Here is a 144179-nt window from a genome sequence, read left to right as displayed (position 1 = left end):
CTCCGCAGGAGCATCCTTCTTCTTAGGCCGCCTATCATCGACCATTCTCTGTTTGCCCTTATCAACAGGGGCACTATAGGGCTTAGGGCGACTCTGTTGGCCCTTAGTCTTCCGCTCATTAACAACCTTGTAATGAGCTCTGGTGTCCTCCTCGTAGATCCTGCAGCTATTCACTAAATCTGGAAAAACTCGAATCTGTTGCGGTATCCAATCGCCCTCTTAATGTCGGGCCTCAAACCATTCTCGAACTTGATGTATTTCAAGAACTCAGCAGTTTCAGCAGTGTAGTGTGGATAGAACTTTGCCAACTCCACGAACTTGGCAGCATACTCAGTCACAGACATGTTTCCTTGCTTCAGCTCAAGGAACTCGATCTCTTTCTTCCCGCGAACATCTTCCGGAAAGTATCTTCTCAGGAACTCTCTCCTGAACACAACCCATGTCACCACCGCTCCATCTTGCTCAAGGTTAGGTAGCAGACTAACCCACCAATCATCAGCTTCCTCAGCTAGCTTATGCGTACCGAATCGCACTTTCTGGACCTCAGTGCACTGCATCACACGGAAAATCCTCTCTATCTCTTTAAGCCACGTCTGGGCTCCATCAGGGTCATATCTTCCTTTGAAGGTTGGAGGATGATTCCTCATGAACGTCTCCAACATCCTGGTCTCATCATTCACACCAGCATTCGCGTTAGGTTGTTGTCCCACAGCTTGGGCAACAACTTGTAGAGCAGCAGCTAATGCAGCATCGTTCCTTCCAGCCATTTCTGATATTCTACAACAAGTAGCAACAACAACAACAACATAAGATAGTAATACAAATATTACTAAGACTCGACAAGACTCTTCTAATTGACCGGACGGACCGACCTGCTCTGATACCAATTGTAACACCCCGTTTTCCCAATATAAAAATTTCAAACATATAATCAGAGTAAACGACAATTAACGGGATATCACATTCTTAAAATCTTCAAAACATAGATAAATAATAATTTATCCTTCATCAACCAAATAGCAGCGGAAATAAATTCTAATCATCATAAAGTATTGGCACGCAGGCCTCATTAAACATCTCATAATAATTCAGTCTAATATCATAAATGAACACGTAAAAGAATGAAGCATGCAAATCATGAAAACCCCATCCCGTTACGTATCAGAGCGACCTAGACGACACAGTGAGGCAAGGCCACTCACGACGGCAAACTGCACACTAAGCACGATCACCTGCAAGTTAGATAAATCTTCAAAACATAGATAAATAATAATTTATCCTTCATCAACCAAATAGCAGCGGAAATAAATTTTAATCATCATAAAGTATTGGCACGCAGGCCTCATTAAACATCTCATAATAATTCAGTCTAATATCATAAATGAACACGTAAAAGAATGAAGCATGCAAATCATGAAAACCCCATCCCGTTACGTATCAGAGCGACCTAGACGACACAGTGAGGCAAGGCCACTCACGACGGCAAACTGCACACTAAGCACGATCACCTGCAAGTTACTCATACGAAGAGAAACATTTTCAAGCAGAAGGGGTGAGATTTCATAACACAATAATATTAATCAATATAATTCGAATTATAATTAACATCATAAACAGTCTTAATCATCATTGCATCTTTGATAAACAGTTATCAAGTAATCACAGCATTTAATCATCATCAATAACATAACATCTTCAGACTCGACAAATGCGACAATGCAACTTAGACACTCTTATATACATGTGGTACCAATCGTCATCATAGTATTAATATACTTTAATCGTGGGGAGGACAAAGCTCCAATCGTGGTGAGGACAAAGCTCAAATCGTGGTGAGGACAAAGCTCAATGTATGCTAATGCATGGACTCTATCAACAAAACATCTTAATCAACAAATCACTTATACATCCAATAATTTGGAGTTCATCATCAACTTATTCAGACGCATGCAACTTAGTTAATAACAATAGCAGCATAATCAGATCACATCAACAGCTTAATATCAATTCATTTTCAACAATTTCTTGATCATTCAATAATAATTCAAGTAATGCAATCAATCAATAAATCACATTATAATCACTTAGCATTTCATAATAACTTCACAGTTCTCGATTAATATCTTAAATAGGTCTCATTAGTACCTAAGTTCATTTCCTAATCAACCCAAGCAACTCAAGTCTCAAAATCCTCAAATGCACTCAGTTCTAGAAGTGCCCGCGAGGCGAGAGCATCTGCTCGCCATGGCGAGTACAAGCTAGATTCCCAACTAAGGTTGTTCCAGGTTCAATCTTGTTCTAAATCATTCTCTACTCTTTAGTAGACACCTAAAGGTACTCAAAGGCATCTAAGGTTCAACTCAAAAGTCAAAAACTCAGAATTCGACATGCTCTCTGGTCATGCTCGCTATGGCGAGTAGGGTTGCTCGCTGTGGCGAGCTACGACATGTAACTCGCGAGGCGAGGGGTTTTGGCTCGCGTGGCGAGCGATGAACATAGGCTCGGCCAGAATGCAGTTTTTACAAAAATTTCATGATCTTACATGGTTCTAAGCCTAATTTCAATTCCAGAATTCATCCTAAACATATTCTAAGGTTATAGGACGGTTTCTACATCAATCTAATCAATTTTTACCGTTTGATCATCAATTTTAGGGATTTGACCTAATTACAAAACTTTTCTAAATCAATCCTAATTTTGTCAATCAATCATCAGAATTATAGCAATCAACATTACTGAATTATTAGTCTCACCCTTACCTTAAAGTGTAGAAATCGCAGCCCTCCTAGGTCTCTCTTGCACTTCTCTTGGTTTTTCCTCCTTTTCTCCAAAAACAGTCGTACGTGCAATTGTTTTTCTAAAACTAGGTCTTTCTTTTTATATCTCCTCTTAATATCTTATCTAATTATCTCACTTTCTCCCCCAAAACTCTCTAAAATCTCAAAACAACCCTTAACTAAATATTTTATTTTATTTTCAAATCTTATTTTATTTAACAATAAAATAAGTCTCATAATCTCATCAAAACATATCAAAATCATCCAAATCATCTAAATCAACAAAATTCACACATATATTATATAAATATAATATAATTGCTTAAACTCGATTAAATAATTAACTAAACGAAAGTGGGCGTTACAAAATACATGGGCTTCTAGGGGCGAAAAAGTCACAAAACTCGACTTTTTTTTTCAAGCAACAAGGCGTTGGGCGTCCTAGACCATATGCTAGGCGCATGTGCCTGCCAGGTCTAGGAGCCTAGAGCCCCCTACCATGTGCCTAACGCTTCAGTGCAGTATCTCGGGGCGCCTAGCTCCCCTTCTGGTGCACCTGTGCGCTTCTAGATTCATTTCGGTGGTGAAATGCCTGTTTTCTTTGCCTTTTATGGTGTTTTCTTCAATGTAAGATGTTTTGGAACTTGGGAATATAATTCCTCCCTTTGTGAAGTCTTTTGAGGCCTCTTGAATCTTCATTCTTCATCTTCCCGAGGACCACATAAATCTTCAGATGTCTTTCTTTGCCTGATTTGCTTGATTTCTTCGTGAATTACATCAAGAACACCCTAAAATTGCTGTTTCAGGAAGAATAGAATTACAAACTCAAATATAGAAAACAATACAAATGTTATGAAATCATAGACAATTGATCTAATACTCCTCTGTTTTGCTAGTAAAACCTACTGAAAATGACTGAAAAGCATGCTAATAATAGCGTAAGATGATCTGTGATCAATACACACGATGCATTCTCAATAGTTTGTTCTGATTGCCCCATGATGGTCGCCAACTGTTGTGAATTCCATTAGAGTCACGCCAATACTTTGATGCGTTGAATAAATTGATGGCAACCAAAACCAAACGAGCACAATAATAATCATGAACAATATAAACAACAATATTAAGGATGAAGACGGAAGAAAGAAAACACGCAATGTTGTTTATCCAGTTCGGTTCAAAAATAACTACTATGGAGGTGAGAACATCTCTCTATTACACTAATCAAGAGAATAACTTTACATAAAGATTCAAAAAATAAATTACAAGATCAGTCTTCAAACCTGATTCTACCTTTTTCCCAAATCTCTTCTCGTGATTAAGAGACTCAATAATTTCACTCCAAAATATTAGACTTTTTGAAACCTAGAAGGTTGGACAGGTTGATGTTGGAAAGCACCCTACTCCACGATGTTAGACTTTTTATAAACTAACATTTTTTTGAAAGGACTTTTTATTTTATATACTATCATGACAACCATAAATTGCCAATGAGCATTTGAAAAAAATATATTTATGCAATAATAGAGTATGGCTTCATACGCCTGTCGGCCACATGATCATATTCATTTCCATTTCAACGGCACCTGTTAAAATTATTATAATCAATAGATTACAATAATGTTAAGGCACTTGTCAAAAAAAGTAAAATAATGTCAAGGCATAAAAATTAAGGAATTAAAATCAACATAACCATGAAGTATAATATTTTATAAAATGGTCACGCTAACAAACTTGTTTGTTTTGGACACTTGTTAAAGATATAAATTTGAAAACAATCAATAACTTTTATAAAGAAAAAGTTGTTATTTAATGTCACAAGCCTCAAGATAAAAATTTTGCTTTAAACTTTAGAAGCACATTTGTTAGGATTTCTCTTTATTTAAATACTAAACAAGTTTCATGTTAAAATAAAAAATTTGTTTTCATTACGTCTGCATAAAAAAATTATATAACATCGTTATTGGTTCTGTAGGGTTGCTTTTGGCACTTGAAATCAGAGTCTTACTCTTTGCAAAATAGTTATCATGATTTTGATTTGTATAGCAATATTCCTAGTTTCTCTTGCTTGTCTTTGGCTATGGGGAAACGAGAATAAAGTAAAGGGATTGCCTCCAGGTCCAAAAGGAGTGCCAATTTTGGGTAGCCTTCTCAAGTTAGGGGCAAACCCTCATCTTGATCTACACAAACTATCCCAAAAATATGGACCAATCATGCACTTGCGCTTAGGTTTAGTACCAACCATAGTTGTTTCTTCACCTCAAGCTGCTGAACTCTTTCTCAAGACTCATGATCTTGTCTTTGCAAGTAGACCACCTATTGAGGCAGGAAAAGTCATGTTTTATAATCAGAAGGATGTAAGCTTCAGTGTATACGGTTCATATTGGCGAAACATGCGCAAGATGTGCACATTAGAATTGTTGAGCCATTCAAAAATCAACAGTTTTAGAAACACGAGGGAACAAGAGCTTGACCTATTGATCAAGTTTATAAGAGAAGCAGCCAATGATGGAACAACGGTTGATATAAGTGCCAAGGTTGCTGCACTTACAGTTGATATGACTTGCATAATAGTTTTTGGGAAAAAGTATTCGGACAAGGATTTGAATGAGAAGGGATTCAAGGCTTCGATGAAAGAGTTAATGAGTTTAGCAGCAACTCCTAACATTGCTGATTTTATTCCTTACATTGGAGCACTTGATTTAAATGGTCTAACGAGGCGTATGAAAGCAATTGGCAAAATCTTTGATGAGTTTTTGGAGAAAATTATTGATGAGCACATCCAATCTGAAAACAAAGATGATAACAAGACCAAGGATTTTGTAGATGTCATGTTGGGCTTTGTTGGTACTGAGGAATCTGATTACCGTATTGAAAGGTCCAATATTAAAGCCATAATAATGGTAAGACATGTTTGATCTTAATATCATGCGCTGTTGTTAATATTTTGAGTAAATTACACTCCCCTCCCTTGAAAGATGCTTGAACCACATTCATCTTCTCTCTTTATGTTAATATATACACTCACCTCCCCTCTTATGCAAAACATATTAGAAAATATTTCGCATCCCACTTCTTAAAAAAGCTTGAATTATATTCCTCACCCCTCTTATGGGGGAGGGAAGTGTATATTTTAACTTAAGAGGGGACGGGAGCATAATTCAAACTTCTTTTAGAGGAGGAGAATGTAATTTACTCTAATAATTTTTTTCAAAAGCTTACATGCTTACATAACATTTTTTTTTAAGGGTCATGCTTACCTTTGCATAACATAGTAGCTGCTAGTGACAATTAATGCATAATTTCATCTCTAAGTTTCCCATGTCTATTTATTTCTTCATATGATTTTTACAAAACTTGTGTGGGGTTGGGTAGCTCAACTGGTTTGACCTAAGGGTAAAAGAGTTGGATATCCGGTTCATGTCCTGACAATGAGAACAACTAACATACCAATTAACATTTTATAAGTTTTTTTTAATGGTTCTTGACTAGAAATAACGCAAATCCTTGTCTATTTTAGGAATGGTGTGTTAACGGTTGGATTGTATTCATTGGTCATGACTCCTTTTGCATTGGTCCTAGGGCTTTTTTATGCCTTTAGTTCTCTATTTAGTCTTCCTATTGTTTGGGTTGAGTATCCCTTGTACTTTTTTCTGTCAGCAATAATAATACTTCTTGTTTTTTGCCGGTCAAATTTTTTGTGTACATAGGATATGTTGATAGGTGCAACAGATACTTCTGCAACAGCAATTGAGTGGACAATTTCAGAGCTATTAAAAAATCCAAGAGTTATGAAAAAGGTGCAAAAAGAGTTGGAAATAGTGGTGGGTATGAAGAGAAAAGTGGAGGAATCAGATTTGGAGAAGTTGGAGTATTTGAACATGGTTATAAAAGAAAGCCTCAGGTTTCATCCAGTGGTACCCCTATCAGTACCACACCAATCCATGGAAGATTGCACTGTTGAAGAATTTTTCATACCTAAAAACTCAAGGATCATGGTGAATGCATGGGCAATTATGAGAGATCCAAATTCTTGGACTGACCCTGAGAAGTTTTGGCCTGAGAGATTTGAAGGAAACAACATAGATGTTGGAGGGCAACACTTTCATCTTATACCATTTGGCTCTGGAAGAAGGGGATGTCCTGGATTGCAATTAGGTCTAACTATGGTGCGTTTGGCGGTAGCCCAACTTGTGCATTGCTTTGATTTTAAATTGCCTAATGATATGTTACCAAGTGACTTGGACATGACAGAATCATTTGGTGTTACTATGCCTAGAGCCAATCATCTAATTGCAATCCCTGTTTATCGTCTCTAAGTTAAAAAAAAAACAAATGTAGTTGACATTGCAATTTATGTTTGAAAAATATTTGTAGACAAATAAGTTGTCATTTGTTTTCTCAATTGATTTTACACATAATGGAGTGTGCTTTGAAATTCAAAATAATTTCCTTTCTAAATGATTTGGGTATTTTTAAATATCATTTTTGGTTGTTTGAGAATTATACCCCTTTGTAATACTCAATTTGGTTAATCTTAAATATATGCTACTTCAGGGGGACGACACTAAAGGTGAGGGCTCGATAAAAGAGAATTTCATAAAAAGACAATAAAGTTTTATTTTTTTAAGGAAAAAGACAATAGAGTATTGTTTAAACTTAAGAATAATTTTTCTAATTGACGAAATCGACGTATAGGTGATTAGAGGTTATACAAGTTTTCAATTAGCCGATGTAAGGCGTTGGAAAAAAACCGACATTAATAAAATAAAGGAACACAGTCACAATACAAGACTATAACTTAGAAACTAAAAATATCGGATAAAAAAATATGACCATTGTTGAATGACAAGCAGAGAATAGCACTATAGTTAGACTGTATTTCCGACACACTCAATTCGACAAGAAGGAATATGTCAAGTTGAGATTGGTATTTGATTACGTTCCAAATGGTTGTTGGTTCGACAGATTTGGAAATACTTGACATATTTGAGATTGCCAAGACATTTAGTTTCAACTGCAGACACGAGGAAGCATGTTAACAATCTGAGAGACATAACAAGACACACGTCGAAGGCTTTATTTGTGACTGTTATTTTCAGTTATTTCTTACTAAGTATATATAGTGGTTATGTATATGAAATAAGGGTCACACATCATCGTTCGTCCGCCTCTCCGAGAACCGCATGTCGAGACTCGGCACGATCACTCCCGTAAGCAAATGATGAAAGGTCATCTTTCGTTATTTTTAACATGTTTTTCAGTTATTTTTAGTAGGATTTAGAAGCAAAAAGGAGGAGTATTAGAACAATTGTCTATGATTTTGGGACTTTTGTAATGTTTTCTATATTTGAGACTGTAATTCTAGTTTTCCTGAAATAGAGCAATTTTATAGGGGTTTTAAAGTAATTCACGAAGAAATCATGCAAATCGGCAAATCAGGAACATCTGAAGAATTGTGACGACTTTGGAAAACCAAAAAAGAAGATTCAAGAGCCCTCAAGAGACTTACAAGAGGTAGGAATTATGTTCCCAAGTTTCAAGGTAAGTTATTTGAACACGAAGACCTAAAATGACGGAAGATCGGAGAATTTAGGCCCAGGATCAGACACCATGCACCCATCACATGGGAAAAATCCCTAGCACATGGAGTAAACATACCATGCGCCTAGGGCATGGTTTTCCATGCACTCACATGCGCCCCCGTGCATCCAAAAATGTTGGGAGCAAACATCTTTTCTTGCTTCTGTGTTGGGTAAAGCCCGCACTTTTAGCGCAAACCCAGGTAGAAACTCTCACTATAAATACTAGTCTTCCTAATTCATAATTTCTCGTTCAGAATTTTGGCAGTTCAAGAAGAAGGCAACTTTGGAGCTTTAGGAGAGTTTCTATCTACTCCTTGATTTTCTAGGGTATGATTTTATCTTTAGTAATTTGTTTTTAGTTACCATGTGTAACTAATTCTTTTTAGGTTAGTGTTGTAAGGGGAACATCTGTTTATTTTTGTTGGATATTTATTTAATTTAATGTCGTTTATATTTTATTTATTTTTTGTTCTCTATTAAGTTTTATTTAGTTATTTATTTCAAAGGAACGTAGCCCTAGATTAGGTACTTAGGTTGTGACAGGGCCTAACAGTGTTATTACTATTGTGCTCGCGATTTTCGGATGTCAAACCATTAATTGATTTGAATCGTCGATCTTTGAACTCTCGATTTTTATTCTTGGGAAGGGAAAAAATGAGTAAAAACCCTTATCGAGACTTTGGATTCGGGGGTTGGTTATGCGAAGGGAAGGTGCTAGCACCCTAAGCATCTACGGTATTCCGTAGGAACCTCTTACCTAGATTATCTTGTGCTAAATTCATTTGCTTACTTGAAAAATTATTACCTAAAAATCTAAGTGAAAGAATGGAGGGGAGAAGAAGTATGTTTTTGGTTATTTTTATTTGATTTGGAAGGACAAGTCCTCTGCCTACGTACCCTTTTTGGGAAAGGGATCAAAACCGACGTAGTTCCACTCAAGAATTTCTTTGGTGGGTTAGGTTGATTTTAAGATTTTTGAAAATGGGTTTTAAGAAGAGAAAGAGGCCTTAAGGCATGAGATAAAAGAAATGAGTGAGGTTGATTGATTTTTGAAAAGAAATAGTTGAAGTTGAATTAAGATTGATTGAGAATTTGATTAAGAAAATAAAGAGAAAATGTTGCTAAGAAAATGATTTTTTTGAATTTGACATATTTGATTTTTTTTGATAAAAAGGTTTTTTCTAAACTAACGGTGAAAACTAACGTAACGTCGTAAAAACTAACGGAAAGCGGTAGATAAAATGTGGTAGTGTCGGTGCATGTGTCGGTGCTTGTGTTACCTACATTATTACATCAATTCCTAAATACAACCCTAAGGCCTTTATGCCAAAATAAAATGCAAGAAATAAAATTACATCAATTCCCTATTTATACACACTAAGTCAATGATGATAATAATAATGTAAAGGACGAGAAATAAACATGCAGATAATAATTCTAATTCTAGTAAGCATGAAATAAACCAAGTTATATATGAAAGCGAATAAAAACGAGCTATGAACTAAGAAATGAGAATAGAAAATACTAATGTGAAATAAAAGGGCTAAAAAAAAAAAAAAAAAAAAAAAAAAAAATTATCCAAAACGAAGTAAAGTATCAACACTCAAATAACAGTAATAACAAGATAAACAACCATAAAATATTAAAAGGGTTTTTTAGATGAAGAAACAAAAGAATTTTAAAGCAAAACAGGGGCACAGATGTAGTACTGGGGGTTCAGACAGCAAACAGAAACACACAAAAACAAACAAGTAAAAGGGCCGAGTGAGAGATCCAGTGGGCTTAGAGTGAACCAGTTTTTAGTGCAAATCGGTTTGAAAATAAACCGGTCCAGATCAAAAGAGTATAAAAGCACATTCTGGTTTTTTTTTTATCATTTTTCTTGTTCTCTTCTCTCTCTAAAATCAAAACCCTCACTTCTCTCTAAAAATTTTGCTCACACTTCTCTCTAAAACAGAGTTGCAGCGCCGCCGCCTGCTTCTTCTTCTCCGGCGAGAAAAGTTTTCCGGCGCGGTGGCCGGTGGTGGCACCACCGCGCCGGAGTTTTAAACTCCTTTTTTTTTCAAAACAAAATATACCTCTAGAAATCCTTTTTTGTATAGAGTCCGAATCCGAACTTAGAATTTTAAAATAGAACACCAGTCGGCCTAGATCTAGACCTAAAAGTAAAAGAAAATTACCTTCTTACCTCTTCTGTGCGGTTCTGATCCGTTTCGGATTCCTCTCCAGTTCGTCCTTGAAGGTTCGAAACCGGCTCCGATTCGCTTCTCCTTTTCGTCGGTTTTGATTCGGTTTACCGTGTTATGAACAGTAGCAATGGATTTGTAATGTTGAGTTTGTTATGGTATACGGAAAATTCGAATTCTACTGTTGAGAATTTGTTGCTTTGAAAAGGAAATCATTTTTTGTGATTATGAATTTGTGTTTGGTTAGTGATTTGGTTTTGAAAGATTCTGGAATTTTATGGTGAAATTTCTATGATGTTCTTGTATTGTTCATGAGAAATTGGGGTTTAGATCCGGAATATCATGAAAGATAAAGAAATTAGGGTTTGTGACTTTGACTTCTGCGGCTGCAGATAATTGGTGTGTTAGTGTGTGAACAGTGCAGCCTCCTCTCCCCAATGATTGGACAGTGTACTTATAGTGACAAAATAGGGTTGGCTCTGGTACACAACAATGACCAAAATGCCCCTGCAGCTGAGACTTGGGGACAAAGGCTTAACAAATAAATAAATAAATAAATAAAATAAATAAAAGGAAAAGAAAAAGAAAAGAAAAAAGAAAAGAAGAGAGGAAGACGTGAGTCTTCTTTCTTTCTTTGTTTGTTTTTTTTTTTTTATAATAATAACAAAATAAAATAATAATAAACAAACTAAAAAAAGACAAATAAAAAAATTAAAAAAATAAAAAAATAAAAAGTCCCTTCGGAATCTGACATGAGGTACTTCAAAGTATCCTCCCTGCCGGAATTTCGGTTGAAATGATTTTTTTTTAAAAAACGCCTTTTTAAAATGCGATTAGGCCTTCTTTTTTTTTTAGACATGATCGTTACGACTAAAAAGACTATATAACAAAATGCGTCATAAAAATGAAAGTGAGACGGTTTTAATTGTTGTGAAATGCGAACGTTGATTTAAATGTAAAATAAAAACTTTTTGAATGACTAAAGACAAGAAACCCGAATTTTAAATGGTAAAAAAACGAATAAAAGGGAACGTGAACCATTTTAAAATACGGACAAGAGATTTTAAACGGTCCAAAATTGGGGTATGACAGATGCCCCTATTTAAGTTTCTTCGTCACGAAGGTTTTAAAAGGGAAAACTTTTAAACCAAAGGGTCGAAGAGACTTAAATATAAAAAGACGCCAATTTGGACCGTTTGAAATGCCAGATATGCGATGCTGATGAATGTGATGATATAACTGCACATGATACAAACATGAATGTAAAGATGATGCATAAAAGACTGATTGGGGGACAATTGGATAAATATCACTGGGGAAAGAAATGATAGGTAATGCTTAAGATTGCTGTGAGATAGCTTGGAACAACTGGACTATGAATGATAATGTTTGTTAACATTGTTTCCATTGTAAAGGTAAGGACATGGTTTAGACGATGGTGAACGTAACGACATGCTTGGCCGACGAGTGGCGAAAGTAAAGACATGACTTGATTGCCGACGAATGGCGAAAGTAAAGACATGATTGGCCGACGAGTGGCGAAAGTAAAGACATGATTGGCCGACGAGTGGCGAAAGTAAAGACATGATTCGCCGACGAGTGGCGAATGTAAAGACATGATTGGCCGACGAGTGGCGAAAGTAAAGACATGATTTGCCGACGAGTGGCGAAAGTAAAGACATGATTGGCCGACGTGTGGCGAAAGTAAAGACATGATTAGCCGACGAGTGGCGAATGTAAAGACATGATTGGCCGACGAGTGGCGAAAGTAAAGACATGATTTGCCGACGAGTGGCGAAAGTAAAGACATGATTGGCCGACGTGTGGCGAAAGTAAAGACATGATTTGCCGACGAGTGGCGAAAGTAAAGACATGACTGGCCGACGGGGTTTGCTAACATCGTGGGATAGCAAACACACGGTAAAAGATAAAGGCAAGACGGACCATTAGCATTTGCTAAAAGCAAAGCCTCCGGTGGAAGTAAAGACAAGACGGACCAACAGGGTTTGCTAACATTGTGGGATAGCAAACACACGGTAAAAGATAAAGGCAAGACGGACCATTAGCATTTGCTAAAAGCAAAGCCTCCGGTGGAAGTAAAGACAAGACGGACCGACAGGGTTTGCTAACATTGTGGGATAGCAAACACACGGTAAAAAATAAAGGCAGGACGGACCATTAGCATTTGCTAAAAGCAAAGCCTCCGGTGAAAGTAAAGACAAGACGGACCGACAGGGTTTGCTAACATTGTGGGATAGCAAACACACGGTAAAAGATAAAGGCAAGACGGACCATTAGCATTTGCTAAAAGCAAAGCCTCCGGTGGAAGTAAAGACAAGACGGACCGACAGGGTTTGCTAACATTGTGGGATAGCAAACACACGGTAAAAATAAAGGCAGGACGGACCATTAGCATTTGCTAAAAGCAAAGCCTCCGGTGAAAGTAAAGACAAGACGGACCGACAGGGTTTGCTAACATTGTGGGATAGCAAACACACGGTAAAAATAAAGGCAAGACGGACCATTAGCATTTGCTAAAAGCAAAGCCTCCGGTGAAAGTAAAGACAATGTAGAGCTTGGTATCAATGAGGAGTAACTTGATAAGGGTAAAGCTTAGGGGAAAAAGAATTTGTATGAAGCTAAAGGGGAATTGTATGTATGTATAGACTGATTACTGGTGAGACCTGCCACTTTGGAACATGTTTGACTTGATGACATTTTGGGGTTAGACACACTGGGTGTGGTATCTGAGGATAGTAAAGCAAAATATTGGGCAAAAATACAACTATGTATGAATGATATTTATATGCGTGCTATGTATGCATGCATGAATGAATATGTATGAGACTCATATGACGGTGTAATGGTAAGATTGTTGAGACAGGATTGGGCAGGTCTACAAGGAGAATGGCCCGGCATCACTGTACGAACACTCGAAACCTTCATTGGGGATAAAGTCACTGGAGAAGAAATCAATCCACTGTTGGGGTAAGACCCAATGGTCAAAAGCTGGGGTGGAAGTCGCCATTCCACAAACAAGCCACTGGAGAAGAAATCAAGCCACTGCTGGGGTAAGTCCTCATGATCAAAAACTGGGGTAGAAATCGCCATTTATCTGGATGAAACCCATCAATCAACCATTCTGGCAGAAGTCGCCATCAATCAAAGTGCATGCAGAAATTGCCATCAATCAAACCACAGGCAGAAGTCGCAATTTTCCGGGATAAAACCCATCAATCAATCAATCTGGCAGAAGTCGCCATTTGTAAACCAACACAAAGTGCATTCTTCCATTTGGCCAACTTGAACTATGATGCCTCTATCTTTGTTTTGTCACTTTTTTTTGTATATATTTTTTTTTGAATCCCTAACTTTTGCCTGGACCGCCCTTTCGAATTTTCAATCCACCGGGAATATATTCTTTTTTTTTTTGGTATGCCCCTAATTTTTGTCTGGACCGTCCTTTCGGGTTTTCAGTCCACCGGGACGCTCATTTTTGGCTTAAGCCGCCCTTTCGGGTTTTCGACTTAGCGAGCCCCTTTTTTTTTTTTTTTTTTTTTTTTTGACAGAGGTCATCTCACAGCTTTTAGTCATGCCAACCCTGCAGAGCTTAACTGTCCTTGAGACGGATGTTGATGTATGTTTCACCCACTCATAAGTTCAAAGAAGATGTACCTGTTGTTTATGCTTTTCAGAAGACATGATAAAAGTTGTTTTTTTTTTTTTTAAAAGATTTTTTTTTTGAATTTTTTTTGCTTTAGGTATTAACATCAAAAATAGAAGAAAAGTTTGCAAACAAAATAAATGAGAATTTCAAATAAATGGGCACAAGCTCAAGTTAATGTAAATGGAGTGGTGGCCTGCCAAAGGCGTGGTTCCACGGATTTTAAAAGTTTGGAAAATGGTAATTAAATGGAAAAGGTACATTGAACACAATAACCACTGTTTCCTCTACCAACTTTGAATCCCACTGTTCTGAGTCTTTGATTTGCAGACGCTTCAGAACGGAAGCCAACTAAGATGCCCCAGATGAATCATATCTGATTTGATGCAATTACCTTGCCATGAGTCGGAGGTCTTTTGACGGCTGAAATGCCCCATATGAATCATATCCGACCAGATGCAGTTACTTTGTCATGATCCTTAACTTTTGCATAGATCGCCCTTGCGGGTTTCAACCTATCAGGATAATCATCATTTTTTATTTTATTTTATATATGTCTCTAACTTTTGCATGGACCGCCCTTTTGGGTTTTCAGTCCATCGAGACGCTCCTTTTTTTTTGCCTAAGCCGCCTTTTCAGGTTTGCGACTTATCGAGCTTTTTCATTTTAACAAAGTATTTCTTGACTGCATCGGTATTCACAGGACATACAAGTTTACCCTCATTCTTTGTATTAGGCATTCATTGCCCCTGGAACTTGGTTAAATCAGATAGTATAACTTTTGAGCACAAGGCCACTCTCTTGACATTCATGGGGACGAGCCTTCTCTTGTTGAAAATTTGCTTCATGCTTTTGATACAACTGTCCACGCCATATGGCAGTAACACTTTTAAATTCAATCAAGTTTAGCTTTTATTGGAACTCCCGTTGACGGGACTTTGACCTCCATGTGAGGCACTGCGTTTATGTTTTATACAGAGGGATGGAGGGTGGGTTGCCCATGTTTGAAGTGTGCACTTGAAGTATAATATCCTTGCAAGACAAATGGTAGCATCTCGTGCCAGTCTTTGTACATGAAAGTCCACTTTTGGACAATCTTTCTTGATATTTGCTGCTTCTATGGCCAAGATGCCCTAGTAGGAGAGAAATCTTAGTGGAAGTTTCTTCATCATCCTCTTCTTCAGCCTCATATACAAGGAACTCAAAGTCGAGCGAGAGTACAGGGTTTAAGTGTTCAATGGGTTTATTAATGCATGATTTGATTATTGATACAAATATTATGATTATGCAGATATGTGGAAATGATTAAAGAAAAAGAAATTTTTGGTTTTTTGTATTACCATTTTTCCAGAAAAAGCACAAAATAAAAGAAGGTCGGGACCAAGACGACCTTTTCATTAATGATGAAAATAGATACAGCAAAAAGTCCTAAACAAGTTCACTTCCGTCTCGGGTGGGACGAAAGGATTTTTTTTTTTATATTTTTTTTTAAAAAAAACATAAAGCCACAAACAAACATATTAATTTAACAAAAGAGTAGTAGAAATAAACATCAGCAAAGGCCCAATTGTAGCTAAACACTCCACATGTCAACACAAGGTCCAAAAATCCGATAGCAGGTTAACTTGCACATTCAGATCCAAACTCTTCAAAAGGTATGAGATCGTCTTCGATCAGTTTCTGGACCCCAATCTTCAAAGAAAAACAGCGCTCAACATCATGACCTTGTGCCCCTTGATGGAAAACACAAAAGAGATCAGGTCTCCATCGAGCCGGCAATTTCTTCGGTATCGGAGGAGGTGGCCTAGTTTGGACAAGGTTCCTCTCAAGCAAATAGGGAAGCAACTTTGCATATTTAATTGGAATCGGATCAAATTTAATTCTTGGAGCCTGTTGTCGAGGCTGTTGTTGATATTGCTGAAACTGGGGCTGATAACCCGGATTGCGGACAACATTCATGATGGGCAAAACAGTGGTAACAGAGTGAGAATCTAGATACTGTTGTTGACTTGGTTGAAACTGGGGTTGATAACCTGGATCTTGAACAACATTGGTGATGGGTCTAACAGCGGCAACAGAGTGAGGAGCCGGATGTTGTTGTTGAAGTAGCACTTTTATATCTTGGTCATCGAAGGACCAGACGTTATTTTCAATCAACTTCTGAACTTCTTCTTTCAAAGGGTAGCACTGCTCAGTGTCATGACCTGGTGCCCCCTGATGGAATACACAGTTGAGGTCAGGGCGATACCAAGGTGGCAGCGAATTCGGCACCCGAGGAAGTGGTAGGGTTTGAACAAGGTTCTTCTTAAGCAAAATGGGAAGCAAATCCGCATATTTCACAGGAATCGGGTCACACTGAGATGCTTTTTGGACCTGATTTTGCGGAATGAACTTCTGAGGAACCTGATTCTGAGGGATAGACTGCCGAGGAGCCTGTTGTCGAGGCTTTTGAGGGCACATTGGCTGATATGGTGATTGAGGCCTTTGTTGGACAAGCGGTGGATCGTTTGTAGCCATCAATGAAGATGCAAGGCTAGTTAACTTCTCTACCTCAGCCCTAAGTGTTGTTACCTCTCCACGAAGCTCATGAACCTCTTGCTCAAGCCGGTCCATTTTTCCTGTTTGCACGAGTGTCTGCATACGCGAGCCGAACTTGGATGAAGACATCTGACCACTTTACTGTTGGATTGACCTTTTGTAGGTAAAAACAAAATATGAGACATGGACTAGAAACTATGAATGCAAAGATGATGCATGATTTATGCAAAATGTACAATTTTTTTTTATTTTTTTTTTATTTTTTTTGAAGGACTTGTCAAAGTGAAATGTAAACACAGTAGAGGAACATGGTTTCATTTGAAAATTTTAAAGATATTGCAATAGGTTCCTTTTTCAAAAGGTAAGAACGAAACCAAGGAAAGAGTTCTTAACAAAAGTTAAAGCTTAGTTAAGATTTTGAAGTTGTATCTCTTGGTGTTCATTCTTACAAGGTCCATATCCGTGATGTTTACAAAAACTTATCTAAGTCCTTCAATTTTTGATGGAAAAGTTATTCATGAATGAATGCATGTATGCATGGTTATGTTAAAGTACATATACATAGAATACATGGTGAGGTTAAGTCCCACAATGTTGGAGCCAAGGGTAACAACGCCATTTGGTAAGGACTATGGTTTAAATTGCACTTGTAACAAAGGTTCTACCGAGGTTCCCAAAGTCATTGACCACTTCCGAATATTATCGGATACCGAGAAAACACCCGGTCCAACAACGTTCGTAGGAAAGTCTCATTTGAGTGTAGTATCGCGTGTCGACTAATTCCGAGAAAACACTCGGTTAGCCACCGCACTACATCCTAAAAGGCCAAGATGGGTTAAGGGTTACTAAAAGGTCCTTAGCTTCATTGAAAACGTAAGAGTAATAAAGTCTAAACGTGAAAACACACGCCGACATATATTACTTCAAGCTCCTTTGCTAAGTGTAGTTATCTCACGTGTGACAAGACACGAGTATACTCTCGGTATGCCACTATGAGTTTACCACTCCTATCTTATATTTCCCTCGAGCTCGGGTGTAGAGCTTATTTTCTCACCCCTCACGTAATAAGGTAAACATGTAAGCAAATATTTACAAAGTATAAACAAGTAATAAAGCACAAAATAAAGAAAGTAAGGTGGGTTTAACCCGCGTAGGATCTAATATCCCCAGTGAAGTCGCCATTTCTGTGCTCGCGATTTTCGGATGTCAAACCATTAATTGATTTGAATCGTCGATCTTTGAACTCTCGATTTTTATTCTTGGGAAGGGAAAAAATGAGTAAAAACCCTTATCGAGACTTTGGATTCGGGGGTTGGTTATGCGAAGGGAAGGTGCTAGCACCCTAAGCATCTACGGTATTCCGTAGGAACCTCTTACCTAGATTATCTTGTGCTAAATTCATTTGCTTACTTGAAAAATTATTACCTAAAAATCTAAGTGAAAGAATGGAGGGAGAAGAAGTATGTTTTTGGTTATTTTTATTTGATTTGGAAGGACAAGTCCTCTGCCTACGTACCCTTTTTGGGAAAGGGATCAAAACCGACGTAGTTCCACTCAAGAATTTCTTTGGTGGGTTAGGTTGATTTTAAGATTTTTGAAAATGGGTTTTAAGAAGAGAAAGAGGCCTCAAGGCATGAGATAAAAGAAATGAGTGAGGTTGATTGATTTTTGAAAAGAAATGGTTGAAGTTGAATTAAGATTGATTGAGAATTTGATTAAGAAAATAAAGAGAAAATGTTGCTAAGAAAATGATTTTTTTGAATTTGACATATTTGATTTTTTTTGATAAAAAAGTTTTTTCTAAACTAACGGTGAAAACTAACGTAACGTCGTAAAAACTAACGGAAAGCGGTAAATAAAATGTGGTAGTGTCGGTGCATGTGTCGGTGCTTGTGTTACCTACATTATTACATCAATTCCTAAATACAACCCTAAGGCCTTTATGCCAAAATAAAATGCAAGAAATAAAATTACATCAATTCCCTATTTATACACACTAAGTCAATGATGATAATAATAATGTAAAGGACGAGAAATAAACATGCAGATAATAATTCTAATTCTAGTAAGCATGAAATAAACCAAGTTATATATGAAAGCGAATAAAAACGAGCTATGAACTAAGAAATGAGAATAGAAAATACTAATGTGAAATAAAAGGGCTAAAAAAAAAAAAAAAAAAAAAAAAAAATTATCCAAAACGAAGTAAAGTATCAACACTCAAATAACAGTAATAACAAGATAAACAACCGTAAAATATTAAAAGGGTTTTTTAGATGAAGAAACAACCACCGGCCACCGCGCCGGAGTTTTAAACTCATTTTTTTTTCAAAACAAAATATACCTCTAGAAATCCTTTTTTGTATAGAGTCCGAATCCGAACTTAGAATTTTAAAATAGAACACCAGTCGGCCTAGATCTAGACCTAAAAGTAAAAGAAAATTACCTTCTTACCTCTTCTGTGCGGTTCTGATCCGTTTCGGATTCCTCTCCAGTTCGTCCTTGAAGGTTCGAAACCGGCTCCGATTCGCTTCTCCTTTTCGTCGGTTTTGATTCGGTTTACCGTGTTATGAACAGTAGCAATGGATTTGTAATGTTGAGTTTGTTATGGTATACGGAAAATTCGAATTCTACTGTTGAGAATTTGTTGCTTTGAAAAGGAAATCATTTTTTGTGATTATGAATTTGTGTTTGGTTAGTGATTTGGTTTTGAAAGATTCTGGAATTTTATGGTGAAATTTCTATGATGTTCTTGTATTGTTCATGAGAAATTGGGGTTTAGATCCGGAATATCATGAAAGATAAAGAAATTAGGGTTTGTGACTTTGACTTCTGCGGCTGCAGATAATTGGTGTGTTAGTGTGTGAACAGTGCAGCCTCCTCTCCCCAATGATTGGACAGTGTACTTATAGTGACAAAATAGGGTTGGCTCTGGTACACAACAATGACCAAAATGCCCCTGCAGCTGAGACTTGGGGACAAAGGCTTAACAAATAAATAAATAAATAAATAAAAGGAAAAGAAAAAGAAAAGAAAAAAGAAAAGAAGAGAGGAAGACGTGAGTCTTCTTTCTTTCTTTGTTTGTTTTTTTTTTTATAATAATAACAAAATAAAATAATAATAAACAAACTAAAAAAAGACAAATAAAAAAATTAAAAAAATAAAAAAATAAAAAGTCCCTTCGGAATCTGACATGAGGTACTTCAAAGTATCCTCCCTGCCGGAATTTCGGTTGAAATGATTTTTTTTAAAAAAACGCCTTTTTAAAATGCGATTAGGCCTTCTTTTTTTTTTAGACATGATCGTTACGACTAAAAAGACTATATAACAAAATGCGTCATAAAAATGAAAGTGAGACGGTTTTAATTGTTGTGAAATGCGAACGTTGATTTAAATGTAAAATAAAAACTTTTTGAATGACTAAAGACAAGAAACCCGAATTTTAAATGGTAAAAAAACGAATAAAAGGGAACGTGAACCATTTTAAAATACGGACAAGAGATTTTAAACGGTCCAAAATTGGGGTATGACAACTATCATGGTGTTTATATCTTGATATTTATAGCATTACACAAGTTAGTAACTAGCGAAAGATACCGAAAGGGAGTTGACCCTAGTAGTAAGTACTTAGGAGGTTACATTACTAAGACGAAGTAGTAACTCTGCTGAAACTAGGATGTAACTGGTTAGTATTTAAGGAAACAAGCGACTCCAGAGAATAAACTTAGATAGAACCATTCTCTGAAAACCCTTAGTAAGGTAGACGAGATAGGGCTTCCTGTTTGTAGAACTACTAAGAGCGGAGAGAGGGTGTGCTATGAGTGTCCTAAGATTCATTGATGGGATGAACTAATGGAACCTTGGCCTTCGTTGCCTTGGGAAAAACTGGAATTCCAATTTAAGTTTATGCTTACAATTAGCTTAAAGATGGTAAGACCCCGCATGTAAGGATCACCGTACAATCAGCAGGTGGAACCAGACTTAGGAGGGATATACCTAGTTAACCGAGATTTATAGACCCCACACATAAGGATCACCGTGTGATCAACAGGTTCAACTTCCAATCTTCTAGGTTAGTCACGTCCCAATGGCCTCATCACTTGTATAGTCTACCTAAGCTAAATAAACCTGACATTACTATTATTTAATATCTAACAATATAAACAGAGGGGGTTCGAAGAATCTTAACCGCTTCTTACTTTTCTGCAACCAAAAACAGGTAAACTTTCTCTGTTGCAAACAGATAAAAATTGCAATCTTTCTAAACCCTTATCTTTTATATCGTCAAACTTATAAAAATAAGTAACGTGGATTGTTTGGACGAAACGACAATCTCAATGGATACGATACTCTACTTATCACTTTATTACTTGGTAACGATTTAGTACACTTTCCAGATATCGTCCCGTCAGTGGACAACAAGCAGAGGGCAGAAAGAGAAAATCACCTCAGAGACAAAGTGAATAGATGAAAAGAGAAGGTCGGTGAACCCTGTCCCCACCGACACCTTGAACGTCAGCATGTGGAGGGCTTGAAAAACTTTAAACAAAGGCATTCCTAGGGGCGGACCCTCGAGTAAGTGGATGGCTCATCACATGCCGAAGGTTAGGACGACAAAGGATTCACGCAATATGTGTAGCTGCACCTGCGAAGAGAAGGAACCGGCAAGAACGGCGCCCAAGGGAAAGCTGCGCCACAGAAGAGTCAGTCAATGAGGAAGGAAATACATTCCCCTAAATTCATCATGAGATACCATCCTCCGGGAGTGCCTCGACAAGGAATTCAAGGAGGCGGGCATCACCCCGCAAAAACCACTGAGGGAAACCACGAACATGGATAAGACAAGGTATTGTTGATATCATCAATCCCTCGGTCACAATACAAATGACTGTTACCAGCTCCATGACCCGATCGAAGAAATAATCGCGAACGGGAAGTTGGCGCGATTCACCAGAAATATTCGAGAATAAAGAGAGAAACAGATCCGGGCGACCAAGAGGGAGGCCTCCAAACCAAAGACAGCGAGCGACGTGACCCCGAATGCGAAAAAGGTAAGGATCAGGTCGGCATTGGGGTTCACTGATGACGAAAAATCAACAGGGATCCTAATGGGACGTTCCCGCTCGTCATTAGCGCAAGTATCCATAGACGCCTGGTGGAAGGATGTATGATAGATGAAGGCAATCCATTAGACATCCTATTGCAGAACACATTTGAATGACTTGGGTTAAAGAGGGAAAATTTGACATATTGCTTCGGATTGGAAACAAAAGGACTCAACGGTACGAACGTGCACCCATGTGGGTGCGTCACTTTAGGCGCCGCCTTCTAGGATGGGACATAAAAACGAACCGTGGAAGTTCCGTTCGTAGTAGTCCCCGGCGCATCCGCCTACAACTGCGTATTCGAACGTCCAACTCTCGTAGTCCTGGACGCAGTAGCCTATACGGTTCATCTGAAGATGAAATACCATAACGAAGAAGGGAAGATTGTGACCATCCACACGGATCGAAGCGGTATCCAGAGGCTCGACGAAGCCCAATGAAGAGCCAGAACCCTTCCGCACGACATAAAAGCTAAATGCGCCACAACAGTTGGCGGGACAGCCGGAAGGTCCCAGTACACGGCGGACAATTGATCAGAAAGGCAAAACCACAGTAGTAAGACGCGACACAAACCAAACGGGACAACATAGCTAAGTACCAACGACTCCCCCGGACTTTACCTTTATAATGGAGATAAATGATTTCATTATCAACCCGCAACTATGACAGGATCATCTTGAATCCACCCGAAATAATAACACTATAAATATACCTTTGCATATTAATAAAATGAGCGACTTTTGCTCGCAACTCTGTTTGTATGTTAAATGTTTGACCAGCAGGGACAGGGACACCAAGTGTGTCGGAGCATGCAATGGTGAACGGATGTAACGACTTCTGATTTTAAGTGGAACAAAAGCCTAAACAACCGTGGTAGACCCACCTGGGGGCTAGCCATTTATCAGGACGAGTGTCTCGCCCCCTAAAGCCCGTTAAAGGGGGGACTAAACCTTGGCCGTGAAGCCCACACAGTTTTACTATATATGTTTTTGATGATGTTCTTTAAGCTTAGTTTATCATGTTAAAGCACCCAACATCTATGTGTCTTAGTCTAGGATTCACCTGTGTCGTGTGAAAAAGTTCATTGTTCATCTTTTGGCATGTTGAATCGATTCATAACACACTGAATCGACTCATCTTAGTCTCTGACATTAGATGAATCGATTCACATCTCCTTGAATTGTATCACATTTGAATAGACTCTTTTTAGTTTGAATCGTTTAACTAAACTCTCTGACTTGCACTGAATCGATTCACATGATAGTTGAATCATATTATCACCATTATTTATTATATAATAATACTAATTATTTCAGTGTTGTTGTTACCATACCATTACAAGGGATGGTAATGGATGTCCATGAGTATATGTAGTTGTTAACTCTCTCTATATGATAAAAATGATATTTATGTCGTTCTTACATTCATATGAATAGACGAGTATTAGTGGATATTAAGGTATTTACAAATATCAACGTGTAAAATGATTTATTATTATTTTTTACAAAAATTGCATTATTAAAAAATTATTGAAATTATGTAGATTTTACTCCTTAAATTTTATTATTAATAATTGTGGTACTAAGGATCATTTTACAGCTGTTTCATGTGAGATTTGAAAAATGTCTCTTGAAGTTTACAAAATCAAGTTTTTACCATTGAACTGCCACCTCTTCGACTTATTCATTCTATTTTCATAAGACAAAAATATTATGCTATACACTTTCACTTTAACAACAAATTTAATAATCAAACACAAAACATTAATTAGAAAATCCAACTATCTTTTATTTCTTTATGAGAATTTTTTTATTTAAGTACTACGACGATTGTATAATTTTACTAATTTAATAATGGGTACGGATTTCTGTGAGTCCGGGTTCTCAAAAAATCTTTATTTTATTCTATATGTGTTAAAAAATTTACTAAATCCAGTTAATTTCATCCGCATGTTCATATATTAATTTACTGGTATTTAAAACATTGTTTATTTTATTTTATTCATGTATACGCATTAAGATATCCCGAACCAGATCGTGGTGAATTTTATTTACTGAGAAACATCCATATATAATTTTGATTATCCTTAATTATATGTCTAACCCGGACAACATCAAATACATTAGTTGACACGAAAAATAAAATAATAGAGAGAGAAAATAAAAATATATTGTAAGCATGAGAGATAAAATTTTCACAAAAGTCTAAAATAGTAGTAGAAATATTATTTATCTTCCCATAAATCACCCAAATTTGTGCCAACCGACAAAGAAGTGTACACCACCTTCAATAATTGTGAAGATGATGTACAGTCAAAGTGGCTTGACTATACCACCTAATACCGATCATCAACATTCATTAGATTGAATGCAATTTAAGGCCGCCAACAAAGAATCCAAGGGCGGATCCACCCCCCAGTTAGCCTGGGCACTAGCCCAGGCTCAGCTCCAATTTTCTTTGTAGCAAGCCCAGCCATTACTAGAACTTTTAGCTTTTCCTGCGAATTTACCTGCGGATGTTTATGTAAATTCCGTAGGAAACACATTTCCTGCAGATTTTGCCCAGGATTTCCTGCAGATTCCGTAGGAAATGTGAAATTATTCGCAGGAAGGAAGTAACATTTTGCGATAATTTTTTTGCCCAGGCTCTATAAAATTTATGGCTCCGCCACTGAAAGAATCCATAGAACTCTCCTACCAAACTAACAAACGACCCCTCCAATTTAACTTCTAACCCCAATTACTACTCATTCATTATTGGTTCTGTATTAGGCAGATTGCTTTTGGCACCCGGAAGCAGAGACATACTCTTTTCAAAATAGCTATCATGATTTTGATTTGTATAGCAATATTCCTTGTTTCTCTTGCTTTTCTTTGGCAATGGAGAAACATGAATAAAGTAAAGAGATTGCCTCCAGGTCCCGTAGGGTTGCCAATTTTGGGTAGCCTTCTCAAGTTAGGGGCAAACCCTCATCTTGATTTGCACAAACTATCCCAAAAATATGGACCAATCATGCACTTGCGCTTAGGTTTAGTACCAACCATAGTTGTTTCTTCACCTCAAGCTGCTGAACTCTTCCTCAAGACTCATGATCTTCTCTTTGCTAGTAGACCACCTTCTGAGGCAGGAAAACTCATGTTTTATAATCAGAAAGATGTGAGTTTCAGTGTATACGGTTCTTATTGGCGAAACATGCACAAGATGTGCACGTTAGAATTGTTGAGCCATTCAAAAATCAATAGTTTTAGAAGCATGAGGAAACGAGCTTGACCTATTGATCAAGTTTATGAAAGAAGCAGCCAATGATGGAACAACGGTTGATATAAGTGCCAAGGTTTCTACACTCACTGCTGATATGACTTGTAGAATGGTTTTTGGGAAGAATTATTTGGACAAGGGCTTGTATGAGAAGGGATTCAAGGCTGTAGTGCAAGAGCTAATGAATTTAGCAGCAACTCCTAACATTTCTGATTATATTCCTTACATTGGAGCACTTGATCTAAAGGGGCTAAGTAAACGCATGAAAGAAATTAGCAAAATCTTTGATGAGTTTTTGGAGAAAATTATTGATGAGCATGTCCAATCTCAAAACAAAGATGATGACAAGACCAAGGATTTTGTAGATGTCATGTTGGACTTTGTTGGTACTGAACAATCTGAATACCGTATTGAAAGGTCCAATATTAAAGCCATAATGATGGTAAGACATAGTTCATCTTAATTTTCATCATGTTTTGTTATCAATATTTTTCTGGACAAAACTTACTGCATTTTCGTGTGGTTCTTCACATAAAATACTCACAACATAAATGCCAATGATTTTTTAAATCCACAATTTTCTTAAAGTTTGTCACAAACAACCACTAAAAGTGGATTTTATGTCAAAAACCATACGAAAACACGTAAGGAAATACACATAAGTTTTGTCCTATTTTTCTTTAAAGGTTACATGTTTCCATAACATAGTAGCTTCTAGTTGCAATTAATGCATCATTTCATCTCAAAATTTCCCATCTCTATTTCTTTCTTCGTAGACATCATAATTATAGGAGAAATTTGGCTACAAATTTTATCGAGATATCTGTTGTTTCATACACAATAGTACACACTTCACATTGCAATCCTGAACTCAGAGGGTATATGATCTTAGTAGTGAGTGATTATATTGTCTGGTCATCCTTTGCTTATAAGTTGTTTTTGTACAGATGATTTACGCCTCAAGACCATATATATTTTGATAATTGTTTTGGTTCTTCACATGATTTTTGCAAAGACTTGTCAGACTTTGTATATGTTTAGGGAAATGTTAAGGACATATATTCTTTCATAGAGTGGACCGAAAAGTATACTCCTTAGAATAAGAATAAAATATTAAGGATAAGGGCGACATTAAGGCTGAGGCTGCACGTAGGAGCCCCTTATCCCATAATACAAGCACATCGGTTAAGTTCGAGGATTCAGGGCATACACAGGCAAGGATAAGCCTTATGCGTCCGTACATATTGGAACTAATGAGATAAGGCTCAGAAAGGAGGTTCCCAGGTTGTTGCAACCAAAAGGGGCTAGAAAGACTATACATAAAACCCCTGGGATCATTCCCAAACCATGACCTAAACAGACACAGAAAACCTAGGAGCTTAGCAAACCGCAGGCTAGGTTCTTACATTGTACTCATCGCTAATACAAATAGAAAGAAATATAAAGATTAATTTGATATGAATAGAGAGAATGAGATAAAACGAGATGTTAAATGAGTTGTCTATTTTAGGAACGATGTGTTAACCTGTATTCAAAGGTTATAACTCTATTTAGTCTTCTTGTTGTGGACTGAGTATTCCTTGCATTTTTTTTTCTTACCATTAATAATATTTATAGTATTTTGCTGGTCAAATTTTTTGTGCATGTATAGGATATGTTGATAGGTGCAATGGATACATCTGCAACATCAATTGAGTGGACAATTTCAGAGCTATTAAAAAATCCAAGAGTGATGAAAAAGGTGCAAAAAGAGTTGGAAACAGTGGTGGGTATGAAGAGAAAAGTAGAGGAATCTGATTTGGACAAGTTGGAGTATCTGAACATCGTTATAAAAGAAAGCCTCAGGATTCATCCAGTGGTACCCCTATTAGTACCACACCAATCCATGGAAGATTGCACCGTTGAAGAATTTTTTATACCTAAAAACTCAATGATCGTTGTGAATGCATGGGCAATTATGAGAGATCCAAATTCTTGGACTGATCCTGAGAAGTTTTGGCCTGAGAGATTTGAAGGAAACAACATAGATGTTGGAGGACATGATTTTCAACTTATACCATTTAGCTCTGGAAGAAGGGGATGTCCTGGATTGCAATTGGGTCTAACTATGGTGCGTTTGGTGGTAGCCCAACTTGTGCATTGCTTTGATTTTAAATTGCCTAATCATATGTTACCAAGTGATTTGGACATGGCAGAGGCATTTGGTGTTACTATGCGTAGAGCCAATCATCTAATTGCAATCCCTGTTTATCGTTATTAGGCGTGATAGATTAGGTTAAGAAACAAGTTTTCCCCGACAGGGTAGGTTTGTGAACATAAAGTGTACTCCTCTTACGGTCTTAAGTTTGAATTATCCCGATGTTAATTTATGCGTGGTACTCGATATTAGTCGGATTTTTGGCAAGATATTGAGTATAAATGTCGTTGAAATTTCAATTTATGTTTGAACAAGATTTGTAGAAAAATAAGTTGTAATTTTCATAGATTGGACTTCTATAAATAAAGGGATTTTGTTTCTCAAATATATTTTACATATAAGCCTATTTGCTTTGAAATTCAATATCATTGTCTCTAGAAATGATTTAGGTATTTTTTTTTTTATAATAACATTTTTGTTTGTTTCCTTTTAGTTGAGCAATTATTCCATTTTGTAAGATCCTGAAGATAGATGTTTGAGCATGGGTACTTGAATCGTTGACTCTAAAAGTGATTTGTGCATTTTTTTATAATATCATTTTTCTTTGTTTCTTTTTATTGAGTAATCATACCATTTTGTGAGATACTATATATAGAGGTTTCAGTATGGGTACACAAATGATCTAAAATATGAGAATTAATTACATGGTCTCAGACACCAATAGAAAATATTTACGAGCACACACATAAATAAATAAAAAATTAAAAGAAAAAAATAATTGAATGATGTGACTAAATTCTTTCTCATTTATTTTTCGCCATTTATGTGAGTGAGCTCAAACATTTTATTTGTGCTTGTACCCAAGTAAGACTTACTCCTGAAACATATGCTACATTAGGCAGATGAGACAACATGTCAAGAGGTAATCTCAAACTTCATGAAAGTGAAAAATAGACTTACAATGTGCATGGCTTTAAAGAAGACAAGGAAGGTGAGAAGAAGGAATTTATTATTCACAAAATCTGTATTACATTGGCGCACTACAGCTGTATATAGAGTGTAACTAACAACTCTTACTCAACTATTGTTGCTAACTAAGTGTACCTAAATAATTTTATTACAACTGTTAAGCTAGTTATATTTAACACACTTACTTGCCACACAAGTAATTGTTACATATCAAACTAATTATCCTTTAACATACGCTCTAAAACACTCTCAATTATTTGGTCATGTAATCATTTTCATCAAATCATTTACCTAGTAACCGATTTTGGCTTGCTAGGTCAAAACTCCCTCAAGAAGAAATGAACCTAAAGTTAGGCAAACCTGACTTGTTTCTTACAAATTGTTCAGAAATGAAGTTTGGGACATATTGCCAATTAGTGAGTTGTGCTAAATATAAGCTAATTTTAGCAAGGCTATAAGCCCATTGGTTGTCTTCCCTAAATATGTGAGAAACAAAGAAATCCATTGAGGTAAGCAAGTGTTTGTAGTTGTTTCAGCGATTTCTAAAATGCTAAGGAATCTGAGAATTAAACCTTAAATTATTTACAAACATTGTAGAGTCAAGCTCAAGCCACAAATGATTCCAATTGTTATGAGAAACTATCTCTATTGCTTTCATTTCCCTAGATAAATTTGCATGGAAAGCATTACCTACACTTGAATTTTCAACAAAACAAAGGATCAAATTAGCTTCAACATCTCTAAAAATTCCACCACATGAAGAAGTATTGGAATTAGAACACCAATTTGTATTGCATTTAATCCATGGAGTCACACGAGGCTGCCAGAGAACCTCTTTGATCTTAGGAGCTATGGGGGTGAATGTAACGCCCACTTTCGTTTAATCGTTTATTTATTCAAGTTTAGGTGATTATATTATAATTATATAATATGTGCATGATTTTGGTATGTTTTGATGATTTATGATGATTTGATTGATGACGTGATAAGTTATGAGTTTTGGAGGATTTGATTATGTTATGAGATTTATTTTATTGTTAAATAGAATAAAGATTTGAAAATAATATAAAATATTTAGTTGAGGGCTGTTTTGATATTTTAGATAGTTTTGGGGGAGAAAGTGAGAGAAGATAAGTTATTAGAAAGAGGTATAAATAGGGAAGACCTAATATCTTTAGAAAACCATTGTACGTGAAAACTTTTGGAAAAAGGGAGAAAAGCTTAGAGAGGAGCAAGAGACCAAGAGTGCTGCGATTTTCTTCAAACAAGGTAAGGGTGAGACTAATGATTCAATAGCATTGATCGTTGTAATTCTGATGATTAATTGACAAAGTTAGGATTGATTTAGAAAAGTTTTGGAATTAGGTCAAAATCCTAAAAAATTGATGATCAAACGGTAAAACTTGTTTAGATTGATGTAGAAACCGTCCTTTAACCTTAGAACATGTTTAGGATGGATTATGGAATCAAAATTAGGCTTTGAACCATGTTGTGTGATGGATTTTTGAGAAAAACCCTAGTCTGCCCGTGCTTCTGTTCATCGCACGCCACGGCGAGTGATGATCCTCGCCTCGCGAGTGATGAACTTCATCGCTCGCCACGCGAGCCCCTTCCCTTCGCCTCGCGAGTTGTTTGGTGCAACTCGCCATGGCGAGCAACCTTTCCTCGCCTCGCGAGCTTAGGCAGAGTGCATGTCATATTTCGTGTTTCGACCTTTTTAGTTGAATCTTGTATGCCTTTGAGTACCTGAACATACCTAGCATTGATTAGGAATGAATGTAGGATCAGAGGGAACCCAGAACAACCTTAGTTTGGGAGTTGAGTGGTACTCGCCATGGCGAGTAAGTACTCTCGCCTCGCGAGTACAACCAGGATGAACTTGTTTATGTGTTTATGCGATCTGTGTCGCACTTGTTGATCAAGAGTGAACCCCTAACTGGTAATGAGACCTAGTGATGTCGTTTAATGCAGACTGTAGAGTTGTTTAAGTTATATTAATATTAATTGAATATGAACTATTGTATTGTATATTCATGCAAGATAAGAAGATGTGATAATGATACAAATTATGTGCTTTGATATAATGATATCATCTTGTTATGTGACCTATTTATGCTGCTTCCGTTATTTAACTAAGTGCATAATTATATGATGAAGTTTAGCTCCAAATTATTGGATGCATGTTGATAAGTTGATTACGATGTTTTGTTCATATGTGTCCATGCATAGCATATCATTGAGCTTAGTCCTCACCACGAATATTAGGAGCTTTGTCCTCCGCACGTTTTATAGGAGCTTTGTCCTCCGCACGATTAAAGTATATTAATACTTATGATGACGATTGGTACCACATGCATATACGGAGTCTAGGAGCATTGTCACATTGTCATGTCTATTATGCTTTGTTGATGATGATTGATTAGGTGATTACGTGATAAAGTTATGTTGTTGATGATGATTGACTATGTGATTACGTGATAAATGCTTATTAAGGATACAATGATGATTATGTTTAAAAGATTATGATCAAGATCGATTAAGATGTTAATTTATGATTCTTAATTGCATTGATTAACGCTACGCTGTTATGAAATCTCACCCCTTCTGTTTGAATGTTACCTCGACCGTGGGTAACGTGCAGGTGATCGAGCTTAGTGTGCAGTTGCCGTCGTGAGTGGCCTTGCCTTCACTGTGTCGTCTAGGTCGCTCTGATACGTAACGGGATGGGGTTTTATGCTATAACATGCTTCATTCTCTTACGTGAACTGCCATGAACATTTACTGTTTTAATTAACTCTTTTGAGATACTTGTTGGGCCTGCGTGCCAAAACGTTTTACGAATTATGATTATGATTTTCCGCTGCAATGTTTAAGATATTGGTTAAATTCTTATTTAACTGTTTTGGATTATGTTTTATGTGATATCCCGTTGTTTATGATGCTTACTCTGATAAATGTTTTTAAGAAATTTTGATATTGGGAAAACGGGGTGTTACAATTGGTATCAGAGCAGGTCGGTCCGTCCGGTCAATTAGAGAGTCGTGTCGAGTCTTAGTAATATTTATATTACTATCTTATGTCGTTGTTGCTACTTTTGTAGAATCTCGGAAATGGCTGGAAGAAACGATGCTGCGTTAGCTGCTGCTCTACAAGCTGTTGCCCAAGCTGTGGGACAACAACCTAACGCAAATGCTGGTGCGAACGCGGAAGCTAGGATGTTGGAGACGTTCATGAAGAAGAACCCTCCGACTTTCAGAGGACGTTATGACCCTGATGGAGCCCAGACGTGGCTTAAGGAAATTGAGAGGATTTTCCGGGTTATGCAGTGCACTGAAGATCAGAAGGTGCGGTTTGGTACTCATCAGCTAGCCGAGGAAGCTGATGACTGGTGGGTTGCTCTTCTGCCTACCCTTGGGCAGGAGGGAGCTGTTGTGACTTGGGCTGTTTTCAGGAGAGAGTTCCTGAGAAGATACTTTCCGGAAGATGTTCGCGGGAAGAAAGAGATCGAATTCCTTGAGCTGAAGCAAGGAAATATGTCTGTGACAGAGTATGCTGCCAAGTTCGTGGAGCTGTCTAAGTTCTATCCGCACTATACTGCTGAGAATGCTGAGTTCTCGAGATGTATCAAGTTCGAGAACGGTTTGAGGCCCGACATCAAGAGGGCGATTGGATACCAACAGCTGAGAGTTTTTCAGGATTTGGTTAATAGCTGCAGGATCTATGAAGAGGATACGAAGGCTCACTACAAGGTAGTGAACGAGAGGAAGGGCAAGGGACAGCAGAGTCGTCCTAAGCCGTACAGTGCCCCTGCTGATAAAGGGAAACAGAAGATGGTCGATGTTAGGCGGCCTAATAGGAAGGATGCTGCAGAGATTGTGTGTTTTAATTGTGGTGAGAAAGGCCACAAAAGCAACGTCTGCCCTGAGGAAATCAAGAAGTGTGTCCGGTGTGGCAAGAAAGGTCATGTTGTAGCTGATTGCAATCGTACGGACACTGTGTGCTTTAATTGCAATGGAGAGGGTCACATTAGTTCACAGTGTACTCAGCCTAAGAGGGCGCCGACTACTGGTAGGGTCTTTGCTTTGACTGGGACTCAGACAGAGAACGAGGATCGTTTGATCAGAGGTACTTGCTACATTAATAATACTCCTTTAGTTGCTATTATTGATACTGGTGCTACGCATTGTTTTATTGCTTTCGATTGTGTTTCTGCTTTGGGTCTTGTTTTGTCTGATATGAATGGAGAGATGGTTGTCGAAACTCCAGCTAAGGGTTCGGTGACTACTTCTCTCGTATGTTTGAAATGTCCTTTGTCTATGTTTGGTCGTGATTTTGAAATGGATTTAGTTTGTCTACCTTTGAGTGGTATGGATGTGATTTTAGGTATGAACTGGTTAGAGTACAACCACGTTCTTATTAATTGTTTTAGCAAGTCAGTACATTTCTCTTCCGTCGAAGAGGAAAGTGGTGCAGAGTTTTTATCTACTAAGCAGCTGAAGCAACTGGAACGCGACGGTATCTTGATGTTTTCGTTAATGGCTACTTTATCTATTGAGAATCAAGCAGTGATTGATAGGTTACCGGTGGTGTGTGAATTTCCTGAAGTTTTTCCAGATGAGATTCCTGATGTGCCTCCAGAGAGAGAAGTTGAGTTTTCTATTGATCTTGTTCCTGGAACGAAGCCGGTCTCGATGGCACCTTATCGTATGTCTGCTTCTGAGTTATCTGAGTTGAAGAAACAGTTGGAAGACTTGCTTGAGAAGAAGTTTGTTAGACCGAGTGTTTCACCTTGGGGAGCGCCGGTTTTGTTAGTAAAGAAGAAAGATGGTAGTATGAGGCTATGTATTGATTATCGACAGTTGAACAAGGTAACTATCAAGAATAGGTATCCACTTCCGAGAATTGATGATTTGATGGATCAGCTAGTGGGTGCACGTGTTTTTAGCAAGATTGATTTGAGGTCAGGATATCACCAGATTAAAGTAAAAGATGAAGATATGCAGAAGACAGCTTTCAGAACGCGTTATGGTCACTATGAATATAAAGTTATGCCTTTCGGTGTGACCAATGCACCTGGAGTGTTTATGGAGTATATGAATCGCATCTTCCATGCATTTTTGGATCGGTTTGTGGTTGTGTTTATCGACGATATTTTGATTTACTCCAAGACTGAAGAAGAACATGCTGAGCATCTGAAGATTGTTTTGCAAGTGTTGAAAGAGAAGAAGCTTTATGCTAAATTGTCTAAGTGTGAATTCTGGTTGAAAGAAGTGAGTTTTCTAGGCCATGTTATTTCTGGTGATGGTATTGCAGTGGATCCGTCTAAAGTTGAAGCGGTATCACAGTGGGAGACTCCTAAGTCCGTTACAGAGATTAGAAGTTTTTTTGGGTTTAGCTGGTTACTATAGAAGGTTTATTGAAGGATTTTCTAAGTTAGCTCTTCCGCTAACGCAGTTGACTTGTAAAGGTAAAACTTTTGTGTGGGACGTTCATTGTGAGAAAAGTTTCGGTGAATTGAAGAAGCGTTTGACGACTGCTCCAGTGTTAATTTTGCCGAAGTCAGATGAACCTTTTGTGGTATATTGTGATGCGTCCAAGTTGGGTTTAGGAGGTGTACTTATGCAAGAAGGTAAAGTGGTAGCTTATGCTTCAAGACAGTTGAGAATTCATGAGAAGAATTATCCTACGCATGATCTCGAGTTGGCGGCAGTAGTCTTTGTATTGAAGATATGGAGACATTACTTGTATGGTTCGAGATTTGAGGTGTTTAGTGATCACAAGAGTTTGAAGTATTTGTTCGATCAGAAGGAATTGAATATGAGGCAGCGAAGATGGCTAGAGTTGCTAAAGGATTACGACTTTGGTTTGAATTATCATCCGGATAAAGCTAATGTTGTTGCAGATGCCTTGAGTAGGAAGACATTGCATATGTCCGCTATGATGGTCAGAGAGTTCGAATTGCTTGAACAGTTTAGAGATTTGAGTTTGGTTTGTGAATGGTCACCTCAGAGTGTGAAACTGGGTATGCTGAAGATTGATAGTGAATTTCTAAAAAGTATCAAGGAAGCACAGAAAGTTGATGTAAAGTTTGTGGACTTGTTGGTTGCTAGAGATCAGACTGAAGACAGTGATTTTAAAATCGATGATCAATGTGTGTTGAGATTCCGAGGAAGAATTTGTATCCCAGACAATGAAGAGATTAAGAAGATGATTCTTGAAGAGAGTCATAGAAGTAGCTTGAGTATTCATCCGGGAGCTACGAAGATGTATCATGATTTAAAGAAGATTTTCTGGTGGTCTGGTTTGAAACGAGATGTGGCACAGTTTGTGTATTCCTGTTTAGTTTGTCAGAAGTCGAAAGTTGAGCATCAGAAACCTGCTGGAATGATGGTACCTTTAGACGTGCCAGAATGGAAATGGGATAGTATATCGATGGATTTTGTGACGAGTTTGCCAAATACTCCTAGAGGGAACGACGCAATTTGGGTTATTGATGATAGGTTGACGAAGTCAACTCATTTTCTACCTATTAATATTAGTTTCCCTGTTGCCCAGTTGGCAGAGATTTATATCAAGGAGATTGTGAAGTTGCATGGTGTTCCTTCGAGCATTGTGTCAGATAGAGATCCAAGATTTACTTCTAGATTTTGGAAAAGTTTGCAAGAGGCCTTGGGTTCGAAGTTGAGATTGAGTTCGGCGTATCATCCACAGACAGATGGTCAGTCGGAGAGGACAATTCAGTCACTAGAGGATTTGTTGAGAATTTGTGTTCTTGAACAAGGAGGAACTTGGGACAGTCATCTTCCGTTGATCGAGTTCACTTATAATAATAGTTACCATTCTAGTATTGGAATGGCACCGTTCGAGGCCTTGTATGGTCGGAGATGCAGAACTCCGTTGTGTTGGTTTGAATCAGGAGAAAGAGTGGTCTTAGGACCAGAGATTGTTCAGCAAACTACTGAGAAAGTTCAGATGATCCAAGAGAAAATGAAAGCGTCGTAGAGTCGACAAAAGAGTTATCATGATAAGCGTAGAAAAGATCTTGAATTTCAGGAAGGAGACCACGTGTTTTTGAGAGTCACTCCTATGACTGGTGTAGGACGTGCTTTGAAGTCAAAGAAGTTGACCCCGAAGTTCATTGGTCCGTATCAGATATTGGAAAGAGTTGGAACGGTGGCTTACCGAGTGGGTTTACCGCCGCATCTTGCGAATTTGCACAACGTTTTCCATGTGTCGCAACTTCGAAAGTATGTTCCGGATCCATCTCATGTAATCCAAAGTGACGATGTGCAAGTTAGAGACAACCTTACGGTAGAGACTTTACCGGTGAGGATTGATGATCGTAAAGTGAAGACGTTGAGAGGCAAGGAGATACCTCTCGTGAGAGTCGTTTGGACGGGAGCGACTGGTGAAAGCTTGACGTGGGAGCTTGAGAGTAAGATGCTGGAGTCTTATCCAGAGTTGTTTGCTTAAGGTAAATTTTCGAGGACGAAAATCTTTTAAGTGGGGGAGAGTTGTAACGCCCACTTTCGTTTAATCGTTTATTTATTCAAGTTTAGGTGATTATATTATAATTATATAATATGTGCATGATTTTGGTATGTTTTGATGATTTATGATGATTTGATTGATGACGTGATAAGTTATGAGTTTTGGAGGATTTGATTATGTTATGAGATTTATTTTATTGTTAAATAGAATAAAGATTTGAAAATAATATAAAATATTTAGTTGAGGGCTGTTTTGATATTTTAGATAGTTTTGGGGGAGAAAGTGAGATAAGATAAGTTATTAGAAAGAGGTATAAATAGGGAAGACCTAATATCTTTAGAAAACCATTGTACGTGAAAACTTTTGGAAAAAGGGAGAAAAGCTTAGAGAGGAGCAAGAGACCAAGAGTGCTGCGATTTTCTTCAAACAAGGTAAGGGTGAGACTAATGATTCAATAGCATTGATCGTTGTAATTCTGATGATTAATTGACAAAGTTAGGATTGATTTAGAAAAGTTTTGGAATTAGGTCAAAATCCTAAAAAATTGATGATCAAACGGTAAAACTTGTTTAGATTGATGTAGAAACCGTCCTTTAACCTTAGAACATGTTTAGGATGGATTATGGAATCAAAATTAGGCTTTGAACCATGTTGTGTGATGGATTTTTGAGAAAAACCCTAGTCTGCCCGTGCTTCTGTTCATCGCACGCCACGGCGAGTGATGATCCTCGCCTCGCGAGTGATGAACTTCATCGCTCGCCACGCGAGCCCCTTCCCTTCGCCTCGCGAGTTGTTTGGTGCAACTCGCCATGGCGAGCAACCTTTCCTCGCCTCGCGAGCTTAGGCAGAGTGCATGTCATATTTCGTGTTTCGACCTTTTTAGTTGAATCTTGTATGCCTTTGAGTACCTGAACATACCTAGCATTGATTAGGAATGAATGTAGGATCAGAGGGAACCCAGAACAACCTTAGTTTGGGAGTTGAGTGGTACTCGCCATGGCGAGTAAGTACTCTCACCTCGCGAGTACAACCAGGATGAACTTGTTTATGTGTTTATGCGATCTGTGTCGCACTTGTTGATCAAGAGTGAACCCCTAACTGGTAATGAGACCTAGTGATGTCGTTTAATGCAGACTGTAGAGTTGTTTAAGTTATATTAATATTAATTGAATATGAACTATTGTATTGTATATTCATGCAAGATAAGAAGATGTGATAATGATACAAATTATGTGCTTTGATATAATGATATCATCTTGTTATGTGACCTGTTTATGCTGCTTCCGTTATTTAACTAAGTGCATAATTATATGATGAAGTTTAGCTCCAAATTATTGGATGCATGTTGATAAGTTGATTACGATGTTTTGTTCATATGTGTCCATGCATAGCATATCATTGAGCTTAGTCCTCACCACGAATATTAGGAGCTTTGTCCTCCGCACGTTTTATAGGAGCTTTGTCCTCCGCACGATTAAAGTATATTAATACTTATGATGACGATTGGTACCACATGCATATACGGAGTCTAGGAGCATTGTCACATTGTCATGTCTATTATGCTTTGTTGATGATGATTGATTAGGTGATTACGTGATAAAGTTATGTTGTTGATGATGATTGACTATGTGATTACGTGATAAATGCTTATTAAGGATACAATGATGATTATGTTTAAAAGATTATGATCAAGATCGATTAAGATGTTAATTTATGATTCTTAATTGCATTGATTAACGCTACTCTGTTATGAAATCTCACCCCTTCTGTTTGAATGTTACCTCGACCGTGGGTAACGTGCAGGTGATCGAGCTTAGTGTGCAGTTGCCGTCGTGAGTGGCCTTGCCTTCACTGTGTCGTCTAGGTCGCTCTGATACGTAACGGGATGGGGTTTTATGCTATAACATGCTTCATTCTCTTACGTGAACTGCCATGAACATTTACTGTTTTGATTAACTCTTTTGAGATACTTGTTGGGCCTGCGTGCCAAAACGTTTTACGAATTATGATTATGATTTTCCGCTGCAATGTTTAAAATATTGGTTAAATTCTTATTTAACTGTTTTGGATTATGTTTTATGTGATATCCCGTTGTTTATGATGCTTACTCTGATAAATGTTTTTAAGAAATTTTGATATTGGGAAAACGGGGTGTTACAGTGAACAGTGCCATCAAATATCTTGAGAATAGAGAAGTATGTCATTAAGAGGGAGACAATATTAGAATTATTTGCCTGTAAAAGAGACATTTGCCATAATGATGGAAATAGAACTTCTTCAGGGTACCTTCTTTTCCTTGAAATAATTTAATTCCTTGCAAACAAAATAGTATTCGTGACGTTGATGATAGCAGACTTGATAACCAGCTTGCATTGAAGATTTTAGAATCTATCACAGACTGACCAAATGTCCTCCATGGATTGAAAATGTAAGGTAGTACTCAGCATTGTAGAAAGCCATCACCAGAGATTAAAATCATAAACACATTTAATGAACATGTGAAAGGAATACTCTTTTGTCTTGTAGCATAAGGAACACATGGAGGGCAAGTTGCAACCTCTTTGCATGAGATTTTTATCAGTTGGAAGCTTGCCAAGCATTAACCTCCATATACCATAATAGATTTTGAGGGTGGAACATCCTTGCTCCAAACATATTTAATCCAAGGTAACTTTACAAGACTTTGCCTCTTGAAAAAGTAAGCCTCTTTTAAAGGAATTTTCCTAATAGTAGTATGATTCCATATTAATTCATCAGTTTTATCCATAACTAGTAAGGTAACTTATGTAACAAGCACTACTACAATAATGACTTTTAGTAACAAGGTGATTGCAACACTTGAAAAATTGTTAGCTGATATAGTGATATAGTAACAATTGAGTAAAAGTGTTACATCCAATACAACAAGTACCATCCCTTAAAAAAAAAAAATACAAGTATTAAAAGAGTAACAAGTACCATTCATTATTCATTCATGTGTTAAATTTTTTGGTCAACAATAGTCAAAATAAAATAAATAAAAAAAGTATTATAAACCATTTGAGAAACACTTTTCTCTCTCTTCCCTCAAAAATCACTTTTCTCTCTCACAGATCTCAATTCCAACCATCGTGATTCAGCTTCACCACCGTCAAGCTTCACCACCGTCGCATACCTTCGACCACCGTCACGCTCACACCATCAACCACCGTCAAGCTTCACCGACGAATTTCTCATTCCGTCGAGCTTCTCACGCATTCTCACGGATTTTTTGAACTAACGGATTGCCAAAATTTGTAACGCTCCTATTTCTATTAAAGCAATTAAACATGCGAATAATAGATTTATTCAAGAAATAGAGATTACGTCTTATTCAAAATTCAAAAACCGATAGACATGTATGTAAACCTCAACAGTTACAGCGGAATATAAATCAGAGTGATCAAATATATACATGCCATGAGCAAATAAATCATATCCAAAAGATAAATCTCAAAACCCAAACATCGGGTAGTCATCAACAAAATAATAATCCCAACGAAAATATAAATAACCTAATCTAGACCGACACGACAAGCCTAGATCAGAGCCGACACGACACCGATATCGGAGGAAGCTCCCGATATCCCAAGCAAAGACTCACCGAGACTACTCCTGCACAACGTCTACTCACCCATACAGGCAAGTAGGCGGTTAAAACCACTGGGGGTAAGCATTACATTATCATAATCCAGATAATAATCAAATCAAATAATATCATGTACTTGAATAATAATAGTCATGCATAAATACTTATATCACAACTTGATAGTTCATATCCACAGATATCAATCACATGAATAATTATCCAATCATAAATATTCATTCACAACATCAATCACAAACAATCATTATCAACTTTCATTCTTCTCCATTCATCACCAATCACATATTTCACACAGGACTCATGCTATGATATGCACTTATTGACACATAAATGCATGTGGTACCAAATCTCAACAAGGTCGTCACCTCCGATGGACAAGTCAACATCGCATGTAAGGCTCACCTCTGCCTTACAATAATCTCGAAGTAAAAGATTCATCCCTTTTACAGCAACAACGACTATGATGCATGGACATGTGTAAGGACTCGATAATGCGACAACAAATCACAATCTCAACTCAATATATAGGACAACACCCAATTATATTGATTATCTCCACAACATTGCATTATCAAGAAAACATGCCCACACAAATAAATCATAGAATTCATCATCACACATCAACATATTATCAATAATCAACAATGTCACTCAACATCAACTATATCATATAGTTTCACCAATTCAAGCATTCTCATATTCCAAGTAAGATAGCAAAATATATCTCATGATCATTATCACATCCCAATTACATATTTACATACTCAATTATTCCCTCTAATACTTCATTAAGCCCAATATCAAGTTTGGAAAAGTTTCACGACTCATAGAAAAAGTTATGCTAAGTTTTCACAAAAATTCACATGACCCCTGTGTAGTAATTTGATCATAACTCGAGTTCTAAAAATCATTTGGACCTGAAACCAACGCCATTAGAAAGCTAACAAAATTATCTAAAACTTTCATGTTTACACCAAAGGCCAATTCGAAACAGAAATAGGTGAAAAAGACGCAAGAACGCGAAACAGGAGATGCTGGAACTGGCCTGCTTCTGAAGTGTGCTTCTGAAGTGTGCTTCTGAAGTTTGCTTCTGAAGTTTGCTTCTGAAGTATGCTTCTGAAGTGTTCGCTTACAGCTTTTCCAAAAAGTGCGTTTTTCACTATTTCGCGCGTAAAATGCAAACCGTTAATCGGATTTTGATGCCGTTTTCACCTACACGATCCTGACACTTGACTCTAACATAATCTATAAAAAATTTCATGTTTCAACCATCCCAAAAGTCATTTTCCAAAACCTCACATAATCACTTATTGGCGAAAACGCTTAAACATCGACATTTCACACGAAAAACCCGTTTTCTCCCAAACGACTCAACTAACATAACCACAACGTGAAAACAGAAATTCTCATAGGTTCAATTCATCCAACAATAACAAAATTTCAGTCAACAACCATATATATATCAAAAAGTTCATTTTGGTCCTTCACATGAACACTTAACTCAACTTCACTAATTTCACAAAACCATCAACAACAATTTATTTCTCATCATCAATCCACAATTAAGTATACCCAAATCATAATTCACTTACAATAGCATCAGTTAACAATAACCACATTAATGGAATATGAATCACATCTCTTTTCAATCAAAGCATATCAAATTTCATCAATTAAGCATAATTTCATAACTTAACATTTATACATACTTTGAAACATGTAATTTCACCCATAAACATACCATAATCATCAATTCAAGCACAAGAAAATAGCATCACAGCAAGAGCACGAATTTAACAACAATTGTTCACCAACCCATTTTCATACAACATGAGAAAATGCAAAGATTGTACATGATTATGATAATAACTAACCCCCTTACCTTTGAAGTTGATTATCTCTAACCCTTGCTTCAATTCAGCTCCTAGGTCACCCAAATTGATTTCCCAAGCTTTCCCTTCAACACTCTTGTTCTTCTCTTCACCTCTTTCTCGCTCTATCTCCCTCTCTCCCTAGGAAAGTGTTTTGTGAAGTGAATGAAAGATATTTTCCTATGACAACCCTAATGTTATCTCCCTTAATGGGCTCAATTCCAAATTCTAATGGGCCTAACTCATTCTAACATAATTCCAAAAAGTTTCTATCCACTCAACGGTAATTACTAACAACGGTAAAATATAACGAACGGTCACTAACGATAAAAACTAATCATTACACTAGTAACTTGGTAAAATAAGGGTTCTCATTAAATATTAAAATGATTCTCACCAAAATTACCATTTTACCCTTACCCGTCAAATGACTAAAATACTCTTCTAATACGGTAATCCACGTAGATGCACCCGACGACAATTAAATACACACAAGCACAATTAATCACACACAAACACAGTTAAAAGTAATTAAAATAAATCTAGCTAAAAATTGGGCTGTTACAACTCTCCCCCCTAAAAAGAATTTTCGCCCTCGAAAATTTACCTGAAGGAAACAACTCCGGATACGAAACTCTCATCCTACTCTCCGGTTCCCAAGTGGCACTCTCTCCAGTTGGTCCAACCCAAATCACCTTGACCAAAGCAATCTCCTTGCCACGCAAACGCTTCAACTCGCGATCCTCAATCCTAATCGGCAAAGTCTCAACCGTCAAATTATCTCTTACTTCCAACTCATCCACTTGAATCACATGAGACGCATCATGCACATACTTCCTCAACTGAGACACATGAAACACATTATGAAGATTCGACAAAGACGGTGGCAACGCAATCCGGTACGCTACAACCCCAACCTTCTCAATGACATCAAACGGCCCAACAAAACGAGGAGTCAACTTCCTACACTTTAAAGCACGACCAACTCCGGTCACAGGATTCACCCTCAAAAACACATGATCACCAACTTGAAACTCAATATCCTTTCTCCTCTTATCATGATAACTCTTCTGTCTACTCTGAGACGCCTTCATCTTCTCCTGAATCATCTTAACCTTTTCCGTAGTTTCTTGCACAACTTCCGGCCCAAACAAAGCACTTTCTCCGGATTCAAACCAACACAACGGTGTCCTACACCTCCGACCATACAAAGCCTCAAACGGTGCCATACCGATACTAGCATGAAAACTGTTGTTGTAAGTAAACTCAATCAACGGTAAACATTCGTCCCAACTGACACCTTGCTCCAAAACACAAGCTCTCAACAAATCCTCCAAACTCTGAATAGTCCTTTCTGTCTGCCCATCGGTCTGAGGATGGTAAGCAGAACTCAATCTCAACTTAGTTCCTAAAGCAGCTTGCAAACTCTCCCAAAATTTAGAAGTAAACCTCGGATCCCGATCCGACACAATACTAGAAGGAATACCATGCAATCTAACAATCTGCTCAATGTAGATCTCAGCCAACTTCGCTACCGACATACCAGTCTTGATAGGAACAAAATGCGCTGACTTCGTCAACCGATCAACAATCACCCAAATCGAATCGAAACCCTTACTAGTCTTAGGCAACGCTCCAACAAAATCCATAGAAATGCTATCCCACTTCCACTCTGGCACAAACAACGGTTGCATCAAACCCGACGGTCTCTGATGTTCAATCTTCGATTTCTGACAAACCAAACAAGCATAAACAAACTCAGCAGTCTCCTTCTTCATTCCAGGCCACCAAAACAACCTTTTCAAATCCTGATACATCTTAGTTGCTCCTGGATGAATACTCAAACTACTTCTATGACCTTCGTCCAAAATTTGCCTCTTAAGCTCAAACACATCCGGCACACAAACTCGATCACGAAACATCAAAACACCAGTCTCACCCAATCTAAAGTCTCCACCTTTTCCTTGATTAACCAACGTCACTCGATTCACGAGTTCCAAATCTTCCTTCTGACCATTCTTGATCTCTTCCAAAATATTGCTTGTCAACTTTAACATACCCAACCTCACACCATCAGGTGTCAACTCACTAACCAAACTCAAGTCTCGAAACTGCTCAATCAATTCTAACTCTTTAACCATCAAAGCAGACATATGCAAAGTCTTTCTACTCAAAGCATCCGCAACAACATTAGCCTTTCCGGGATGATAACTCAACTGAAAATCAAAATCCTTAAGATATTCCAACCATCTCCTCTGCCTCATATTCAACTCTTTCTGATCAAACAAATACTTCAAACTCTTGTGGTCACTGAACACCTCAAACTTAGAACCATACAGATAATGTCTCCAAATCTTCAATGTATACACAACGGCTGCCAATTCCAAATCATGAGTCGGATAATTCTTCTCATGCACTTTCAATTGCCTCGAAGCATAAGCTACAACCTGACGATTCTGCATAAGCACACCACCAAGACCCATCTTAGAAGCATCACAATACACAACAAACGATTCCTTCGGATTCGGCAAAATCAACACCGGAGCTGAAGTCAACCTCTTCTTCAACTCTTGGAAACTCTTCTCACACTTGGCATCCCAAACATAAGCCTGTCCTTTCCGAGTCAACTGCGTCAATGGCAACGCCAACTTAGAGAATCCCTCAATGAACCTCCGATAATAACCGGCCAAACCAAGAAAGCTTCTAATCTCAAAAACAGACTTAGGAGACTCCCACTGCAACACTGCATCAACCTTGGAAGGATCCACAGAAATACCACCCTTAGAAATCACATGACCAAGGAAACTCACTTCCTTCAACCAAAACTCACACTTAGACAACTTGGCACACAACTGGTTCTCTTTCAAGACTTGCAACACAATCCTCAAATGCTCAGCATGCTCTTCCTCAGACTTTGAATACACCAAAATATCATCTATGAACACCACCACAAAACGGTCCAGATAAGGATGAAATATTCTATTCATGTATTCCATAAAGACACCTGGTGCATTAGATACTCCAAATGGCATCACAGAATACTCATAGTGTCCATACCTCGTTCGGAACGCAGTTTTGGATATATCTTCCGCCTTTACTCTAATCTGATGATATCCTGATCTCAAATCAATCTTACTAAACACCTCTGCACCCACTAGCTGATCCATCAAATCATCAATCCTTGGAAGTGGATACCGATTCTTAATCGTCACCTTGTTCAACTGTCGATAATCCACACACAACCTCATGCTTCCATCTTTCTTCTTAACCAACAACACTGGAGCACCCCACGGTGAAACACTCGGTCTAATAAACTGCTTCTCAAGCAACTCTTCCAACTGATTCTTCAATTCACCCAACTCCGATGCAGACATCCGATACGGCGCAATCGAAATAGGACTCGTGCCTGGTACCAAATCAATTGCAAACTCAACTTCCCTCTCCGGCGGTAACTCGGTAATATCCTCTGGAAAAACCTCAGGAAACTCTTGCACTACCGGCAAATCACTAACCCCTTTCTCACCACCAACCTTCAAAGATGCAAACATCATAAACACACAAGCCTCACCATCTAAAGACTTCTTCACTTGCTCCGCGGTCAAAAACTTCCTATCTAACTCTTCTACCGGCTTAGAAAAAGTCACACTCCTAGTCAAACAATTAATGCTAACCCCAAAAGCTAACAACCAATCCATACCAAAAATCACATCCATATGCTTCAACGGAAGACAAACAAGATCCAACTCAAAATCAACATCACCAAAATTAACAGGACACTTAGCACACATAAAAGAAGTAGTCACCGAACCGCTAGCCGGGGTGTCAATAACCATTCCACGCAACAAAGGAGTTACAACCAAATCCAAACGTTCAACACAACTAGCCGAGATAAAAGAATGAGTAGCACCAGTATCAATAATTGAGATCAAATGAGTACTATTGATAAAACACATACCTCGGATAAGATTATCCGGCTGCTCCACCTCCTCGGCGTTCAAAGCAAACACCTTTCCCGCCGCCTTCTTTGGCTTGGTACACTTGGTACTAATATGACCCTTCTCTCCACAATTGTAACAAGTAGTCTCTCTTGCAACACCTCTGCAATCGACCGCCTTGTGACCCGCTTTCCCACACTTGTGACAAGTAAAATCATTCTTGCAATCACTAGCATAATGACCCATAGCTCCACACTTAAAGCACTTGACTTCCGCCAAACTTGGCCTAGAGCCTCCACCAGCTTCTCTCTTCTTTCCTTTGTCCTTGCTGTAAGGTTTTCCAGCCCCATGTCCTCTTCCTCTCTTTTCACCCTGAGCCTTGTAGTAATTAGACTTAGCTTTCCCAGCATCATCAAACATACGACACTTATGCACCAAAGTATCAAAGTCTCGGATCTCCTGAACACACATGTACTGATAGATGTCCGGCCTAAGCCCACTTTCAAACTTCACACACTTGGAAACCATAGCATCCTCCGCATTGATGTAGGGACAAAACCTTGCAAGCTCCTCAAACTTCGCCGCATACTCGGCCACAGACATACTCCCTTGCTTCAAATTCAGGAACTCCACTTCCTTCCTAGTCCTCAAATCCTCTGGAAAGTACTTCCTCAAAAACTCAGCCTTGAACCTTGTCCAAGTCACAACCTCTCCACCAATCTCAAGTCTTCCCTTAGCATTGGTCCACCAATACTCAGCCTCCTCAGCAAGCATGTGAGTAGCCAACCTCACCTTCTGATCATCACTAGTCACCATAGCACGAAAGATCCTCTCCATGCCTTGCAACCATGTTTGAGCTCTATCCGGGTCGAACCTTCCCTTGAACGTAGGTGGATTGTTTCGCAAGAAACGATCAAGCCTCCGCTCCTCAGCTTCTCCCTCATTCCGACGACCAATCGCCGCTTGCTCATTCGATTGAGCCAAAACCTGAGCCATCGCTGCCAAGGCTTGTGCAATCGCCGCATCATCACGACCTCCTGCCATGTTCGCACTACACAACCATCTAAACGATAAGAAACAACACAACAAAGATTAATCTAAACGCGACTGACCATGGCTCTGATACCAACTTGTAACGCTCCTATTTCTATTAAAGCAATTAAACATGCGAATAATACATTTATTCAAGAAATAGAGATTACGTCTTATTCAAAATTCAAAAACCGATAGACATGTATGTAAACCTCAACAGTTACAGCGGAATATAAATCAGAGTGATCAAATATATACATGCCATGAGCAAATAAATCATATCCAAAAGATAAATCTCAAAACCCAAACATCGGGTAGTCATCAACAAAATAATAATCCCAACGAAAATATAAATAACCTAATCTAGACCGACACGACAAGCCTAGATCAGAGCCGACACGACACCGATATCGGAGGAAGCTCCCGATATCCCAAGCAAAGACTCACCGAGACTACTCCTGCACAACGTCTACTCACCCATACAGGCAAGTAGGCGGTTAAAACCACTGGGGGTAAGCATTACATTATCATAATCCAGATAATAATCAAATCAAATAATATCATGTACTTGAATAATAATAGTCATGCATAAATACTTATATCACAACTTGATAGTTCATATCCACAGATATCAATCACATGAATAATTATCCAATCATAAATATTCATTCACAACATCAATCACAAACAATCATTATCAACTTTCATTCTTCTCCATTCATCACCAATCACATATTTCACACAGGACTCATGCTATGATATGCACTTATTGACACATAAATGCATGTGGTACCAAATCTCAACAAGGTCGTCACCTCCGATGGACAAGTCAACATCGCATGTAAGGCTCACCTCTGCCTTACAATAATCTCGAAGTAAAAGATTCATCCCTTTTACAGCAACAACGACTATGATGCATGGACATGTGTAAGGACTCGATAATGCGACAACAAATCACAATCTCAACTCAATATATAGGACAACACCCAATTATATTGATTATCTCCACAACATTGCATTATCAAGAAAACATGCCCACACAAATAAATCATAGAATTCATCATCACACATCAACATATTATCAATAATCAACAATGTCACTCAACATCAACTATATCATATAGTTTCACCAATTCAAGCATTCTCATATTCCAAGTAAGATAGCAAAATATATCTCATGATCATTATCACATCCCAATTACATATTTACATACTCAATTATTCCCTCTAATACTTCATTAAGCCCAATATCAAGTTTGGAAAAGTTTCACGACTCATAGAAAAAGTTATGCTAAGTTTTCACAAAAATTCACATGACCCCTGTGTAGTAATTTGATCATAACTCGAGTTCTAAAAATCATTTGGACCTGAAACCAACGCCATTAGAAAGCTAACAAAATTATCTAAAACTTTCATGTTTACACCAAAGGCCAATTCGAAACAGAAATAGGTGAAAAAGACGCAAGAACGCGAAACAGGAGATGCTGGAACTGGCCTGCTTCTGAAGTGTGCTTCTGAAGTGTGCTTCTGAAGTTTGCTTCTGAAGTTTGCTTCTGAAGTATGCTTCTGAAGTGTTCGCTTACAGCTTTTCCAAAAAGTGCGTTTTTCACTATTTCGCGCGTAAAATGCAAACCGTTAATCGGATTTTGATGCCGTTTTCACCTACACGATCCTGACACTTGACTCTAACATAATCTATAAAAAATTTCATGTTTCAACCATCCCAAAAGTCATTTTCCAAAACCTCACATAATCACTTATTGGCGAAAACGCTTAAACATCGACATTTCACACGAAAAACCCGTTTTCTCCCAAACGACTCAACTAACATAACCACAACGTGAAAACAGAAATTCTCATAGGTTCAATTCATCCAACAATAACAAAATTTCAGTCAACAACCATATATATATCAAAAAGTTCATTTTGGTCCTTCACATGAACACTTAACTCAACTTCACTAATTTCACAAAACCATCAACAACAATTTATTTCTCATCATCAATCCACAATTAAGTATACCCAAATCATAATTCACTTACAATAGCATCAGTTAACAATAACCACATTAATGGAATATGAATCACATCTCTTTTCAATCAAAGCATATCAAATTTCATCAATTAAGCATAATTTCATAACTTAACATTTATACATACTTTGAAACATGTAATTTCACCCATAAACATACCATAATCATCAATTCAAGCACAAGAAAATAGCATCACAGCAAGAGCACGAATTTAACAACAATTGTTCACCAACCCATTTTCATACAACATGAGAAAATGCAAAGATTGTACATGATTATGATAATAACTAACCCCCTTACCTTTGAAGTTGATTATCTCTAACCCTTGCTTCAATTCAGCTCCTAGGTCACCCAAATTGATTTCCCAAGCTTTCCCTTCAACACTCTTGTTCTTCTCTTCACCTCTTTCTCGCTCTATCTCCCTCTCTCCCTAGGAAAGTGTTTTGTGAAGTGAATGAAAGATATTTTCCTATGACAACCCTAATGTTATCTCCCTTAATGGGCTCAATTCCAAATTCTAATGGGCCTAACTCATTCTAACATAATTCCAAAAAGTTTCTATCCACTCAACGGTAATTACTAACAACGGTAAAATATAACGAACGGTCACTAACGATAAAAACTAATCATTACACTAGTAACTTGGTAAAATAAGGGTTCTCATTAAATATTAAAATGATTCTCACCAAAATTACCATTTTACCCTTACCCGTCAAATGACTAAAATACTCTTCTAATACGGTAATCCACGTAGATGCACCCGACGACAATTAAATACACACAAGCACAATTAATCACACACAAACACAGTTAAAAGTAATTAAAATAAATCTAGCTAAAAATTGGGCTGTTACAACTCTCCCCCCCTAAAAAGAATTTTCGCCCTCGAAAATTTACCTGAAGGAAACAACTCCGGATACGAAACTCTCATCCTACTCTCCGGTTCCCAAGTGGCACTCTCTCCAGTTGGTCCAACCCAAATCACCTTGACCAAAGCAATCTCCTTGCCACGCAAACGCTTCAACTCGCGATCCTCAATCCTAATCGGCAAAGTCTCAACCGTCAAATTATCTCTTACTTCCAACTCATCCACTTGAATCACATGAGACGCATCATGCACATACTTCCTCAACTGAGACACATGAAACACATTATGAAGATTCGACAAAGACGGTGGCAACGCAATCCGGTACGCTACAACCCCAACCTTCTCAATGACATCAAACGGCCCAACAAAACGAGGAGTCAACTTCCTACACTTTAAAGCACGACCAACTCCGGTCACAGGATTCACCCTCAAAAACACATGATCACCAACTTGAAACTCAATATCCTTTCTCCTCTTATCATGATAACTCTTCTGTCTACTCTGAGACGCCTTCATCTTCTCCTGAATCATCTTAACCTTTTCCGTAGTTTCTTGCACAACTTCCGGCCCAAACAAAGCACTTTCTCCGGATTCAAACCAACACAACGGTGTCCTACACCTCCGACCATACAAAGCCTCAAACGGTGCCATACCGATACTAGCATGAAAACTGTTGTTGTAAGTAAACTCAATCAACGGTAAACATTCGTCCCAACTGACACCTTGCTCCAAAACACAAGCTCTCAACAAATCCTCCAAACTCTGAATAGTCCTTTCTGTCTGCCCATCGGTCTGAGGATGGTAAGCAGAACTCAATCTCAACTTAGTTCCTAAAGCAGCTTGCAAACTCTCCCAAAATTTAGAAGTAAACCTCGGATCCCGATCCGACACAATACTAGAAGGAATACCATGCAATCTAACAATCTGCTCAATGTAGATCTCAGCCAACTTCGCTACCGACATACCAGTCTTGATAGGAACAAAATGCGCTGACTTCGTCAACCGATCAACAATCACCCAAATCGAATCGAAACCCTTACTAGTCTTAGGCAACGCTCCAACAAAATCCATAGAAATGCTATCCCACTTCCACTCTGGCACAAACAACGGTTGCATCAAACCCGACGGTCTCTGATGTTCAATCTTCGATTTCTGACAAACCAAACAAGCATAAACAAACTCAGCAGTCTCCTTCTTCATTCCAGGCCACCAAAACAACCTTTTCAAATCCTGATACATCTTAGTTGCTCCTGGATGAATACTCAAACTACTTCTATGACCTTCGTCCAAAATTTGCCTCTTAAGCTCAAACACATCCGGCACACAAACTCGATCACGAAACATCAAAACACCAGTCTCACCCAATCTAAAGTCTCCACCTTTTCCTTGATTAACCAACGTCACTCGATTCACGAGTTCCAAATCTTCCTTCTGACCATTCTTGATCTCTTCCAAAATATTGCTTGTCAACTTTAACATACCCAACCTCACACCATCAGGTGTCAACTCACTAACCAAACTCAAGTCTCGAAACTGCTCAATCAATTCTAACTCTTTAACCATCAAAGCAGACATATGCAAAGTCTTTCTACTCAAAGCATCCGCAACAACATTAGCCTTTCCGGGATGATAACTCAACTGAAAATCAAAATCCTTAAGATATTCCAACCATCTCCTCTGCCTCATATTCAACTCTTTCTGATCAAACAAATACTTCAAACTCTTGTGGTCACTGAACACCTCAAACTTAGAACCATACAGATAATGTCTCCAAATCTTCAATGTATACACAACGGCTGCCAATTCCAAATCATGAGTCGGATAATTCTTCTCATGCACTTTCAATTGCCTCGAAGCATAAGCTACAACCTGACGATTCTGCATAAGCACACCACCAAGACCCATCTTAGAAGCATCACAATACACAACAAACGATTCCTTCGGATTCGGCAAAATCAACACCGGAGCTGAAGTCAACCTCTTCTTCAACTCTTGGAAACTCTTCTCACACTTGGCATCCCAAACATAAGCCTGTCCTTTCCGAGTCAACTGCGTCAATGGCAACGCCAACTTAGAGAATCCCTCAATGAACCTCCGATAATAACCGGCCAAACCAAGAAAGCTTCTAATCTCAAAAACAGACTTAGGAGACTCCCACTGCAACACTGCATCAACCTTGGAAGGATCCACAGAAATACCACCCTTAGAAATCACATGACCAAGGAAACTCACTTCCTTCAACCAAAACTCACACTTAGACAACTTGGCACACAACTGGTTCTCTTTCAAGACTTGCAACACAATCCTCAAATGCTCAGCATGCTCTTCCTCAGACTTTGAATACACCAAAATATCATCTATGAACACCACCACAAAACGGTCCAGATAAGGATGAAATATTCTATTCATGTATTCCATAAAGACACCTGGTGCATTAGATACTCCAAATGGCATCACAGAATACTCATAGTGTCCATACCTCGTTCGGAACGCAGTTTTGGATATATCTTCCGCCTTTACTCTAATCTGATGATATCCTGATCTCAAATCAATCTTACTAAACACCTCTGCACCCACTAGCTGATCCATCAAATCATCAATCCTTGGAAGTGGATACCGATTCTTAATCGTCACCTTGTTCAACTGTCGATAATCCACACACAACCTCATGCTTCCATCTTTCTTCTTAACCAACAACACTGGAGCACCCCACGGTGAAACACTCGGTCTAATAAACTGCTTCTCAAGCAACTCTTCCAACTGATTCTTCAATTCACCCAACTCCGATGCAGACATCCGATACGGCGCAATCGAAATAGGACTCGTGCCTGGTACCAAATCAATTGCAAACTCAACTTCCCTCTCCGGCGGTAACTCGGTAATATCCTCTGGAAAAACCTCAGGAAACTCTTGCACTACCGGCAAATCACTAACCCCTTTCTCACCACCAACCTTCAAAGATGCAAACATCATAAACACACAAGCCTCACCATCTAAAGACTTCTTCACTTGCTCCGCGGTCAAAAACTTCCTATCTAACTCTTCTACCGGCTTAGAAAAAGTCACACTCCTAGTCAAACAATTAATGCTAACCCCAAAAGCTAACAACCAATCCATACCAAAAATCACATCCATATGCTTCAACGGAAGACAAACAAGATCCAACTCAAAATCAACATCACCAAAATTAACAGGACACTTAGCACACATAAAAGAAGTAGTCACCGAACCGCTAGCCGGGGTGTCAATAACCATTCCACGCAACAAAGGAGTTACAACCAAATCCAAACGTTCAACACAACTAGCCGAGATAAAAGAATGAGTAGCACCAGTATCAATAATTGAGATCAAATGAGTACTATTGATAAAACACATACCTCGGATAAGATTATCCGGCTGCTCCACCTCCTCGGCGTTCAAAGCAAACACCTTTCCCGCCGCCTTCTTTGGCTTGGTACACTTGGTACTAATATGACCCTTCTCTCCACAATTGTAACAAGTAGTCTCTCTTGCAACACCTCTGCAATCGACCGCCTTGTGACCCGCTTTCCCACACTTGTGACAAGTAAAATCATTCTTGCAATCACTAGCATAATGACCCATAGCTCCACACTTAAAGCACTTGACTTCCGCCAAACTTGGCCTAGAGCCTCCACCAGCTTCTCTCTTCTTTCCTTTGTCCTTGCTGTAAGGTTTTCCAGCCCCATGTCCTCTTCCTCTCTTTTCACCCTGAGCCTTGTAGTAATTAGACTTAGCTTTCCCAGCATCATCAAACATACGACACTTATGCACCAAAGTATCAAAGTCTCGGATCTCCTGAACACACATGTACTGATAGATGTCCGGCCTAAGCCCACTTTCAAACTTCACACACTTGGAAACCATAGCATCCTCCGCATTGATGTAGGGACAAAACCTTGCAAGCTCCTCAAACTTCGCCGCATACTCGGCCACAGACATACTCCCTTGCTTCAAATTCAGGAACTCCACTTCCTTCCTAGTCCTCAAATCCTCTGGAAAGTACTTCCTCAAAAACTCAGCCTTGAACCTTGTCCAAGTCACAACCTCTCCACCAATCTCAAGTCTTCCCTTAGCATTGGTCCACCAATACTCAGCCTCCTCAGCAAGCATGTGAGTAGCCAACCTCACCTTCTGATCATCACTAGTCACCATAGCACGAAAGATCCTCTCCATGCCTTGCAACCATGTTTGAGCTCTATCCGGGTCGAACCTTCCCTTGAACGTAGGTGGATTGTTTCGCAAGAAACGATCAAGCCTCCGCTCCTCAGCTTCTCCCTCATTCCGACGACCAATCGCCGCTTGCTCATTCGATTGAGCCAAAACCTGAGCCATCGCTGCCAAGGCTTGTGCAATCGCCGCATCATCACGACCTCCTGCCATGTTCGCACTACACAACCATCTAAACGATAAGAAACAACACAACAAAGATTAATCTAAACGCGACTGACCATGGCTCTGATACCAACTTGTAACGCTCCTATTTCTATTAAAGCAATTAAACATGCGAATAATAGATTTATTCAAGAAATAGAGATTACGTCTTATTCAAAATTCAAAAACCGATAGACATGTATGTAAACCTCAACAGTTACAGCGGAATATAAATCAGAGTGATCAAATATATACATGCCATGAGCAAATAAATCATATCCAAAAGATAAATCTCAAAACCCAAACATCGGGTAGTCATCAACAAAATAATAATCCCAACGAAAATATAAATAACCTAATCTAGACCGACACGACAAGCCTAGATCAGAGCCGACACGACACCGATATCGGAGGAAGCTCCCGATATCCCAAGCAAAGACTCACCGAGACTACTCCTGCACAACGTCTACTCACCCATACAGGCAAGTAGGCGGTTAAAACCACTGGGGGTAAGCATTACATTATCATAATCCAGATAATAATCAAATCAAATAATATCATGTACTTGAATAATAATAGTCATGCATAAATACTTATATCACAACTTGATAGTTCATATCCACAGATATCAATCACATGAATAATTATCCAATCATAAATATTCATTCACAACATCAATCACAAACAATCATTATCAACTTTCATTCTTCTCCATTCATCACCAATCACATATTTCACACAGGACTCATGCTATGATATGCACTTATTGACACATAAATGCATGTGGTACCAAATCTCAACAAGGTCGTCACCTCCGATGGACAAGTCAACATCGCATGTAAGGCTCACCTCTGCCTTACAATAATCTCGAAGTAAAAGATTCATCCCTTTTACAGCAACAACGACTATGATGCATGGACATGTGTAAGGACTCGATAATGCGACAACAAATCACAATCTCAACTCAATATATAGGACAACACCCAATTATATTGATTATCTCCACAACATTGCATTATCAAGAAAACATGCCCACACAAATAAATCATAGAATTCATCATCACACATCAACATATTATCAATAATCAACAATGTCACTCAACATCAACTATATCATATAGTTTCACCAATTCAAGCATTCTCATATTCCAAGTAAGATAGCAAAATATATCTCATGATCATTATCACATCCCAATTACATATTTACATACTCAATTATTCCCTCTAATACTTCATTAAGCCCAATATCAAGTTTGGAAAAGTTTCACGACTCATAGAAAAAGTTATGCTAAGTTTTCACAAAAATTCACATGACCCCTGTGTAGTAATTTGATCATAACTCGAGTTCTAAAAATCATTTGGACCTGAAACCAACGCCATTAGAAAGCTAACAAAATTATCTAAAACTTTCATGTTTACACCAAAGGCCAATTCGAAACAGAAATAGGTGAAAAAGACGCAAGAACGCGAAACAGGAGATGCTGGAACTGGCCTGCTTCTGAAGTGTGCTTCTGAAGTATGCTTCTGAAGTATGCTTCTGAAGTGTGCTTCTGAAGTTTGCTTCTGAAGTTTGCTTCTGAAGTTTGCTTCTGAAGTATGCTTCTGAAGTTTGCTTCTGAAGTATGCTTCTGAAGTGTTCGCTTACAGCTTTTCCAAAAAGTGCGTTTTTCACTATTTCGCGCGTAAAATGCAAACCGTTAATCGGATTTTGATGCCGTTTTCACCTACACGATCCTGACACTTGACTCTAACATAATCTATAAAAAATTTCATGTTTCAACCATCCCAAAAGTCATTTTCCAAAACCTCACATAATCACTTATTGGCGAAAACGCTTAAACATCGACATTTCACACGAAAAACCCGTTTTCTCCCAAACGACTCAACTAACATAACCACAACGTGAAAACAGAAATTCTCATAGGTTCAATTCATCCAACAATAACAAAATTTCAGTCAACAACCATATATATATCAAAAAGTTCATTTTGGTCCTTCACATGAACACTTAACTCAACTTCACTAATTTCACAAAACCATCAACAACAATTTATTTCTCATCATCAATCCACAATTAAGTATACCCAAATCATAATTCACTTACAATAGCATCAGTTAACAATAACCACATTAATGGAATATGAATCACATCTCTTTTCAATCAAAGCATATCAAATTTCATCAATTAAGCATAATTTCATAACTTAACATTTATACATACTTTGAAACATGTAATTTCACCCATAAACATACCATAATCATCAATTCAAGCACAAGAAAATAGCATCACAGCAAGAGCACGAATTTAACAACAATTGTTCACCAACCCATTTTCATACAACATGAGAAAATGCAAAGATTGTACATGATTATGATAATAACTAACCCCCTTACCTTTGAAGTTGATTATCTCTAACCCTTGCTTCAATTCAGCTCCTAGGTCATCCAAATTGATTTCCCAAGCTTTCCCTTCAACACTCTTGTTCTTCTCTTCACCTTTTTCTCGCTCTATCTCCCTCTCTCCCTAGGAAAGTGTTTTGTGAAGTGAATGAAAGATATTTTCCTATGACAACCCTAATGTTATCTCCCTTAATGGGCTCAATTCCAAATTCTAATGGGCCTAACTCATTCTAACATAATTCCAAAAAGTTTCTATCCACTCAACGGTAATTACTAACAACGGTAAAATATAACGAACGGTCACTAACGATAAAAACTAATCATTACACTAGTAACTTGGTAAAATAAGGGTTCTCATTAAATATTAAAATGATTCTCACCAAAATTACCATTTTACCCTTACCCGTCAAATGACTAAAATACTCTTCTAATACGGTAATCCACGTAGATGCACCCGACGACAATTAAATACACACAAGCACAATTAATCACACACAAACACAGTTAAAAGTAATTAAAATAAATCTAGCTAAAAATTGGGCTGTTACAAAATTCGCGTTCGATTGTGTAACTGCCGCAACCGTCAAAGTTATAACGGGAACGATTGATGATGTATGAGCAGGAATTGTTTCCCCCACCGTTTCGTCAACGTTTGCACCATGGGATGGCGTCGTATGTGGACTTTGTTGTGGATTTATATTTAATGATGAATTATCCATAGATGCCCTTGTTGGGCTTGATGGAGGATCATTACTGCGAGTAGAGCGTACCATTTCTGGAAGTTTCTTTCTACTCCTCAAGGACATACACAACAAAAATCACTGAAGATTGAACACGAAGAACGACTTCAGACAAAAACACAAACCGTCTCACTAGGTGTGCCAATTTGTTTACCCTGGATTTTGGTAAACTACTGAACTGTTTTCAAGGCGAGGGCGAGCAAGATCAGCCAGCAAATCTCAAAACCGTTTGTCTGATTGTTCAACTTCATTTGGTGACTATTCTAGCGAACAATAAATATAACCGTTGAAATCCAGAAACAGGGTGAGACCCGTCGAGATTATCTTCAATGGATCGATGAAAAGGATTTAAAGGATTAAGAAAAAGGAAAATAAGAGTCTAGAATAAAGAGCTAAACTAGGAATTGCATTAAAGGAAATGAAAAAAAGAGTTGGTGCACATATTCATACGCTATGGCTTGTTTACTCGTTTCTCCTTTGTGTGTGTGCAGATAGTTTGAGCGTGTAAGCTTTCAGTATGTTTGAATTGTGACCCATTTTCCATAGAGAAAAATACTACTTATACTAAGTGGCATACCCAAATTTTTTACCTAAGGTCCTACTGACACGTGTCGTTTAACCCTGATCAATCTCGGATTTTTCAGTGAAAAATTCGGCAGGAGGTATTTTAAAATACCTTATTTTTGGTTCCGAGTTGGACCCTCTTCTCTTAGTCTTTAATCAATTATTTCCATCTTTTATTTTAAATTAATCTTAATTTTATTTTTTTTTAAATCAATTTTTCTTTTAATCCCATTTTAGATAAGTCCGAGAGTCAAGCCTGATTTTTCTTTTATTTTGATTTTCTCATTTATCATTTTATTCGTTTGTTATTATCCGAAGAAAAAAAAAATCCAAAAAGGTCCTGATCCAAAAACAGCCTGTCTCACGCGAAATCCACATCATAGGCCAAAGTCAGAAACGCCTTTCATCATCTAAATCCATTTCATTCCAATCCAAAACCAAATTTCTTGCTCATTCTCAACAAACCCTAGTCCCAAGCAGCACTATAAATATAACCTGCAGAACACAAGAAAAGGGGGCCGAAATTCATAGACACAGGAAACAAGAGGAGAACAGAATCGCACAACAAACACACCCAAACATCATACCGATTCGTGTGAATCCAGGAGCATCAACACCACCCCGAACTACGAGGTTTTGATCCCTTACGGGTACGTAGGCAAGGGACACTCGTCCTTCCAAACAATAAAAAATGTAGATAATTAGGTTTCACTTTCTTTTTCTTTTAATCATCACATGGACTTCTTTTTCAAAACCAAGCAAGTTAAAGCACGAAAAATAAATAAAATCAAGAGGTTCTCGTAGAGTACTACGAATATTTAGGGTGCTAATACCTTCCCTAAATATAACTAACCCCTGAACCCTAAATCTTTTCAAATAGGGGTAGTTTGAACTTTTTTCCCCTTTTTCTTAAAATTAAATGTTCAGTCGTGAAATAATAAAGTGAGCCAAAAGCTAATCAAATAGCCTTGATCTCCGAAAAATGACGCGACACTAACTGCTTACAGACACGTTTAGGACGTAACCGCTAATAACGCCTCTTCGACGAGAAACCGAAATTTAGCTCTTCTCTTCAACGTCAACCGCTCTTCGACATCTTATTCGCTCTGTTGAACCATCCTTTCGATCAGCAAATCTTCTGGTCTTCAATTCGACTATCGCCCTTGAGACATCAGCTTGTTTCGTTCTCTTCGAAATCTGGGTCAAACTTCATTGACCGCATTTATTATAGCCTGTTGAAAATACAGGCTACAGCACCGGTTTCCTTATCACACCACCCATCTTTTATTTTAAATTAATCTTAATTTTATTTTTTTAAAAATCAATTTTTCTTTTAATCCCATTTTAGATAAGTCCGAGAGTCAAGTCTGTTTTTTCTTTTATTTTTATTTTCTCATTTATCATTTTATTCGTTTGTTATTATCCGAAGAAAAAAAAATCCAAAAAGGTCCTGATCCAAAAACAGCCTGTCTCACGCGAAATTCACATCACAGGCCAAAGTCAGAAACGCCTTTCATCATCTAAATCCATTTCATTCCAATCCAAAACCAAATTTCTTGCTCATTCTCAACAAACCCTAGTCCCAAGCAGCACTATAAATATAACCTGCAGAACACAAGAAAAGGGGGCCGAAATTCATAGACACAGGAAACAAGAGGAGAACAGAATCGCAAAACAAACACACCCAAACATCATACCGATTCGTGTGAATCCAGGAGCATCAACACCACCCCGAACTACGAGGTTTTGATCCCTTGCGAGTACGTAGGCAAGGGACACTCGTCCTTCCAAACAATAAAAAATGTAGATAATTAGGTCTCACTTTCTTTTTCTTTTAATCATCACATGGACTTCTTTTTCAAAACCAAGCAAGTTAAAGCACGAAAAATAAATAAAATCAAGAGGTTCTCGTAGAGTACTACGAATATTTAGGGTGCTAATACCTTCCCTAAATATAACTAACCCCTGAACCCTAAATCTTTTCAAATAGGGGTAGTTTGAACTTTTTTCCCCTTTTTCTTAAAATTAAATGTTCAGTCGTGAAATGATAAAGTGAGCCAAAAGCTAATCAAATAGCCTTGATCTCCGAAAAATGACGCGACACTAAGTAACTGCCTACGGACTTACCTTCAAAGCACTAATTTCAACGCAATGTATTACTCCCTCTATCCCAAATTGTATGTCACTTTAGAAAGAAAAAAAATTGTCTCAAATTGTATGTCACTTTTCAATACCAATGAAACATTAATGTTTTTTTCCTATTATATCATTAACTATTTATTACTCTTTCTTCTTTCAATTCTTTCATTTATCTTTCTCATATCATTTATTAAGGACAATTTTGTAAAACAACTCATAATATCTATTTCCCACACAATATTAATTACATTTCTTAATATGTGTGAAATGTCCAAAACGTCATATAATTTGGGACGGAGGGAGTACTACTTTCGTTCCTAATTATAGAATCCGTTTGAAAAAAAAATACGGGAATTAAGAAAGTTGACTATTGATTTAATTTTGTTCACAGTTATTATTGTTTTACATGTTTATCCTTTATGAAAGAGAATTAGTGGATGTTTTTATAAAGCATTTATTATTTATTGTATAAAACTATGCAACATAAATAAGGATATAGTGGTAAAGAAATAATTAATACACATTGAAATTTGAAATGAATCTTATAAAAAGAGACAAAGAAAAAATACAAAACGGTCTTTTAATTAGGGACTGATGTAATACTTGATATGTAGTGATTTGTAGTGATTGTGAAATTAAAAGAAATTTTGTTTGCCAAACCTCTTTATAACTTGTCCATTGAGAGGAGTGTTTACGGAGGCTAGGTTTGTCGGACCATACTTGTCCTCATAATTATACATACTAGTGGAAAGGCGGACACAATCGTGTCTGTCTGTCCGCTTTTTCTACTACGCTAACTTATGTAATTATTTTATTATATTTGTTTGTGTAATTTTAATTTTAAATTTTAAATTTTTAAATAATATATATTGATTTATAAACAAAATATTGTCAAGGCATATAACGAAATTATTTATGAACTCAACATATTTTAGTTTGCCTGCTTATAAATTAATGATCTTTTATTGTTTATTTTCTAATAGTAATTACTAACATCATAACATAAATGTATAAACGACATGTTATGTAAAAGAAACATTGTTATGTTATCGATAAAAGAATATCTTTAAAAACTATATTTTTCGTAAAGTCTCCATCTTCTCATTATATTTTCCCTTCTTTAATGAGAACTTTTGTTGAATTTTGAGAAACTCCTCTTGATAAAACTACATATAATTGACCATGGCTGAAAACATTTCGTGGATGATAGATTCCGACATTGGCAATGGTCTTCCCTTGTGACTTATTTACGGTAATAGCAAAACTTAGTCTAACGGGTAATATCTAGGGTCCATGTTTCACAACAACATCAAAGATGCACCTTTTTTTACCGTTAAAATATGTGGTGGATCTTTCCTTGAGCAATTGAGTTTAAGAATTCCTGTTGATATAAGTTATGAGTATCCCCTACAACCTCGTCAAATGACAACAAATTATGTTCTTCTCTTGAAAACCGATTGATAATTATGTCATTCAATTTTTGAAAATCATCATTTGCAGGTGTAATTATGGCTCTTTTGACCATATACGATGCATCCCATCCATGCAAATCTAATTATGGAAAAATATGATCAATAAGAGTTTGTATTGATTGTTCTCCTTCACATTGTTATATTTTTTTTAAAAGGGTTTAAAGTTTAATCTTTAACATTATATTTTGCTCACGTTTGTTATTAATCTTTTTTTTCTCAGAGGATTTAAAGTCCAATCTAAAACATTATTACGTTTGTTACTAATCTTTTTTTAGAGAACTTAAAGTTCAATCTTTAACATTATTTTTTGCTCACGTTTGTTACTAATCTATCTTTTAGAGGATTTAAAGTCCAATTTTTAACATTATTTTTTGCTCACGTTTGTAACTAATCTTTTTTTTGAGTATTTAAAGTTCAATCTTTAACATTATTTTTTGCTCACGTTTGTTACTAATCTATTTTTTAGAGGATATAAAGTTGAATCTTTAATATTATTTTTTGCTCACGTTTGTTACTAATCTTTTTTTAGAGGATTTAAAGTCTAATTTTTAACATTATTTTTTACTCACGTTTGTTACTAATATTTTTTTAGAGGATTTAAAGTTCAATCTTTACCATTATTTTTTGCTCAAGTTTGTTACAATTGATCAAAGGCTAAGGTAGAGTAACTTATATTAATAAAATAATATGAAATATTGTTTTTTTTTTAAGGGATATAAAAATACTTGGCAATCTTTGTCGGTTGTATTGAGGGGAACAACACAGATTTACAACAAAAAAGCGGCTGATAAAAAAGTAACATGAGTTTTTGGTTTGTGCTAGTTTTTTGTGAATTTGATATGTAGTTAACGGATGTAAAATGGGGTTAACAGAGACGATTAGTGACATGAATTAGTAATCCACGTATAATTGGCTAACAGTAAGAACAATTCATAAGGAACTGTGTGTAAGTTTTTTCCTTAAATTAAATTTATTCTTATTTATTTGTTACATGTGTTATTTTTAAAAATTTAAAATTAAGAGTTTTTTTGAAAAGAAAAGTCCAACTCAAAAGTGTTGAAAGGAGTAGTTATTGATGATTCTTTTAAATACGTTTGCTTTACTTATCTAGAAGGGATGATCTTGATATGAGACCATGTTTTAGTAATTTGTTGGAAGTGAAAAATATTGCAAAAAGAATCTATTGTACTATTGTAAAATTATGAAAAATGGCATAATTACTTTCTGTGTGAAATCTCTTATCAGGCAAGAACGGTTTGGGTCCTTAAGGGTATGTTTGATGGTCATGATAGGATCGAGGCAGGATATGATATAAAGTAGAATAGAGATAGGGTATGATAAAGTTTTGATAAACATTAATCATATCATGTGTTTGATGCGCACATGATAACAAACCGGATATCATTATAATTAAATGAAAAAATTGCTCTCATAATTAATTAAATATTATAAAAATGACATGTTATTAATTATTAATAGAAAATACATGCTATCATTATTTTAAAAATGATAATATTTTAAAAATGACAGAATATCAAGATAATAAATAAGGAATGATATTATAATCCCATCAGGATCATTTCTAACTCAGCCTAAAAATTACAAAGGAAAGTCAGGATAGGATAGAAAAATGGTTTATTTTATCATATCATTTTAGTGCATCAAACATGAGATTTAAGTAGGATATGATTAATGTATCATATCCTATCTCCCTATCCTGATCATTAGTACTCTTGGAAATGAAGTTACATGTCTTCATATAGATCTCCAATGGATAAAAAGATCCAGGCCTATCAAATATCTTTTTTGAGTTAAATAATCATACGATTGATAATTGTCTTCGTAAGCCTCTGGATCATGTCTGTTTTAAATTCTTGCAAGCTTATTCTTCGTGTAACTCACTCTTAAGCAAAGGGACAACATTTACAAATTATCAGCATGATTTTTACCATCCACTATTTTTCTATTTCCCGCTTAATTTGAATGAAATACATTGAACTTTTTTTTTTTCACAAAGAGAAATTATTGTTTATGTGACATTGAACATTACTCTAGATAAAATATATATAGTATATGCGACTAAATTACTTGGCTGGTGGCACTTTTTTTTAATGAGTACTTTCTTCGTAAAGGAATTATTAAACCAAGCACGTGTCACATGTTATATTATTGTTTGTCCCTCAAAAAGAAATTATTGTTTCTAAAATAAGTGAATCCTCTCCTACACGTTTTACATGGAAGGTGATTGCTAGCTTGTCTTTCGAGAGGTCATTTGGTTGTGGATTTGTTCTTGCACCTTTAGACACTCGGTTTGGGACCCGACATCGATGGAAGAGAAGAGTGGAAGGTGAAGAACATAACTTTTTATAGACTTTTTTTTTTAGTGTATTGGAACCTTACTTAACTTTCGATCGTTGTTTTTACTGATTTTTAAGCAAATGCAGAGGGCTTATGAGCAATTTCCTATTTGGAATATACATTTGCACTGTGTTTGGTTGGGGTGAAATAAGGAAGAGAGAAGTTGGGGAGAGAGAGAGATTGAAGAGAAAGATTCAATTTCTCCTGTTTGGTTTGAAGAGAAACATGAAAGAGAGAAGTTTAAAACATGGGACCCACACGTTTTTGGTTTCTCCACAAGGCAGCGAAGAAAGAGGAGAGAAAGGGCTGATCTTTATGGATTTTACTATCTTGCCCATGTCTTCTCTATCTTTGATAAGTTTAAAGTGTGCGACCATGTACTGTTGGGAGCTTGAGCTGGAGGGAATATAGATAGAGGTGGTGAAAGGGAGTTCAAGCATTATACTCCATAATTTGGTATTTAAACATATTTTTCTTTTTTTTTTAACATACAGATTTATTTGATAATTATACAAAAAATATATTTATATAACTTTGTTACTTGAAGTAATTTAATTTACTTAACTATATATATTAATTTAAATAATATTATTACCTAAATTAATTTAAAATAATTTTTCTAAGTAAGCAACTTGCTTAATTAAATAAAATAAATTAACTTTGAAATAAAATAAATTGGATACTTGTTTTCTAGGTAAGGGTATTTTTGTCCTTAAACAATAATTACATCTATCTTTCTCTTCTATTTCTCTTATCTTTCTCTTCTACCAAACAATACATCAAATCTATCCTATTTCTCACATCTTTCTCTCTTCTCATACTCTCTCTCACCTATTTCTCTCTTCACAACTTCTCTTCCAAACCAAACATACCCTTGGTAACAATAAAACAAGGAAAGGAACCAATATATATAGGGGTTTGCTAGCATACACCCACTAATTAAATACACCTTAAGGCGTAGCTTGCTAAAACACTCCCACATAAAAACCAGTGGGTGTGTTCTAACAAATTTTATATATATATATATATATATAATTCCAATGGTATGATTCATACTAACAATTTTTCCTAGACAATTTCAATTTTTATTTTTTTTTTGAACAAGTCAAAATGAGATATATAATCAAAATATTATGTTCTCTAGCACAAAAAGTGTTGAAAGAAACAGAACAAAATTACAACATCCAATCCAAGTAATCAATTATGAGGTAAACAACGGTCAGCCAATCGCCACACAAGCAGGGGGTTGCTACCATCACATATGACCATCAAGGGAAATAACACCCAGTGTTGTAAATTGTCCTTTGTAGGTAACCTATTGCGGAAGAGCCGCCACACACAGATAGAAACCTTTAACGGAACATTTTTATGCCACATCGCATCTGAAACGGCATCATGATTGATTGTACATCTCCTGCTGCATGAGCATTTGATACACACCACGAACTGTATAGCCATCACTTGTATTCGGGCCATAACTAACTATATATCCGGTCTATAAACCTGTAAAGACACGTTAGAAAGTAAAAGTTTAACATACCCCACAAACTCCTCCTCCAATGCCAACAAATGACGCCTCCACCCCCATGCCTCCCCTTCGTCCCCCCAACCTAAAGCATACATCTCACCCACCGTCAAGTCCTGATGAGTGGACAAATCAAACAACCTCCTATATCTCTCCCTCAATGAAACCGATCCCGCCCAACAATCCGTCCAAAAAAATGTGTTAAAATCACTACCTACTCTCTTCGTGATGTTCGTTTCAAACCAACTCCCACCCTCTACACCTACTCCATCTTGAATTTTCACGATCTATTGCCACTACACCGATCCCCTCCAACCACCATCTTTAAGCGCCCTTTTTCCTCACCATAGCAGGAAGACAAAACTTTAAACCACAAACCATCCATATCCACTAAACACCTCCAACACCATTTACTTAAAAGAGCAATATTAAATTCCTTCAATCTCCTCACCTCCAAACTACCAACCTCCTTACTCGTGCAAATAGAGTTCCAGTCAACCCAAGCAATTTTCCTATTATCCTCACCCCCACCTCAAAAAAAAATTTATTAAAATAGATTCAGTGGAAGAGATTATACCTGTAGGAGCTCTGAAAAAAGAAATGGCATAGACATGCAGTGACGACAGGACGAATTTAAGGAGAATCAATCGACCACCAAAAGACAAATTTCTACTCTTCCAATCACACAGTCTAGACTGTATTCTATCAATAATAAGTTCCCAAAAAATCAGGCGTCTAGCATCACCACCAATAGGAAGACCAAGATACATAAATGGAACTCTCCCAATTTTGCAAGATATAACAGAGGTAGCTTCATTCAACCAAGACTCATCAATATTAATACCAACCAACATGCTCTTATGGTAATTTACCTTCAAACCCGACATAACCTTAAATAAAGTAAGGATCACCTTCAAGGCTCAGACGTTTGCCCAACTCTTAGTGCCTAACAATAAAGTATCATCTGCAAATTGTAAGTGAGATAAGACAGTAGCAATATGCGTCCCCACAATGTACCCGGTAATCATGACATTCAAACCTTCAGCAGCTATAAGAAAAAGAAAAGGGGAGAGCGGGTCACCTTGTCTCAACCCCCTCTTCAAGGGGAACTCTTCAGTAGGACTTCCATTAACCGAAATCGAAAATATTTTATCTAACCATACATTGTACAAGAATAAATTATAACATGGTATTGGTACACTCCCAATACCAATTCCATAATAAGAACATAACGTGAGTATCGAAGAAAGAATTGTCAACAGAAAAATGCTAAATGTAGCCAACAATAATTCCTGAAAACACGGTGAATTAGCGCACTCTTTATAAGTTTGCCTTGTGATTAGAAGTGATCATTGTCTTTTTTTTTTTTTTGGATTAATAAAATTGGCAAAACCTACAATGATTGTTAATAAATAATGATATATACACACTTTAGTTTATGGAAGAGCTTTTCTCTCTATAATAATTAGCTATGTATAGACAGGTAAGGTTCTAAAAGTTGCAATGGTGATATATGGTTGTAAAATCATTTGAGTGTGTATAATTTGTGGCTAATGGTATATATAAATCTGGTAGTATGGTTTGACTTTAGCATGTGTGTTGAATGAAGGACTTTGAGCGGCGGAAAATCCTGAATAAAATACTTGTTGTATGTGAGAAATCAAATAATTTGGGATGTTATCGTGAATTCTCTCTGGCGATATATAGCATTGATGTTGTCAAAAATTTATCACAAAATAATTGTACAATTATTATTTCTCTTTGAACTAACGGAAATTGTACAATTATTATTTCTCTTTGAACTAACAATCTGCATAAAAAGGACGAATTCTGCTCTTCTTCCAACAAGTTTTGCTCCCATCCAACTAAACTGATCAAAATACTCCTGCGCTAGTTAACTAATGCATTGTGTAAAACTTTAAGTTAGTTAACTCACATTGCGTGACTTAAGTCACGCAAGTGTAAAAACTGCGCGGGTTAACTCACGCAGCAATTAACACATACGTGAGTTAACTCACGCCCAGTCTGTGCATCAAGCCAGAACTGGCAGAGACCTCTATTTTTCCTAAATTTTGTATTCCTTCATTCATACATTCATTCAGTCAATTGCATACATTTTTCATCATTCATTCAAGCAGTCATTCAATCAAGCATTCACTCATAATTAAATTACGAAAAATAACGGAATAAAATAACGAAAAATGTCATAAAAACGCCAAAAAGTGCAAATGTAATAGGATTACATCCACATCCAACAAAATGTCATAAAAAACTACAAAAGTCATAATGCTCCATCCGTGGACTCCTACTCCTCCTCCGCGGAGCCGGCATCTGCTCCAGCATGCTCCACTCAGACTGTATGCCCTGCATCATGCGAAGAACCTCCTCTGGATTACGAAACACATCAGGATGTCCCATTGCATTGTCCACTTTGGCTTTGATGTTGTTGATGATCTTGTATGGGTCGGGAGGATGTCTGGCCCACTGTTGCTTAATAATAACCTCCTCGTAGGGAGGGACAGAACGAGGATGGGCATCAGCAGTGTAGTTAGGAATGGTCGCAGAGGGGTTCACAATAGGATGTGATACACTACAGAACCAGGTCATGTATATACTTACATTGACATCGACATATATCCTACATGCCACGTGTTTACCGAAGTGAGGTAAAAGCGTGGGCACATAAGGCCCCCCTCCATGGCCGTTCGGTCTGGCCTCGTACTCCACAACTGGCACCCCCTAAGCATGACCCCCACCCTCCTTCTGCTGAGGATGCTCCTTATTAGGTTGCTCCTGCTCAATATCAGGCTGATATTGATGATCTTCATACTAATGTTGTTGATCCACGTCAAAATGATATTGTTGAGGCTCCTCATAATAAGTCTGATTCTGCGCCTGGTGCTACTCCTCATAATGTTGCTGATATTGTGTCGGGTCCACCGTGTGGGATGGACCCATCTGTGACGTTGAGGCCCCAGCAGCGTCAACCCTAGCAAGTCTCGTGCCCTCCTCTCCCTCGACTAGCCAAAGGATGGCGTAGTGTATCCCTTTCCCTCTATGCCCTACTAGTAGAGGACTGCACTCTCCCTAACCTAAGTCTGTCACTCGTCAGCTCAGGAGGCCTCTGAGCTGTATTCCTCCAAGACATATCTGCACAACATTTCAAAAAGCAAAAAATCAATGAGACATTTTCATAGGGACATTGTGTCAATTGAAACAATTCAACAACAACACTTATATTGGGGGCAGTATCATTTCAATCCGTAAACTACCATGTTGCAGTCAAACATACTATAATCAACATTAACAAACCATATTCTAACTAATTTTATCATTAGCAATCCAAAGAAACAAAAAATCAAATCATTGAGACATTTTACCAAACACATAGAGTGCAATTTTCAAACAACTAAGAAATCTAACAATTTTTAAACCATAAACTACCACATTGTACTGTAAACATCTAAACTACAATTCCTACATTAATTAATCACTAACAATCCATAAAACTAACATGCAAGCCAAATTTCTAAAAATCTAAAAATGTCAAATTTCTTCAAAAAAACTCAAAATTTCAACGAAAAAATAGCAATGAAGTAGAATAAGAACACTTACTTGTTCAATTGCGTGATTTGACGATGATTTGGTTGAGTTTTGTGAAATTCGCACATGGAGGGGAAAAATCGCACTTTGGATGAAAAGAAAAGTGAAGTGTTATGTTTATGTGTTGCTGTCATATACACGTAAGTCACGCAAATGGTATAAGATGTGTTAGTTAACTCATACAGCGTGAGTTAACTCCCGCAGAGGTAAAATTGTCAATTCAGTTGGCCGCGAGTGAATCTTGTTGGAAGAAGAACAGAATTCAAAAAGGACACGACAAATATTAGTCAAAGACAATAGCATGACAATGAAGACTTAAAGCTTAAAGCTGACATGGCTGGTAATAATCATGGTACACAAAACCCGACAGAAGTCATTTACACTCCCGGTTGTTTCCATTACTAGGGTTGGTGCTAGAGAAAGAATGGATCTTATGCAGTGACGGTGACCGTAGGGTCTAGTTAAATCTCAATCATTGAAAAAGGAAATGCATAGAAATTTAAATGTTGAAATTAGGATAGATAATGTGTTTATTTGTGTAAGTCCGCATACCGTAGAAAATCGGAGAGAAACACAAGAGAAAATCCATTCAAGAAGAATGATAAATATGCAGTAATACCGGAAACACAATTTCATATAACCCTTTAATCATTTGTCAAAAAAAAATATAACCCTTTAATCAGTTAAAAAAAGAAAAAAACTTCTGTAAAAAAAGAGAGAGAGAGAAAAACTAAGTTTTACAAAGAATATATTCTTTATTTTCCACAAATTATTGTCGATAAAGAGAGAATACTTTCATCAAAAAAATAGAATAAAATGGAAAGTGATATTCCGTCCGTCCTCAATTGACTATTTCATACATATTAAAAAGTGTAATTAATTTTGTATAAGAAAGTGATATTATGAGTTTACAAAAATGACCTTAATAAATTGTATGGAAAAATAAATTAAAGATTTGGAAAAAAAATAAGGTAATAAATAGTTAAAGATATAATTTAGGATGATTTTTTTCTTCTTAAAACAACATACATCCTCCGGTCACTATTATAAGCAAAAATCAACATTTTAGATTCATTCAATTAATGATGTATGTAGTCTTTATTATAAACAATATATATTATTTAATGAATGAATTTAAAATGTGAATTTTTTCCATTTGATTTCTTCAAAAAAAAATGTGGATTTTTCCTTATATTTGTGACCGGAGGATGTATAATTTAGAACGGATCCAGCAGCATCTTTGTTGGTACAATAAAAAACATATTGAATGGAATAAGAGAGATATGGGAGACCCACTAAATTTGATTTGGTTGAATTTCAAACGAAACAAAATAAAAATAATAAGTCACTTTGATAATTTTGATTCGAGGGACCCAATAAATTTTTCCATTTTAAAAAATAAAGAAACAATAAAACTTGAAAATAAATTAATAATGGTGGGAGACATTTATGTGTAAAGGTGACAATTAGGCTACCCATGAAAGAATGATGGATAATTTACCCCAACTAATACATATTAGCCACATAAGCACATATATATTCATGAACTATCTTGACCCTACAAATAAATTGCTCATTTTCATTAGTTGGTGGGTAAATTACCCACCATTCTTCAAAGGTAATTTAGAAAAAATCATGTGTAAAATGTACCTGTAATCTTTTCGACCAAACATGATGGGATATATTATAAAGTAAGTTATCTTCTTTTTTTCTTTAAAGATAATGATGGGATACACAACTTTATAAGATGTAAAATCATGTATTTTGATCCAATTGTATATTGTTTTCTTTAATTTACGTTTAACCCTTGTTAAACAATCTTTTATTTTACTACAATGATCTTCTTTTTATAATTTTTTTTTCCATATGTTCCATCTTTCTCATCACATTTTGAAAAGTCTATCTTGTCATTTATCATTGTATTTGAGGTTATATATTCTCTTAATTTTTAACAAATTTTGTTGAAAGGACTGCACACTTTGTTATTATTGTGGTTGTGTTTTAGCTTCGAAATGTTTGATGAATTATATGGAGACCTGCTTCGAGGTTTGGGAAACAAGAGCAAGTGACTACTAATCCTTTGATGGCCAAGAAAACCAATAGCTGAATTGGAGAAAAAAAAAATTATATTTTGATAAAATAAAAATTTGTTTAACAAGGTTAAAAGAAAGTTAACGAAAATATAAGTTCAAATTAAAACATTTAGGGTTCGTTTGTTATAGTTTTTGGAAAAATAAATTTTTTAGTGTAATATATTTTTATTATAATTTTTTTAACAAAGAAACTTTTAAGGAAAGTTTCAAATTAAAAATTTGTTTGAATAGCTTATTTTAAAATGTCATTCTAAGTATTTTATCATTTTTCAATAAAAAAATTTTATACTAAAATTTTGAAAAAATCACTAAAAAAAAGCTATTTCAAATAGCTTTCCATAAAAATCATTTTTAAAAGATGTCATTTTAAAAAAAAAAAAAATGTGATTTTTACTATGTAAAATTTTAAACAGTGAATATTTAAGTTAGTGTACGTCAAAATCTCTTTTTTAACTTAAATAAATGAGTTTGAAATACTTCTACTATTTTTAAGTAAATTTTAAAAAATCCATTTTTAGAAATACAAAGAAAATTTGATTTTTTTAAATAACGGGCCCATAATTCAACATCTTTGAATAAAATGTTGTGTATGTTTGTCCTCATGAGCTGGTATGAACAACACATACTATATGTAAAATTTGGGGTTCAAATCCGGCCACAAAAAAAAAAATAACGTTGTGTATGTTTTGAAACATGGTGAGAGGAATATCATTTATCTTTAAAGGGATGGGAGAGTAATTTAATCTATATTATATAACAAATATTAATTTCAGAAAGATAATTCAAGAACTTAGTTGTGCTCTCGTGATGATATATATATATATATATATATATATATATATATATATATATATATATATATATATATATATATATATATATATATATATCCACTAATTAGGTATGATTTAGGTTACATAAGAACCACCAAAAACAGTCCATATAGCAAACATTTCCAATTCCTTTTGTAGCCAATGGTTTTCCCTATTCTTGGAAATCTTCCATTTAGCTTTGCAAAAAATATACTTCCTCCTCTTGGAAAAAAGTATTCTTCTCTAGCAACATGTAACTTCAATACCTTTTCTAGTAAAACTCAATGCAAGGGATCATATATACCTTCTTCAAGTACTCGTCGTTCTGCTAATTTCCAACCATCAATTTGGACTTATGATTATATCCAGTCTTTGAGCAGTGAGTATAAGGTAAGAATTGACGTTTATATATTAAAGGGTTAAATATATTTTCTGTCTCTTCAAAATTTTAAAAAAAATATAAAAAAAAATCCACCCTCATGATAACTTGCAGTTTTTAGTTTTACAAAATTATCATGCATGCATGCAACTTTAGTTCATGTTGTTAAGTCATATTTTTTAATGATTTTTTGTTGTAATGTTGCACTTAATTCAGGAAGTAATGTACAGAAAGCAATGCTCAATTCTAAAGGAAAAAGTAAGAATGATGCTTAACAAAACGGAAAATGAGCTTACTCAACTTGAGCTTATTGATGTATTGCAAAGGCTTGGAGTGTCTTACCATTTTAACAATGAAATTAGGGACATATTGGATAACATTTACAACAAACAAACATTCAAGTTGAAGAAGAATTTACATGCCACAGCACGTGAGTTCAGACTTTTGAGGCAACATGGTTATGATTTATCTACAGGTCATTGAATCTATAAGAAAAGAGAAATGATATTTGTACAATCATTTTGGTACAACTTTCTCTCTCATACCTACATTATGTTTTTATTCTCTCTCTTCATTTTTCCCTCTCTATTATTTTTGACCAATGAGAAAAGAGAACAACAAAGTTGTCTCAAAAGATGTACCAAAATTGTTGTTAAAATATCACTACTCATAAGAAAAAAAGCTCCTCAACTATCATTAAGTCGCAATATTAAGATTTTTTTTTTAATTAACTGCATTATTTTATTTTTTGAGGGGATTGAATTGATTCTATGTGATGGGACGGACTCAGAAATATCGTATAGTGAGGGCTATGTGTATATATAGTTTTAACAATAAATATATTATAGGTCAAATGCATCTAAAGGTCCTTTAAGTTTTTCATTTTTTTCAAAGTGGTCCTTTAAGTTTCAAAAGTCTCAAACAAGTCCTTTTAGTTTTTGAATCGTTTCAAACAAGTCCTATTGTAGATAGCATAGTTGGTAATTGCTTCCTTGAACTCATCTTTGGTACCAAATCTGACTCCTAACACCCACTTAAAATTAGTCATCTTTTGAGGCATGACAAATGGTGGATAATGCTCTTTGTTGTTATCATCTGAATCATCATCATCCTCTAAAAGGACTTGTTTTAAACGATTCAAAAACTAAAAGGACTTGTTTGAGACTTTTGAAACTTAAAGGACCACTTTGGGACTTTTGAAATTTAAAGGACGACTTTAGGAAAAACGAAAAAACTTAAAGGACATTTAGATGCATTTGACCTATATTATATATATATCCTCTGATCACTATTATAAGTCAAAATCAACATTTTAAATTCATTCAATACATATGTATGTGGTCTATATTATAGATCACGTACATCATTTATTCAATGAATATAAAAAATGTATTTTTTGCTTATAACAGTGATCGAAGGGTGTATTAAATATTTTTGTTAGCTTTTTTTTACATATATTATTATATATTTAGAATGTTTTGAACGAATTATCATATATATTTTATTACACTTACAATATTACATATGACTATGCTAGTTTCTTTCAAAAATAATAACAATATAACTATGCTAGCTAGTGAACAAATTTCATGGACATGATATTGATAAACTACAAAATGTAGTGAGGGCCATGGCACACAGACCCTTCAACGTGGGCCCGTCCTTGGTCATGACTATGTCAATGTAATTAGTACTCCATCCGTTCCAAAATATAAGCAAATTTGATTTTTTAGGTTCATTCAATTAATGATGTATCTGATTCATATTATGGACCACATACATCATTAATTGAATGAACCTAAAAAGTAAAATTTGTTTATATTTTGGAACGGAGGGAGTATACTCTGTCATTATACAACTATTTTACACATAGATTTAATGATGTGTTGGCACATTGTCACGTCGATTTATAAACACTACTAGGAAAAGCAAAATTAGGGATGGAAATTTGTGACGGAAAACATAAAATTCCTCACAAATTCCTTAGACGCAAAATTTAGTGACGGAATTAAAGAGGGATTTCATGTTTTCCCTCACTAAATTTCCCTCATTAATTTTTGTTTTTTTAGTAATGAAAATATGATTTTTTTTTTTATTTTTTATTTTTTACAGATGTTATTGTTTGTTTTGAAGATGAAATATGTAATTTCAAGAACGGTCATTTTGTTGATGTTGAGGGAATGTTATCATTGTATGAAGCATCATTTCATTTGTTTGAAGATGAACCTATATTGGATGAAGCAAGAGATGTCACATCCAAGTTTCTCAAAGAATTTTTGGACAAAAATGGAGATAAGAACATATCACTTCAAATAAGTCATGCTTTGGAGCTTCCACTACATTGGGGAATTCCTCGATGGGAGGCTAGGTGGTTCATTGATATATACGAAAGACAACAAAATAAAAATCATGTTTTACTTGAATTTGCTCAATTGGATTTCAACATTCTTCAAAGCTTATACCAAGAAGACCTTAAGTATACGTCAAGGTGCTAACCAACTTCAAATATTATTCCTTGATAAATATTACATGCTCACGTAGTGTCTAAATTTTAGAGATTTAAAAAAAATAACATAAGCTGTGTTTGTTTACCATAATAAAAATTACTTACTTAAGAAAATATTTTATCAAAATTATTTTTTTAGAGAACTACTGAGGATAGATTTTTATTTAAAGCAATTTTAGATTTTTTTTTCTTCAAATTTTTATTTTTCTCTATTATTAATTTACATAGAGATTACTTAAATAAATTTATATTTTAATTTTTTTTTGTTTTTTTGACGTTAATAATTTACTATTCGAAAATTTTAATTTAATGATAAATAAATAAAAAACTCAGTTGCTTACTTATAGGAATACTAGAGATTGAGAGATAGATGATACTTCCAACCAATGCTTATGTTTTTTTTTTGTTACATTTGAAGATGGTGGAAAAGAACTACACTTGGAGATAATTTGAGCTTTGCAAGAGATAGATTGGTTGAGAACTTTGTTTGGACTGTGGGAACTAATTTCAAGCCAGAATTTGATTATTTTCGAAAAGTTTTGACAAAGGTCAATTCCTTAATTACCATCATTGATGATGTGTACGATGTGTATGGCACATTGGAAGAACTAGAGCTCTTCACAAAAGCAATTGATAGGTAATATGTTTTACTTCCTCCACTTTATTTGAAAAAAAATTCTTGTTATTACTGAGTAATATAATTATCAATATTTTGTTGGTGATTCTAGATGGGATCTAAATGCAATGGATTCTCTCCCAAACTACATGAAAATGTGCTTTCATGCTCTCTATGACTTAGTGAATGAACTTGCTTTTGAAACCTTGAAAAAGTGTGGGTACCATATCACTCCATACCTGAAAAAAGCGGTAAGCATTATCATTATCATCATCATGATCACCATCATTTATTATTATTATTATTATTATTATTATTATTATTACATTATAGTGGGCAGATCTATGTAAATCATATTTGATTGAAGCAAAGTGGTACCATAGTGGATACACACCAAGCCTTGGAGAATACTTAGAGAATGCATGGATTTCCATAAGTGCACCTGCTATACTTACTCATGCTTACTTTGTGATTCCACATTCATTCAAAATCGAAGACTTGGTTTGTTTAGAAGAAAACTCCGACATAATTCGGCTTTCAGCAATAATTTTACGCCTTGCTAATGACCTCGGAACATATAAAGTATGTTTTTTACAGCTTCTTGAATTTAGCTTCTCAAATAAACAGATTAAAAATACAATTAAACCTTCATTTTTTCACTGATTATTTTTATTTTCTTTTTTAAAGCGTGAAAACGAGACAGGTGATATTCCAAAGTCAATTCAATGTTACATGAACGAAACTGGAGCTTCTGAAGTAGAGGCTTGTGAGTATGTTAAGTCCATGATGTTTATAGAGTGGAAGAAGATGAATAAAGAAGCTCATGGTTCATCTTTCTCTCAATGTTTCATAGATACAGCTGTAAATCTTGCTAGAATGGCATTGTTTATGTATCATCATGGAGATGGCCATACTATTCAAGCTCCTGAAATTAAGAATCGCATAACATCGTTAGTTTTTCAGCCTATTCCTAATATATTTACTAAACATTAATAGTATTAGACTTGTCAGTGATTGTTTAAATGAAATATGTTTTAAATTTAATTGGTTTTTCATACTTAAGATGTTAGTTGAGTGGAAAGAGTTTAGTCGTGTGACTTAAAGGTGTTGAGTTTTGAATTATCCAACGATTGTAAAATGGACATTTGTCTTTTAAATAACATGTTGTGTAATGTGTTTGACAGTTTGAGTCAAATAATATTGGTTTCCTGCAGCTTTATATGATTTCTTTGTTTTTGATTTGAGAAAGTGTTTTCCTATCTATTCATACAAATTTTCTAATGTTTTGATTTGAGGAAATGTTTTCCTATCTATTCATACGAATTTTCTGTTTTGATTTGAGAAAATGTTTTCCTATCTATTCATACGAATTTTCTAAAATAGTAAATAAATCAAAATATTTGACAATTTTCCAATATAAAATAAAAAGGAAGAACTAGAAAATAGAAATAAAACTATTTTCTCAATGTACATGCATACATACATACCTTCAATATAACAATGTCTGATGAAAAAGGTTAGAAATTCATTCCTCGACCTGATGCTCTGGTAACAATGTTGTTTGAGGCTAAGTAATTTTTCCTGTGCTATTTTTGGAATATCCAAATTGGCCATGATCCTTCTTGTTTCTGGAGAAGCATATGATCCAGATGTGCTCTTTTGATGTAACGTGGCACATGGGCTAAGTACTCGAAGATGGGGGGTTGGAATGAGGAATCAATCGATGTGATTTTTCTTTTAGACATTGTTTATCCTTCTTTTGATGTAACATGACACATGGGCTATGTTCTCGAAGATGGGGGGTTGGAATGAGCAGCAATCGATCGATGTGGTTTTTCTTCTAGACATTGTTTATCCTTCTTTTGATAATGATTATCTTATTAATTATCGATGAATGATGTAATCCATAATGATTATCTTAAAGAGGTTGTAAACTTATTACTTATTTGAAAATTGAAGATTTCGTTGAGATGAGTGTTTATGGAAGCTAGGTTTGTTGGACCATACTCGTCCTCATAACCACATTTGATTTACATATGATTTTTTTAAGATGTAATGATTTTTAAGCAAATGCGAAGGGATTTTGAGCAATTTCCTACTTGGAATATACATTTAGTAACAGAATAAAACAAGGAAAGGAACCAATATATATTATCTAACCAGACATTGTACAAGAATAAATTGTTAAAGGGACAACAAATTATAACATGGTATCAGTAGTTTCCCAGTACTAATTCCACAATACCTCCCAACGAAATTCATGTACTATATAAACAATCTCACATGAAACTGATGCTACTACTTGTCAGCATGAATGAGTTTGCTCTAGCAGCAATGTCCTCTTCTTTTTAAATATTTAGACTTAATCCCCCTTTTGGACCTAATCCCCCCCCCCTTAACAATCACAAGTCCGTCACAAAAGACCATAGATCAAATATTCTTAAATAGCATTTTACCGAATGAATCATCGTTTTAGACTAGAATCGGTTATCTGACCATGTTGGTTAACACCATTCTCATTCAGATAATCGACAAACTCGTCAATAAGATATGGCCAAGCACCTTCAGCATCATAATCGGATAAATTTGAGCTGACAGTCTGCATAAAAGAACATGACAAATATAGTGTTAACTTCATAAAGGCAACAGCACAGTATCATCGATATGCCAGCTGAAGAAAAAGGTACTACTTGCATTGAAATCTTTAAACACAGTAAAAGTGAATACTTGCATTGAAAAAGGTACTACTTGCATTGAAATCTTTAAACACAGTAAAAGTGAATACAAATTCGAGTGTATTGTTGGATAAAAGATTATTTTTTTGTAGCGTAAATAAATGAATAATATCCTTATGTATCAGTTAAACTATTCTCAAAATAATATTGCAGATTGTCCTAGTGTATTGTTGGTTCCTTTGTTCCACGTGACGCAGTGTGTTTCACAACCAAGAAAGTGTAAAACAAATCTCAATATGTAAACAAAGACCACAAATGCAATCAGGATACAGAATATAAAAAAAGACCTGAACTACTTAAAAAACAAAGTTGTTCGAATGCTATTAATATCTACTGTTGGCAAGATGGTCAGACACAAACATAATGAGAAAAACAGCATGAAAAATAAATGTAGTCACGTTTACTTTTCCCTATTACGATTCTGGATATCACAGATACAAGCAATGACCACTCATGCAACACTCACTATATCCACATCAAGAGAGGTATGCCTCCATATTATGAGGGCATCGCCTATTGAACTTTATTCAAAAGGTAGATAAATTGTGAATTTACCTTTGCAAACTCCAAAAGTTGAGACCATGTATCCCTAGATATTGCTTTGTTATGCCGAGCCTGAGTAAGTAACAATGAAATTTTCAATTTGAAGTAAAATAAACAACCATTATCATACCAATAAGAAAGCTTCAAACCTGCAAAGTGAAAACCAAAAAGGTGTATGATTAGGGTTATTACCTGCAGGAATTGGCACCAATGTTCAACCAGTGGCCACTGCTTCTCAGCAAATAATAATTGCCACATTCCAATAGCTGTATCCAAAGCCAGAGATTTTTGACCCTGCAAAAAATTAACTTGTATATTACAGTTGAGTGTTAACAGATGGTAAAAGTGAAAGAACCAATACAGCAATGAAATCAACTAATAATTTATAGGGTCATGTTAACCAGTGTCGGGGCACTGGTTAAGGAAACTAAAAAAAGGAAGTTCGAAAATAAAAGTAATACTTTTTATGCTTTTCAAGAGTTGACAGCACAAGTTCCAATGCAATACTTACCACATTTGACTCCTTAACCAGTGCCGGGGCACTGGTTAACATTACCCTAATTTATATGCAACTAGTTGAAATTATGGATAAAGAGAGGAGGAGAAAGAATAACGAAGACTAAAATATAGTTGTAATTGATGATGTGATGTTAAATAACCAACCCTTGAAGTATTTGGTACGTTGAGTGTATACATAGTTGGTACGTTATAATATTTTAACCGGTATGCTATTGATAATTTTATATCTAATCTACTTAAAATCAATAAACTACATGTTAAAAATATATTTTGACACACAGCGCCTAGCAACATAGTGTTGGTGTTTCAAACAAATAGTCCGACATCGAATACTTGTGAAAAACAGAGGAGAACACTATCTATAAAAGCAGAAACGTATGAGACTGGAACATCAATTCCGGATTTGAGGTACGTGTTTTCATTGGTCAGCGTAAAGTCCTCATCCATTATCCTCGTTAATGGGCATTTAAATCGTTATGGTACGCTGATAACTATGAAATCTGTACGAATTCGTACGTGCCAAAAAAAAAAAAAATGTACCATGAATTGGTTCCCGGTTCTCTACCTAGTAGAGCGGGTTCTGTTACTATGGTACTAACCCCTCTGTATAGAGATATGAAACTCTAGTCCTAATCCTAATTGAACAGGGAAAAAAATCATGATAATAACCAAGTAAAATGGACGGGGCAATTGGGTCTCATGCACAAATTAGTATATTTCATTTGGTTCGAATATATTGCTTAAATTAGTATAAGCCAATAGGTTATCACTTACTTCCCTGAAAATTAGTTAAGCCACACAAAGAAGGGGAGGGTTAACAAGAAGATACCAATTCATACCTTCTCTTTTGCCCAGCCAAAAGCAAAGTTATATATCTCGCGAAATTTTTCTGGACAACCAAAAGCAAAAAATATAATTTCAGATCTTCAATTAACATTGGAGATACTTTCTAATGACAAATGAATAAAAATTGCATGACTAAGACTAATTTCAAGCCATGATCTGGATGCTACTGTTCATACGTTCATCTTTCAGCTCAGAGCGCATATATGGTATCTTTTCACGGAACTTCTCAAGCGAATCAATCCTGCAATAATTTCATAAGACCTTCAACAGGGATTATGTCATTACATAAACAAATTTCATTACGAAGTTACTATAAAATTTATACCCCAAAGATTGTAAGCCTTCAGTGAACTCCTTCTTGGAAAATTCACACATAGTGCCAGCCTTCATGTGCCATGAAAGAACTAACTGCAAAACGTAAACATCCCATTACCTAAAGCATTCCTATGGCCCTGGACCCTAATCATAATAGGAGCTTTGTAGCACCATTTTTTTAAAACAAAATCTAAACACTCCATTTACAAATATTGGACATTCACAATATAGGGACCATAATCATCCAGTTGCACCAACGAGTGAGGATTATTATCCATTATTTTCATAGTTACAAATAATGGATCTTATCCTGTTATGTTTAATTTCTATTGGAGCTTATATATAGTTAGAGCTTTTTCTCAGCGGAAAATAATGGATTGTGAAACCAATATAAATATTTCTGCATTTCATCTGTAACTTACTGGCCACTTATATTTTACACTAAAAGAAATTTTGCCCTTAAAAAACCATGTGAAGTTTTCACTTTATAACCCCGGGGTATCTCTTTCATAAATTCACAATACCTACTGAATTTTAGTCCTTACGTATTTGTAACTTGGTCTTGGATGATAATTGTTCAAACATTTTCTAAAGTTTATTCATTTGACTATATTAAAGGAGGAACAGTAAATAATCACAAAATCATGCATGATCTGAAAATGAAACAATCTTAAAAATACATATTCATACCATTACTATGTCTTGCGGATCCACCTGTACATGGCAAGAAAACATCAATTAAACTTTGAATGAATATGGTCTTAACCTTCTGAATGAATCAAAACTTAAACGTTGCAAATGTAAATAAGAGAATAAAAATCTGAAGTGCATAATATGTAAACAACTTGTACGACAAAATTTGACGAGACCTAGGAAACAGAAATGACCAAATTCATTATTATTCAAATTGGGCCTTAAGTTTTGGACTACTCGATCAACTAGTTTCAACTAATTCTAGGGTAAGAAATTATCCAAGAACAAATTAAGAAATCATTTTTAGGAGAAAAAAACAAGTTCTCAAGACACATCAAGCATCTCTTAAGTGTTAGCTCTAAGTAAACCAAGTGTAAAGTAATGCCAAGGATTTCTTTCTTCTCTATTATATCCACCACTCAGATTTATCTTAATAGTTAGTTAATCAGATCCCTTAAAACTTTGAAAACCACTCAAGTACTTGACAGCAATTTTTTTCCAATTTCAATAATAAAAAACTAAGGATTTACTGATTACAAGTACTGTTCAATTAAATCCTTCTGTGATAATTACATGTGAAGAATTATAAAGATACTGAATCAAAGACACAAGAATATAATTAATTGCAGGCCGAAGCACTAACCTGGATATCATTGCAGAGGAGGGTGATGCCGTCTGCATAAATCATATCAATATATTTATCTGTATGAAAATTAGGGGAGTGAAGGATTAGCAAACAGTCATTATGCACCTTGTTTTAATAAATGATAGTGATTTACTAACGTTGGGTAAGGAATGACTCAAAATAAGCAACTGGCAGCAGCAAAGATATAGATATAATGTTCATAGAGCGTCTCAGCCCAAAAAACAAGGGACCATGATCAACTTCTTTAATATGACTTAACATGCAATAGTTACAGGGATCTTGTATCTAATATATTTTTCACAGCTCTTATACTCAATAAATGAAATTTCCTATTAGAACATATGAACTATAGATCAGAATAATTGGGTTGTATCTAAGAGTAATTTAAAATATCATATATTATCTCTTAAGGTAGATTTCCATATTTCTTTATATTTCTTATTTATTTAATTATTTAATTAGGGTAAATATCTAGTACTAGTATAAATAAGGGTTAGTGAGTAAACTTCTGTATAAAATAAAATGTGTAATCACAATTGGAAGTTTTTTTCTTTCTCATCCTTCCTAATCACGTTTCAAAGGTTTTATAATTGTGCATGAAGACCATAATCACAACTTCAACATGGCATCAGAGCAATACATCCTTCATGACCTATCAAGTCACTGTTCCATTGTTCCATACCGTTGCCAAATTTCAGCTGCCCTTCCTTTCTCATAAATCTCTCTTGTTTGTGGGTTTTCTGTTTGCTGCTTCCACAACCTATCTCAAAATCCTTAGAATATTGTCCCACTATTGTATCCATCATTTGCCAACCTCTCCCATATACAATTTCTCCTTGGTTATGAGATGCAACTTGGCCTCAACTAGCCCAGATTCAGTTTGACCTTGGTTATGTCCCAGACTGGCTTGTCCTCTACTCTACTCTATCCTTTTTAGGATGATCTTTGACAAGTTTTTCTTACCAATGAGTCATAAAATGATGAGTTAATTGTGATTCACACCAGCCTACCATACAAATGGTGATTTTTTTTCCTATCTAATTAATAGGTTATATTGTGTTGATTTGTTTTCTTAAACCTTCCATTATATTTTTCATCAAACCTTGATTTGTTTTCTTATTTAATTTAAAATTAATTTGGATTAGGAGTCTAATACAAGTATGGGCTAGTTCTCAGTCTTCTGAATAAAATAATAATCACAATTCGAAGTATTTATTCCTTCTTTTGTCAACTTCAATACTTTGAATCAGTTGCATTTTCCTATGGATTTAAGTAAAAAGAAAAACTGCAGTGAGAGAGAATAATTGAAGTATACTATTAAAGATTCAGAATATCAATATTTGTAATGCATGAAAAATATGATGTCCAAATAGAGACACTTTCATCAGCATAAGGCTACAAGGAGCTCTAATTATTTTTTCCTACATATTTCTAGAATGACTTCATCTAGCTACATCGCAGAATCAGTTCTGATCCATGATACTTTATCTTAGAATGCTTGAGAAGCATATTTAATCTGAGATAGGGATGAAAGACACCCATGTTCTCTCAAAGTAACAAAAAATATATTATGTGGTCAAATTTACAAGCTTTCTAACAGGCTTTCAATCTGAAGAGAAATAAAATTTACTGTGGCTGTCTGTCAACCGCCCTATACATGTAACACTATCATTGCGTTTTCAATCCTTTTGCCATGTTTACCGAGCCATTGAATGTTATGCTTATGGAGATTATAAGTTGATTACTTGCAATTATTTTAAAAGCTATAGGTGTCTCAATATTTTCACCTTCATTGCTAACCTTTATATCTATTGTATAGCTCCTCCAAGTGTCTAGTATCAGTGAAGGTTCTAAGCTGAGGTTGGCTGTAAAAATAATCAAATGCTCCTTCAAGATTCCAATCACTAGCCTTCAGAGCCTGCATTGCCACTTTCTCGCTGAAAATACAAAATTAGATTACCATATTAACAGCAGAAGTTAAGGATGAAGTTGACAAACAATTGTATAACACACAATAAATTTGATTGAATCAACTCACCAAACTAAAATTCACAATCAACATAGAACCCAAAGTGAAACATGATTGGTGTAGAAAATAGAAAATATTATTCAAAATTACAATGATCCAGTGTTGTAAATTGTGGATAGCAGAAAGTAGCATATTGTTTAAATTCCGCTAGGCAATAGTTATATAGCGCCACTATAGCCGCTATTTGACAGCATTTTTTACTAAATAGCATATAGCAAACAGTAGCGGTTTGCCAGAATTCCGCTATGCTATAGCAGTAGAGCGTGACTATCCGAAATATACAAACAGGCGTTCAATCCAAGATTGAATACAGATTCTTCCATTCTCTCCTCTCCCCTCTCCACCATCAACAAATAAATACCAACATATACAAAACCAAAGAGGTATCTAATTCAGTTTTATTTATAGACCAATATCAAATTCTTTAGTTAAAAAAATGATAAATATATATAACCGCATTAAAATCTAGAAGTTTCTAAAGCAAGTCATAAATCAACATATCCACCGAAAAAACGTGAAACTAAACAAAACAAGCAACTATGAAATTACCTAGCTCCAGTTATGGTTACAAACTGCTGGACTTTATCCCGATGACCTCTCCCCAATTTATGCTGCAAAACAAATCACAACAATTAATTAACACAACACACATCATAATTACGTCACTAAGAATTACCAACAGCCTGTTTGGATTGACTTATTTGAGCTTATCTACCGACATAAGTTTTATGAGACTGTTTGAGAGAACTTATGAAAACAACTTATGCCCTTTTTCTTACACTTTTTTTATCTTATTCTCACAAGTGGTCCAAAATGGCTTATAAAAACAACTTATAGCACATAAAAAAAAAATTAACTTACAGTATACACGAAAACAAATTAACTTTAATTTATCTTTGGGTAACATCCAGATAAACAACTTATTTGCAGCTTATAGCACAAACGCTTATCATGTATGATGTAAGCATATATACCTATAAGCGAATTTTATAAGCTATATCTAACTTATAACTGCTTTTAGGTATAACTACCAAATCCTCAATTCTAGGTCATAAGTTCTCCAATATACCTATACGCAATTTTTATAAGCTATATTGTTGAACTTATGAAAATAACCAAAAAAAACTTGTCTCAAACAGTGTCACAAAGCTTATGCCAATAGATAAGCTAAAATAAGTCAATCCAAACAGACTCATAGTTTTCGTAAGCTTATACATAAGTGGTTATTAAGCGTTTGTGTTATAAGCTGCAAATAAGTTGTCTATCCAAACAAAATCCTAACTATATTAATGTCCGCTGTTGCCGTCACCGACAAATCATTAAAGCTCACTTTGAGTATCATCATCAATTGTTACAACATGCAAATCATTCAATTCAAAACAAAAAAATCACTCAAACTGATTCATAAAAATAACAACACACAGAACAACTACTTTTACATATTTTGCATATATAAATAAACAATGAAAAATAACATTAAAAAAAAATACTAAGAATTTGAAGAAAAATGATGTGAAAAAAGGTGAATCGAAGTGAAAGGTGAAGAACTAACCATGGTTTGAGAAAGGTGGAAGAGCCAAAAATCTATGGAGAGTGAAGATCTGCGATTGGGAACGAAATTAGGGTTTTGGAATGAAATGGAATTTGGTTCGGAATGGAAAATTGTGAAGTGAGAAGGAATGAAGGGATATAAGGATTATAGTTTTGGAACAGTGTAAACTGTGGACCCTACTTACCTCGATTTCTTCTTATGTTCGAGTAGGCAGGCATAAGAAGAGTATAAACAATTCTTTTGGTTTAAAAATATTTGGATTTGGATACCTTTCAAAATCTTGAATGAATTTTTCCAATAATGATTTTTATTTTATTTTTAAATTTGGTATCTTCCATGTCCAAAGTTTATATTCGAACTCATCGCCTTGATTACGATGGTAGAGACACACAGAACATCTCATTGGAATTGTATTATAACTCTAACTTAATTGATCATGTGGTTTCCTGACTTATTTGTTGTTTTCATTTTGATCTCAACTTCTCAAAAAACGCTCTTTTCGAACTCTCAAGTATACCTCCGTTAGTCAAACACGTCCTTTTTATCAAATGATTTATTCTCCTATTAGCGAGTGAACATGTGGCCTAGAAGGATGAAAAATATAGTTGAAATGCATGGAAGGGTACTCTTTTATGTATAACACCTGGTATGCCAACCTACATAACTTAAGTATCTAGATAGTATTTAGGATAGCCAGGGATGTGTCAGATTAACATTAAAATGGTTAGTCTAGATAGCGTTTAGGATAGTCAGGATTGAGTGACGGTGATAGTGTTTTGTCATATTTCTGTAGTTGTCCATATCAAAAGATATGAACACAATTTTGTCTTCTTCTGACCATGTGTAGAAATAGACAAATGACTTCATAGACAAGAAGAATGAACAGATACTTCCTGTTTCAGCAACGGATTTTTGAATGACTATCCAACTGAATTATCCATATCTGGTGATGGTTTAACGTCCTTGATCTGAAGCTTCTCAACCATTCTTTATGCGCTAACACTCTTCCCCAACGTCTCTCAAATCCCTTCGGAGTTGAAAACCATGAAGACGACCAACAAGACTCTGCTATTTTAATTGTGTCATTACTTTGCCAAATCAAATAGCGCATAAAACGCTTAGGATTTTCATTTTGATTGTTGTATCTTAAAAAAAACGAACATACTATTTACACCAAAATTGTTATATCCGGTGTAAGCCTAAACATCATAAGTCTCTTGGTGAAACCTTGAGTAACAGAATTCTCATTCAGTTGTGTTTGAGCAATATAAATCTCTAGATGAAACCTATAGCAACAGAAGTCTCTTAAGGGAGCCCTTTGAGTAAAAAAAGTTTTTAGCCTGCGTGCTTAAGCATTATAAGTCTCTTGGAATTGAGAGGGCTACAACTAAGACTAAATGAAAATGGGGTTGAGAGGGCTAAGACTAAATTCTCTATATTTAAGCTAACTATAAGTGGGAGGTAAGAACATATTGTTTGTCTAAAAAAGATTTTCAATAAGCCATTAGAACATATTATCAGTATGGTTACGTAAATAATTATATTTTTTTCTTATTTATTTACCCAATCAAAATTGTTTTCCGGAAAAAATACATTGTTGGAGACGCATTAATTGTCATCTCATGCTTGACACAAGTTCAACAAAGTCGGAGCATGCCTTAGTGCAGCCGCAGCAAGTTGAATTCGCAAATAACAGTTAATGTTGATATTTTCATTAAAATTATTGTATCTAGGATTCGAACTCCGAACTTTTTGCATATTTTATGCATTGTTCTTACCAACTGAGTTAAGCTCACATAGACGATACATACATAATATATAAATATATATTGATGTATGAAATTTTAATATGTCAAATATGGTTTTCTTTAGGAAAATATGTCAAATATGTTTATAATTTTGCATGCATCTAGACTTATAGACTTATGTATCTACACTTATAGATATGCCTTGGTTAGGATATGATGATTTAAAATTAAAAAATAGTAAATTATTATTTTTGATTAATTTTAAATCACCAAATCCAATCCAACCCAAATCAAAGGTTAAGATGTGAAGTAATTTACAAAGATTAAACATAGCGCCCTAATCTCTCTCTCACATTATTTTTAAGTTTTTAAATTATCTTCTTATATATTAAAGTTAACATTGAAGCATATTTTAGCCCTAATTTTAACCTAAACCTATTGCATAAATTTACTATTTTAACCCTGATGCTAAATTCCTTTATTTAACCTTATTGAATTTTCCCCCTTCTCAATTTCCCGATACATCTTCTTATATATCTTCTTATATATTAAAGTTAACACTGAAGCATATTTTAACCCTAATTTTAACCTAAACCTATTGCATAAATTTACTATTTTAACCCTGATGCTAAATTCCTTTGTTTAACCTTATTGAATTTCCCCCCTTCTCAATTTCCCGATACATCTTCTTATATATCTTCTTATCTTCTTATATATTAAAGTTAACATTGAAGCATATTTTAGCCCTAATTTTAACCTAAACCTATTGCATAAATTTACTATTTTAACCCTGATGCTAAATTCCTTTATTTAACCTTATTGAATTTTCCCCCTTCTCAATTTCCCAATACATCTTCTTATATATCTTCTTATATATTAAAGTTAACACTGAAGCATATTTTAACCCTAATTTTAACCTAAACCTATTGCATAAATTTACTATTTTAACCCTGATGCTAAATTCCTTTGTTTAACCTTATTGAATTTCCCCCCTTCTCAATTTCCCGATACATCTTCTTATATATCTTCTTATATATTAAAGTTAACACTGAAACATATTTTAGCCCTAATTTTAACCTAAACCTATTGCATAAATTTACTATTTTAACCCTGATGCTAAATTCCTTTGTTTAACCTTATTGAATTTTCCCCCTTCTCAATTTCCCGATACATTTTCTTATATATTAAAGTTAACACTGAAGCATATTTTAGCCCTAATTTTAACCTAAACCTATTGCATAAATTTACTATTTGAACCCTGATGCTGAATTCCTTTGTTTAACCTTATTAGAAACTCAAGAAATGAACTGATAGAAGTAGTCAAGGATTGTGTGTAGTGCTGTTAAATTTGAGAGTTTGTATGGCTAAAATATGTAATTTATACCTTGAGAATAAGAAACAGAAAAATTGTACTTGATATAAATAAATTTAGTGAGGCTCAATCGTTTTTCTTTATCTTATGATCAATAATAGTATTTTTTCTTAAATATCTTAGTAAATATTTTGTTTGGTTGTAACTAAAGTATTTGTTTTGATTCAAATTATTATTATCATGTCATTGAACATGAGTGTATTTGTTTTGATTCAAATTATTATTATCATGTCATTGAACATGAGTTTTTATTATGTTGTTTATTGTTTATTCTTTACGTAATTTTCGCCTATAAATAATAATATTTGATTTTTCGACTTCTTTTGTCATTTCATCATCTTATTCTATTCACGGAGATCTATAATAATGAGAGACAATATTATATAATGTAATGTTCATTTTTTTTAAATTGTTAACGAATGTTTTTCATCTCATAAAACCCGTGCGGCGCACGGGTTAGTAATCTAGTTAATTATAATTTTAGTTAAATATTATTAAAATAGGAACACCACTATATTATTTAAATCTTATTTTGACTTTTAGACTATAATAGTATTTAGTTGGAAATAGAGTAAATAAAAGGAAATTTTTTAATGAACATTGACTTTTAAAATTTATTTGGAATGAGAATAAATAAAGGAAATTTGTTGAATGTGTATTGACTTTTAGAATAGGGTCATATATATATATATATATATATGAAAAAAAATTATTTTATGATAGAATTAAAAAAAAAAAAGAAATACAAAATATATTAAGAACATAATTACTTTTTCGATTTTATAGTTCATAACCTTATGTATTTTTTTTTCTGAAACATACCTTATGTTTTTTTTTTGGTAACAAAAGGAAAAACAAAAAGGAAAAAAAAAAAACTAAAAAAGATCCATACTAGGGTAAATGTGAAAACGACATACAACAAAAAACCTTATAAACTAGCATTCAGGAAGTCACTCTTTATTCGTCAATCCGCTTTTTTTATTGCAGTTGTGCGTATAAATAAATAATTTTTATGAAATTTTGATTAAACATATAGGTATCAATACTTTTCACTTTAATATTGTAACAAACAATATTTATATTTTTGAATGACATAATCAATATATCAAGTTTAATATAAATTTTTATCTTTTTGAATGACACCAACAACAATATAACATTCTTATAGATAAATTTGTTTAAGAGTATATTTGGAGGTGAAAATAACATCAAAAAATCATGTATTCTCTCGTTATATATTGTGATAAATATAGACAAAATTACACTTTCAATTCTTTAACTTAATTCAAGATAGCAATTTGGTCATTTTTTTTTTTTAGGGTTAATGGTGTTTTACCCCCTTGTAATATATGTCATTTTCGATTTTTCCCTTGTAAGTTTTTAAGGGGGAAATCAGAAAAGCCTATATTACAGGAAGAAAACACCGTTAACCCTTTTTTTATTACAAGTTTGTTCTTTTAATTTATTTGCATATAAATTTTCATACTTCAAATATAAGATTCATATGAAAACATAAATAAAAAAATAAAGAATATTTTTTAAGATTGAGAAGTCATAAGAAAAGAAAACTATAAATTTAAAGCTTAACAATTCATATATAAATGAATCAAAAGGGCAAAAATAGAATGAAAAAAGATAATTGACCAAACCACATACTTAAAAATTTAAAGGACTAAAAATGCAATTTTGTGAAGAAAAAAAAAAAAAAAAAAAAGCAATTTTGCCATAAATATTAAATATATAAAGACACTATTGATTGACATTGATATTTTTCCTAGCCTCATAAAAAAAAAGTAAAAAAGCATCAAAGTACAACAATGCCCACAAATCACCTAACTCTAGTGATCTTCATCACACAAACTCTATCTCCAATTTAAAAAAATTTAAAAACCACATGTATTCTCTATATTGCCCAATTTGCCACACATGCACCTAATTTCACTATCACACGTTTGACACATACTTCCCCACTTGCGTGTACTTTCCCTATATCTAGGAAAAATCGTTACAAACTTGAATCAAATCAAGTCATAACAAATTCACAACATAGTTACCAACACAACACAAACACAAAACCTTGGTAGTTCAGAAAAACACACAAAAACCAAACATGGCTGATGGTGATAGCATACGAAGTGAACCTCTTCTTGAGGATGAAGTTTCAAATGGTTCTTGGAGACTTAATGTTAAAGAATTTCATCTACCATCACAGAATGTTGTTGATCTTGAAAACAAAAAATCTAAGTTCAGTTTCAATGGTCTTCTTCGTAAACCTAGTGAGTCATTCTTAAATTTATGTTCTAAAGTTTATGTTTTTTTTTTTTTGTGTTGAATTGTGTAAACTGACCCATTATGTTGTACTCCCTCCGGTCCTTATCACAAGAAACAATTGATTTTTTAGATTTATTGAATAATTAACGTATCTTGTTATAAATATAGACTAGATATATCATTTGTACAATGAACCTAAAAAGTCAATTGTTTCTTATAATAAGAATCCGAGGGAGTAGTTCACTTTTTTGAAGAATTTATTTCATTGATTGAATAAAGTTTCAATTTTATGTAATGGGTTTGTTCAGTTTTCTGTGATTATGCCGTGCATGTGTTGCTGTTGAATTCTGCAATTACCCATTGTTAATGCTTTTTTACCTTTTTAATTCTTTTTCTGTATAAAGTTTTCTACTTTTGTGTAATGCATATGTTTTGTTTTTCTGTATGTTTGATATTACTGTGTATACGTCAGAATCACGGTGATTTATCATGGTTTTTATTTTTACTACAAAGTGTAGCTTTTGAAAAATCACCCTCGGTCATCGTGATTTTGACGTACCAACTTGATATCAAACATTTATGTTTATGTTGTGTATTTGTTGAATTCTGCAAATTCATCCTTTTTAATTTTCTTGAATGTTAAAACTTTTAAATTCTGCATTTTTTGGTGGTGATAAGTTGAATTGTGCAAACCTTAAAAAGTAAGATCATGATAATTTTGAATTTCTGTGTTGTTTTATTGTAGGCTAAAATATGGTTTTAGTCCATGCAAATATGCCTCGTTTTGGTTTTAGTCCCTATAAAAAAAAATTGTTTTTGGTCCCTGGAAATTTTTTTGTTTTTTAAAATAGTCCTGCAGGGACCAAAAACAATTTTTTTTTTACAGGGACTAAACCAAAACGAGGCATATTTGCAGGGACTAAAACCATATTTTAGCCTTTATTGTAATAATAGTGGGGATCTTTAATTAAATGAAGGAGCCTTTATAGTGGATATTCATCAATTTATAGTGCTAATATTATTTGTTTTGTTGCAAAAGTAGATGATTGATAAAGATCATGCTTTTTTGTTTTATTTTCAAGTTGTGGTTACTGTTTCTGAATATACTCCATTATTTTATTTTGTTGTTGCTTTAATCCATTTGTACACAATCAAAGCTTAATCAGATATGAATCTTAATTCACTTAATTCCTTTACAGATCATTATTTTGTCTTGTACCCAATTTATATTTATAATATTTCTTTAAAGGATAAAAATAGTTTTTCATGTTAAGTACTAAACAAAAGTTTGAAGTTAACATTTTAAAATACTTATTTTTTAATAAGTTGTTGATATGTTAATTTTGAAATTTATGGTTATCAATTTAGCTGAGAAGCTGGTAAAAAATTAGCACAATTAAAATTTGTGTTTAAAATCAAGTTAATACTGCTAGTTACAAGCATCATGCATGACATAAGTGTGTGTTTGGTTTCATTGTAGAGAGAGTCAAAAGTGATTTCAGACACATAAAACTATGATGTTGATTGGAATTGATTTTGCCACTAGAAAATATTCCAATAGAATTTGTAGCTTTTGACAATTAAGGTGATTTTTATAATCAATTTTTTTTTTTTTGGTGAAGGGTTTATCACTTTATTATCAAATTATTTTTCAACTTACTTTTAGGTGAATGTATTTTGTATCCAAACATAAACACTTCACGTTCAACTAACTTTGAACTAAAATTAATTTTACAAAATCATTTTTTGTCACCGCAAAATCAAACACACATACTAGTTTATTAAGTGGTTTTTTTTTCTTTTTCTGAAGTTTTTTATTATGTTCTGACTTTTGCCTTTGCCTATTTACTCTGTTTCAGGGAAACAACGCAAGGTAGCCGAGTATTACAAGAAACAGGAGAGACTCCTCGAAGGATTTACCGAAATGGAAACTATGCATGAAACTGGTTTTTTCCCAGGAGGTCTCTCTGAGGTGATTGTCTATTAATAACTATGATTTACTTATAATTTTCTTATAAACAGAGATGCATTTAACTAGTTTTGATGACTGTAATGTCACTAAAAAAAATTGCAATTTCTAGCGTGTCAATCACAGATTGCTGAAAATATCGGTTTGTTCATATTCTGCTATGCTACAGTGCTATAGCACTATTATATCCGCTATTTGACAACACTTTATACTAAATCGTGTATCGTAGAATAGTAACGGTCTGTTTCAATTTACATGTTATAGTGCTATAGCCTCCCTATTTGATAACATTGGTGATTTCCAATTGAACCTAATCGATTCATGCACATGTAGATGAATGATTGAATTTAGTCCATAAGAGAATTCTACTGACTAACATTGCATTATGTTTGACAGGATGAAATGAAGCAACTTGCAAAGAGCGAGAGGACGGCAGTACTTGTGTCAAATGCATGCAACTTGGTGCTGTTTGCAGCAAAGGTTTTCGCGTCCATCGAGAGCAGATCATTAGCGGTCATTGCATCAACACTAGATTCTCTTTTGGATCTGTTGTCTGGTTTCATATTGTGGTTTACTTCCAATGCCATGAGCAAGCCAAACCGATATCACTATCCGATTGGAAAGAAACGTATGCAACCAGTGGTAAGACAACTTAGATTTTAAACTACAACACGATTGATGAGTTGTTTAAAATTTTAGTGAATCCAGTAGTTTCGTAATACATTGAGAGTGAAAAACACACACTTATGTTTCTATGCAGGGTATCATTGTTTTTGCATCCGTGATGGCAACCTTGGGCTTGCAGATTTTGATCGAGTCCGGTCGGCAAATTTTTGCAAAGGTAATCACAGATCAACTTTTGTTGTTATTACTTGTTCACTAGTTTAAATTTGAGTTTAATCATTTTTGTCGTGCATAGCAGTGTTATAAATTTCTCAGTATCATTCTTTTTCTTACAGGCTAAGCCAGAAGTCGATCCAGTAAAGGTGAATTGGATGATCGGGATTATGGTATTTGTTACTGTCGTGAAGTTCATTCTTATGATCTATTGTCGAAGATTTAAAAATGAAATTGTCAGAGCATATGCACAAGATCATTTTTTCGATGTCATTACTAATTCTGTTGGATTAGCCGCTGCTGTTCTAGCTGTCAAGTTCTTCTGGTGGATGGATCCAACAGGAGCTATTCTTGTAAGTTTATAACTTCATCTTATTTTCTTTGCATTTCAGTGTGGTTTTCTGATTGATTTAACATGTTCAACAATTGGTATTTCCATTAATAAATTTCCCATAACTCCACGATGGGTGTAAAATCCTTTCGTATATGCGCCACATCAGAATCTTGTTGAAGGGGGTTTTGTCTCACATGATTTTTTGCTAGTTAGAGGGTGATTCATGGTACGACAGTAAGGTTATTGTCTTACCGGCGAGACCTTTGAATCATGGTTCAACCACCTTTAACTGTTCTCGAACTAGGACGAAACATCGATCAATCCGCCAAAATAACTGACCATAGTAAAGGCCTGTTTAAGGTTTAATCAGTTGAACTGTTTTGGTTTGGTTTTTAAAACACTGTCTGAAAGTTACAGATTCAGATCCTAGAAACAATCTCTCTATTTGTGGGAATAGGCTGTGTACATCTATCTTCTCAGAGCCCATTTTTCGGAAGCCTCATGCATTAAGTCGCCCTTTTTTCTTTTCTGACTAATCCCCAAAGTTACTTCAGAAGTACACATTGAGAAAACAAACTCGGTGTTTGTATTGCCCGGACGTGTACGTCTGGATAAAATCACTTTTTTCTAATATGATTGTTGGTTACATCATACAAACTCCATGATTGATGCACTAACGATGATTATATTATCCTGAATTTGTATTGCAGATTGCACTATATACAATCAACACATGGACAAAGACGGTGATGGAGAATGTTTGGTCACTCATCGGAAGAACAGCACCACCTGAATTCTTGGCAAAGTTAACATACCTTATATGGAACCACCATGAACAAATCAAGCACATAGATACAGTTAGAGCATACACATTTGGTGCAGATTACTTTGTGGAAGTTGACATTGTTTTACCAGAAGACATGTTTCTCAACCAAGCACACAACATTGGTGAAACACTTCAAGAGAAGCTAGAACAACTTCCAGAAGTTGAAAGAGCTTTTGTTCACATTGATTTTGAGTTCACTCATAGACCTGAGCATAAGACATCAGTATGATGCTGGAATGGAAGAGAGTTCCTTTCATCTTTTGTTTGTTTGAGACAAATAACATAGTTTTGGTTTATGGATATGTTTATAGTTGCTGATACTTTGGATTAATTTTGTTTTCTGATATAATTCATCGTTTAGTTGGCTTCAAATTAATTGCTGTTGTCTTTGATCTTTGTGATGTCATATAAATAAGCTTTGATTGAGACAAAAATAATGTTGAAGATATCATCCAAAACTGATTTTTATCTGTACAAGCCAAGAAATCCTTGTGTTTAATGTTCGGATATGTTTTAAGTGTTTTTTCAAAACTAATTAACAAAAAGAGAAATGATATTTGTACAATCAATTTGTGACAACTTTTGTACAACTTTCTCTCTCATACTCACATGATGGTCTTATCCTCTCTCTCCATTGTTTTTGACCAATAAGAAGAGAGAAAAATAAGGTTGTCACTAAAGTTGTCATGGAATGGATGTATAAATATCATTGCTCTTAACAAAACGATGTACATGCCCTACATGTCCTCTGTGGTACTAAGATGAGAATCACCATTTGCACCCCTTCAATCTAAAGGTGGGCACATGTTTGATTCTAGTAATGATCGTTTCAAATTTAGAGAAAATGTGACATCTACCCAATTTAGATTCTAGAACTTTAATTACGAAATCTAGATTGTATTATTCCAATCAACTTCAGGGTGAAACTGAGTTAATTAAGATTCCAATGGTTCATTTTTAAATTTTATAGCTTTTCTTTTAATAATTAATACTCCATCCGATCATTATTATAAGAAACAATTGATTTTTTTGGTTTATTGTGTAAGTCGTATCTAGTCTATATTTACAATAAGATACATTAATTATTCAATGAACCTAAAAAGTCAACTTTTTCTTATAATAAAGATCGAATGGAGTAATTATTTTAGTAATTTATAGAAAATCATAAAAAATAAATTGAAGTTTCTAAAAATAGAAATGGTGACATGGAATCTAATCTACATTACATAGACATCCTAATATATACCAGGTCAGCTTAAAATATTCGATACATTTTTTTTGTTTGAGGGAAGCTTAAAATATTCTATACTATTAAGCCTATATGAAGTAAGCCTATATGAAGTATGGATAAAATATAGGGTTAAATATGTTTTTGGTCCCTATAAATATACCAGCTTTTCGTTTTAGTCCCTCTAAAATTTTCCTTCAACTTTTAGTCCCTATAAAGTTTTCAATCACTATTTTTGGTCCCTATTTTTAAGTTAAGATTTGTATTTTTTTTAATGAAATTGTGTAGAAATGTGTAGAATATTGTAAAAAATATTCCCCCAAAAAATTAGAATTTTTTAACAAAACATAAATTAATTATGAATATTCATATTAAATTCATGTTTTGTTAAAAAATTCTAATTTTTTTTTAAGAGATTCTTATAATATTATGAATTTTTGTGCAAAATTTTATTCAAAAATATGTATTCTACATATGAGTTTACTTTAAAATAGGAATCAAAAGTGAAGATGAAAAAATTTTTAGGGACTAAAAGTTGAAGGATAATTTTAGAGGGACTAAAACGAAAAGTTGGTATATTTATAGGGACCAAAAACATATTTAACCCTAAAATATAATATTACATGTGTTTTTAAAAAGTCCAATTGTAGGTTTCGTAATGTATTATTGTTTCCAAATCTTAAAATATATGATTATATTTTGAAGAAAAATGTTAATGAGTTCTTTTAGGATACTCTTTAAGAATCGGTGGCGTTTACGATGGGAAACCATGTTAGGTCTCCTACCGTGAGAGACCACATGTTTTTTTTTTTGGACAACTTAAATGACCTGCTTTTGTAGGTGATACATATTTTATATTTTTTTGACAAGGTATGTGATACATATTGTTAACCTAGTTTAGGAGGTAAAAAAATTATAAATAATTCTTATGAATGCCTATTATATTACTTTGCAATTATTCATAAAACATATCATTTTATTTTTTAAATGATTTCTAATATTTTTTTTGTTGGAATAATTACCGTCCAGTTTGTTAGAGTAATAATTTTTTTAAGAGATATTTACAATAATATTCTACACAATTTCGTTTAAAAAATATAAATATTACACATTTTTTTGAATAAGTACAAATATTACATATGAATTGACTTAAAAATAGAGACCAAATTTAATGATTAAAAATGTACTAAAAATTAAAGATTGATTTTAGAGGAACTAAAAATTTGAATGAAAATTTGATTACTAAATTGAAGATTAATTACTAATATTAGTTTTATTTATATAATTTTAAAATCAATATATATATTTAAAAAATAGAATTTTAGCGGATCAAGTAACCTGTAAATCTCAACCTGGTATCTCCCACAGTGGCCTTTGCCTTAAGAACCTTAATAAAAGTTTTTATGAAATATGTCATCGGTGATCCTCCTAACAAAAGGCAAAGAGGGAAAAAATTCGAGTTTCAGTATTGAAAAATGAGATAATATAAAAGTTGAAGAATGCAATTGTCATTTTTCAAAGTAAGGATGGATTATACAAGTTAAACAAAAAGAGGATCTTGACGGTGGCAACCATGGAAATTGACAAAAAGATGCATGGTGGTGACATTATGAACATATTTTAGTGTTAGAATATTGTAATTTGAGATTGAGTTTGAGCATGAAATTAATTATATTTTTCAGTGAGGAAGAGATATAGTAGTGAGGCCATATTATGGTAAAAGTCAATTAAATTAACAGAAGATTAACATTTGATCGTTTATATCGGAAAAACTAAATCAAGAATTTAAATTGTAGCGACTTGTTCGAGGCCATATTCAAAATTAAATTAATTTGATAGGCACGGAGAATCGCCAATGTTTCTTAATTTTGCCAACCTTCAATGCAAGTACAAGCCATTAGTAGACCCTCTTGCTCTGCAAATTGGCTTTAACCATTTAGATATTCTACCTTAGGTAATTAAAAACGAACAAAACTTTGCACTAAATGTCACCATAAAAACCAAAACAAAAAACAGAACCTTATTTTAAGGTATTTTAACATTAATATGAGAAAAAATGTGAATATGTAGGAGCATGAGCATCTGAATGCAAAAGCCTCATAAAACAAGCAAATGCCAGAATCTCAGATCCAAATAATTATTATTGGCAACGTACAGCACTGAAATCACCATCAAATAAGTGAATCAGAGACTCTAATTTGTTGCCTTCTTTTTTTCCTCAACAAATTCACATAACACCAAAAAACAGTATCATTGAAAATTAATCGGAAATTAAATCACAACCATTGTTATATCAAATTATCATCATGCGTAAAAACCAGGTTCAAACCATTTAATTAACCAATCAACGAGACTAAAGTTCATCTGAATCGCAAAAGGCACAAGAAATGTTTTGTTTCAGACTGCCAGATCAAGATCATTTAAAACACTTGTTCATAAACCCATATATCCCCTACATAGGATCGCCTCATATAGAACATAGTGGAATCTGACTTACGAATAAGAGTATTAATTGATATTGAAGTGGAAGAGAAACATGTTGATAATGGGTTAGGGGGGTAAATAAAATAAAACGATGAAGAAACGGCAATGGACGAGAGAAGAAGAGAACAAAGGGGTTTAAATAGATCAACAGTGCGTAAAACCCTAATTTGTTGCTACTGATATTACGGTATTATCCTTTCTTCTTTTTGGGCCTTTTAGCCCATATATGATTTCCTCAAATACTAGTCTAATTTTCGTTGGTTATTGCTACCACCACACCCATATTTTCCTACTCATAACTCAAACTAATGCTAAAGTGATTTATTTGTCGTTGATCTAGTTTAGTTATTCAGAACAAAATAGGCCGCATTGGTCCTTTGTAACTTTAGGAGGATATTAGAATAAACTAGCATGATTTTATTACTTCTTAGTGTAATTATCTTAATGTCGTGTTAAGTTGGTGTATTGATTAAATTTGATAAGCAAGTGTCCTGTTATATTAAAATTGTGTGATTTATGAAGACATTTCCCAACATCACCTTTCTTTGTGCTAATGACCTAGCAAAAGTAGTATGTTAACAAGTAATAAAAGTTTAAAGAATAAAAGTTTAAAGAGTAACAGAAAGACTAGGGAAATGCTAACAAGTATGTTAAAGGCATTAGTTAAAATGTTTAAAGAATTTTTTTATTTTAGAATAATGTATTTAACACGTTTAAATTTTAAATTAAGGGATAAATAATTTTTTAATCCCTATAAATATTTCAATTTTCCATTTTAGTTTACCTAATATTTCTCTTTGACTTTTGTTCTTCCAAAAGTTTTGCATCACCATTTTTTGTTCTTCATATGTATGATTCAAAATTTTAAATGACTCTTTGCATGAATGTTTAAAATATTATTATAATCTCTTCAATTAAATATGATTTTTAATTGTCAAAACATAGAATTATATTTAATTCATCTTTCGTTAAAAAGAAACTAAACTTTTGCAAAAGAGAATTTTACAATGTACTCAATTTGATTGAGAAAAAAATTCAAAATTTCAAATGATACACACAAGTTGACTTAAAAGTATAGACCAAAATGTGGTGTGTAAAACTTTTGGGAATCCAAAAGTTGAACGAAAATTTTAAAGGATTAAAACAAAAAGTTTAAATATTTATAAAGAACAAAAACATATTTAACCTTGAAAAATTTAAGTAACATGTTTTGGTATATTTTATGTTCAATTTGTCTTACTATGTGTAAAAAACACATGTTAAGAAATCAAATATAAAATTCATATATTAAATTATGTATTTAATTTAATTCTTTTGACTCTTTCCTTTATCAATACCAGGCCCAGCCTTGCGGTGCGCAAGCAGCTCAATAAAGTCGGGCCTACAAATACTACGGGCCTCAAAAAAGAATTTAAGTCTAATACCCACGCCCACTTAAATAAAAAAATACATGTTACTTTTTTTTCTTTTCGAAACACATTTGAGTTTTTTCTAGACTCTAATTCTTCTGTCTGGACAAAAATTCGATGCTACCAAATCACCCTCAATTTGTATAATCACTTAATCGGTCAATTTGAAAAGCTATATCATTAAAAGAATCACAACAATCATTTATTTTTCGCATAAACCATTCATTTTCACCTTTTGCAGAGTGACAAATCCAAACGACAACGTTAGGTAAATTTCACCTTTATTTCACTTAATTTTTTAATTTCGTTTCATGTTTATTAGTTCTTCTGATTCTATTTTTTTTACTGAAGCATAGCTATACAAAAAAAAAAAAAAATAATAACATTTTATTTTTTCTAGGGGCCTATTTTAAAAAAAGATCAAGCCTCATATTTCATATGAACGACCCTGATCAATACCAATTTCAAATTTATAACTTAGCCAAGTTAAATTCTCATGTTACTACCAATCCAACAAGGTGTTATCCCCAACATGTAACTTAGACAAAAGTCGAGATTAATTTCACCATTCGATTAAAATAGGGTATAAAAAGAGGGAATATGCTTGTACCTCCTTAAATTTTTATGAATCGATCAATTTCATCTCCAAATTAATCAAAGTAGCTAAAATCTCTTTGAGTTTATAACATTCAATTAATTTAGTCTCTCTATCAAGTCTCGTTGTTAACAATGTTGTTGATGTGGGATTCCAAGTCAGCTTCCACGTATACAAAGACGAATTTTATTGAAAATTTTGAGAATTTTTACGGGGATTATTTTCATTGAAAATTTACATATGGACTATTTTGATTGAAAAATTTGTATTTTTTTTAATGGCATATTTTTTCGATTGTAATAAAAGAAAACGGAAATGATAGATAAAGCGAAAAGCAGTTTTGTGAATTGTTCCCGACTGTGTTGGCAGAATAATGTCGATCGGATTCCATTTTTATTTGACTGCTTAATAAAAATTTTAATAATTAAAAACATGTCTCCCCATGTTTTCCGGACTGCTAATACTTTAATTGGATAGACAACTATCCAGGACACTCTCGCTATATAATAGGGGTGTTCGCGCTGCAGTTTGGTTCGGTTTTGAGATTAAAAGCCATCCGGACCGCAAGATAAAAAAGCATGCGGTTTGGTTTGATTCGGTTGACTTTTAAAATAAAATTTGAACCAAACCAAACCAATGCGGTTTGGGTCAGATCGTTTGGTGCGGTTTTTTTGAGACAATACAATTTTTTGTTTCCAAAATTAAAATCGAGTTAAAAAGGTAAAACACAAAATATTTTCGACAATGTTTTTAATTTCATTTCATATTACAATTTCATTTTCACCAAACAACATAAACCAAATTAAAAACGTGGACAAAAAGCAATTCTATTATGTATGAAAGGTTAAAGACTAAGATTTTAACATTCTCTAAAAGTTCAAGTAGCACATAGCTACATTTTTGAAATAAAAAGCAAAGAAGAAGCTTAACAAGAGAGAAAATATGTAATTTTTTAATAGTTTCCATGGAGTTTCTATGAGTATTGATCTAGGTGACATGAATTTAATTAATATTTTTCTTATGTTGCTGTTTGGTTTGGTTTGTAAAATGAAAACCGCAAACCAAACCAAACCATGCGGTTGAGGAAAAAAGTGATCCGAATACATCCAAATCAAATGCGGTTTTTTGCGGTTTCGATTTGGATTGGTTCGGTTTGCGGTTTTTCTATTAGATTGGTTCGATTTTGAACATCCCTACTATATAATCCTTCAGGATATATAGCAATGCTCTCAAAAAAAATTCATCAAATTAAAAGTTTCTTTAAACCCAAAAACTCATCAATGTTTATACATTCTTCATCATATTCTTCCCTAAAAAATTGACACTTTATGCCATTGAACTCTAAAAAATGGGGATTGCCCTTAACCAACTCTTCATTGACTTATGTTCCATTAAAACTATAGAAGTTTGGACTCATATTTTGATGTGTCATGTCACAATAAAGAAAATGGGTTCCAAATACTTGTAATATCTTCACAAATACATCCAACCAAATTTATGTACAAACAGTAAAAAATGGTCCAACAATGAAAGCTGAATATGAAGATTTAATAGCAAGTCTCAAATTGTTGGTTGAGTTCAAACTTCAAAGCCAAAAAGGAGATAAACCTTCCATTGTTCGATTATCTTTGAAGAGAACAAAAACGAAGATACCAAGGTTGATGTACCTACGAAATGTGCAAGCAACCTAGGTGAATTAATGATGGCAATACAACACATGCTACTAATGGAGACACCATGAAACTTACAACACAATAGCCTTCTGCAAAAGATGCAAGACAAGAACCTAAATCAATGTGTACACAAACAAACGTAACCCATCGTTGTTTCGGTTATGATACTAATTTTTAAGTCCCAAAAGTCAATTTACATAAACTTAATTTTTCAGCTATGAGAAATAGTTTTTATGTTAATTTTTAAGTATTACTCACAAAAATTGTATTTTTAGAAGTTTTTTTTTTTCCCTTTTCATAAACTACTTTGACAAAGTAATGAATAATACATGAAATTTATTTGTATAACTTGTTTTTGCAAAAGCTTAAAATTAAACCCAGATTCTTTTATAAAGAAAGTGAAATTTTTTTTTCCTGACCCTTTTGTCCAAAAAAGATACAAGTCTGATCCCCTTTGAAATTTTTTTTCCAAAATGACCCAATTTTTTTTTGTCCTTTTCCTCGTTCCCGCCATTTGAAACGACGGGAATGAGCCGCCGTTCTGACACATGTCACATCGTGATCGGCCAGCTATTTTTTTGTCATTACTGCCATTTCAAATGGCGGGACCGATTTTTTTATTTTTGGGTTAAATATGTTTTTGGTCCCTAGAAATATACCAACTTTTCGTTTTAGTCCCTCTAAAATTTTCCTTCAACTTTTAGTCTCTATAAAATTTTCTTTACTTTTGGTCCCTCGTTTAAAGTAAACTCATATATAGAATTAATATTTTTAAATAAAATTTTGCAAAAAAATGTATAATATTATAAGGATCTCTCCCAAAACAATTTAGAACTTTTTTTACGAAAACATGAATTAAATATGAATTTTTATATTTTTAGCTGTAAAAATATTCATGTTTTGTTAAAAATTTCGTTTTTTGCTTTTTTTAATTTATTTGAGAAAAAATTTCAATTTTGCACCCAGGGGGAATCGAACAGGCACATATGGATCATTGCCAGTGTTACCACTAAACCAATGTACATTTGATGTTAATTTTCGAATCTAATAATATATATATCCTTTTTAAAACCAGTTTCACACACCATGAGGCATGAATCTTTTTGAAATGAGGGTAATGACAAACAAAAATTAAAAAAAATAGCTGACCAGTCACGATGTGACATGTGTCAGAAAGGCGGCTCATTTCCGCCGTTTGAAATGGCGGGAATGAGGAAACTAAGAGCTTCAAATGTAGGGACTTGTTCGAGACCATAGATTAGTTACAAACTATGATAATGTTGAATTGTCCATTTAATGGATTAACAGAATTTAGGAATTTTTAGACAAATTCTCATATTCATTTCTTGTCCCTTCGAAGATTGGTTGGGTTATATCAGAAAAACTAAATCAACGATTTTAATTGTAGCGACTTGTTCGAGGCCAAATTCAAAACTAAGTTAATTTGATAGGCACGGAGAATCACCAATTGTGTTTGTTTTCGCCAACCTTCAATGCAAGAAGCAGCCACAATTTGACCCTCTTGCTCTGCAAATTGGCTTTATATGAAGAAAATGTGAAAAATGTAGGAACATATGAATGCATAAGCCTGGGGATAAAACAAGGGCCAATGCCAGAATTTCAGTTCCAAATAATTATTGGCAACGTACAGCACTGAAATCACTATTAAATAAGTGAATCAGAGACTCTAAATTGTTGCCTTTTTTATATCAAACATACTACAATCCAAACATTCATCATATCACTAACCATATAATCATTTAATCCACAAACCACAATTAATAAAACTAGTAAATGAAATTAACTGGTCAAATAAACTAACTTTTATCTAATTCAAGGGCACAAAATTGTTTTTGTTTCAAACTTCCAAATCAAAAACATTTAACACACTAATCACAAAGCCAAGGTCACCCTAAATATTCAAGGGAAGATCTCAAACAGGACACCCTCATTTGGAACATAAGAAGACTATGGTTACATGAATAAGAGTATTAATTGATGTTGAACTGGAAGAGAAACATGTTGATAATTTCTGATAGGAATGTTTCCACAAAAAATCACCAAATCACTAAATGGTTGTGTTTCAGCCTTCAGATCAATAAAAGTTAACACACTGATAGAACCAAACGCCCATGGTATTAGTATGTTTTCTTCCGCAACCTCAAAGGGAATGGAAGATACACCAAACAACACCATGGACGTTCACGGACCAGTTAATGTATTATTAATTGATATTGAACCGAAAGAGACACAATGTAAACTATGAAATCGCATTTACAAGTAGATCCAACAAATTAAAAAAGTGATTTGACATCTGATTTTAAAGTTTATTCTCATCATCACTAACACAAAATCAAAGAAGAAAACTACATAAACTAAGAAACGAAAAACAAATTGAATTTAAATTGAAAAAATTTATGAGAAATTGTAAATAAGAGTTTTTTAGATGGCGGTGATTGAGAAAAGAAGAAGAATGTGAAGGGTTTAAATAGCTAGGTAGGTACCAAAGCAACAAAGAAACCCTAATTTATTTTCTTGGGCCTTTTAGCCCGGACGACTTGGTCAGATACTGGGTGTTATTTTCGTTGGTCGTTGCTATCATTATGCCAAATTTTGCTAACTGCACTTTTTGTTTACTCCCTCCATCCCTATATCTAAGTACCAATTTGATTTTATTTTTGTCCTTAAATGTAAACTCCTTTTCAAATTAGTAGATGCATTTATTATTTTTTTCCTAAACATATCCCTAATTAATACTACTATCTTGTCTTGAAATATGAAAAGTCAAATTTAATACACATACAAACAAAGGATAATTTTGTAATATTAACACACAAAACAGACACATTAATTACACTAACAGTTTTTCTTAAGAAATGTGAAAAAAGCAAAGGGGGTTTACATTAAGGGACAGAGGGAGTATTTATTACCCACACTTCTTATTTTTTTTTCGACTAAATATTCATTATGGTTTTAAGTTTGTGTTTAGTTAAATTTTGATTTTAAATAAATTAATTTTGTAAAATATTTTAGTTAAAAATTAGTTGAGTGTAATGTAGTTTATGTTTCAAGAGATTATGTAAATGAGTTGAATAATAATTCGAGTTTAGAAATCATCTTTGGAGTCAAGAACTATCAATTTTTTTTTTATTTTTTTTTTGTCAAGTAACTTAGTCGCTAGAGCTCACACAGTTTAATTATGGAGAAGTGGAGTGTCCGGGGTTCGAATCCCAGCTCCTGCATACAATATGCAATATCCCTACCAACTGAGCTAAGCTCACGGGGATGAGAACTACCAATCTTATATTCAAGTTTGAATAATTTTTTTAAAAAAATAAAAATTAATTTTAAGTGAATTGCTTTTGTAAATAAAATGTTACTTCAAAATGAGTTGAATTTTGTAACCTTATGAGCCTAGGAGGCGCAATCCAAATAAAGATTGGGTCATGTCGAATGAATATCAACGCTGCATAAATGAGACAAACCCAAATAAAGATTAGAAAATCTCTTGCAGTTGTGCTTGAGTAGTTTGAAGTCTCTTGCTAGTTTTAGCAGTGAGCAGTTGTAATGAGATATTGCATTTTTAGTGAACTCTCCTTGGAAGTGCAAGGGGGACAGGACTACATTTTTAGGAGTGAGCAGTTGTAATTGCTTTGTGTCTTTCTTCTCTTTCCCTCTCTGTTTTATCCGCTGCAAGTTAGTTGTAACACCCCGTTTCCCAAAATCAATTTAATTATAATTATAAAATCAGAGTTCAACACCAAACGGCATGTCACACCACTATACAAAATTTCTTAAATAGGATAAAACTATTTAACAACATCTTTCATAAAACTTCATTAATTTGCAGCGGAATATTCTTCAAAATTAAACTCCATTATCCAACAATAAATCTTGGCACTAGGCCTCAACATAATAGTTCAACACTAAACAAAGGCTACATTAACTTGTTCCAAAAATTGATACATAGGTAGAAATTAAACTATAAATACCATCCCACGTATCAGAGTCCTAGACACTTTGAGCCACCACCAACTACTCAGGATCACCTGCAAGTTACCCATAGGAAGGGCAACATTTTCAAGCAGAAGGGGTGAGATTCACAACAAAATATAGGTAAAGAATGCATCAATTGAATCTAACACCCTATCAGATAATTCATCAGCAATATTATATAAATATCATCATTTTCACATATCATCAACAATATTAATTTATAAGCCTCTCAACAACATATGCAACCCATCACCACTCCACTAAGACTCCTCTAAACACCCATGCATGTGGTACCAAAAATCATGGCCGTGACCCACACCTCTGTCGAATGGTTAAAGCATTCTCATCAGGACATAAGTCCTCACCACTAACACCACTTTGAGTAACTAGTACTCCACCACTTTGAACGACCGAGCGTTCCAGAGCCGAAGCTCTCCCACTGTTATGTTTATGCAACTAATCCCCTTGAGTATATCTACATACCAACCAATCTAACATATACATATATATGATTCACCATCCAATTTACAACATTTAAGTGAATTTTAATTAAATACAACAGACATTCAGTCAGCATCTATTCATCACAACCAACCAGGACATCCAGGGAAATATATATCAACATACAAGGCATGCTTAATTCAACAATATAAACCATCCAAACAACAACATAAATCAAACCAACAATATATTGGGCAGCTCGCCTCGCGAGCACATCTGCTCGCTATGGCGAACTCAGGAAATCAGGTACTCGCCATGGCGAGTTCGAGGCGAACTCGAGGCGAACAGAAATATGGTGCTCTCGGGAAAAATGATATTTTTCTCACTCAAACCTCAATTCTAAGCTCCCTAATCATCTTTTAAAACTTAAAACTTGCTCCAGTCCTCTTAAAAATCCTCTAGGCACATGAAACTACCCAAGATACGGCTTATAACAACATTTTAAAAATCCAGATTTTCACAAGGCTACTCGCCATGGCGAGTTGTATCACTCGCGAGGCGAGCGATGAAGTTGTTCACTCACTAAGGCGAGCATAGGCTACTCGCGAGGCGAGCGATGAACTTCTGTACGGGCAGAATGCAGGTTTTTCCCAAAAATCCCATTTTTCCTCAATTCACTCCCCAAATTAGTTTACAGATATGCAATGAAAGGTTTTATGCACTCAGAACCCATTTCTAACCCCAATTCAACGATTCCTACACTCAGAACCCATTAATCAACAAAAACCTAACTTCTCCCAATTCTCACATAAACCTGTTAGAACAAAATCAGAATTCAGACCTATAAGATTGCGGTAAACCTCACCCTTACCTTAGAATTGCAGAAATAACACAACAGAAATCGGTTCCTAAGTTCCTCTCCCTTGCTCTTGGCTTTCTCCCAAACTTGTTTGTTTTCACGTAAAACGTTTCTCTGGTTTTTCCTTTCTTAACTCCCAACTTGTAACTCCCCTAATTAGCAAATAACTCCCCACTAACTATATTAATTATAACATAACCCCCCAAACTCTAATTAATTATATTCTTCACTTATTATAATTATTTAATAAAATAAATCATATAATAAATATATATACACCACATAAATCACCAAAAACCATATAAATGACACCACATAATCAAAAATAATTAAATAATGATTAGAGCGTTACATTAGTTATGAACATCACTTTAGAAGTAAAAATCTATATGTTTCTGATCAGTGTTTTTAGCTTAGGAGAAAACGAAGAAAAAACTAACACAATTCAACCCCCCCTTCTTGTGTTTTTCTCACCTTCAACTGATACAAGAGAAAATGGTAAATGATATAAGATGAGTGATGAAGAAAGGTAAGATGTTTCAAGAAGTTATTTTACACTCGATTATGATGCCCTGCCAATAGAAATACGTCATTTATCTGGGCATTATGATCAAGTTCAAAGCGAACGCTTGGTGTTCATATCCACCGTATCGTAGTTCTTTGTTGTATTTTACAGCAAATTAACTAAACACGTCTATTTATACTAGCTTATGTGCATCATGGACCACCCAAACTGTCAATGCAACCTCAACAACACAAAATCAACTACAACATCGACAATTAACAATCGCTGGCACCAAGGACTGTTACCAGCCGATAGCACCAAAGTTAATTAACTGTCGCATCGCTCTGGTCACAAAGACTGGACCTAAATTTATGTGTCAAGCCTTCACAAATTAATACATCCATTCATTCTTAACTATTTTTTCATACATTAATTCATTCTTAACTCCTTTTTCATACATTCATAAATATCAAACAAAATTCAAATAAAAACATTATTTTCAGCCAAATTCATTCACACGAAAATTTATTACAACAAAACAAAATTCAAATAAAAAAGAACTACATATCCAAATCAAATTCATTATTTTCAACCAAATATCAAGAATAACTAAACATAACACTAAATCTCCATGGGTTGCCGCCTCCTTTTGACTATCTGATACGTAGTGGCCAGAATCATCGCATCATCCTCATGATGACACCATGATATTCATCGACTTTCTGACCATCACGCAACACCTCATTCGCCATGTTGAATCCGTCTTGTATGATACTCGGTGTGGAGGGATGCTCTCTAGCATGATACTGATCAATAATGTGAAAGTTGTTCTATCTTTTGATTAATTAGTGGTTTATGTTTCGAGTGATGTCATTAGTATTTGCAAAGCACCATTTCAATTTAGATCACGTACTCCTCACAAGTGTGTTGTTAGAAGGGTTGTGAAGTTTAGAGTTTTGTGTTCAAATTGTCCAAATTTTTTTTCTTGGTGATTTGATTCGATTCATATGTGGCATGACTCATTCCAGCTCTCGACAGTTTGGGTGAAAATTTGTACAAAATCTATTCTTTAAGTGATTTGATTCAATTCATGTATACTTTGAATCGAATCATTCAAGCTCCCGCTTGTTTGGCTCATGAAAATTGATTTTGAATCGATTCAAATTATTTTGAATCTATTCAATCTTCATATAATCATTTGAATTAATTCAAAGTTTCTCTAATTTATTTAATTTTCATGACAACCCTCTACACCCACATTCTTATTTCTGTTATCCTTTTACTTTCAACAATCTAATTGTGATATATACCATTTGATTGTGAGTGTTAATTTTGCATTAACCTAATCTCAATTTGTTATTAAAGTTTATAAACATTCAACTTATTCACGATTAAACTAAAAAGTTAACCCCTTAATTATCATATAGATCAACAGACCTCCTTATTAAACAAATTTTTATTGGATGAGAAAGATTATGGTTGTGTTCTTGGGGGTGAATTCTATGAAGTTATGGATGGTGGTGTTGTTGAATGGAAAATGGTATGTATGGTGGATGATTGATGTTAAAGTGGTGAGAATAGAGGTGGTGGCCCTTGGAAGATGAGGAGGTAGAGAAGATGAGGTGGTGGCTCTTGATATACAATTTTTTTAATTAAAAAAATTACGTACATGACGTTCACCTCACATCAACTTTAATCAAGTCAAAATTGAAAAATGCAAAAGGAGGAGAAGATAGGGGGCAACTAATGAAAAGTTAAGAAGCCAAAAATGCATTAATTCAACAAATAGCCAGGAACAACGTCTCTTTCTTGTAACTGCAATTTTCAATGCAATGCCATATATTAGTTGATTTTTCAATAGAGGAGTTACTGTCGATTTAACAGTTTTAATTAAAATTAATATCTTGCTAATTTATTTTGGTTTTTCAATTTATTGATACTTTATTCAGATATCAATTTGTGAAGAGATTATTATTATTTTTAAATTGATTGATTTTGATTCAAGAATTGAAGTTGAGGCATTGAAATCACAATAATTGAAACAAGAATCAATCAATTTAAAAATAATAATAATCTATTCAAAAATTGATATATAAAAAGTCAAAAATTGGATTAACAGAAGTTTTTTACGTTTTATATCAGCATAACATAATTTTTATACCAATTCTCATATACTCTTTTGTCCCTTAATTGCAATGCCAAGCCATAACTTATTACTAAGCAATGAAATAATAGTCCATTTTATAGTTATTCCACAAAATCAACAGAAGATTTGCTGGATTATATCAGAAAAATTAAATTAACAATTTAAATTGTAGCGACTTGTTCGAGGCCATATTCAAAATTAAATTAATTTGATAGGCACGGAGAATCGCCAATGTTTCTTAATTTTGCCAACCTTCAATGCAAGTACAAGCCATTAGTAGACCCTCTTGCTCTGCAAATTGGCTTTTACCCTCTCAACAACATTAAACAATTGAAGAAATTAGATTATTTAGAGATCTTAAAGGTATACATATGGCAATGAATATCTTGAAAATATAGGAACATATGAATGCATAAGCCTGGGGTATAAAACAAGGGCCAATACCAGAATTTCAGTTCCAAATTATTATTGGCAACGTACAGCACTGAAATCACTATCAAATAAATGAATCAGAGACTCTAAATTGTTGCCTTTTTGTTTATCTCAACATACTAAAATCCTAAACACTCAATTAGACTAAAATAAGGGCCCAAGTTTTGTTTCAGACTTCCAAATCAAGAACATTCAACACACTAATTACGCACCCAAAATGGCCCTTGGTATTCAAGGAAATCTCCTCATATAGGACTTAGGGAGAGAAAGGATACGGAAATAAGAGTATTAAATGATATTGAATTGGAAAAGAAACACTATATAACCATAAGTCACCATTAATGAAACAAATAATCACCAGAAATTAACTCAAATAGAACATAGTGGGACTAATGAAATGCGAATAAGAGTGTTAACTGATATTGAATTGAAATAATTATAGGGTAAGACCAACGATTAATCAAAAAAGAAATCTCAAAACACTGATATAAGCTTTTAAATCATAGCTACGATAAGAACCAACATAAGCACTGATATAACATAAAATTGAAAATATAGCAACATCTGAATGCATAAGCCTGAAGAAAAATCTAAGGCAAATGCCAGAATCTCAGTTCCAAATTGTTATCGGCAACGTACAGCACTGAAATCACTATTGATCGAGCGAATCAGAGACTCTAAATTGTTGCCTTTAGAAGCTCAAAAGCTAAATCAAATCAATAAAACAAGTAAAGTAAAAATAGGCTCAGATTGTATGAGTTGGCATCAACAAGCTTATTTAGCTTTCAAAGTTTGATGGTATACATAATTGATCATCACTGCCGCAAAATCAAAGATGAAACCATAACTATATAAACTAAGAATCAGAAGAAAAAAAATTGAAAAAATTTATGCGAATTGAAAAGGAGAGCTTGAAGAAGATGCGGTGATTGAGAACTGAAGAAGATGGCGAAGGGTTTAAATAGGTAGGGAAGAAAGCAACACCGAAACCCTAATCAATCTTTTTGGGCTTCTCATTTGTGGAGTTGTTTTCGTTTGGTGATTACTATCACTATCCCCACTTTTTCTTACATACACGTCTCATTTGTTTATTTTGGTTCTACCCACACTTCTAATTTGTTTTCGAGTGAATATTCAGTATGATTTTTTTTTTTGTTACAAACGAAAATAAGAAAACAGAAAATATTTTAGTTAAAAATTAGTTGACTGTTATGTGATTTATATTTGAAGATATTTACGTAAACGAGTTGAACAATAATTCAAGTTCAAAAGTCATGTTTGGAGTCAAAATCTACTGATTTTTTTTTTGAAAACTCGGTATCCGATCCAAGAATCGACTAATCCGAGGGGACACTTGCGGGGGGCCCGTTTAAAGCCAGAGCAAGCTCTGTATGGACTTAGCCCACCGAAATTGGCACCGAAGGGAATCGAACCTGAGACCTCTGGAGGAGCAAACTCCAAGATCCCAAGCCAACCACTAGGCTAAAGAATTAGGTCTTAGCTTCCTGTCAATTTCGCGGAACCTAAATAAATTTTTGATAAAATGAAAAATTAATTTTGAATAAATTGCTAGGAGGCGCAACCTAAATAAAGATTAGGTCACACACCTAAATAAAGTTCGAAAACAGAAAATATTTTAGTTAAAATGAGTTAAATTTTTTAACAGTATAAGCCTAGGAGGCGCAACCTAAATAAAGATTAGGTCATGCACGATCCATATCAACGCTGCATAAATGAGACAAACCCAAATTTTTAGTACAACGGATAAAATCCTATGTCGAAGCATCATTCAAATGGGATGATGTGGGGCGTAAGTAGCCCCTAACTTCATCATCAATGATAAGCATCATCCAAATGTGCCTTTGTTATTTTAGCTATCAAATACACAAATGTGTGACCTTTTATTCCAATGTGACCTCAACGACATATGAGTGATGATAAAAACAATCAATAGCGTAGTTAAACTCATAATCACTATTAGTAATGGGTTCGATTCCAGGTATGATCATACACTCTTACCCTATTTAAAACCCTACTTACACCTTTTTATTACTTTGGCATGAGAGTGTCTTTGTAGGTAACCCCCCTTACTTGGAGAATGAGCTTATAAAAATAAGAAGCGAAGACCGAAGTAGCAAACTTGAAGTTGACATCATTGGTCCAGGTGATCCATCTTGATCGAGCACCACTATATAAAGACAGTTGCGTGCCATTCCAAAGATAGATTCATTATGCACAACTTTTCACCAACTCTTCTTGAGAGTTCTCTATAGTTTTATAATAGAAACAACAATATTTAAACTTTAAAAAGGTGAATTCATCACTTTTCAATTCAACGTTTCTATATTTATTTCATTAATCAATGTTTAATGACACTCTTTAGCATTTTCATATTCTGAGGCACTTCTTTTCTATACATTTGATAGAATGTTCTTGTCGAAACTACTAGCGGAACCATTGGCAGTGGCATTCATTGCAGCTTACAAGCTAACATTAACAATGCCGGCTTCCATGAGCCTTGAGAGAAGAATTTTGCTTCACACTTTTGTAGCTGAGGTGAGCTGCATATCACGGATCCTGCTAGGCTTTAATGGTAGTCATCAAAAGGCCGACGTCTGTATGAATGTTATAAAATATCTTATAATATATTTTTATTAATTATATTGTAGCATCTTAGTTTATCTCATAAGATCAATTTAAAATTTAGAGTGTCTTATATTAACTTTTAGGATTAGTTTTTATTTACAGATATTATTATAAACTGTTTTCTGATTGTATCCTCCCTATATTCAAGTTACTATCAAACTAGAATCAATAATATTAAAGCTTTTATTATTTCTATCCTCTTTTTTTATCTAAAATCTATAAACTTTAAAACATTCTTGTCGATTCATCAGGAAACTACTGGCCCTGAGATATGGAGAGACTCTGCAGGGAAAGTTGATGCCCTTGTAGCCGGTAATAGGAACAATAACAGGTGCAGGGAAATTCCTCAAGGAGAGAAACCCTGGAATCAAGGTTTAACTCCTTCTACTCCTTCAACTCTTCGCTCAAATTAGTTGAATTATCTAACCCCCCAAATGATTAACATCTTTCTCACGATCACTTCATAAGACTTTACTTTCTTCCCTTGCCGAGTTTTGTCTGGATTTGAGATGCTATTCACTTAGTAAGCCAAAAGTATCTCAGCTTAGAAGTTACGACATGCCACAAAACAGTTGATGAAATTGACTGAATTACCTATTTCTTTATTATTCTCACGATGAACTATTTGAAATGAGGTAGGACACTAACTCCTATGGCCACTTAAAATTTACATCTATTTAGGGGTCTATTTAAATTGACTTATTTGAGCTTATCAAATGACATAAACACTTGCAAGAGCTTTTATAAGTTGTTTTCAGCTTATTTCCGTAAACTCTACATGATAACTTATGAAAACAGATCATAGCTTATATAAACAGTTTGATTTTATTTTATCTTTTATTATAGAAACAACTTTTACATAAGCACTTATAGGATAAGTGTCATTGCTATACGCGCTAAAATAAGTTGTCTATCCAACAAGGATTGATTAGGAACTTCTTCCTAAACTTCTTTTGCAATCAATCTTAGAGAAGGACTTTTTCTCTAAGAGTCTTACACATGATTTGAATATTTGGTTTTAAACTTCTTCCTAAACTTCTTCTCTAAGAGTCTTACACATGATTTGAATATTTGGTTTTTAACTTTATTTTTTGTTATAGAAATAGCATATACATAATCACTTATACCATAAGCGAAAACTACGTTTGTGTTTTCCTGTTAGTCATTACTGTTGCACTTCAATGTTTTTCAACATATTCCGTCTCTTTATGTTGAAAGTTATGTTTCCCCTTGTTTATGTTAGGAAAGAGACCAGAAAATACCGGGAAGCTCATTGCTGTATGTCGGTTTACAAGCTTCAAAAACAATATGGGAATGGTATATTCACAATTATGAAACAGTTTGTCACTAAAAAACATACACCTTCAATTTTATGTCATAAATATGTAAAAGTTACTTTGAAAAAGCAAGGCATATTATGTTTTTCTAATGCCACACCAGAGAATACTTGATATTAGTTATGTGTGAATCTTATCAGTCACTGCCGCGTTGTTTTGTTTGGTTCAGGTGGTGTTCCCTGGTTTCAGAGCGCGTTACCTTTCTTCTCAGATGTTTGAGTCTTATAAACACGAGGCCGACATTTCATTACAGGGAACTGCTACTAGTCTTCCTCTAGGTTAAGGGACTTTGGATTCACTCTGAGTCCGAGATCTAAGAGTTTTTTTTTAAGGCATAGAAGATTTGTGTTGATGACTTATTTTGGCTAAAATCCAGTTTTAATGCTAATTTGAGGAGAAATTCTTGCATGAGTTATATGCAGCAACAATGTACGGACTTTTCTATTCAGATATTGACAAATAAGGCATTTTGAAATTCATGAGTTCATATTAATGCGAGACCAACATAATTTAGTGAGACCCGTTTCCAAAATAATACGGCTCATTTGATCGTTTCAATCTTTTAATTAGAATGTATTGAAAATAATGTATTGAAGGCCGTGTTGCTGACACTCCTCTATACAACCAAACTAAGGTTTGTCGGTTCACGTGAAAATGAACTTGTTTTTGTGCGTAAGGATGGTTTTGGTTTTGAATCTTGTGAATGAAAAAAAATAAATGATAGGAGAATTTTTCTCCCTTATAAAGGGTTATTTGACTCTAAGTCAGATTATATAGAGCCTCTAAACAAATAACAATAATATATGACCAAGGACACGACACCTCCCCCAAAACTTATTGTATTGGACATATAATTGACTTATATCATTGCTAAAATTATGCAACTTGGTACCTATTCCAAAACACTTCTTTATATTTGGTGTAAGTGATAACATATAAGTTGTCCTGGTCCATGGTCAATTAAATCCAAGTGTTGAATGCAATTTTGGCATATGATATTGCACTACTAATGTGTTGAAGGAAACTAATCTGAATTTGTCAAAACCATTACAACATTACTTTGTTATAATGGTATTGTTATTGCACTTATAATAGCTATAATAGAAACAAAACAAAAAGATGCTTAAATGCAAGGTATCCTGAAAAGGAATGTGCTCCTTCATTGTATTGGCTCTTTGAAAGAAGTTAGAATCTTTAAGAATATCCATTTTAGAAATCCTTTTGGGAAGGACCTTCTTTGTTTGTCTGGTTTCTGTTTATTGTGTCCTTTTCAATTCTAGGAGCCTAATCCAAAATAGTACTACAACATTATTATGCACCTTACCCTTCAATTGTGTTCAAATTTTGGTGATATATACAATACAAAACTATATCAAATTTTAAAGAAATTTGTATCACTACTAAGGCATGTAATGATGTAGCAATAAAAAAGAGAAAAAAAAAAGACATGTAAATGTTGTGATAAAAAAGCTAATGTATAAGTAAATTCGGTATTAGATATATGGAAATGAGGAGAGAACTTTTAGTATAGTTGATAATAATTCAGTTCAGATTCTACGAGGAACTGAGTTTGAATCTTGTTGTCGATGTGAGAATCTCGTTAGTGGATAATATGAAGTATCGCTGTCAGTTTTTTCTTAGCTTTGAGGCTTTTTGTGTCTCTAATAAAATTTGGAACCTAAGTCGCTTAAACTTTTTCAAACCTATGAAGCACGGACACAGACACGATACGGACACTGATACGCCGACAACGCTAATAATTTGATAAGATCACATAATTAAGTGTAATTATAGGTGTCAATGTCATGTCGATGTCGGACACGACACATGTCCGACACCGGGACATATCTAATCTAAAGAGTGTCTGTGCTTCATAATTCCAAACTAAAAAATAATAATGTTGTGGGAAGGACTTTTTCTGGTATCTATTTTTCCATAAAAAATTACTCCCTAATTGAAAGTTAACATATTATAAAATGCAAGGTCAAATATGCAAAATGACAAACTTTGTTTCTATTCTTGGCAATCTCATTCCAACATTCAAAGCCACTCAAACATCACACAATAAAACAAAGTTAACTTAACAACAGCCTCAATTTGCTTCATCACTCATACTCACAAACACAAAAACAAAGTTAATACTAGTACCATTGAAAACCATTGAAGCATTAAAAGGTTATGGCTTTTCTTCTACCAAACTTACAACCTTATCTCCTAACTCAATCAAAATCCAAAGACAAACTCCTTCACCAAACTCTTTCATCACTAAAACCCACTTCACATTTTCTTGTATCTTCCACTTCATATGATTCTTCTTCTCCCTTAGCCACCCTTCAAACTCCAACTTCACAGGTTAACACACCACCAAGTGTTCAAGATAAACATCAACAACAGCTGCCAAAAGATGAATTCTATGTCAACCTTGGACTTGCTGTGAGAACTCTACGTGAAGACATGCCTATGATCTTCATCAAAGACCTCAATTATGATATCTATAGGTTATTTCACTCTTTCTCGCCTCATTTCACCATTTATTATAACATCTTTTTTTGATTATTTTTGATAATTATTTTAACTTTTATTATGTCATTATCCCTATTATTAGCCTACGAATATTATTAAATTGTACTATATACAGGACCGGACATCGAGTTTTCAAAAATAAATAAATTGTACTATATACAAAGATATGTTCAATTTTTATTTTTTTTCTTCTAAGACAAGTTTTTTGATGCTTAGGAGTTGAACTTGGGATCTCGATATTTACAACACTAGAGCATGTAACATTGACACACCATATGTACCAACCACTTGCGCTAGACTCCAATAGTATTAAACTATTGATAAATGATATAATTTTTTTAAAAAAAGATAGCTAGTAATTTGAAATGATGTTTATATTTTTAATTTTTTGTTTGTTAGTAAAATGAGCTTATTACTAGTAGTGAATTTTAAGGAGCTTATTTTCATTAAAATTTGATCATTTTTCAGGGATGATATAACATTTTTGGACTCTTTGAACACATTTACTGGAATTGAAAAGTACAAATTGATCTTCTGGGCATTGAGGTTTCATGGAAAACTCTTGTTTCATGACATAGCACTTGATGTATATAGAGTGTGGCAACCTTCAAAGAATGTGATATGGATTAGGTGGAACCTTAAGGGCGTGCCGCGTGTCCCTTGGGAAGCTAAAGGAGAATTTCAAGGTACTTCAAAGTATAAATTGGACAAGAATGGCAAAATTTATGAACACAAAGTTGATAACTTGGCATTCAATTTTCCCAAAAATATTAAACCAGTTTCAGTTTTGGATTTTGTTACTTCATGCCCTGCTAGTCCAAACCCTACATTTTTGTGGGGTCGTGTGGATGTTTACTCTTCTTCATGGATAACTTTATATAAGGCAGTTAGGGAGACTTTGAATCAAGAAGGGAGTTTGCTACCACAAGATGGTCTAGCTCCATGCTCGTAAGTATCATCTATCAGGGACGGATCCAGAAATTTTAAGTCGCAGAGGTATAACTCGTATCTGTAAAGTTGTAGGAGTGATACTCGTATAATATATGGTGTATAGTACATGTTGAGGCTACCAATATATTACAATATATACACTATAATATTGAGTTTATCGATGTCGGCTATGTGGATCCGCCCGTGTATAGAGCTGAGCTTAATAGGTTAGATATAACGAATTTAAATGGTTTTTCTTCAATGATAAGAGTGTATATAGATAGGCAAGGATACAGAAGTGTTGAAGTTGCTCATTCTGTTGTTGGAGGAAATGTAGATTCCTATGTTTGATGATATATATGATATACAGTTCGTATTCTAAAGTTAATTTAATAATTTATATTTTCTTTGACTCTTATAGTTTGAATCTGGTCATTTTTTCTTGCATAATTGATGTATGGTAGTATGGATCACACTTATATATTAAATGGAACAAGATTCTGTAATTGTTTTACGGTAGTAAGTTTTATGCATTCTGTATTGTAGTTCTGTAGCCAATTTTAATTCAAACATTTGAAACTCGGCTTATGATTTTGGTGATTATTTCCTTGAGCAGCATTTTTTTCTCTAAGATAAGTTAATCTGGAAATGGTAAAATATGATTTGTCGTATAAATTGTCTTGTAGAATCCAATTTCTTTTGATCTTTTTCGCGATCAGATACATAGACCTGGGTTTGTTTTGACTTATTAAAAATATTTAAAAAACATACTCATACAATCAAATTTACTAACATTTAACAAACTAAACATGATATCTAGACAATCAGCAATAATAAAATCAATAGCCACAAGTTTGAGTTTTCCGCGTACACAATTAACCACATTTTCCATCCATTTCAATCACCACATCGCACAAGTTTTGTTCCTAGGCCCAATTGAGGCACCATCTCAACCCCATTGTCTCGGAAATTGTTTGGCCGCTTTTACTACCCGCGGCGCTCACAATACCATCATGACTCCTAGCTATCAATCCCTAGCATGCATGACCATTGTCGAAACAGCCAGCATGGCAGCATCGTTCCAGCTAAGGAGGTCACTTCAGAGTCCGTGTCAGCTGCGTTACAGCCGGGGGATTGGGGCCTTGGTGCAAGCTAAGATCTCCTGCACAATTTTATGACTGGAGAACAATTTTGCTTTTGATCGTTTTCTAATCATATGTTTCTTAAATTTTGATATCCATAGCACTTGGTTGTAGAGTGTAGATCACACTTCTCCTTTTATCCCCATTCCCCAACTCTTTTGTAGGAAAATGTTAACGGTTAGTTTGTTAGGAAGAGGGTGAAATGTTAGTGTCAAGGATCAAATTTCGGATCACCAACATATAATTTATTCAATGCCTCAATCCATACCATTAGACTAGTCCTTCGGAAACAATGGTTGTTAAAGTAGAAAAACAAACATGAAGCACCTATCCTGTCTAAATATTCGGCATACAACCTCGAATTGAAAGAGCATTGCTATATGGCACGAAAGAGTTTTGTGGACGAGTTGCATGAAGACACTGTTTTAGAAAAGTAAAATAACAAATCAGTTACCATTTGGCAGAATTTATAGGGCTACTGGCTCATGACAGACATATGGTGTATCATCATGCAACTTGTTAAAAAAAAAATCATGCTAGTAACTCTTTGTACCATGGAGTATTTTCATTTCAAATTATACTCAATGTGTATAAAGGAGAGCTTTTCATGATAGCTCAACTAAAAAACAAGTGTTATGATTTATGAATGATAAAAGTATCTTCAATCTTATAATGTCTATTCACATAGAATTAGTCTACGAGAAACTACAAGTATAATGGAGTTGATTGCATTTATATATTATTCTGATATAAAATAGACATCAAAAAGTCGTTGTAGTATAGTGGTAAGTATTCCCGCCTGTCACGCGGGTGACCCGGGTTCGATCCCCGGCAGCGGCGTCTTTTTTTTACTTTTTTATTTTATTTTTTCAAATTAACATTAAAAACTGAAAAAAAGAAAAAAAATTGGCCCATGCAGGTTTCGAACCTGCGACCTTCGCGTTATTAGCACGACGCTCTAACCAACTGAGCTAATGGGCCATGTTGATGAATTTTTCCCTGATAGGAAATATGATGCCTTGTTATTATGTGTTTTTGGGTATCAAATTGCAATGCAACTTCGCAAGTGTAATTCCTCAAATGAATTACTTTTTTTAGGGGAAAAAATTATATAGTTGTACTTCATTATTATTTACTGGTAAAATGTGACCAAAGATTGTACCCAAAAAAAAATGTGACCAAAGATTATTATTATTTTTTCGGTTAAATATATTTTTGGTCATTATAAATATACGAATTTTTCGTTTTAGTTTCTCTAAAATTTTATTTTGACTCTGTAGTTCATATAAAAATTTTAATCACCATTTTTAGTCCTTATTTTTAAGCCAACTCATGTTTAACCTTTGTATTTTTAATGAAATTGTGGAGAAATATGTAGAATATTGTAAAAATCTCTCTCAAAAAAATTAGAAAATTTTAACAAAACAATGAATTAAATATAAATTTTTAACCGCAAAAAATATAAACATTCATATTTAATTCATGTTTTGTTAAAAAATTCTATTTTTTTTGTAGACATTCTTATAATATTATAAATTTTTCTAAAAAATATAAATTAATGTTATCTATCTAAAGTATCTTAAGTTACAAGTGAATTGATAAAAAAAAATTAATCACACTCCTATTTATAATGTTTCTACAAGTGTACATTCGTTGGACGAAAGTGATGCTCGCCTAGTAAATCAAGCTTTGCTCAATAGAGGGAAAAGTCAGCCGTCCTATGTCATTTTCTGAAACCACCTTAGTTAGCTGAGCCAACCGTTGCTCGCCTAGCAAAATACTCTTAAGTATTTTCCATGGATTCTTTGTTTGTACTTGCTTTCCCTACTTCACTCACAATTCGCCTTGAGAATCAGGCTTTGCCCAAATATCTTTGAGATGATCTAACTTGACTAATTTGAACGAGTGTACTTGCATTGCATTGTTTTATTATATTGTAATCACGTCAAAAAACCTACAAAAAGGTGAGAGAAATAGAACATAATAGCTTTCTCGCCTATTTTATAATAATAACTATATTTATATATAATTGGGAGTTTTTATAACTTTTTTTTTTTGAGAGAATTGGTTTTTTTTTTTGTACTTGATTACTTGCAAAACACACATACAAACACGTATACATGTGATGATATGAGTATATCTTCGATACACTATCGTTGTAAAGAATTTATACATTATCAACCGATCATAAATTGACACATCAATAAAAACGTTGAGTTTAATCTCAACTATCATGAATATCACGCATAAGATGATTTATGATTTGTTGACAAATACAAGTTCTTTTTACGACAATGTTTGCCAGTTAAATCTTACACATATACGAGTGTAATAATTACATATTGATAGTGTACATTTTTTTTGTAAATACGCCAATCATGTTTAACCAATATTTCGTGAAATAATTTTATTAGGTATAATTTTATGATTGCGTCAAGGTAAGATGAGACCTAAAACTAAGTGTGATATAAGATTGAACAACTCATGAGAAGAGGCCTCCTATGTGTAATTTTTGTTAGGTATCAAAGGGAGAGTGAGGTCATAAAACATAAAACTAATGGGAGCAAATCAAGTGGGGACCTCACATGTACAATTTTTTTTTTTTTTTGACAAATGTACAATTTTTTGTTAACTATAAAAATTGAGACCAAATTATTTAACTAGTGGGAAAATCATGGTACGAGAGGTAAAGAGGGGCATAGGCCACATATATATACACCTTTGACTAAGTATAAGAATGAAGATAAAATTGTAGAATTGTTGATAAAAATTATGAAAATGAGACTAATGTGCAATTTTAGATAGATATCAAAATGTAAGTAAGGTCATAAAATTTGATGGTTAAATATATAGAGAGATTATGAAGGTAAAACGAAGGTCTAAAGTAAGGGTTTTAGTAAATTTTCGTAGGGTCGGTCCATATAATGATCTCTCATATTATATTATATTATATTATATTTAGTTCATTAGGTAAGGTTATAATATGTCGACATTATGTCTTTGCTTCTACAACATCGCTTACTTCATGCCCATTATACAAAAAGCTAATACTATAAAGATGATACTTTATTGAGAATACTTTAGTTAATATCATATCAATGTGATTATTTTTTATGTTTATCTAAAGTTTTATATTTATCATAAAGGTGGTGAAACTATGGTTTTATTTAAGAGCTTTATATGTGATCTAGATTGATGGTTTTCTATACATACAAACATATGCTTTAACTTTTTTGCTAGCTATATTAACCAAATCAATAGAGAAACTTTACATATGCTCTAACAATAATCAAATCAATAGAGAAACTTTACATAATGGGCATGAAGTGTGAAATGTTGAAGTAGCAAAGACATAATATCGACATATTAACCAAACTAACAAATAATACTAATATCAAATATCGTCAAGTTGGTAAATACTTCATCCAATTCTATTTATAAAAAAAAATTTAGGTCAACAAAAGTTAATGTATCTGGTTAAAACATTAGACCAGATACATCAACTTTTCTTGACCCAAATGTCTCCTATAAATAGAGTCGAATGGAGTATGTTATGCTCATCATATTGGTGAGTGTTGTATGGCTATCAAGACATATGATTGACATAATTTTTGTGATATTATAAGGTTAGTTCGTCAAGTCGACCCTTCCATTGTAAAAAAAAAATAAAATAAAAAATAATACTAATAAGAAGGTTCACTGCATTTTTAGTGGGTTTTTGCTAGTGTAAAATCATAGATCTTGCATTTTGTTAGTGGCTTTTGGCGTGATAAAATATATTGTGAACCTAGAATAAATCAAAGTTAATCATGTGTAAAATTTGTATTTATTTTCTAAATTTTTTTACGTGATATTTTTTTAGGTAAATGTTATTAATTACTCCCTTCGGTCATATTTATAAGCAAAAAACAACTTTTTAAGTATAATTAATGTATCTGACCTATAATTATGATCGGATACATTAGTTATTCAATGAACCTAAAAAATTATTTTTTGCTTATAAATGTGACCGGAGGGAATAATTATTTAGGAGAATAGAGAAAATATTAACTCCATTGATTGAATCCCAAACTTCCTGCATAGATACCCAAACCATTGGACTATATTGTGTGCAGATAAAATTGTACGTATTTGGTAAACTTTGAGTGGATTATGAAATATATGAGTGTAAAGAAAATAGAAGAAGCCTACATGTGTAGGAGCAGTTTGGTTGAATACCACTAGGAAATTGTGAATCATTCATTTTTGCAAAATGGATGGTGTTGTTCAATTCCAGAGAGACTAAATCCACCATTTCCTGTCAAAAGTAACAAGTACACAAAGAAAACATAAAAAATAGTAAGAATAATTTACAGCATACAATTTTTATTGTTGGACATTGTATCTCCAACCACAAACTATAGACTAGTTTTTTTTTTTTTTTGAGAGAAACTATAGACTAGTTATTCTTCGAGGTATATATTTATTTAAGAAAATAAGGGTTAGTATCTACTAACCAATATAACATATTAGGAAAATACACTTTAGGTAATAAATCATAGGTACCTTAAATACATTTCCATCACCTTCTCGATCGTCAACCGTTTAACCTTGAAATCAAGGATAACAATGTTATTATTAACATATCTTAAGAAAATAAATAATATAAGTCCTACTTTTATTTTGGGTACAATGTAAGTCCTACTTTAATAAATAAAAAATATCTTTTTATTAAAAAAAATATATAATCAATTAATAACACAAGAAAAATCATAATTTTACGTAACTAAACGAACTTGAACCTAGTGGTGGTAAATGTGTAATTTTATGTATATTTGTTGAAAACTTTGGAAAATAATCAATCAATAAGAAGATAACTTTTGTAACAGCTATCCCCTAAAAGAGTAGTGCTTTAACTTTCTGCCTAATATATTCAACGTAAGGTACACTTTTTATAATGGAAATAAAGGTTGATGTTTGAGAAGCAAAGACATTATATCGACATCTTAACCAAAATAGTACACATAATGAACTAATATTAGGTTAATTACATTAGTTAAGGTGTTTGCATGACAACATATTGTCAACATAAGTTCATAAAAATCAGTCTTGTTCATCTTTTGTAGAAATGACATATTTTGGCACTATGGATGCACATCCTTCTATTCAATGACCTCATTTCCACTTTTTTTTGACTACATTTGTTACAATAAAGACTCAAATGCCATTAAATCCTAAAAGGTACTTTTGACAAATCATCCTAGAGCAACCCAAGTTATTTATATGTAAATTCCATATATGCATCATGCATGCACGTGCATGTAAATTCTCAATTAAATTTTCCATACAAATAATTATAACTAACTTTTATTAGGTGAATAAATAGGGTGCATTTCACATGGGAAAGTCTAAAAACTTCCTACCATAGGAAAGTTTATCTTTACCATTAGATTAAATATGAACATAGATTTTAGGGTTAAATATGTTTTTGGTCCCTATAAATATACCAACTTTTCGTTTTAGACCCTCTAAAATTTTCCTTCAACTTTTAGTCCCTATAAAATTTTGAATCACTACTTTTGGTTCCTATTTTAAAGTAAATTTTAGTATTTTTTTAACGAAATTGTACAGAAATGTGTAGAATATTGTAAAAACATTTCCCAAAAAAATTTAGAATTTTTTAAGTAAACATAAATTAAATATGAATTTTTAACCATAAAAAATATAAAAATTCATATTAAATTCATGTTTGTTAAAAAATTCTAATTTTTTTTGGGAGAGATTCATATAATATTATGAATTTTTCTGGAAAATTTGATTCAAAAATATGAATTCTACATATGAGTTTACTTTAAAAGAGGGACCAAAAGTGAAGATGGAAAATTTTTAAGGGACTAAAAGTTGAAGGAAAATTTTAGAGGGACTAAAACGAAAAGTTTGTATATTTATGGGGACCAAAAACATATTTAACCCTAAATTTTACTATGGTAAGTCCACACTATATCATCCACCACCATTCTCTCTCCTACACTCACCATCACAACCGTATTCCTTTCCTTCATCTCTCCATCTTGGTCTTCATTTTCAATTCATAAAAGAACACAAAAATCACAACTCATGAATTTGGGCAAAATTGTTTATCCAACAACTTCATATTCTCCCTTTCATCATTTCTCTCTCATTCATCTAAAACTCTGATTTAGAATTTGAGATCTGGAACTATTACCTTAATTTTGGTAATAATAGATCTAGTATGCCTAACCAATTTCATTTTATCAACAAAAACGTGCTATTAATCAAAATAACATAATACTGGTGAGCTACAATCAGAAGGAATCTATGAAACCCATATAAATGGAGAAACTATCATGCTACAAAAACAAACCTAAACAGAGGATTAGGTTCTTTAATTAGATTGAAGGTAGAATATTGTTTTTAATTGTGGGTTCCATAAACACCATGGTTTTTCAATTGCAACACATGGAGATTGTTTTTGAATTGTTCTTTAATTTTAATTTTTTTGTTTCTTTTTATTTTTCAAGATTTTTTAAGAACAAATGATGAAGATGGAAATGTACTTGTTGTAGTTTCATGGAGGTTGAAGATATTAAGTTGAAGAAAATGAGGTTAAAGTAATAGTTGGTGGTAGGTGAGTTGCAGGTTTACAAAATTATGTGATGGGGAGAAATATAGGAAAGAATAAAATGAAGAACGGAGGAGAGAGAACAGTGGTGTGGAAGTGTGTAAAAATTTTTAGTGTGGAGAGAGTATTATAATTATGTGTTCTTGATTTGATCTAAAGGTCAATATAAACTTTTCCATCGTGGGAAAGTTTTAGGCTCTCCCATGTGAACATCCATCGAATAAATAATTATAACAAACTAATTACAATGTTATTGATGTGAAGTATCCATTCAATTGTTAATGATTAATTAACATTGGAAAATCGGATGGATTATATTTAATAGGTCTCCCTTTTCGGTCCCAATTTTTCATGTGAAAATTTTGAAGAGAATTGTTGTTCCCACATGTGATAAGGCTGTGCCACACTAGTAAAATACGATTTTACCCCCTCGGCAGTTAACTGCTGAGGAATTTGAAATCCGGCTGCAGTTAACTGCCGAGGAAAACCTCGGGAGTTAATTGCCGAGGAAATGTTTCATATGAAACAGCCACCTGCTCCCCCTACACACTATTTTCTTCATCAACTTCATTTCCACCTCCATTCAATCCCAAAATCTAAATTTTTTTTTTAATCAATTCTTGATCCAAAATCATTCAAGCATCAAGCATAGGAGGTATCAACACACTTTTGACGTAAAAAAACAAGTATTGTGCATTTTATTCGATTGATTTTTTGGCTATTTTATGGGTATCTACGTCAATTACGTAGAACCCTGTCATGGGAATCTTCGGCAGTTAACTGCCGAGGAAAATTTCGGTAGTGTAGTGCCAAGGAAAACCTCGGTAGTAAGGTGCCGAGGAACTCTTGTGAAAAATTTTCACAACGAAAAAATGGCAGCTACTGCCAATTTTTCAATTTTTTTTTATTTTGTTTTTATTTTGTTTTTTGTTTTGTTTTAATTCATTATGGCATTGATGTTTATACATTAGTTAGTTGTTAATTCATATTTATGTGTTGATTAAATATAGTAATGGTAGAGAACGCGAAAGATGTTCCGGGAGAGACAAAACAAAATTTTGTCGAAAATTCCGGAGATGTCAAACCAGCTAAGGTTGAAGCGAAACCAAACATTGATGGAGCTTCCGTCCATGTTGAAGCTTCAAAGTATGTTGGCAGCTCCGGTGTCCTCCTACTTCAAGCCCACGAGTTCGACACGGCTAGGTTTTTTTTTCAGACGACGTTAAGTCGAAAGATAGAGATGAATTGCTTGAGTGGGTGCGTCGTCATGCAAATAAGGCGGGATTTACAATTGTCACACAAAGATCAAGCTTGATCAATCCAATGTTCCGGCTAGTGTGTGAAAGGAGTGGAACTCACAAAGTGCCGAAAAAAAAACCGAAGCATGCGAGAACGGGCTCAAGAAAATGTGGGTGCTTGTTCATGATTAATGGATATCAAAGTAAGCAAACAAGGGAATGGGGATTGAACATTCTTAATGGAGTTCACAACCATCCCATGGAGCCGGCTTTAGAAGGACACATTCTTGCCGGTAGATTAAAGGAGGACGACAAGAAGATTGTACGTGACTTGACCAAGAGCAAGATGCTTCCAAGAAATATTTTGATACATTTGAAGAACAAAAGACCACATTGCATGACAAATGTGAAGCAAGTGTACAATGAACGTCAACAAATATGGAAGGCAAATAGAGGTGACAAGAAGTCGTTGCAATATCTAATCTCGAAATTGGAGGAGCACAACTATACTTATTACTCAAGAACACAAAGTGAAAGTAATACAATCGAAGATATCTTTTGGGCTCATCCAACATCCATTAAGTTGTTTAACAATTTTCCAACGGTTTTGGTTATGGACTCCACCTACAAAACCAACATGTATAGGATACCAATGTTTGAGGTAGTTGGGGTCACTTCGACCGATTTGACATATTCGGTTGGGTTTGGATTTATGACACATGAGAAAGAGGAAAACTTTGTTTGGGTTTTAAAAATGTTGCGTAAACTTCTTTCGTCAAAGATGAATATGCCTAAGGTGATTGTTACCGACAGGGATATGTCTTTGATGAAAGCGGTTTCACATGTTTTTCCCGAAAGTTATGCAATGAATTGTTACTTTCATGTGCAAGCAAATGTTAAACAAAGGTGTGTCTTAGATTGTAAATATCCTTTGGGTTTTAAAAAGGATGGGAAAGAGGTGAGCAATCACGATGTTGTCAAGAAGATAATGAGGGTATGGAAAACTATGGTTGAATCGCCCACTCAACAGTTATATGCAAATGCATTAGTGGAGTTCAAAGATTCATGTAGTGATTTCCCAATTTTTGAAAATTATGCCATGACCACCTTGAATGAAGTGAAGGACAAAATTGTGAGGGCATGGACAGACCATGTGTTGCATCTTGGTTGCAGGACCACGAACAGGGTCGAATCGGCTCATGCTTTATTGAAGAAATACTTGGACAATAGTGTGGGTGATTTGGGTACTTGTTGGGAGAAAATACATGACATGTTGTTGCTTCAGTTCACTGCTATACAAACATCCTTTGGTCATAGCGTTAGCGTGTTGGAACATAGATTCAAAGATGTCACTTTGTACTCGGGGTTAGGTGGTCATGTGTCTAGATATGCTTTGGACAACATTGCTTTGGAAGAGACACGTTGTAGGGAAACCATGTGCATGCGAAATTGCTACTAAGCTCCTTGAAGAGAAGCCAATTTTATTGGATGAGATATACCACCATTGGATTAGGTTATCTATGGGTGAAGAAAGTAACGAAGTTGCTTTTTGTGTCGAGGTTGAGTTGAAGGCTATTGTAGAACGTCTAAAGAAACTCCCTTTCCAAATGAAGCTTGAGGTCAAAGAGGGTTTGCGGCAGTTGGCATTTCCTGAAACCACCTTGATGTCTCCACCACCACGAAAAGTACCAACCAAGGGAGCAAAGAAAAAAGTCGACATTGCGAGGTCTAAAGGAAAAATTACATCGACTAGTCGGATCCCTTCTTCGTGGGAGGTTGTTGATTCCCAAAATCCGGATAGCCACCGTCACCATCACCAACAACATCATCGTATAAAAGAAAAAAAGGTGCTCGTCTTGGTAAAACATCACTTTCCCCACTTCCACCACCTACTCGGTATCCAAAGCCTAAGGCTATCCGGTTATGAGTCCTATTGATTATATGCCACGCTTCATGCTTCCATTTATTGAAAAAGTGGTGGATGTTATCGGCGATGGACATTGTGGATTCCGGGCTATAGCCGAGTTCATGGGCTTGACCGAAAAAAATCATCTCATGATCCGTACACATCTTAAACGGCTTACATCCTCCCGCAAATACAAAAACTTGTGCACATCTTGTTGATAAGTGGTTGACTTTTCCGGACATGGGACACATTGTGTAACGCCCTAGTCGATATATTTAATTATTTTGATTTATGTGGAGTCTATATATATATGATTTTTGGTGATTTATGTGGTGTGTTTATTTTATTATATGGTTTATTTTAATAATAATTGGATTAAGTGAGAAATAATAATTATTTTGGAGTTTGGGGAGTTATTTAATATTAAATAGAATTAAAGGGAGTTAAATGGAAATAAAGGGAGTTAAGTAAGAGGGAAGTTAGGAAAATAGAATCAGAAGCAGTTTTACGTGAAAACCAACTTTTGGGAGAAAAGGAGAGAAGAGCAAGTAGAACTCAAGAACCATTTTTGCTGTGCATTTCTTTCTGCAATTCTAAGGTAAGGGTGAGGTTTACTTCAGTAGTATAGACTTTAATTTCTGAATTTGAATTTAACAGAGTTTTGGTGAGAATTGGGATTTTGGGGTTTTATGGTGGAATGTTGATTTTGGAGTTGTAAAGATGATTTTGATGTTAGAAATAGGTTCTGAGTGCATACAGTAAGTTAACTCACATCTGTAAACCAGTTTGGGGAGTGAATTGAAGAAAAAAGGGATTTTTGGGAAAAACCTGCTTTCTGCTCGTACTGATGTTCATCGCTCGCCTCGAGAGCATTCATGTCTCGCCTCACGAGTGAACAACATCATGGCTCGCTTGCGAGCAGACCAACTCGCCGTGGCGAGCAAGCCAGATCAAAACTTGATTTTTGAAATGTTGTTATAAGATGTTTTGGGGATGGTTTAATGTGCATAAATGATTTTAATGATGACTGGAGCAAGTTTTAGGTTAAAAAGATGAATAGGGAGCTTAAAATTGAGGTCTGAGTGAGAAAAATGTCAAAATTCCCGAGAGCACCTATTTTTCACTCGCCTCGAGTTCGCCTTGAACTCGCAATGGCGAGCAACCAGTTTTGTGAACTCGCCATAGCGAGCAGATGTGCTCGCAAGGCGAGCTACCCAGTTTTGTGTGCTGTTGTTGATGACTGTGATGTATGCTAAAATTATTGAATCATATATGTTGTTTAAGTGGAGTCATATGGAGTATGTATGCATGGTCAAGTTGTATGTAGATATACACAAGTAGGTCCATTGCATATGCATAAACAGCGGAGAGGACTCATGTCCTAGAGCACTGGTTGCTCGACAGCGGTGAGGGCTTCGGTCCTGATGAATGCTTTAACCATTCAAAAGCGGTGAGGGCTTCGGTCCTGTTTGGTACCACATGCATAATTGCATATTTGAGGATTCTTAGTGGTGTAGTGATGTCATGCATGAGTCTTTGTTGTTGGATGTAGTTGCCATATTGTTGATCATGATGATGTTTGTTGTTGCTTGTGAATTATATACTTATATTTGCAAGATGATGTATTTGATGTTAGGATGTTAGATTCAATTGAAGATTTTATTATCTATATTCTATATAGATAATAAAAAAACCGTAGATTATGTGTATCCATCAAACTAAAAATGTAAGCTAAAAAAAAATCATATATGATGATTAAAAATTTACTGAATACAACATTATTTTAGGGTTTTCTAAAAGAACATTATTTTAGGGTTAAATATAATTTTAATTGCAATAAATTTCAAAATTTTATTTTAGTTTAATAAAATTAATCTTCAACTTTTAGTTTCCACAATATTTTCCACCAACTACTTTAGTTATATTACTATGTTAAGTCGTCAACTCATGTGTACTTCTATGAATTTTTGAGTGATTTTTCGCAAACACTTTTTTTAAGAAACTAAAATAGATTAAATTACTGAAAGCCTGGAGATTTCAGCACAAGGAGTGTCAAAACTCCAGCTGAAAGAGTCAATTCCAAAAGTGTCAAAATGGCCAAAACAGGAATAAAAAAGAAGACTATCTTGTTACATAAGTATTCCCAAGCAAGGTAAAGGGTTCAACCACCATGAAAGGTAGGAGAAAACAAAACTAGGACGGTTCGTTTTCAGCCACCAGTATAATTGGAGCTTTAACAATTGATTAAAAGAAGCTTCTTTTTGGTGAAATATTCGAGCATTTCTTTTAAGCCAAATCACCCACACACAAGTTAGGCAAATAAGATTAAGAGCTGAGCGTTTGCTGTTAGAAAAGCCGCTAAAGGTGCCAAATTGATATAAATGGTCTGACACATTTTCAGAAAACACTAATTGGTAACCAAGCCAGTGAGAAATGCCATACTAAAGTTTGCCAAAAAAATCACAAGAGAGGAATAAGTGTTTTGCATCTTCTATCATGCCGCATCCACCCACGCATAACTGAACATTCAGATGTAAAATGTGTCTTTTGATTAAATTGTCTGTTGTTGGTAATCTATCATGTAACAAGCTCTAAGTGAAGAGACTGATTTTTAGAGGCACTTCCTTGTTCCAAATTTTGGTCATGTGATTAACTACCAAGTTGTTACTGGTGAATGTCAATAGATGATTATAAGCACTTGTGACTGTATAACGGTTGGAGGCATGCAAGTGCCAAATCCACATGTCAAGATGAGTAGGCTGCAAAACAATAATAGATAAAAAATCACAACATTCCCACACTTTCTCTTCCTCCTAGGCCAACAAACGACGCCGCCACTACCAAGCTTCACCCTCAACCCCCCACCTAGAAGAATACATTTCAGCCACCGTTGCCATTTTATTAGTAGCAAGATAAAAAAGGCGACTGAAACTATTCTTCAAAACTAACCCGTCAATCCAAGGATCCCACCAAAATAAAGTTTGGGCCCCATCTCCTACCTCCCGCCCAACATTTCCATCAAACCAACTCCCACCTCCCACACCAGCTCCATTTTTAACATTTATCAAATTATTCCACCAAACAGAGTTAAACTGCCGATCCTCGGCGATTTTACCTCCTACCTCACCGTATCTAGCTGATAAAACTCTATACCACAAACTCCTATTTTCAACCCGCATCCGCCAACACCATTTACCAAGTAAAGCCAAATTAAATTCCTGGATCCTTCGCACACCTAAACCTCCTTCCTCCTTTTTGGAACAAATAGTGTCCCAATTAATCCAATAAATTTTCCCAACCTCCTCACAACCCCAAAAAAAAAAAAAAAACAATTAAATATAGATTCAATGGAAGAAACGATACCTATAGGAGCTTTGAAGAAGGAAATAAAGTAGATCGGAAGAGAGGACAAGACAGACTTTAGGAGAACTAAACGACCACCCAAAGAATGATTTCGCAAACATGTTTATAGTATTTTGGCAAAATTACATCAAAGGTCATTTACCTTATTTAATTGTAACATATTAGTCATTTATCTTTTTTTTTTCTTCCCACATAGGTCCTTTATATTTATAAACACATACAAATTAATCCTTTTTTGAAAAACCATTTATAATTTTTTATTATAAGATCAATTAATTGTAAATTTTTTAAACACCAAAAGCTCAAGAAACCATAATACACACATTCATATTTTGCGTAGAACTTATCAAAAAAGTTGATGGCATTTCAATATGACATCAATTTATTTTGATTTTACATGGACTAAAATTGTAGAATGAAAATACTATGGAGCTATAAAAGTTGGAAAAATTATAGGAACTAATTATTTTTATTTTTTTTCAAATTATCGGAATGAAATACATATTTAACTCTATTGTTCAAGATAAAATTAGTAATATAGTGTAAGATAGTATAAATTAAAATATAATGGTTTGATTCGGGTTTTTAATAACGAAAAAATTGATACTCAAACCAAAAGAGATAGTCTTTGATTGGTCTGGTATGGTTTAGACTCGGACATGGAAAAAATAGAACCAATTTAATTGGTTTTGATTGAATCTTTAGCTTCATCGAGTCATTCCCACACATGCTAATGGTGTCGGAGAATGCATTCATTATACCGGTTAGCTGGCTGTTATTTGGTGTCTATTGGAAATGAGAAATAGATTAATCTTCAAAGAACCCATTTGGGGTTGGCATAGTGGTTGGCTTGGGATCTTCGAGTTTGCTCCTCTAAAGGTTTTAGGTTTGATTCCCTCTGGTGTCGGTGTCAATTTCGGTGGGCTAAGTCCATATAGAACTTGCTCTGGCTTTAAACAGCCCTCCCGCAAGTGGGCGGTGGGATTGATCCCCTCGGATTAGTCGATTCTTGGATAGGATACCGAGTTTTTTTTTTTAAAAAAATAAGATTAATCTTCAAAGGAGACATATCAGATTTAATTAAAGTTGTCACTCATATAATTTTTTTTTAATGGAAAATCCTAACTTACGCCCTTAACGCATAAGTTAATGAATCAATGGTATAAATAATTTATTGAAATGTGTGCATTTCATTTAACCTTTAACTTTTTAATGAATTAGATGCACAAAATTTTAGAATTTTTTTTTTTTTTTTTGGGTTTCTTAATATGTGCCATAAGAGTATAATTATCCATGTAATTGCACCGTGGTATAACTGAGCCAAATTATCGGTGTAATTGCACCGTGGCATAATTATGGGTGTAATTATATTGTCTACAATCCATTTAACTTGTACTGTTTTGTTAATGTGTTAGAATACCCCTTATACCTCTTATAAGTAAAATCTTTGCTTATCTAAAAAAAATATTATCCATACCTACTATGAAATGGAGTAAATGACTCTTTTATTTTCAACCAACCTAGTTCTACTTCTTCGACCATATTTATCATTTTAACTTTGAATTGTGTGTCTAAATAATAATCACTTACAATTCTTTGAAATAACATACCATTTTTTGTTTTCCAATCCTTCACATAAATGCAAATGCAAACCAAATGACAAAGACACGAGTTTGATGCATTGTACCACCCCAAGTTGAGCTTTCAAATTGCATGTCATGCAAAACCATTTGAATCCCGCAAGCAGCAGATAAATATTCTTATACTGTCAAAAGAATAGCCTAATAGTATGGAAATCTTTAATAATTCAAAAAAAAGTAGTATCAAAATATTCAAGTGGGCCAATTTACATATTAAAAAGCATTAAATATAAAACTATTTTTATTACAGATCTAAGTTTTTGGGTGTCGGTACACATTTTTATTACGTATACAAGTTACAAATTCACAATAATATATTTCTTTTTTTAATAGATAAATATATTTCTATTAGAAAACCAAATTCATAGACAACATCCTATGCCCGGGAGGTACAAATGTAACATCGATGCCACTTTCTCTAACTCCCTTAATCGAACAAGTATTGGTATTTGTATTCGGGAGTCAGATGGTAGTTTTGTGTTGGCAAAAACTATGACGCATCCTTGCCTTATTCCGGTAGATGTGGGCGAAGCCTCGGATTGCACTTAGCTTTGCAATGGTTAAGTGACATGAAGTTTGATAATGTGGATTTTGAAACGGATTTTAAGTTGACGTCTGATGCTTTTCTCTCTGACAGAAATGACACGTCCGAATTTGGTTTGCATTATTTCTTCTTGTCATTCTTTGTTTATTTCTTTATTTTCTAACTCTAGGGTGGAGTTTGTTAGGTGACAAGCTAACGAGGTTGCTCATACACTTGCAAGAGAAGCCACGTTACTAGTTAGTCCCATTGTTTATTATGAAATACCCAATTGTATTGAAACTATAAGCAAGTTTCCCTAAAAAAATAATAATAAAACATACATGGGTTCTGTAGATCTAGATAAGTGTTTGAAATTTCAGTAGACCATCCACTTATTGGAGATGATACGTTCCTTTTGTCATACTTTCTCCGTTTTTTTTTATATATAAATCCTTTTGGCAACATTTTCACATATATTAATTGGTTAGTATTTATTTTCCTTAGTAGCCTATTGGTTTGAATTTCACCCTTTCAGGTGAATAAGTAAGGAATATGAGGTTTAAACCCCGATCATTATATGTTATAATGTCCTTACAAATGACTTATGCTCACCGGGATAATTTGATATCATATGACTTAGCGATCAATTAACGGTCAATTATAAGCCTAAGATTCTTCATTTTATTTGGGTCTTCGCACTTCGGGATCAAACAAATATTTGTTTTTGTTAGGTTTGAAGGAAAGTAATCGCGGTCCAACCAAGAAACCACTGCCTGATAAATATCATCACCACACACATGTCAGTATCTCTGAAAAAATACAGGGTTAAAACCATATGAACATGGGGACTTGTCCGGGTGCATCTGAAAAGGGCTTGACGCAATTCTTCCTTTGTAACAGGTGTTGTAAGCATTATATTGTCATCCCACGAAACACACTGGCTCATCAAATCTAGCACCGGTTCATGGACTCCCGCATTCACAGAAAATAGTTGCTCAAAATAACCTTGTGCCACGTTACACATCTCCTCTTGCAACGTAGCAGTCCTCCCATCATCTATGCAGAGCTTACTAACTGATAGAAGTTTGGAAAGTGTACAAAAAACTATCGAAGTGGTAAATAATATCGTTCCCACAAGGACTATTTTTAATCTCAATAATTCAAAGACGTTATCGTTCAGGATGTATAAAGATTTTTTTTTTTTTGCCACTAGGCAGTTGATTGGTTTAATTGCATAAAAGTAATTAGTGGAAAGTAAAGATTGGTTTAAAAGAATAAGAGAGAGATGAGATCAGGTCTTTCAAATCATCTATGTTCCCCTAATTGGTATAATGCAGCTATTCTTATGAATGACTTTCTAGTTCCACGATAGTTAACAAAATAGTCCTAATAAATTCCTTGAGTTAGGACCCTCTTCTCAAACTACAACCCCTAATTCCTTAGGTGGTCTAATAATCTTTGAAAGTTTTAAGTACGTTAACCTATTATCACTAATAAACGATTATCCATTCTTAGACTAACCATGTTTATTAGAACAATTCAATTAGGTCTAAGTCGAAATCTATGGTCGGTAGTCATTCGTTCTCACTAAATCATGTTTATATTTGATCAGGATATAAAAAACATTAAGAACAATTTAATTGAATAAAAACTAGATTGTCATTCACAATAAATAGAGTTTCACATCAACATGGATCAATTAGGGTTACAAAGAATCATCTCAGACCTAATCTCTAAGAGATTTAGCTACTCATAATTGAGTTTACAAATAGCATAATCAATAACGGAATCAAAACATGCATGAACTGATAGAAGGTTGAAGAAATCGTCCTCCTAGCCGTCTTTAGGTCTCAAAATCGCACTTTGCTCTACTCAATTTGTAACCCTTGTCTTCATAATAGACTTCAACTTAAATAGGCTCAGAAATTCGCCCAAAATCGTGTCACATTTTAAGGAAATCGTGACACGTTTTCACTTTTGTAACAAACAGCTGAATTAGGGTTTCACCAAATCGTGGCACGTTTTTGCCATTGTGACACGTTTCCTTAATGTCGAGAGCATGCTTTTGGTCTTGTTAAATCGTGTCACATCTTTGACAAATCGTGACACATTTTTCTTCTTTGCAATTTTTTCAGTTTTTCTGCTTTTCTTACTGCATAAGTTGCTTTGTGAACTCCAAAATGTGATCAAATTACATATAAAATTACGTAATGACGAGATTTTATCACTAACCTTCTTCACCTTGTCGTGGGCTATCGTTGATGTATGAAAGAACTTAGTATTCATGTCCCCTTCCTTCAACTAGTGCATTTTTTCTCTTTGCTTCCAAAAGGCCTTCTCATGTACAAGTAGTTGAGCATGCTTCTCACATGTTGTGACATATTACGTACACATCATACCATTCAATTGGGCACGTAATTCCTCTAAAATATGAACGCATTGGTTAATTTCTTCCTTAAACCGAACACTCTTCCTCCTACCCCAACTTTGCAACTTTGTAGAACAATTCACAACTCTATCACCGTGCTCCAACCCCATAATACCACCCCCAACCATCCACCACCACCTCTTTAATATTGTCCTATAAGAGCCAACTGCTTTCAAATTTAAAAGAATAATTATACCTTTGACGATCCCCAGGGACAATAACAAGCAGTATTAGAGTGTGATCTGAGTGAGAAGCAAGCAAGTTTGTAAGTTTGACTTCTGAAAAACGTTGCATCCATTCGAAGTTTCCCATAGCCATATCCAATATTTCTTCGAGAACTCGATTGGTACCCGGACTCTTAATATCAGATAAGGCACAATCATCAATTGCTTCACGGAAACTAATACACAACCAATTAGGATGATGATGAATACCAGCTTTGTGTTGTTGAGACAACAAATCATTAAAGTCCCCAATGATACACCACGAAAGTGATGATATATCCCGTAGCTCTCGAAGTAAATCCCAAGCATCACGATGACGTGCACGTTCAGCAAAACCATAATAACAAGTTAATCTCTAATCACTAGCTTCTCTATCCTCCATAATCAGATTAATGAAATTTCGAGAGTAATTTAACACACGACAATTAGCAATATCTTCCAAAACACTGTCAGCCCACTGCTCATGCCTTCCACTTCAACCGCTAGGCATGAATCATATCCCAACATGGCACAAATATTTTCATGATTCGTGTATTAGCCAACGTTTCAAATAGGAAAAGAATGCATGGTTTGTGTCCCCGTGCCAAGTTTCAAAGATTTGGAACTGCACTTGAGCTGCCCAATCCCCGACAGTTCCAACTCAAAATAATCATTGGTCCCGACAGTCCTGGCTGCCAGGACATGCCGATAAAAAATGATAGTTAGTCTGATTTATGGAATCCTTGACAGGTTGTTTGTCCTATCGCATACAGTTTCAATGAAACTGATATTCCATATATGCATTATCTTCCTCCTCACTAGTATTGTGCACCTGGAGTTGTAACAACCCGGTTTTTAGCTAGATTTATTTTAATTACTTTTAAGGCTTAATACATGCTTTGGTCTCTTAACTTATTTTTGAATTTCATTTTGGTCCCTTAACTTTAAATTGTCTCAATTTGGTCCCATAACTTTACCTCCGTTTACCTAAGTGGTCTCTTCTGTTAAAAAAACTAACAGAAGGGACCACTTAGGTAAACGGAGGTAAAGTTATGGTGTAACGCCCACTTTCGTTTAATTATTTATTTAATCGAGTTTAAGCGATTATATTATATTTTTATAATATATGTGTGAGTTTTGTTGAAGTAAGATGATTTAGGTTGATTTGGATGATTTGATGAGATTATGAGACTTATTTTATTGTTAAATAAAATAAGATTTGATAAGAAAATAAAAATATTTAGTTGAGGGCTGTTTTGAGATTTTAGATAGTTTTGGGGGAGAAAGTGAGATAAGATAAGATATTAGGAAGATGTATATAAGAGATAGACCTAGTTTTAGAAAAAACATTGTTGTACGTACGTTTTTGGAGAAAAGGGAGAAAAACCAAGAGAAAAGCAAGAGAGACCTTGGAGGGCTGCGATTTCTACACAATAAGGTAAGGGTGAGACTAATAATTCAGTAATGTTAATTGTTGTAGTTCTGATGATTAATTGACAAGGTTATGATTGATTTAGAGAAGTTTTGGAATTACGTCAAAACCCTAAAAATTGATGATCAAATGGTAAAATTGTGTTAGATTGATGTAGAAACCGTCCTATAACCTTCGAATATGTTTAGGATGAATTCTGGATTTGAAACTAGGCTTAGAACTATGTTAGATGATGATTTTCGTGTACAAACTGCATTCTGTCCGAGCCAAAATTCATCACTCGCCATAGCGAGCTATGATTCTCGCCTCACGAGTGATGAACTTCATCGCTCGGCACGCGAGCCTTAACCTTTCGCCTCGCGAGTTACTTGGTGTAGCTCGCCATGGCGAGCAACCTTACTCGCCATAGCGAGCTTGACCAGAGAGCAAGTTGTTTTCTGAGTTTTTGACTTTTGAGTTGAACCTTAGATGCCTTTGAGTACCTTTAGGTGCCTACTATTGATTAGGGAATGATTTAGAACGAGATTGAACCTGGAACAACCTTAGTTGGAATTCTGGCTTGTACTCGCCTCGCGAGCACTTCCAGAACTGAGTGTTTTTGAGGATTGTGAGACTTGAGTTGTTTGGATTAGTTAGGAAAGGAACTTTAGGTGCTAATGAGACCTAATAATGATATTGACTGAGAACTGTGAAGCTTTACGGATTGTTAAATGATTATGAAGTGAATTATGGATTGAAATATACTTGCTTGAATTTATTGTTGAATGATCAAGAAACTATTGAGAATGATTTGTTATTTAACCTGATGTGATTTGATTATGCTGCAATTGTTATTAAACTAAGTTGCATGAATATGAATAAGTTGATGATGAACTCCAAATTATTGGAAGTATAAGTGATAAGTTGATTAAGGTGTTTTGTTGTTAGAGTCCATGCATTAGCATTCATTGAGCTTTGTCCTCACCATGATAGGAGCTTTGTCCTCCACACGTTTTAGGAGCTTTGTCCTCCGCGCGATTAAAGTATATTAATACTTATGATGACGATTGGTACCACATGCATATAAGTGCCTAAGTTGCATTGTCGCATTGTCAAGGTTTAAAGGTGTTTATGTTATTGATGAAGATTGAAGTTGTGATTATGTGATACTTGTTTATCAAAGATGCAAAGTTGATTAAGACTGATTATGATGTTAGTTATGATTTTTGAATTATAATGATTGATATTATTGTATTATGAAATCTCACCCCTTCTGCTTGAAAATGTTGATCTTCGTATGAGTAACTTGCAGGTGATCGTGCTTAGTGTGCAGTTGCTGTTTGTGAGTGGCCTTGCCTCACTGTGTCGTCTAGGTCGCTCTGATACGTAACGGGATGGGGTGTTTGATATGCATGCTTCATTCTCTTACGTGAACATTTATGACAATTATGTTATTTTTGATGTTGATTAGCTGTTGAAACATTTTAATGGGGCCTACGTGCCAAAAACGATTTATGGTTTATGAAACAATTTTCCGCTGCAACGTTTAAGTTATTTGGTTAAATTGTTATTTAACTATTATTGGATTATGTTAAATGTTATATCCCGTTTGTTTATGTTGTTTACTCTGATAAATGTTTAAGAAATTTTCATATTGGGAAAACAGGGTGTTACATATGGGACCAAATTGAGACGGTTTAAAGTTAAAGGACCAAAATGAAATTAAAAAATAAGTTAATATACCTTGCAATAATTTTATTTTTTTACATTTGACTCATTAGAAAAAAAAGTGTTATAGTATAATATACCATCCGATTTTGGGAGAAAGAAGTAGTGGTAATTTGAAGTTCGATTAATAGGTAGGAAAGTCTGATCAATAATTATTGTACTCAATAATTAAATTTAGATTCTTGTTATATAGATTTTGGAATATATTTCTTTTGTATATGTTAATTTCATTATTATTATTATTATTATTATTATTATTATTATTATTATTATTATTATTATTATTATTATTAATGTTAAATTTTGTTTTTAATTGAAATTATTTTGATTTAGATTAAAATTATAGGTATAGATATTAAAATTATTTTTATTAGGCTTAATACATGCTTTGTTCCTTCAACTTATTTTTGAATTTCATTTTCATCCCTTAACTTTAAACCGTATCAATTTGGTCCCATAACTTTACCTCCGTTTACCTAAGTGGTCCCTTCGGTTAGTTTTTTTAACAGAAGGGACCACTTAGGTAAACGGAGGTAAAGTTATGGGACCAAATTGAGACGGTTTAAAGTTAAGGGACCAAAATGAAATTCAAAAATAAGTTGAGGGACCAAAGCATGTATTAAGCCTTACTTTTATTACGTGTTTATATGTGCTTGTGTGCGATTATTCATCATTGGGTGCATTTCGTGGGTTTCCGTGTTAGAATGGTATTTTAGTCATTTTGGACTTAGGGGTATTTTGGTCATTTTGTGAGAACGGGTAAAATTATAAGTTCGGTGAGAATTATTTTAGTATTTGTTGGGGGCCATTATTTTTACCGAGTTACTAGAGTAATAATTGATATTTTACCGTTTAGTGACCGTTGATGATGTTTTATCGTTAATTGACCGTTAATAGTGAAACACCGTTGTGTGTGTAGAAACATTTTAGATTGAGTTGAAATGGGTTAAATCCATTAAGTTTGAGAGTTAGGCCCATTAAGGGGACTTGCTATAAAAACCTTGTCTTAGAGGAAATTTCCTCACACTTTCATTTCATAAGATATTTTTGAGAGAGTTAGAGAGAGAAAGTGAGAGCAAGAGGAGCAAGGGTTAGAGAGAAGAGGAACTTGAAGAATCAAGGATTGGGGGAAAGCTAGGAGCTAAATTGAAGCCTAAGCTAGGGAGATTAATCTAACTAAGGTAAGGGAGTTAGAATTCATCATAATCATTTATTGCAATTTTTCAATTATTGTATGAATAAGTGCTTAATTGGATGAATTGATTAATTGTTCATGGATGATGAAATTTGTGCCCTAATTATGATGACATGTTTGGATGTATAAAGTTATGGATAATTGAATTGTTGTTAGTTCAATTACATGTTCAAAGTATGAGAAATTGGTATATGTTGAAAATATGCTCATTGGTGAATTATGCTCAAAGTATGAGAAATTGATAAGTTTCATGATCAATTGATATTGTTGTTGCTAAGTCATGTTGTTGATGATAATTCATGGCTTGGGTTTGCATGATTCATGATTTGTTGTTAAGAAATGAGATGTTGTTGGTGTTTTGGTGAAACTTGGTGAATTGGTCCTAATGTCAATTGTTTTCATGTTTGTTGAGTCTTTGTGAGTCCTTTTAAGTCATATTGACCTGTAAACAACATCTGGAAACACATTTGGGCATTGAGAGATCAAAATTTGGGTTTTGGGGTGAAAAATGGTTTAAACCTGTGAAAAATTATGCAGAACTGATGATTGTTCGCTTAAGCGAGCCAGAAGCGAGCTGTAAGCGAACAACTACTGTAAGTAGTTCGCTTAAGCGAAGAATCCTTCGCTTAAGCAAAATGCTCTCTGACAGCATTTCTTATTTCACGTTCTTGTGTCTTTTTCACATATTTCTGTTTTGAATTGGCCTTTGGTGTAAACATGAAAATTTTAGATAATTATGTTAGCTTTCTAATGGCTTTGGTTTGACTTCCAAATAATTTTTATAACTTGAGTTATGATCAAATTACTACACATGGGTCATGTGGATTTTTGTGAAAACTTATCATAACTTTTTCTATGAGCCGTGGAACTTTTCCAAACTTGATATTGGGTTTAATGAAGTACTTAGAGTGAATAATTGAGTATGCATTTATGTATTTGGGAATGTGAATGTGTTGATGGTTTGAGAAATATTTTGGGTGGAATTGAATCGGTGAAAACGAGTTTTGAGCTAAAATGTCCTTTTAAGTGATCACGTGAAATAAGCTATGTTTTGGAAATTGAACTTGAGATGTTATAGTTGAAAATGATGTGTTATTTTGCTGTTTTGATTCATATTTTTTCTGGAACATATTTTACATGGTCAAAACTTGGATTTTCTAAATGGTTTGAAACTTGAGTTTGTGTCGTTTCGGTTTTTCGGAAATTGTCAGAACTTGGAATTTTGTGAACAAAAAGGATTGCAAGCTTGGTCTACAGTTCATATAGACTTAGACAAGGCTTGTAAGGTTAGTACAATGTCTTAAACATGTCAAACTTGATTTTCGGGTGGGATTGTGGAAAATGTGAACTTGAGTTTTCTCATACGAACTTAAGCTATTCTTTGAACTAATGTTTAATAGTTTGTAAGTGGATTAAGCTCATGACTACATGATTGATTAAGATTGTTTTGAGAGTTTTCGAACTTTATATTGTTACCTTGTTTTGGGAATTGTCAATGTTGGCCGATTGCCACTTGACACAGACTTTATCGGAAATGGTTCTTTCAAGTCAATTACCTTATGAATTGTTGTGACTATTCTTATATGACTAAGTGAAGTTGTATGAATGAACGATTTTATTGGATATGATGTTTATCATGAGAGGTGTATGCTATCATACTAGAATGCAAGGGATGCTTGAAATGGTGAAACTATATGTGATAGTTGATGTTGAATGACATTGTTGTGTGATGATGAATACTATGAATTGATTGTATATGGACATGTTTTCTTGATAATGCAAATGTTGTGGAGATGGTCAATATAATTGGGAGTTGTCCTATATATTATGGTGAAAATTGTGGATTGTTGTCGCATTATCGAGTCTTGTTACATGTTCATGCATCATAGTCATGTTGTGTTTGTAGTTGTAAAAGGGTTGAACTCTTTTACTTCGGAGATTATGTAAGACGAGTGTGAAATCTTACATACGATGTTTTTGTTGCATCAAAGGTGACGACCTTGAGGTGACGTAACCTCTATTTCTTGAATAAATGTATTATTCGCATGTTTAATTGCTTTAATAGAAATAGGAGTGTTATAGTGTTGGTTATCAATAGTCGAGGAAATGGCTGAACATGATGTAATCTACCTTATATCTTTAGTAAAAGTTAGTAAAGGAACGTTTGTATGCCTTAACTCTTTAACACCATTGTTGGCCCCACCTGACACAAGTGTAGAACCAGTTTGCTTGCCCACCAGTACCTGACATAGGGTCACCGTCTCCACATAAGTCGAAGATGCCTGCTACCTACTAGACTGAGATTGTTTATCTGTTTTGGCTCTCCTCCCTCCCCCCTTTTCCCCACCAGTCTTAGAACCCCATCCTCCCGCAACCACTGTGATGAAGTCCTCCCTCCCGGCTTCAATGGATATTCCCTTATAGTGTTTAACCAGCGTTTCAGTATCGCAACATCTGGCTGAGAGAACCTAACCTCACACTTGTTCTTGCTATGCCCTAGCACCCCACACACAAAACAAAAGGTTCCTAACTTCTCATACTTTAAATTCGCCATGCACCATTCTCCCCCATTCACCTTCATCTTCTTCCCTATCTTCAATGTTTGTCTGATATCAAACCTTACCTTCAACCTCATATACTCACGCTAGAAGCTAGAATTATTATTTCCATCATACTCCAAAAACTCTCCAATATAGTTCTCTAACCCCATTCCGACTTTGTCCTTCATCATACCAGTTGGCAAACTGTAAACCCTGATCCATATATTCATATAGTTCAATTGTATATCCTTCAACGACACCCCTATTCGCAGCTTTTCCAGAACCAAAGAATGTATGTCATATGTCTACGGACCGCCCTTCAATACCTTCTCCATATCCGGTTTGTGAAAGAATTGGAACAAGAATAGCCTTGGTTATGCTTCGTTCACCACCACCCCCTTCAAACAGGACGGTGGACAAGAAAACGTCCGACCAGACATTTGCGAGGATCATGTTCAAAGCTCTCTTCCTTCTTAATGTTGAAACTCAGTTCCTCTTCCTCCACAATGTCAAAACTTAGTCCCTCATCATCACTCAGTGATAAGTCCTTCAAATTCACCTCTGCCATCGTACGCACACTTGAAAAAATAATAACAACAACACACACTCTTACAAGAAAAGAAACACAAAAGCTCTCACAATTAGAGTTTAGCCTGATTAATTATCAGGCTTGGGCCTTAAATATTGAGCCCGTATTTTAATAGGGCTTTTTAGCCCGACCCTAAAATGCCCGGTATTCGTTAGGGCTAGCCCGAACGGGCCGCGGGTAGCCCGTTAGCCCGCATAACAAAAAAATCCTATAAATTATATATATTTTTCAAATAATTCTTTACTTAGTTGATTATCAAAGTAAAAAACAAAAGTGAAAATTCAATGAATTAACACAAAGATAAATGTAATATAAAATTATATTTACTCGTTTCGTTATTTATAGTTTTAAAGATCGAATATATAAATATCTATAACCACAACGTATCTAATTTTTTTTTAAAATCATTTTCCTCGTCGTTTTAGTTTACGACGTTTGTACGAAAATGTTTAAAATTTATTTTTGTGCTAGACATTATTTAAACTTATTAAAAATATTATTTATAAAAAAATTATAAGAGTATTTTATAGTACTTTTTTA

General features: G+C 34.5%; 6 protein-coding genes, 2 long non-coding RNA genes, 7 other non-coding genes and 1 pseudogene across 17 annotated transcripts; 8 read left to right on the top strand and 8 right to left on the bottom strand.

Moving 5' to 3' along the window:
* Nucleotides 1–4635: 4635 nt before the first annotated feature.
* On the top strand, nt 4636–7238 carry LOC25481096 (cytochrome P450 71AU50). Its single transcript, XM_024774240.2, has 2 exons — nt 4636–5680; nt 6488–7238. The coding sequence occupies exons 1-2, from the start codon at nt 4805–4807 to the stop codon at nt 7094–7096; spliced, it is 1485 nt and encodes a 494-aa protein (XP_024630008.2). The 5' UTR covers nt 4636–4804; the 3' UTR covers nt 7097–7238.
* A 17296-nt stretch (nt 7239–24534) lies between these two features.
* Nucleotides 24535–27481, top strand: LOC25481286 (cytochrome P450 71AU50-like; annotated as a pseudogene).
* A 39366-nt stretch (nt 27482–66847) lies between these two features.
* On the bottom strand, nt 66848–68854 carry LOC112419188 (uncharacterized). Its single transcript, XR_003009338.2, has 2 exons — nt 68279–68854; nt 66848–67813 (listed from the first exon to the last, which is right to left on the bottom strand). It is a non-coding gene; the product is annotated as an uncharacterized lncRNA (long non-coding RNA).
* A 2409-nt stretch (nt 68855–71263) lies between these two features.
* On the top strand, nt 71264–75867 carry LOC25486919 (terpene synthase 10). Of its 2 annotated transcripts, none has more exons than XM_013608748.3 (7): nt 71264–71561; nt 71767–71980; nt 73663–74038; nt 74475–74693; nt 74785–74923; nt 75006–75254; nt 75360–75867. In XM_013608748.3, exons 1-7 carry the CDS (start codon nt 71334–71336, stop codon nt 75663–75665), a joined length of 1731 nt encoding a protein of 576 aa, XP_013464202.1. In that variant the 5' UTR covers nt 71264–71333; the 3' UTR covers nt 75666–75867. The 2 variants fall into 2 exon arrangements, with proteins under 2 accessions (XP_013464202.1, XP_013464201.1); XM_013608747.3 differs by having other exon boundaries at nt 71767–72025.
* A 929-nt stretch (nt 75868–76796) lies between these two features.
* On the bottom strand, nt 76797–84741 carry LOC25486918 (DCN1-like protein 2). Its single transcript, XM_013608746.3, has 11 exons — nt 84551–84741; nt 83548–83609; nt 82770–82906; nt 80967–81025; nt 80321–80344; nt 79641–79723; nt 79492–79556; nt 79309–79358; nt 78143–78244; nt 77963–78022; nt 76797–77271 (listed from the first exon to the last, which is right to left on the bottom strand). Exons 1-11 carry the CDS (start codon nt 84551–84553, stop codon nt 77137–77139), a joined length of 780 nt encoding a protein of 259 aa, XP_013464200.1. The 5' UTR covers nt 84554–84741; the 3' UTR covers nt 76797–77136.
* Nucleotides 84742–89581: 4840 nt separating this feature from the next.
* Nucleotides 89582–94381, top strand: LOC25486917 (metal tolerance protein 10). The gene is made up of 6 exons (XM_013608744.3): nt 89582–89946; nt 91801–91913; nt 92307–92552; nt 92671–92751; nt 92870–93100; nt 93792–94381. Exons 1-6 carry the CDS (start codon nt 89781–89783, stop codon nt 94134–94136), a joined length of 1182 nt encoding a protein of 393 aa, XP_013464198.1. The 5' UTR covers nt 89582–89780; the 3' UTR covers nt 94137–94381.
* Nucleotides 94382–96924: 2543 nt separating this feature from the next.
* On the bottom strand, nt 96925–97051 carry LOC112419618 (small nucleolar RNA snoR86). The gene has a single exon (XR_003009743.1). It is a non-coding gene; the product is annotated as a small nucleolar RNA snoR86 (small nucleolar RNA).
* Nucleotides 97052–102697: 5646 nt separating this feature from the next.
* Nucleotides 102698–102824, bottom strand: LOC112419619 (small nucleolar RNA snoR86). The gene has a single exon (XR_003009744.1). It is a non-coding gene; the product is annotated as a small nucleolar RNA snoR86 (small nucleolar RNA).
* Nucleotides 102825–109408: 6584 nt separating this feature from the next.
* On the bottom strand, nt 109409–109535 carry LOC112419617 (small nucleolar RNA snoR86). Its single transcript, XR_003009742.1, has one exon. It is a non-coding gene; the product is annotated as a small nucleolar RNA snoR86 (small nucleolar RNA).
* Nucleotides 109536–110416: 881 nt separating this feature from the next.
* On the bottom strand, nt 110417–110499 carry LOC112419640 (small nucleolar RNA snoR116). Its single transcript, XR_003009765.1, has one exon. It is a non-coding gene; the product is annotated as a small nucleolar RNA snoR116 (small nucleolar RNA).
* Nucleotides 110500–111658: 1159 nt separating this feature from the next.
* Nucleotides 111659–114089, top strand: LOC25486916 (bifunctional cystathionine gamma-lyase/cysteine synthase). Its single transcript, XM_039831061.1, has 5 exons — nt 111659–111674; nt 112059–112292; nt 112424–112693; nt 113565–113638; nt 113828–114089. The coding sequence occupies exons 1-5, from the start codon at nt 111659–111661 to the stop codon at nt 113939–113941; spliced, it is 708 nt and encodes a 235-aa protein (XP_039686995.1). The 3' UTR covers nt 113942–114089.
* Nucleotides 114090–115678: 1589 nt separating this feature from the next.
* LOC25486915 (uncharacterized) lies at nt 115679–117507 on the top strand. The gene is made up of 2 exons (XM_024776030.2): nt 115679–116156; nt 116650–117507. Exons 1-2 carry the CDS (start codon nt 115837–115839, stop codon nt 117131–117133), a joined length of 804 nt encoding a protein of 267 aa, XP_024631798.1. The 5' UTR covers nt 115679–115836; the 3' UTR covers nt 117134–117507.
* Nucleotides 117508–119021: 1514 nt separating this feature from the next.
* TRNAD-GUC (transfer RNA aspartic acid (anticodon GUC)) lies at nt 119022–119093 on the top strand. The gene has a single exon. It is a non-coding gene; the product is annotated as a tRNA-Asp (tRNA).
* A 67-nt stretch (nt 119094–119160) lies between these two features.
* On the bottom strand, nt 119161–119234 carry TRNAI-AAU (transfer RNA isoleucine (anticodon AAU)). The gene has a single exon. It is a non-coding gene; the product is annotated as a tRNA-Ile (tRNA).
* Nucleotides 119235–119848: 614 nt separating this feature from the next.
* LOC112419104 (uncharacterized) lies at nt 119849–123008 on the bottom strand. Of its 2 annotated transcripts, XR_003009162.2 has the most exons (3): nt 122799–123008; nt 122445–122550; nt 119849–120207 (listed from the first exon to the last, which is right to left on the bottom strand). It is a non-coding gene; the product is annotated as an uncharacterized lncRNA (long non-coding RNA). The 2 variants fall into 2 exon arrangements; XR_003009161.2 differs by having other exon boundaries at nt 119849–122550.
* Nucleotides 121783–121904, top strand: LOC112419627 (U11 spliceosomal RNA). Its single transcript, XR_003009752.1, has one exon. It is a non-coding gene; the product is annotated as a U11 spliceosomal RNA (small nuclear RNA).
* Nucleotides 123009–144179: the final 21171 nt, after the last annotated feature.

This window comes from Medicago truncatula, chromosome 2 (genome assembly GCF_003473485.1).
Source record: "Medicago truncatula cultivar Jemalong A17 chromosome 2, MtrunA17r5.0-ANR, whole genome shotgun sequence".
NCBI classification, from domain to species: domain Eukaryota; kingdom Viridiplantae; phylum Streptophyta; class Magnoliopsida; order Fabales; family Fabaceae; genus Medicago; species Medicago truncatula.
Note: the sequence above shows the minus strand (reverse complement) of the source record. Positions and strands in the feature narration are given on the sequence as shown.

Excerpts from the sequence above, each read along its gene's own strand:
- LOC25481096 (XM_024774240.2), top strand. The coding sequence starts at position 4,805 with ATGATTTTGATTTGTATAGCAATATTCCTAGTTTCTCTTGCTTGTCTT. Across the intron at positions 5,681-6,487 it reads ATATTAAAGCCATAATAATG|GATATGTTGATAGGTGCAAC; the intron begins GTAAGACATGTT and ends TTGTGTACATAG.
- LOC25486919 (XM_013608747.3), top strand. The coding sequence starts at position 71,334 with ATGGTTTTCCCTATTCTTGGAAATCTTCCATTTAGCTTTGCAAAAAAT. Across the intron at positions 72,026-73,662 it reads TGGTTATGATTTATCTACAG|ATGTTATTGTTTGTTTTGAA; the intron begins GTCATTGAATCT and ends TATTTTTTACAG. Across the intron at positions 74,924-75,005 it reads CTCCATACCTGAAAAAAGCG|TGGGCAGATCTATGTAAATC; the intron begins GTAAGCATTATC and ends ATTACATTATAG.
- LOC25486918 (XM_013608746.3), bottom strand. Across the intron at positions 82,907-83,547 it reads GTAACCATAACTGGAGCTAG|CGAGAAAGTGGCAATGCAGG; the intron begins GTAATTTCATAG and ends TTGTATTTTCAG. Across the intron at positions 79,359-79,491 it reads CTCTGAGCTGAAAGATGAAC|AAAAATTTCGCGAGATATAT; the intron begins GTATGAACAGTA and ends TTGGTTGTCCAG.
- LOC25486917 (XM_013608744.3), top strand. The coding sequence starts at position 89,781 with ATGGCTGATGGTGATAGCATACGAAGTGAACCTCTTCTTGAGGATGAA. Across the intron at positions 92,553-92,670 it reads AGAAACGTATGCAACCAGTG|GGTATCATTGTTTTTGCATC; the intron begins GTAAGACAACTT and ends GTTTCTATGCAG. Across the intron at positions 93,101-93,791 it reads ATCCAACAGGAGCTATTCTT|ATTGCACTATATACAATCAA; the intron begins GTAAGTTTATAA and ends TTTGTATTGCAG.
- LOC25486916 (XM_039831061.1), top strand. Across the intron at positions 112,293-112,423 it reads TCATCAAAAGGCCGACGTCT|ATATTATTATAAACTGTTTT; the intron begins GTATGAATGTTA and ends TTTTATTTACAG. Across the intron at positions 113,639-113,827 it reads TCAAAAACAATATGGGAATG|GTGGTGTTCCCTGGTTTCAG; the intron begins GTATATTCACAA and ends TGTTTGGTTCAG.
- LOC25486915 (XM_024776030.2), top strand. The coding sequence starts at position 115,837 with ATGGCTTTTCTTCTACCAAACTTACAACCTTATCTCCTAACTCAATCA. Across the intron at positions 116,157-116,649 it reads CTCAATTATGATATCTATAG|GGATGATATAACATTTTTGG; the intron begins GTTATTTCACTC and ends ATCATTTTTCAG.